This window comes from Oncorhynchus nerka, linkage group LG17 (genome assembly GCF_034236695.1).
Source record: "Oncorhynchus nerka isolate Pitt River linkage group LG17, Oner_Uvic_2.0, whole genome shotgun sequence".
Lineage (NCBI taxonomy): Eukaryota > Metazoa > Chordata > Actinopteri > Salmoniformes > Salmonidae > Oncorhynchus > Oncorhynchus nerka.
The window spans coordinates 13387582-13519051 of record NC_088412.1 but is presented as its reverse complement, the minus strand read 5'-3'; the positions used below and the strand labels follow the sequence as shown (position 1 = coordinate 13519051).

Genomic DNA, 131470 nt, shown 5'->3' with positions numbered 1-131470 from the left:
GAAATCTGTTCCCAAGTATTCCCATATATAATAGAGACATGATAGTATACAAATGTAAGCAAGTTTTGAAATTATGTTTTAGTCAAATATTAGATATGTTTGGGCTTCTTGCGGTCAATTTACAGTCTACAATTGATCTGTAATTAGGTTCCGGCCACCCGACCATCCGCTAAATAATTTTTTTTAACCGCAACTGAATCTAGTTGATGATCCCTACAACATGAATTAAAGTAAACTATGTCATGAATTCAACCTGTTATGCTGTCAACTGTATGTGTGTGCATGCGTGTCTTCATTGATGTTTCGGGACCCTATTTCCATTACTACACTGCACAAACCCGCCACTTTATTCTTGTCTTCTCCTTACGCCCATGTTTACACAGGCATCCCAGTTCTGATCTTTTGCCCAATTATTGTAGAAAGAGCTAAACTGATTGGTCAAAAGATCAGAATTGGACTGCCTGTGTAAACCAATATTGTCTGCATTGTTTAGTAATTATCTGCTGAAAAACTTGAACATTCTTTCATATTTTAAATAAATATTGTTTTCATAGCTTTTCTGGCCAAAATCTCTGGACTAGAAGATCCCGAAGGGCCTCTTTTTTTCTAGTAAGTGGCGACGCAATTTATTCTTTGGCTGCAAAGAGGCAGCAGGTCAAGTGAAAATACAAAGAGATGGAGGGAAGAATAAACTCTAAACATCCCAAACTCTCAAAAGCCAATCAATCAAGCTAATCTGTTCTCCACAATAATGAACTATTTAATTCACCCTGTCTTCCTTGCATATCGTGCAATCGTTGTTCATTTGCTTGAATGAAAAGAGCGAGAGGGCAGTCAGGAAAAAAACCTAAAGATGTGCTCCAGATGCGCTTCACATACACACACACCACAGCTGTACTAACACTGCTTTAAGCAACAGGGCAGCTTGTCATTAACGCCAAGCACCACTCCGGAAGCGCTCTGTCAAACCCCCTCCACCCCCAGCGGAGTCTGCATCCCATCATGCCTCCTTAAACTTCCTCAAATTCATCAGCTCGGGGTTATGAGGCCTGTAGCCTGAGTACCACATTCCAGGGACGTGATGCGAAACAGAGAATGCAATAAATTCCCCCTCTGATCTGGAATCTATCGTGTGTGTGTGTGTGTGTGTGTGTGTGTGTGTGTGTGTGTGTGTGTGTGTGTGTGTGTGTGTGTGTGTGTGTGTGTGTGTGTGTGTGAGAGAGAGTGTCTCCGTGTATCCACAAAGATGGAATCCATTGGGGGTCTGTGTGTGAACTCGTGTCTCAGTGTATCCGTAGAGCAAGATACACAGGGGTGGAAAAAGCCTGCAAATACAGACAATTTGGAAAGACCAAGGAATTTCAGATATTTGCTTTGAAGGGGTACTCCAAGTTAAGGAGCCTCGAGTCTCTCTGGACCTGCTCTGGCTGTTTGGAGCGTAGGATATGCAAATAGATGGTTATACACTGTCTTACTCCATCAAATCAAATCAAATGTTATTTGTCACATACGCCGAGTACAACAAGTGTAATGCTTACTTACAAAGCCCTTAAAACAATGCAGTTCAAGAAATAGAGTTAAGAAAATATTGACTAAATAAACTAAAGTAATTTTTAAAATAAAAAGTAACACAGTAAAATAACAATACGGAGGCTATATACTGGGGATACCGGTACTGAGTCAATGTGAGGGGGTACAGGTTAGTTGAGGTCATTTGTACATATAAGTGGGGCAAACTGACTATGCATAGATAACCAACAGTGAGTAGCAGCAGTGTAAAAGCAAAGGGGGGGGGTGTCAGTGTAAATAATCTGGGTGACCATTTCATTAATTGTTCAGCATTCTTATGGCTTGGGGTTAGAAGCTGTTAAGAAGCCTTTTGGACCTAGACTTGGTGCTCCGGTGCCGCTTGCCGTGCGGTAGCAGAGAGAACAGTCTATGGCTTGGGTGACTGGAGTTTTTGACAATTTTTTGGGGCGTTCCTCTGTCACTGCCTAGTATATAGGCCCTGGATGGCAGGAAGCTTGTCCCCAGTGATGTACTGGTGTAACGGTTTTCTTCTGGTGAAACAGAGGCGGACCAAAATGCAGCGTGGTGGTTATTCATGTTTAATTTATAAAGACACTATACATGAATAAACTAACAAAAACAATAAACGTGCAAAAACCTAAACAGCCCTATCTGGTGCAAACACAGAGACAGGAACAAACCCCACAAAACCCAACACAAAACAGGCTACGTAAATATGGTTCCCAATCAGAGACAATGACTAACACCTGCCTCTGATTGAGAACCATATCAGGCCAAACATAGAAATAAACAAACCAGACACACAACATAGAATGCCCACCCAGCTCACGTCCTGACCAACACTAAAACAAGGAAAACACATACGAATGATGGTCAGAACGTGACAACTGGGCCATACGCACTACCCTCTGTAGCGCCTTACGGTCAGATGCCGAGCAGTTACCATACCAGGCGGTGATGCAACCGGTCAGGATTATCTTGATGGTACAGCTATAGAACTTTTTGAGGATCTGGGGACCCATGCCAAATCTTTTCAGTCTCCTGAGGGGGAAAAGGTGTTGTTGTGCCCTCTTCACGACTGTCTTGGTGTGCTTGGACCATAATAGTGTGTTGGAGATGTGGATACCAAGGAACTTGAAACTCTCGACCCGCTCCACTACAGCCTGTCAATGTGAATGGGGGCCTGTTCGGCCCTCCTTTTCCTGTAGCCCACGATCAGCTCCTTTGTCTTGCTCACATTAAGGGAGAGGTTGTTGTCCTGGCAGTGTTGACCTCCTCCCTATAGGCTGTCTCGTTGTTGTCGTTGATCAGACGTATCACTGTTGTGTCGTCAGCAAACTTAATGATGGTGTTGGAGTCATGCTTGGCCACTCAGTCACAGGTGAACAGGGAGTACAGGAGGGAACAAAGCACAAAACCCTGAGGTGCTCCGTGTTGTGGCAAATGTGTTGTTGCCTACCCTTACCACGTGGGGGTGCCCGTCAGGAAGTCCAGGATCCAGTTGCAGAGGTAGGTGTTTAGTCCCAGGGTCCTTAGCTTAGTGATGAGCTTTGTGAGCACTATGGTGTTGAACGCTGAGCTGTAGTCAATGAACTGCATTCTCACATAGATGTTCCTTTTGTCCAGGTGGGAAAGGGCAGTGTGGAGTGTGATTGAGATTGCGTCAAATGTGGATCTGTTGAGGCGGTATGCGAATTGGAGTGGGTCTAAGGTTTCAGGGATGATGGTGTTGATGTGAGACATGACCAGCCTTTCAAAGCACTTCATGACTAACAACATGAGTGCTACGGGGCGGTAGTCATTTAGACAAGTTACCCTCGCTTTCTTGGGCACAGGAACTTTGGTGGTCTGCTTGAAACATGTAGGTATTACAGAGTCGGTCAGGGAGAGGTTGAAAATGTCAGTGAAGACACTTGCCAGTTGGTCCGCGTATGCTCCGAGTACCCGTCCTGGTAATCCATCTGGCCCCGCGGCCTTGTGAATGTTGACCTGTTTAAAGGTCTTGGTCACATCGGTTACGGATAGCGTGATCACACAGTCATCTGGAACTGCTGGTGCTCTCATGCATGCTTCAGTGCTGCTTGCCTCGAAGTGAGCATTAAAGGCATTTAGCTCGTCTGGTAGGCTCACGTCACTGGGCAGCTCGCGGCTGTATTTCCCTTTGTAGTCTGAAATAGTTTGCAATAATAATAGAGTAATAGAAATACTCATAATAAACATTGATAAAAGACACAAGTGTTATATTTTAGATTCACTTCTCCTTAATGCAACCGCTGTGTCAGATTTTTTTTTAACTTTAAGGAAAAAGCACACCATGCAATAATAATCTGAGTACAGCGCTCAGACAACAAATCAAGCCATACAGATATCCGCCATGTTGGAGTCAACAGAAGTCAGAAATAACATAAATATAAATATTCACTTATATAAATATTCACTTACCTTTGATGATCTTCATCAGAATGCACTCCCAGGAATCCCAGTTCCACAATAAATGTTTGTTTTGTTCAATAGTGTCCACCCTCAGCCCATAAAAGGAGATAAAGATACGTTAAAATACAAAAACATTATCTAAAAGACCAATGTATCAAAATAAAATACTTTTCGATAAAAAGCAACATTGTGCTGCTCTGTTTGTGGATTTATCAAAGGCATTTGATTAAAAAATGTTGCAAGCTAGACTCAGAAACATTGGTCTCAGTAAATTGGTTTAGGAACTATCTTTCTGACAGAACACAACGTGTATATACTGACAATCACAAGTCTAGCTTTCTTGTGATAAATAGAGGTGTGCCCCAGGGTTCCATTTTAGCTCCTGTGTTGTTCTCAATTTTTATTCATGTTTTGGGAAATGGGATGCAACCAGCAAAGTTACATCTATATTCAGATGATACAGTCAACTATTCATGTGCTCCTTCTCTGGTTCAGGCTGTTGAAGAGCTCCAGACTGATTTTCAGTCACTGTAGGCCTCCCTTTATGGTCTCAAACTGGTCTTGAATGTACAAAAAACTAAATTCATGATTATGGTGACTTGTTGTATATGCATGCAACCTCCTCCGTCTTACAGAGACTGGGCTCTGTTTATCATGCATCCTTGCACTTTTTTTTACAAATGCCAAGTCACTCACCCACCATTGCACATTGTACCAAATGGTAGGCTGGACCTCACTTTATATGTGCAGAAAGATACATTTGTATGTTTTCATCTACAAAGCCCTTTTGGGTAAACTCCCTCTTTACCTCTGTAGTCTGGTCTCCTTCACCACCAGCAGTTACCATACCCAGTCTGCTAGGTGGTTGCTACTTAAAGTCCCCAGGACATTCACAGTATTAGGCAAGACTGCCTTCTCTTCTTGTGCACCAGACGTATGGAAGAGTCTACAATCCGTGCTTCATCTAGATATGTTAGTGCCAAAATATTGATAGGAGACTGTTACAGTGGAGTGCAAATGCTTTTCAAAATTCTGGATCATGTTGTTGTATTGTATTGTTGTATGTTTTAATTCTGTAATGTATTGATCGTTGCTGACTTCTTGGCCAGGTCTCCCTTGAAAAATAGACTCTGGGTCTCAATGGGCTTTTCCTGGTTAAATAAAGGTTAAAAAATCATGTATTTAATTAAATATAAATATATTTGGTAGTAGACCCCTTAACGTCAACACATTAAAAAAATGAAAGAAAAAGGTAATTTAATAGACGCCATAGTGCTATCAGACTTCTGATACCAATGCAGGAAATATGTGGTGATTGTAAACAGCTATAAAAACCTGGAATAGAAAACATTTATGCGTATTTCAAGCACATGTAACACGGCCTCTCATAAAGTGGCAAACCATGAAATATAGGCAGAGAACATACAGAATTAAGGGGTCATGTAGACACTACTATCCCCTGTCCTGTTGCATCACAATGGCACATGTGGGTTCAGTTATCAATGGCTTTATGTAACAAGGGTAATACAACAACAAGGTTATAGCATTGTGTTGGATTCTGTGAGTGCTCAAAGATTCTGAGTTTGAGACAAAGGAATCTGGATCCAATCAGAGTTTCTAACTTCAGTCTGCCCTGCTCTCTCACAGGAAGGCCAGGCTTGAGGCCATTGCAGGGAAATCAAACCCATTCAGTTATAAATATCCCTGAACAATAGAAATAGCCAAGTCAAAGGTGAGTGGTTTGCCATTCTGCCTTCTACAGCAGGATTTACACGAGGTCAGAGGTTACACATGCCCCCCCCCCACACACACGCACATACACACACACTCTGTTTGTAGCCTGAAGTGGACTTGGAATGGGGGGGGGGGGTGTACTCTGTTTGCTGCGTAGCTATCTGCGTGTGGAATGTTGTATACGTGACAAAGACGCAAAGCTTTGGAAGCGAGAATATCTCTAATCCTCATCCTCCCCCACCAACACAGAAGAATGTGTTCAAATTGAGTAAATATAGAACACAAGTGTCTCTTCAAAAAAGTTCCTAACCAGCACCCCACATGGACTGTACTGCACTCCAGCCAGCCAGGACATCCATTTATGCTTCTCTCTTGATTTCTTCTGGCTGGGGCTGAATGAGCCAAGGTTCGAGTTGGACTCAGACCAACACATTGTATACCAGCATCCTTTATAGAAGCAGACTGTCTAAAAATACCTCAATATCTGAAAACAGCGTACATAAAGAGGTAGAAGTGAACGGTTCAGGAGGGCTCTCTTTTAGTAGGTGAAAGGCCATGAGCTTGATGTGGCAAAGCCTAAAGGTTGAATTATCTGCACGCTACCGTATCCTCCTTTCCTGGCTAGCACACCCACTGTGCCCCCTTGGAGGAGTGTGTCATACTGGCCCAGTGATTAACAATGTCCCCCGATCTCCCTTCTATCCATGAACACTGGCCCAGTGCTTAACAATGTCCCCCGATCCCCCTTCTATCCATGAACATTGGCCCAGTGCTTAACAATGTCCTCCGATCCCCCTTCTATCCATGAACACTGGCCCACTGCTTAACAATGTCCCCTATCCCCCTTCTATCCATGAACACTGGCCCACTGCTTAACAATGTCCCCTATCCCCCTTCTATCCATGAACACTGGCCCACTGCTTAACAATGTCCTCCAATCCCCCTTCTATCCATGAACACTGGCCCACTGCTTAACAATGTCCTCCGATCCCCCTTCTATCCATGAACACTGGCCCACTGCTTAACAATGTCCCCGATCCCCTTCTATCCATGAACACTGGCCCACTGCTTAACAATGTCCTCCGATCCCCCTCCGATCTATCCATGAACACTGGCCCCCTTCTATCCATGAACACTGGCCCACTGCTTAACAATGTCCTCCGATCCCCTTCTATCCATGAACACTGGCCCACTGCTTAACAATGTCCTCCGATCCCCCTTCTATCCATGAACACTGGCCCACTGCTTAACAATGTCCTCCGATCCCCCTTCTATCCATGAACACTGGCCCACTGCTTAACAATGTCCTCCGATCCCCCTTCTATCCATGAACACTGGCCCACTGCTTAACAATGTCCTCCGATCCCCTTCTATCCACTGAACACTGGCCCACTGCTTAACAATGTCCTCCGATCCCCCTTCTATCCATGAACACTGGCCCACTGCTTAACAATGTCCCCTATCCCCCTTCTATCCATGAACACTGGCCCACTGCTTAACAATGTCCTCCGATCCCCTTCTATCCATGAACACTGGCCCACTGCTTAACAATGTCCCCTGATCCCCCTTCTATCCATGAACACTGGCCCACTGCTTAACAATGTCCCCGATCCCCCTTCTATCCATGAACACTGGCCCACTGCTTAACAATGTCCTCCGATCCCCCTTCTATCCATGAACACTGGCCCACTGCTTAACAATGTCCTCCGATCCCCCTTCTATCCATGAACACTGGCCCACTGCTTAACAATGTCCTCCGATCCCCCTTCTATCCATGAACACTGGCCCACTGCTTAACAATGTCCTCCGATCCCCCTTCTATCCATGAACACTGGCCCACTGCTTAACAATGTCCTCCGATCCCCCTTCTATCCATGAACACTGGCCCACTGCTTAACAATGTCCCCTGATCCCCTTCTATCCATGAACACTGGCCCACTGCTTAACAATGTCCCCCGATCCCCCTTCTATCCATGAACACTGGCCCACTGCTTAACAATGTCCTCCGATCCCCCTTCTATCCATGAACACTGGCCCACTGCTTAACAATGTCCTCCGATCCCCTTCTATCCATGAACACTGGCCCACTGCTTAACAATGTCCCCGATCCCCCTTCTATCCATGAACACTGGCCCACTGCTTAACAATGTCCCCCGATCCCCCTTCTATCCATGAACACTGGCCCACTGCTTAACAATGTCCTCCGATCCCCCTTCTATCCATGAACACTGGCCCACTGCTTAACAATGTCCCCCAATGATTTTTTGCCTTTGGGTTATTAGCTCACACATGTTGAAATCGCTCCAGCCACCTCTTGTACCTGTAAAAGCAGAAAGGTGAAGCCTTGCTTGTCTTTACACAGCAACACTGGCATAAACAACATTGCCCCAATAAAATGTATTTTTATTTGTATTATCTGCCACGTCTCTTAATTTCTTAAGAAGTGATAAAACATGTTTTTTTTTCTTCTTTCGGTGCAGCTACTCTGAAGTCATAATGAGGACAATGTGACAGTCGCCGCCCCGTAGCTCAGACAGCTCGGGTCAATGATTCAATTGTAGCGAATCGTTATACAACAGCCGTACAGCGTGCCAGGGTCACATTTCATATGGCCTACATCACCCCTCTTTCCCTGCATGGAGACCGAGGATGGTGCTGGCGAGGCAGCATGGAGGAAAGGCTTGTAGCACAACACGATCACAGGCAAATCAAGCATCGAACGCTGGCACTCGTTCCACAATGACACCTCTATGACAGTTACCCCTGGAGATTGAGTGAGATGCAGCAAGACATTAAGCCTATTGTTAACCGTAAGTCTCTGATGTTGAAAACTGATAGCAGACTTGCTATTTCAGTACATTTTTTATGACCCAATGGAGACAAATCCATCAGCAGCTGCAGATTGGAGACAAGAACACGGAGTCAAGACGGAAATATCTTGGAAATGTGACTCATTTGTGTCGCTTCTTGTCTTAGTACAATAACACAGCAAATTGTCCAGTGTTGATTTTTCATTGTAACTTTTCTAGTGTTGTTTTTTCAGTGTTAAATTTCTAGTGTTGATTCAGGAGTTAAATTAACACTGTTGGAGGGAAATTAACACTCAGTGGTGTCGTGTCTTTGGCATCATTAAAGTTGAAGACTGTTATTTTATCAAATAAATTCTCTGTAATTATTATTATGTGATTAAACTAAACAAAAACAGTGTGGTTAACATGATAGATTCAGAGAGAAGAGAAGGGGATTTTGGAAGGAAGACTAAGGAACATCTTTATCGGACCTGGGAAGCTATTCTCACATAAATACATATGCCACTTATGATTGCTCATTCGCAAAAGCAATGCATTGTATTTACGTGAAGCTGGTGATGTGAGGCTCTGGTTTGCCCTGTCCTTTGTGGAATCTTCCGGGTCGTTATGTGGTTACGTTGTCTGAGATGTTTATCTCACTCTAGAGATTCGTCCACGTCGGTCAGTGTTCTCGTACTAGATTTGCGCACATGTTCAGCTGCAGTCTGATATATGCTAGTTTAGTATGCACTTCTTCTTTAGGTGATCAATAGTTCAGAGTTCATGCCATTTCACGTGTGGCGCAAGCTCTCACGTTTCCTGGCCTGTATGGTTGAAATTATAAATGAGCCCTTTTTAAAGGTGAGGTCAAGTCTTCCTGTTATAATGGAACTGTTATGGGTCACGGGGACTTTTATAGAAATGTAGAAAGGGGTTGGTTTATAATTTCCAACCAATGCCTATTCTCTTGGGCGTGGCTGCTGACTTAGTTCAACTTTACAGGGAAGATGATTTTCTAATTTGAAAAGTTCACATCACATTACATAATTTTGCAAATAGTTTAATCTTTACTCATTCATTTTATACAAGAATTAGATGCAAACCTCATAACTGAGGCACCTGTATAAACAGAGTTAGAGTAATGTGGCTGTATTGTCTTTCATGAGGTCACAAACATGAAACAAAACAGACTGGGTTGTAGCTGGCTTCTCCACTGTCCGTTTACACATTCTCCAAAATAGGAATATTGTTCCGTTCTCAAATTGTTCACATCTCTACTAGCCAATTCACTGAAAGGGCTAGTGTCATGAGAGTGAGTAAAATAACCCCATTGTTACTGTTAATAACCAGAGTTTTTCTTTCACACTGTGGAGAGAAACAGTCCCATCAAAACCACACCCATCATTAGCATATTTCCAAGCATGCTATGCAGGCCGATTTTATGGCATTTACATTGATTGATTGATTAATCTTATGCTACACAAAGATACATAAAATGCACTTTTCTAAACTACTCCAATCAGTTGATTTACTGCACATGTTACTGAAATGGTTGTTCTGGTTTAAATGGTTGAGGTAGTCTTCTTTACCAGATTTCCTAACCCTGGTAGTCATTCTGAATGCAGGTTGCAGGTAAATAAACATTCCAACTGTTGAATTTCCTTGACGTGGCCTTTAATTTGTAAACTAGGATTTTCTTAACTCCACTGTTTAAAGGTAAAACAAAGCCGTCAAAGCGAAGCCTTGTTATCGCTGTGCTGTTATGAAGATAAACTATATACTTATTTGATGACAGACACAGGCCTTTAAAAATAAAGAATTAGTGGCCTCCCGGGTGGCGCAGTGGTCTAGGGCACTGCATCTAGCTGTGCCACCAGAGACTCTGGATTTGCGCCCGTCATCTGGGTTAAGGCAGGGTTTGGCGCACCAGTGACTCCCGTGGCAGGCACCCTAAACAGAGTCACAAGGTGTTTCCTCTGACACGTTGGTGTGGCTGGTTTCCTTGTTGGATGCGTGGGCTCAGGAGAGAAGGGTTGTGTTTCGGAGGACGCATGGCGTGGGCTCAGGAGAGAAGGGTTGTGTTTGGCGTGGGCTCAGGAGAGAAGGGTTGTGTTTCGGAGGACGCATGGCGTGGGCTCAGGAGAGCAGGAGAGAAGGGTTGTGTTTGGCGTGGGCTCAGGAGAGAAGGGTTGTGTTTCGGAGGACACATGGCTTTCGTCTCTCCTGAGCCCGTACGGGAGTTGTAGCGATGAGATTGTAATGACTAACAATTGGATACCATGAAATTGGGGAGAAAAGGGGGTAAAAAAAAAAGAATTCAACAAACATGTTTGAATTACTTCCTATCATGGGAAGTAACTCTACGCTTCGCTCGAAAAGAAAAGGCACTATGGGAAATATGCAAATGAGTCTTTACACCATATAGTGTTAAAACAACACCCAAAATCAAGTTTTTTTCAATTAACAGTACCAGCCTCAGAAGTTGCAGCCCAAATAAATGCTGGGATGCAGGATCGATAACCGTGGCCTCCACCAGCTCCTCATAAAGCGTCCTTGCTCCTTTATTCTCCAAAGGGGGGGATGGGAGGGTAGTGGTGACTTCACTAGGGAGGGGTCTCTGCAGGGCAACCCTGGCCAGTCAGACTGGCAACACGGTGGCAACGCAGTGGCACAACGACCAGGCTGAGGAGTAGTAAAGGAAAAGGTCTTAGAGTGCGACCGATCCAGGATACACTGCAATGTCTCAATTTGCTTTCTCTGGACCTCCAGCTCAGAAATACAGTACATTCCTCAATTAACGGACAGTTTCCACATTGGAGATTTGGCAGGACAATATTATCCCAGAAATGTGCTAAATAGGTGTAGCTCCTACATGGGATGAAACGTTCACCATAGTCTCTGAAGATGGTTGCTGCCAATCTGGGAAAAGTCTGTTTCCCTGTATGGTGGAATGTGGTAGATGCTATTTTGGAAAAATTCTGCTACAGTTTTTGACAATTGCTTACACATGATTTCTGAAACTCTGGCTCATTTTCTCTAGACTCTGCACACAAAACCCCAAAACACACAACATGCAAAACGTCACACATCTCTTGCAAAACCAAACACTTCATTCAACACTATTTGAACTCTTCTCAAAGTTGTGTTTTTGCATCAAAACTCTACACACAAACCATCAAATGATTAGCTCTTATACACTCCACCTACACACAGATGTGACAAATGTAAAACACCACTAACTTGTGTCTTTTGCATGTTCAGTGTGCAGTGGAGTCCACGGCAGTTTGTCATAGCACTCACACGTACATGTACGTGCACAAATATATACAGTATGTATGTATATTCAGTATATACAGTTGAAGTCGGAAGTTAACATACACCTTAGCCAAATTCCTGACATTTAATACTCGTAATAATTCCCTGTCTTAGGTCATTTAGGAACCCCACTTTATTTAAAAAATGTGAAATGTCAGAATAATAGTAGAGAAATGATATATTTCAGCTTTTATTTCTTTCATCACATTCCTAGTGGGTCAGAAGTTTACATCCACTCAATTAGTATTTGGTAGCATTGCCTTTAAATTGTTTAACTTGGGACAAATGTTTCGGGAACCCTTCCACAAGCTTCCCACAATAAATTGGGTGAATTTTGGCCCATTCCTCCTGACAGAGCTGGTGTAACTGAGTCAGGTTTGTAGGCCTCATTTCTCGCACACGCTTTTTTCTGCCCACAAGATTTCTATGGGATTGAGGTCAGGGCTTTGTGATGGCCACTCCAATACCTTGACTTTGTTGTCCTTAAGCCGTTTTGCCACAACTTTGGAAGTATGATTGGGGTCATTGTCCATTTGGAAGACCCATTTGCGACCAAACTTTAACTTCCTGACTGATGTCTTCAGATGTTGCTTCAATATGTCCACATTATTTTCCTGCCTCATGATGCCATCTACTTTGTGTAGTGCACCAGTCCCTCCTGCAGCAAAGCACCCCCAAAAAATGATGCTGCCACCTCCGTGTTTCATGTTCGACGTATGAAGGACGCATGGTATGCGTACATTCTTATTTATTTAAAGAATGAACACTGAACAAACTAAAAAAATAACAAAACATGAAGCTATACAAACGAGTGCTGACAGGCAACTGTTTATCGTTGTCTCTGATTCAGGATCATATTTAGGTAGCCATAAATATGATCCCCAATCAGAGACAACGATAAACAGCTGTCTCTGATTGGGAACCATATCAGGTCAACATAGATATACAAAAACCTCTACACAAAACAAAACCCCTAGACATACAAAAACTAGCGTACCCACCCACCTCACACCCTGACCTAACCAAAATATAAAGAAAACAGAGATATCTCAGGTCAGGGCGTGACAGTAAACTCCCCCCCCCCAAAGGTGCGGACTCCCAGCCGCAAACCTGAACCTATAGGGGAGGGTCCGGGTGGGCATCTACCCTTGGTGGCGGCTCCGGTTCTGGACGCAGCCCTTCCTCCTTATGCTGATCCCACCGCCTTTGTAGAACCAGACCGTGGATCATCGCCGGAGGCTCTGGACTGCGGATCATCGTCGGAGACCCCGGACTGGGGACCGTCACCGGAGACCCCGGACTAGGGACCGTCGGTGGATGTTCCGGACTGTGGCCCGTCGTTGGAGGTTCCGGACTGTGAAACGTCGCGGGAAGCTCTGGACTGGGAAACGTTGCCGGAAGCTCTGGACTGGGAACTGTCGCCGGAAGCTCTGGACTGGGAACTGTCGCCGGAAGCTCTGGACTGTGGAGGCACACTGGAGACCTGATGCGTGGTGCCAGCACTGGTGGTACCGCGCTGGGGACACACACCTCAGGGCGAGGAGCAGGAACAGGACGAACTGGACTGTGGAGGCCCACTGGAGTCCTGGTGCATGGGACTGGTACAAGTGGCACCGGGCTGATGACACGCACCTCAGGGAGAGTGCGGGGAAGATGCACAGGACGCTCTGGACTGTGGAGGATCACTGGAGGCCTGGTGCGTGGTGCCGGCACTGGTGGTACTGGGCTGGTGACACGCACCGCAGGGCGAGTGCAGGGAGCAGGCACATGACACACTGGGTTTCGAAGGTACACTGGAGACCTGGTGTGTATAGCCGGCATCAATTTTTCCAGAACTTTAAGACTCAGGTGGCACCAAACTGACAACACGTTCCTTTTATTCCACGGCGATACTCCCCAGCCTGCGTCCAGGGTCCTGCTCCATCCAGAATCTCCTCCCAGGTCCATTCCTCCTGACCACGCTGCTTGGTCCGTTGGTGGTGGGATCTTCTGTTACGTTCGTCATAAAGATCGGACCAATGCGCAGCGTGGTATGGTACATCCTTATTTATTTAAAGAATGAACACTGACCAAACTAACAAAACGTGAACCTATACTAACGAATGCTGACAGGCAACTACACATAGACAAGATCCCACAAACACCAAAGCCCAAGTTGGCTAGCAATAAAGATTAGGCCTAGTTATAGTATTAATGTACAGTATATATATATATTTGATCTATTAGATTAAACAGTAACACATAGACATAAATTGGCACTTAACAATTTTGATTAATGTTTTGATTACAGTTAATAACAATTTTTCAGCATATTAACAATAAGGCAGTGCAATCTACACCATATTTGAAGTATTATATTGTGCATTCTACAGTGTTTTACTGTTGAAATTACAGAAGAGTCTTACAGTGTAGGCTTAACACACAACAAAATCAAAGGTGTACCTTTAATTCAGAAAGTGTCCCACTGAACTGGTGTTGAAATAACACTTTTGAACGTGTTAAAGATTTGACTATGTTGCAGTGTTTCCCATTTAACTCTGGAAAAAGCCAAGAACTTGAGAGGAACGTATACACTACATGACCAAAAGTAGGTGGACACCTGCTCGTCGAACATGGAGGCATTGTCATGCTGAAACAGGAAAGGGCCTTCCCCAAACTGTTGCCACAAAGTTGGAAGCACAGAATCGTCTAGAGTGCTATTGAATGCTGTAGCGTTCCTCCACTGGAACTAAGGGGCCTAGCCCGAACAATGGAAAACAGTCCCTGGCCATTATTTCTCCTCCACCAAACTTTACAGTTGGCACTATGCATTCGGGCAGTTTGGAACTCGGTAGTGAGTGTGAGGACAGACGATTTTTAAACGCTATGCACTTCAGCGGTACCGTTCTGTGAACTACCACTTTGCGGCTTAGCCGTTGTTGCTCTTAGACATTTCCATTTCACAATAATAGCACTTACAGTTGACCGGGGCAGCACTAGAAGGGCAGAAATTTGACAAATTGACTTGTTGGAAAGGTGGTATCCTATGACGGTGCCATGTTGAAAGTCACTGAGCTCTTCATTAAGGCCATTCTACTGCCAATGTTTGACTAACATGTCAGCAACTGGCGTGGCTGAAATAGCCGAATCCACTAATTTAAATGGGTGTCCACCTACTTTTGCGTATATAGTGTATCTTCCTCAATGAGGACGAGACTGAAGCTATACGCAAGAAGAGCAAAGAACTTATCCCAGCCATGAAATCTGCCAGAGTGCGTGGGGACATCTGCATTGACCATCCTCCCTCCCAATAGCCTTGAAGGGATGAGAGAGCCAAGCCTAAGGGTTTGTAGCTCCAACCATGCATCTCACACACACACCAGTTGATTAATGGACTGCTGAATGTATATATATTTTTCTTGCTTTATTTGCTCTTTTCCATATTATGTCCATCTCTGATAAGCTACCCAAAAAGGGTTGAAAATAGTCCATATTAATATGTAGCCTTAGAAATAAAGTTAATGAAATCAATAACTTGCTAAGATCGGATAAGATTAATGTATTAGCCATTTCTGAGTCTTACTTAGACAATTCATTTGATGATACAGCAGTAGCAATACAAGGATATAACATCTATAGAAGAGACAGGAATGCTTATGGGGGAGGTGTTGTTGTGCATATTCAGACCTAGAGTGGCTTGCGAAAGTATTCACCCCCTTTGGCATTTTTCCTATTTTGTTGCCTTACAACCTGGAATTAATATTGCATTTTGGGGGATTTGTATCATTTGATTTACACATTTGATTTACATGCCTACCACTTTGAAGATGCAAACTATGTTTTATTGTGAAACAAACAAAATTGAAAACTTGAGCGTGCATGACTATTCACCCTGCCAAAGTAAATACTTTGTCGAGCCACTTTTTGCAGCAATTACAGCTGCAAGTCTCTTGGGGTATGTCTCTATAAGCTAGGCACATCTAGCCACTGGGATTTTTGCCCATTCTTCAAGGCAAAACTGCTCCAGCTCCTGGATGGGTTCCACTGGTGTACAGCAATCTTTAAGTCATACCACAGATTCTCAATTGGATTGAGGTCTGGGCTTTGACTAGGCCATTCCAAGGCATTTAAATGTTTCCCCTTAAACCACTCGAGTGTTACTTTAGCAGTATGCTTAGGGTCATTGTCCTGCTGAAAGGTGAACCTCCGTCCCGGTCTCAAATCTCTGGAAGACTGAAACAGGTTTCCCTCAAAGATTTCCCTGTATTTAGCGCTATCCATCGTTTCTTCAATTCTGACCAATTTCCCAGTCCCTCCCTATGAAAAACATCCCCACAGCACGACGCTGCCACCACCATGCTTCACTATGGGGATGGTATTCTTGGGGTGATGAGAGGTGTTGGGTTTGGGCCAGGCAAAGTATTTTCTTTGATGGCCATAAAGCTACATTTTAGTCTCATCTCAACACCTAGTGTAAAACACAACACTTGATTTAGAATAAACTGGACTCACTTTCTTAGTGCTGATGCTGTTACACTTTCTCAGTGTAAGAAATTAACACATCTAGTGTTACAGTAACTAATTTTGGGGTGTTGTTTTAACACTGTATGGTATAAAGCCTAATATATAGATATTTCCCAGCATGCCTTGCCTTTTCGAGTAAAACCTAGAGTTACCACCCAAGACTGTATGTGTTAGTGACAGAGACATGGTTGTTGAATTAAATCTCATTTGAGTCCTTGGCCTTCACCAAGTGAGTTTTTAGTCAAATCTAAAGTCATTAGGACAATACGTGTGTATAATAAGGACTTACTTTGATGGCTTCGTTTTACCTGAACCACAGTGATGTTAGAGGAACTCTTTATTTACAGGCCACATCAGGCCTGCAAGTCACATTATGCTGGCATGCAAAGTGATATTTAATTCCTATAGTAATCCAGACGGAGTTAAGATATCCTACAGTTGTAACAACAAAACAGAAGTGTTTTGGCCATCCAGGACCAGAATTGGTCCTGTTATAGGGGTCACTATTTGAATAAGCCTCATGATGTGCTTAACATTTTTAAGTGTTACATTTCTAGTGTTGATTCAGGAGATGAATTAACTCTGCAAAGGTTAAACACTCAGTGGTGTAAAAGAATCCCATTGTTGGTGTTAATAGCCAAAGTTGAGTGTGAGAGTGTGATGTGTCAAGTTTTACTCAATGGAGAGTAAAAACGTTCCCATCAAAACCACACCCATCATTATCACATTTCCCAGCATGCTCTACAGCAGTGGTTCCCAAACGTTTTATAGTTCCGTACCCCTTCAAACATTCAACCTCTAGCTGCGTACCCCCTCTAGCACCAGGGACAGTGCACTCTCAAATGTAGTTTTTTTGCCATCATTGTAAGCCTGCCACACACACACTATAAGATACATTTATTAAACATAGGAATGAATGGGAGTTTTTTTGTAACAACCCAGCTCGTGGGAAGAGACAAAGAGCTCTTATAGGACCAGGGCACTAATAATGATCAATCATTTTGCTCTTTATTTAGCCATCTTACATATAAAACCTTATTTCTTCATCGAAAATTGTGAATAACTCACCACAGGTTAATGAGAAGGGTGTGCTAGAAAGGATGCACATAACTCTGCAATGTTGTATTGGAGAGTCTCAGTCTTAATTCATTTTCCACACACAGTTTGTGCCTGTATTTTGTTTCCATGCTAGTGAGGGCTGAGAATCCACTCTCACATAGGTACGTGGTTGCAAAGGACACCAGTGTCTTAACAGCACGATTTGCCAAGGCAGGATTCTCTGAGCACAGCCCAATCTAGGAATCTGGCAGTGGCTTCTGATTAAATTCAATTTTCACAGAACCGCTCTCTTGTTCAGATATCGGTAAGTGGACTGGAGGCAGGGCATGAAAGGGATCACGAATCTAGTTGTTTGTGTCATCCGTTTGAGGAAAGTACCTGCGTGATTGCGCACCCAACTCACTCAGGTGCTTCTCTATATCACATTAGACATTGTCCGTAAACTTGAGTTCATTTGCACACAAAAAATCATACAATGATGGAAAGACCTGTGTGTTGTCCTTGTTAATGCAGACAGAGAAGAGCTGCAACTTCTTAATGCAACCGCTGTGTCAGATTTCAAAAAAAGTTTACGGAAAAAGCAACCCATGCAATAATCTGAGATGGCGCTCAGAATAGTAGCCAAATTAGCCTCCATGTTGGCGTCAACAGAAAGCAGAAAATACATGATAAATGTTTCCTTACCTTTGATGAACTTCATCAGAATGCAGTCCTAGAAATCCCAGGTCCACAATAAATGCTTGATTTGTTCGAAAATGTCTGTTATTTATGTCCAATTAGCTACTTTGGTTAGCGCATTTGGTAAACAATTCCAAAGTCACAAAACGCGTCCACTATAACGTGACGAAATGTCCAAAAGTTCCGTAACAGTCAGTAGAAACATGTCAAACAATCTACTGAATCAATCTTTAGAATGTTGTTTACATATATCTTGAATAACGTTCCAACCGGAGAATTAGAATGACTTCAGATGAGCGATGGAACACAGGTCCTTCATCTGTGAACGCGCCTTGTGAAAGCATGGTCCACTCATGGCTGTGGTGACTATTTCCTGTGTCAATCGACCCCCCTTCACATTACAGTCATCAGACAAAGTTCTATTGACTGCTGACATCTAGTGGAAGGTATAGGAAGTGAAAACTCATCCATATCTCGCTGTAATTTCAATGAGACCTTGGTTGAAAATCTGCCACCTCCAGAAAAAAAACAGGAAGTGGAATTTCTCAGGTTTTTGCCTGCTATATGAGTTATGTTATACTCACAGACATAATTCAAACAGTTTTAGAAACTTCAGAGTGTTTTCTATCCAATACTAAAAATAATAATGCAAATATTAGCAACCATGACTGAGTAGCAGGCCATTTGATATGGGCACCTTTTAACCAAGCTACTCAATACTGCCCCTGCAGCCATAAAAAGTTAATTAAGCATAGCCTCAATTTTGTCCCCCACACATTGAATATAGTTGCGGAGACCTCCTGTAATCCTAGATTCAGATTATTCAGGTGGAAAAAAACATCACCCAGATAGGCCAGTCGTGTGAGAAACTCGCCATCATGCAAGAGGTCAGACAAGAGAAAATGATGGTCAGTAAAGAAAACAATAAGCTCGTCTCTCAATTTAAAAAAAAGTGTCAATACTTTCCCCCTTGATAACCAGCGCACTTCCGTATTTTGTAAAAGCACTACATAGTCTCTGCCCATATCATTGCACAGTGTAGAATATACACAAGAGTTCCGGGGCCTTGCTTAAACAAAGTGAACCATTTTCACTGTAGTGTACAAAACAACTTTCAAGCTATCAGGCATTCCCTTGGCAGCAAGAGCCTCTCAGTGGAAGCTGCAGTGCACCCAAGTGGTGTCGGGAGAAACTGCTTGCACTCCACTATGTCTTCCTGTTATGACTTTTGCACCATCAGTACTGATACCAACATGAACAGCAGCTACGTTTAGCTACATACGCGAGAGAATAACGTTAATGTGATTGGATGTTACTTATTTGACTAGGCTTCCTGTATTTGACCTTGTGTTGTTACTTCACTGGACACTAGATGCTTTAATCTTATTTTTGCACTGAAACAAGGCTACTCAGTAAAGATAAAAACCTCACCCAAATGTATAGCCCCGATGTGAAGATTTATATATATATATATTTTAAAAAATGTGAATCACATTTTTATTTGGCGTACCCCTGACGACATTGAGTGTACCCGTACCCTAGTTTGGGAATACCTGCTCTATTGCATTTAAACAAATTATTGCTACTCTAAAAGTTTATGGAATTGTGTTAAGGTGGTCGTACCGTGGATCATTTAGATATTTGATTTGGAATTTTAGGACCCCTTTACAAAGTTATTTGATAAAATATAGAATTTGGTCTGTATTACTATAGCCCATAGAAACGCATTGTATAACACATTAATAAAAAGCAAAAAAACTGTAAAAAAATAATCTTAAGAAATAAGGTTTTGAAGTGTCTGTCCTATGTTTAGGAGACAAAAGAAGGCTCAGCTAATATTTTTGTTTTTTTGGACACATATTTATTAACCTCTTATTTTTGTTTGCACAAAACTACCTCCACACTTCCATTTGCTTGTATTGGTTACCTTCAAACGAGTCTTGTGACACTTGTGGGGGTCGTAAAGCAAAATGGAGAACACCATTGTTTTCACGAGAGTCATAATAGTTTGTAGCTCAAATGGTCCGGACTCTACAGACAGAAGTTGGCACATCAGCGTTACTGACTTTAGACGAGTCCCGTAACACTTGTGCAAAACGTAAACCGTTCGGACGCTACAGATGTTTTTGTGAGAAGACGGATTTTCGGGATGTCTCATGGTCTGACAAACACACTGTAAATCAACTACTTTCCACCATACATGCGGAAGGCTCACATAGACGGATGTGGTCGATTGAGATGCAGCCCATGCAAAAAAAACGGATATCTCTAGTTTAAACTGACTGATTTTGATGGGGATTTTTTAAAATTATGTGCGTCAATCAACACTAGGTAACACTGGCCAATTTTCTGTGTGGTTATGTAATCTGAAGTTATGGGCCAGTGTCATACCACTTTTCATAGGTTTGGGTGTTCACACAATGTAATTTGCATGCAGGGGGACAGATATACAGAGATGTACAAGGTTAATATGTAAAAAATAAATCATTATTAACTAAACTAAAGGTTTAGAGGTTCTGTTTTGACTCAGGCTTGCCTCAAAAGTTTTCAATTACAGTGTTTGTTCTCTTATGCAACTTTGCACATATGCTTTACTTTAAGAACACATTTTAGGCACGGCCGGGTTGAGGGGTGGTGTCTGAATTAGATAGGGTTTGTGGGGGGGTAGAAGTGATAAATAGCAAAAGGCATGTGGCATGTTGAATACCATGCTGCAGTTCAGAGGGTTGACAGCATCACAGTGAGCACCATTTATAAGAGACAGAGCTTAAAGACGTTGTTTACAATAATGGGTCATTCAATTACTAATGTTGCTCAGTTCGCTATTATGTTCTGCCAGGTTCATCATTTTGGGGTTTATACTTTTGTAAAAAAAAATATATATAAACACCACCATAGTGCACAAACATGAAATTTAAAACATGCGTGCCTCACCACTTGATAGCAATAAACATTTTGATAAAAAGCAAAATCAACATTCCTGTTGCACCTGTGACATTGTTTTGTGTAATTGAGAACAAATAAATGTAGTATGCTAAAAGTCCATATAATATATAAAAAAATACATATTAATAAGATAGTTCACCCAAAAATTACAAAATGACAGTGGCTACATTTACATGAACACAATAATACGAAGATTTGTATAATAGTTTGATTAAAACATTTACATACTTTGCAAGAAGAACAATATTCCTAATAATCCTGTTTACAGAGACACATCTGAAATCAGGCTTCCTGACGGGACTTTGAAAATGCAGAAAATCAGCAATCAATCAAAACGTACTATCACAGCAACTTTATTATTTTTGGGAATCATTCGATTCTGAGTTTGAACATATATAACATATTTATGTGAAAAATGTATAAGATCCCATACTTTCACACTCTTCTCAATTTACATTAACAACATAGCCCAGGCAGTAGGAAGCTCTCTCACACATGTATATGCAGATGATACAGTCTCCCCGGATTTTGTGTTAAACACAACAACAAGCAGAATGCTCTGGGGCACATGGTTTACTCAAGTATGTTGCGATTTCAACAGCAGCGTTGTTGGCGGCCATGAACATGGATTTCCTACTGGAACGGTCAGTCATGTACTCAAGAGTTTAGAGCGTGACTGTGTTGAAGGGGTTGCAGGTACGGTACCTCTGCATATCCAGAAGAGGGGTGACCTTTGCAAGGAGAAGATCCTTCATAATGTTTGCCTCATCCCCAGAACACCAATCCACTTTCAAGCGTGGATCCAGGCATGTTGCCAACTGAAACACTCCATCACTTCGACAGCCGTTCTTCTCCGAGAACTTCATGGTTTTAAGCATTTTGTTATGTCATTTGTGAGGCAAAGACCTTTGGCACATGTTATGGAATTAGCTGCTGGTTTACAACCTGGTCCACCTGGACCATTTCAGTGGAATCCGTAAAATGTCTCCAGTTTCACAAAGCTTTCAGATGTTTCTCCATGTCCGTGGCTGTGAGCCTGCATGAGTCATGGAGCCGACTGAGGACTTCTGGTGTAACTCTCAGAATTGACCTGAGTATATTCAGCTAGCTATTCCATCTTGTCACATTTGAAATATTTAGTTTGTTGTGGGCCTCCAGTAGCTCTGTATGGTTTGGGACAATATTCTAGACACCTTGAATGGCACTTGTCTAAATGAGCCAGCCTGCTCTGGGGCATCACGGACAACCAGTTGGATAGTGAGAGCAAAGCATGAACTACGTTCAGGTGGAAAGTTCTTCAGTTTGTCACGCACAGACACAACTTCCAAGTCAACATCCCCATGAAAAAAATGGGCCCAGTTTAAGCACACACGTAACAAAATAACACATTTGTAATGTTTTAGTGCATTATCCTTGTGCAGATGCCATCATCTCCTTTGATAACATGGTGCCGACGGAGTAGGGCATTATCTTACGAGTTCCGACCCAACTTTGCTATTTAGTGCCTTTTTTCGTGTTTATCTTATTTTTTTTTTCGTACAGAACGTTTGGTCCCGCTTTATTTGAAGTGCATCTTATGAAGGCTTTATAAAGCTTCAAAAGCACTGCATAAATGGATCACAAATCATCTATAACCGTATTTCATGCACTATAAAAAATGAATAGATGTGAAAAAATATATTGATGGTTATGTCATACACATGAATCTGTATAAAGCATGATATACGGTTATAGAGTATTTGTGAATTGAAGCCTTTAGAAGATGCACTTATATTAAAGCAGGACAGAAAGTTCATACCGCAAAGCACCACTGGACATCAGATGGACAGTTACTAACCTCTATTTCGACTTCAAATACAACCCCTGTCAGTGATGTGTATTTATGGATGCCAAGGGAAGCCAGGCTTCCCCCAAAAGTGTACCAATCGTTTTTTTGGTTTAACATAAAATAATTTAACTTTTGTCTCTGTGTTTCATAATTTTCCTTCAATTCACAAGAGGCTGAATGTACAGTTGAAGTCTGAAGTTTACATACACTTAGGTTGGAGTCATTAAAACTCGTATTTCAACAACTCCACAAATTTCTTGTTAACAAACTATAGTTTTAGCAAGTCAGTTATGACATCTACTTTGTGCATGACACAAGTCATTTTTCCAACAATTGTTTACAGACAGATTATTTCACTTATAATTCATTGTATCACAATTCCAGCGGGTCAGACGTTTACATACACTAAGTTGACTGTGCCTTTAAACAGCTTGGAAATTCCATAAAATTATGTAATGGCTTTAGAAGCTTCTGATAGGCTAATTGACATCATTTGAGTCAATTGGAGGTGTACCTGTGGATGTATTTCAAGGCCTACCTTCAAACTCAGTGATTCTTTGACTGATGTTATGGGAAAATCAAAGGAAATCAGCCAAGACCTCAGAAAGAAATTGTAGACATCCACAAGTGGGATGGCAGGGTAGCATAGTGGTTAGAGCGTTGGAATAGTAACCGAAATGGTTGCAAGTTCAAATCCCCAAGCTGACAAGGCACAAATATGTCGTTCCCCCTCTGAACAGGCCGTTAACCCACTGTTCCTAGGCCGTCATTGAAAATAAGAATTTGTTCTAAACTGACTTGCCTCGTTAGATAAAGGAAAAATAAAAGTCTAACTCTTGGTACCACTGGATGTGAAAGACAAAGCCAAATCTGATGGTACAACCCATACTGTACAAACAATTGAATGGAAGTGTAAACAACATGTGACTATACTGCTCAGGAAGGAGACACTTTCTGTCTTATAGAGGTAAATGTACTTTGATGTGTAAATAAATCCTAGAACAACAGCAAAGGACCTTGTGAAGATGCTGGAGGGAACAGATACAAAAGTATCTATATCCACAGTAAAATGAGTCCTATATCGACATAACCTGAAAGGCTGCTCAGCAAGGAAGAAGCCACTCCTCAAAAACCACCATAAAAAAGCCAGACTACGGTTTGCAACTGCACATGGGGACAAAGATCATACTTCCTGGAGAAATGTCCTCTGTTCTGATGAAACAACAATAGAACTCTTTGGCCATAATGTCCATCATTATGCTTGGATGAAAAAGGTGGAGGCAGAAGAACACCATTCCAACCGTGAAGCAAGGGGGTGGCAGCGTCAAGATAAATTATGTGGATGTATTGAAGCAACATCTCAAGACATCAGTCAGAAAGTTAAAGCTTGGTCGCAAATGGGTCTTCCAAATGGACAATGACCCCAAGCATACTTCCAAAGTTGTGGCAAAATGGTTTAAGGACAACAAAGTCAAGGTATTGGAATGGCCATCACAAAACCCTGACCTCAATTCTATAGAACATTAGTGGGCAGAACTAAAAAAGCATGTGCGAGCAAGGAGGCTACATACCTGACTCAATTACACCAGCTATGTCAGGAAGGAATGGGCCAAAATTCACCCAACTTATTGTGGGAAGATTGTGGAAGGCTACCCGAATCGTTCGTTTTACCCAAGATAAACAATTTAAAGTCAATGCTACCAAATACTAATTGAGTGTATGACAACTTCTGACAGGGATTTTTACTAGAATTAAACGTTAGGAATCGTGAAAGACTGAGTTTAAATGTATTTGGTGTATGTAAACATCCTTCTTCAACCGTATCTCACTGGAGAAAACAAACACACACACACACACACACACACACACACACACACACACACACACACACACACACACACACACACACACACACACACACACACACACACACACACACACACACAGAGAAATCAAATCCATAATATTTTGATCGGACAAAATTGTTTTTGGTATCTATTAGTGATCGCTGTATTAGACTAAGCAGAGGTGTGTTGATGATGTTGAAATGTTGAAGTTGAAATTGTATAGTGGAGGCAGTCTCTATCAGTCTTGAGACCACAGCAAAAATCCTCTGAATTTTTCTGACAACCACACAGAGTAACTCTTGGTATCACTGGATGCGGAAGACAAAGACGAATCTGATGGTACAACCCATACGTCTATAGCTGAAACACACAATGTTTAAACGGGGGTAGACTTCAACAAAAATAACCGCCTTTGAAATATGGATGGCTGTCCACCAACATTAGGTCATATTTTACCTGTTGGCAACCAGCATCGTTGACCATATTTCTCATTTGAGGAACCTAGCAATTTTCCATAATTAACATAATTTGATTGCAACAACTGTTGATGCTGAGAATGCAACACAAACCGGTGGTGCAAATGCTCTTTTCAAGATGCTCCACCTTGATCACAACAACTTATGCACCAAGACTATACTTTCAGGGATCATTTCTATAGTGCTTTACTTGAGAAATGTGTGTCTAAAGTGGTAGATCTTGCTATCCATGATGACGATTCAAGATATTCCCGTTCAGAGCATGAATTTGGTGGTTAGAGATGACTTTGCTCATTTTTCTTCCACCTTTGATGACTGTTCCTTGTTCTTCAATGAACGTGGATGAAGGGAATATGTTCTGAGTGGATGTTAACCATGTACAATAAACACTACTAAAATGTCTCCCAAAACCTTATCGTTAGTAAAATGAAATATCTTGAATCAGTCCTGAGACCCCAGCAATAATCTTTTCAGTTTTCTGGCTTTCGTTGATCTCCATGTCCAGCCCTTATATTTTGCTTCAAAATGAGGTGTTTTACATTTTCCTTTCAGGACAACCTTTGACCTTCATACGTAGAAGAACCTTGTACTTTCTAACAACTTTTATGTAGCTTGTGAGCATCATAGAGCAAAAACATGTCACATGTGCATGTTCGATAGAGTCTCAGCTTTTCATAGATAGCTTTTAGTAGTTTGTAATTCAAACCATTCTGACTCTACAGATGTTTTTGTAAAAAAAAGATCCGGGCCTGGGCACCTTCGGGAATCCATCTTTGTCTCACAAACACAGCTCTATCTCAGCCCCCGTTAATCACACAGACTAACTCTTGGTACCACTGGATGCGGAAGACAAAGACAAATCTGATGGTACAACCCATACGTCTATAGCTAAAACACACAATGTTTAAACGGGGGTAGACTTAAAAAAAAATAACCACCTTTGAAATATGGATGGCTGTCCACCAAAATTAGGTCATATTTTACCTGTTGGCAACCAGCATCGTTGACCATATTTCTCATTTGAGGAACCTAGCAATTCTCCATAATTAACATAATTTGATTGCAACAACTGTTGATGCTGAGAATGCAACACAAACCGGTGGTGCAAATGCTCTTTTCAAGATGCTCTACCTTGATCACAACAACTTATGTACCAAGACTATACTTTCAGGGATCATTTCTATAGTGCTTTACTTGAGAAATGTGTGTCTAAAGTGGTAGATCTCGCTATCCATGATGACGATTCAAGATATTCCCGTTCAGAGCATGAATTTGGTGGTTAGAAATGACTTTGCTCATTTTTCTTCCACCTTTGATGACTGTTCCTTGTTCTTCAATGAACGTGGATGAAGGGAATATGTTCTGAGTGGATGTTAACCATGTACAATAAACACTATGGGATGGATGGTCTGCCGGCTGAGTTTTACCTCAAGTTTTGGGGTATACTTGGACCAGTGGTTCTCGAAGTCTTGAAGGCCATCCTTGAGACGGGGGTCCCGGGGGGATCAATGGCTGTTGGTGTGCTGTCACTTCTTTATAAGAAGGGGGAAGCAACTGACCTTGGCAACTGGCGGCCATTGACCATGCTGTGCGTAGATTACAAGATTCTTGCAAAGGTTTTAGCAGACCGGTTGCGCACAGCCCTTCCCTACGTCGTCCACGAGGATCAGACGTGCGGGGTAGAGGGCCGCTCTATAAGATGGAACCTACAGTTGATCAGGGATTCCATCGCTTGGGTCGAAGATAGAGGGCTGCCTTTAATGGTAGCAGCGCTAGATCAGGCGAAAGCTTTTGATCGCGTGAATAGATCTTTTCTATTCAGGGTGTTAGGTAGATTAGGATTTGGGGAGAAGTTTATAGGATGGATCCGTACTTTATATGTCGGAGCGGGGTGTCGAGTTAGTGTAAATAGTCACTTAGGTGACGTTTTTGACCTCTCGTCTGGGGTCAGGCAGGGATGCCCACTCTCGGCTCTCCTCTTCATACTGTACATGGAGCCTCTGGGGGCTGCCATTAGGGCAGACACAGGGGTGGAAGGCTTGTTGATCCCTGGAAGTGGTGGGCTGCGTGTTAAGATGACGCAGTACGCCGACGACACTTCCTTGCTGTTGTGCAAGGACTCGTGCCTGACAAGGTCCCTTGCCATCTTTGGGGATTTTACCCGAGCGTCGGGAGCAGTTCTGAACCATGCAAAGTCTTCCGTCAAGTTTTTCGGAAGATGGCGCGGTAGAACGGATGTGCCTGGGGGGTTATCTCTCTGTGTAGGGGCCCAGAGGATTCTCGGGGTTCATTTTGAGACCTCCGGCTCAGCGACGCTAAACTGGAACATGCGTATCGCAGTGGTACAGAGGAAGCTAGCAATGTGGAAGGCTAGGTATTTGTCTTTTATGGGCAAAGTCCTGGTCCTAAAGGTGGATGTGTTGCCGTCTCTTTTGTATTTGGCATACATCTACCCATTGCCGGCTTGTCTGAGGAGGCCTCTAGTGAGGCTTGTGTTTCAGTTTATGTGGAGTGGCAGGTGCGAGTGGGTCGCCAGGGCACGCATGATCTGTCCCATCGGGGAGGGAGGTAGGGGGGTACCACATTTCCCCCTCAAGCTGGACTCAATTTTTGTTTCTTTCTTGTTAGCGGAGCTTGCTCAGCCAGTGATACACCCGTCCGGTTACCTCCTGCGGGTGTTCTTCTCGTACCAGGCGAGAAGCGTAATGGTGTGGTCTAACGCGGGTCCTCGGGCGGAACAGCTGCCGTGGCACTTTGGCCATGCGGCCAAGTGGCTGCGTGAGCACCCCGAGGTTGAAGTTGCCCGAGTAGGTTTAGACCACAGGCACCTGTACGAGGAGGTCAGGCAGGCAGGGAGTCCTGCGCCAGTAGCGGTCATCTCGTCAGTGGTCTGGGAGGGAGTGCAGGCGCGGGGCCTGGACAACGGGCTCAAGGACCTGAATTGGTTGAGCCTTCATAAGCGCTTGCCGGTACGTTCCATCTTGTACCGGTATAGTTTGGTGCAATCCCCCACCTGTCCAAGACCCTCTTGTGGCAGGGAGGAGACTGTGCGCCATGTCTTTTGGGACTGTGCCTTTGCCGGACTAGTCTGGGCTAGGGCACGGGTGATGCTAGGTGTGGTTAGGAGTGATTTTGTTTTGACATGGGCTAGGCTAGAGAGAGGCGTAGGGAGAGCAAAGGGAACGGATAGGGACAGGTTTCTGCTCTGGCTTCTCATGAGTCTCTTTAAAAAGGGACTGTGGGAAGCCAGGAAGAATTTTGTCAAGACAGGGAGAGATTGGGGGGTGGAAGGGATAGTGAGAAGGGTGGAAGGTGATTTGAGGGGGAGGATGAAGAGGGAGGAGAGGAAGTGGGGGAAGCATGCGGCACGGGAGAGGTGGAAAGGGGGTTTAGGGCTGGGAGTGTTAGAGTGAGTTTGGTAAGGGGATAGATTAGGGAAGGGGAGATAGGGAAAGGGTTAGGTATTGGTTAGGTATGACGGGGAGGGACGATGCTCCCCTGAGGTTTGTTTTTGTTTGGTGTTTGGTGATTTGGTTTTGTAAATATAAGTAAGTAATTAAGAATGAATGAGAGATATGATTTTGTAAAGTGTGAATGGTATTGATTGTAAATAAATTATTTTAACCACTTTACTTGAGAAACGTGTGTCTAAAGTGGTAGATCTCGCTATCCATGATGACGATTCAAGATATTCCCGTTCAGAGGATGAATTTGGTGGTTAGAAATGACTTTGCTCATTTTTCTTCCACCTTTGATGACTGTTCCTTGTTCTTCAATGAACGTGGATGAAGGGAATATGTTCTGAGTGGATGTTAACCATGTACAATAAAAACTACTGAAATGTCTCCCAAATCCTTATTGTTAGTAAAATAAAATCTCTTGAATCAGTCCTGAGACCCCAGCAATAATCTTTTCAGTTTTCTGGCTTTCGTTGATCTCCATGTCCAGCCCTTATATTTTGCTTCAAAATGAGGTGTTTTAACATTTTCCTTTCAGGACAACCTTTGACCTTCATACGTAGAAGAACCTTGTACTTTCTAACAACTTTTATGTAGCTTGTGAGCATCATAGAGCAAAACATGTTACATGTGCATGTTCGATAGAGTCTCAGCTTTCCATAGATAGCTTTTAGTAGTTTGTAATTCAAACCATTCTGACTCTACAGATGTTTTTGTAAAAAAAAAAAAAAGGGTGGTCTATAGCAGGCGGCAACGGTGGAGAGACGATCCGGGCCTGGGCATCTTCGAATCCATCTTTGTCTCAAACAAGCTCTATCTCAGCCCCGTTAATCACACAGACTAACTCTTGGTACCACTGGATGCGGAAGACAAAGACAAATCTGATGGTACAACCCATACGTCTATAGCTAAAACACACAATGTTTAAACGGGGGTAGACTTCAACAAAAATAACCGCCTTTGAAATATGGATGGCTGTCCACCAACATTAGGTCATATTTTACCTGTTGGCAACCAGCATCGTTGACCATATTTCTCATTTGAGGAACCTAGCAATTCTCCATAATTAACATAATTTGATTGCAACAACTGTTGATGCTGAGAATGCAACACAAACCGGTGGTGCAGATGCTCTTTTCAAGATGCTCCACCTTGATCACAACAACTTATGCACCAAGACTATACTTTCAGGGATCATTTCTATAGTGCTTTACTTGAGAAATGTGTGTCTAAAGTGGTAGATCTCGCTATCCATGATGACGATTCAAGATATTCTCGTTCAGAGCATGAATTTGGTGGTTAGAAATGACTTTGCTCATTTTTCTTCCACCTTTGATGACTGTTCCTTGTTCTTCAATGAACGTGGATGAAGGGAATATGTTCTGAGTGGATGTTAACCATGTACAATAAAAACTACTGAAATGTCTCCCAAATCCTTATTGTTAGTAAAATAAAATCTCTTGAATCAGTCCTGAGACCCCAGCAATAATCTTTTCAGTTTTCTGGCTTTCGTTGATCTCCATGTCCAGCCCTTATATTTTGCTTCAAAATGAGGTGTTTTAACATTTTCCTTTCAGGACAACCTTTGACCTTCATACGTAGAAGAACCTTGTACTTTCTAACAACTTTTATGTAGCTTGTGAGCATCATAGAGCAAAACATGTTACATGTGCATGTTCTATAGAGTCTCAGCTTTCATAGATAGCTTTTAGTAGTTTGTAATTCAAACCATTCTGACTCTACAGATGTTTTTGTAAAAAAAACGATCCGGGCCTGGGCATCTTCGGAATCCATCTTTGTCTCACAAACACAGCTCTATCTCAGCCGCCGTTAATCACACAGACTAACTCTTGGTACCACTGGATGCGGAAGACAAAGACAAATCTGATGGTACAACCCATACGTCTATAGCTAAAACACACAATGTTTAAACGGGGGTAGACTTCAACAAAAATAACGGCCTTTGAAATATGGATGGCTGTCCACCAACATTAGGTCATATTTTACCTGTTGGCAACCAACATCGTTGACCATATTTCTCATTTGAGGAACCTAGCAATTCTCCATAATTAACATAATTTGATTGCAACAACTGTTGATGCTGAGAATGCAACACAAACCGGTGGTGCAAATGCTCTTTTCAAGATGCTCCACCTTGATCACAACAACTTATGCACCAAGACTATACTTTCAGGGATCATTTCTATAGTGCTTTACTTGAGAAATGTGTGTCTAAAGTGGTAGATCTCGCTATCCATGATGACGATTCAAGATATTCTCGTTCAGAGCATGAATTTGGTGGTTAGAAATGACTTTGCTCATTTTTCTTCCACCTTTGATGACTGTTCCTTGTTCTTCAATGAACGTGGATGAAGGGAATATGTTCTGAGTGGATGTTAACCATGTACAATAAAAACTACTGAAATGTCTCCCAAATCCTTATTGTTAGTAAAATAAAATCTCTTGAATCAGTCCTGAGACCCCAGCAATAATCTTTTCAGTTTTCTGGCTTTCGTTGATCTCCATGTCCAGCCCTTATATTTTGCTTCAAAATGAGGTGTTTTAACATTTTCCTTTCAGGACAACCTTTGACCTTCATACGTAGAAGAACCTTGTACTTTCTAACAACTTTTATGTAGCTTGTGAGCATCATAGAGCAAAACATGTTACATGTGCATGTTCGATAGAGTCTCAGCTTTCCATAGATAGCTTTTAGTAGTTTGTAATTCAAACCATTCTGACTCTACAGATGTTTTTGTAAAAAAAAACGATCCGGGCCTGGGCATCTTCGAATCCATCTTTGTCTCACAAACACAGCTCTATCTCAGCCCCCGTTAATCACACAGACTAACTCTTGGTACCACTGGATGCGGAAGACAAAGACAAATCTGATGGTACAACCCATACGTCTATAGCTAAAACACACAATGTTTAAACGGGGGTAGACTTCAACAAAAATAACCGCCTTTGAAATATGGATGGCTGTCCACCAACATTAGGTCATATTTTACCTGTTGGCAACCAGCATCGTTGACCATATTTCTCATTTGAGGAACCTAGCAATTCTCCATAATTAACATAATTTGATTGCAACAACTGTTGATGCTGAGAATGCAACACAAACCGGTGGTGCAATGCTCTTTTCAAGATGCTCCACCTTGATCACAACAACTTATGCACCAAGACTATACTTTCAGGGATCATTTCTATAGTGCTTTACTTGAGAAATGTGTGTCTAAAGTGGTAGATCTCGCTATCCATGATGACGATTCAAGATATTCTCGTTCAGAGCATGAATTTGGTGGTTAGAAATGACTTTGCTCATTTTTCTTCCACCTTTGATGACTGTTCCTTGTTCTTCAATGAACGTGGATGAAGGGAATATGTTCTGAGTGGATGTTAACCATGTACAATAAAAACTACTGAAATGTCTCCCAAATCCTTATTGTTAGTAAAATAAAATCTCTTGAATCAGTCCTGAGACCCCAGCAATAATCTTTTCAGTTTTCTGGCTTTCGTTGATCTCCATGTCCAGCCCTTATATTTTGCTTCAAAATGAGGTGTTTTAACATTTTCCTTTCAGGACAACCTTTGACCTTCATACGTAGAAGAACCTTGTACTTTCTAACAACTTTTATGTAGCTTGTGAGCATCATAGAGCAAAACATGTTACATGTGCATGTTCGATAGAGTCTCAGCTTTTCATAGATAGCTTTTAGTAGTTTGTAATTCAAACCATTCTGACTCTACAGATGTTTTTGTAAAAAACGATCCGGGCCTGGGCATCTTCGAATCCATCTTTGTCTCACAACACAGCTCTATCTCAGCCCCCGTTAATCACACAGACTAACTCTTGGTACCACTGGATGCGGAAGACAAAGACAAATCTGATGGTACAACCCATACGTCTATAGCTAAAACACACAATGTTTAAACGGGGTAGACTTCAACAAAAATAACCGCCTTTGAAATATGGATGGCTGTCCACCAACATTAGGTCATATTTTACCTGTTGGCAACCAGCATCGTTGACCATATTTCTCATTTGAGGAACCTAGCAATTCTCCATAATTAACATAATTTGATTGCAACAACTGTTGATGCTGAGAATGCAACACAAACCGGTGGTGCAGATGCTCTTTTCAAGATGCTCCACCTTGATCACAACAACTTATGCACCAAGACTATACTTTCAGGGATCATTTCTATAGTGCTTTACTTGAGAAATGTGTGTCTAAAGTGGTAGATCTCGCTATCCATGATGACGATTCAAGATATTCTCGTTCAGAGCATGAATTTGGTGGTTAGAAATGACTTTGCTCATTTTTCTTCCACCTTTGATGACTGTTCCTTGTTCTTCAATGAACGTGGATGAAGGGAATATGTTCTGAGTGGATGTTAACCATGTACAATAAAAACTACTGAAATGTCTCCCAAATCCTTATTGTTAGTAAAATAAAATCTCTTGAATCAGTCCTGAGACCCCAGCAATAATCTTTTCAGTTTTCTGGCTTTCGTTGATCTCCATGTCCAGCCCTTATATTTTGCTTCAAAATGAGGTGTTTTAACATTTTCCTTTCAGGACAACCTTTGACCTTCATACGTAGAAGAACCTTGTACTTTCTAACAACTTTTATGTAGCTTGTGAGCATCATAGAGCAAAACATGTTACATGTGCATGTTCGATAGAGTCTCAGCTTTTCATAGATAGCTTTTAGTAGTTTGTAATTCAAACCATTCTGACTCTACAGATGTTTTTGTAAAAAAAACGATCCGGGCCTGGGCATCTTCGGAATCCATCTTTGTCTCACAAACACAGCTCTATCTCAGCCCCCGTTAATCACACAGACTAACTCTTGGTACCACTGGATGCGGAAGACAAAGACAAATCTGATGGTACAACCCATACGTCTATAGCTAAAACACACAATGTTTAAACGGGGGTAGACTTCAACAAAAATAACCGCCTTTGAAATATGGATGGCTGTCCACCAACATTAGGTCATATTTTACCTGTTGGCAACCAGCATCGTTGACCATATTTCTCATTTGAGGAACCTAGCAATTCTCCATAATTAACATAATTTGATTGCAACAACTGTTGATGCTGAGAATGCAACACAAACCGGTGGTGCAGATGCTCTTTTCAAGATGCTCCACCTTGATCACAACAACTTATGCACCAAGACTATACTTTCAGGGATCATTTCTATAGTGCTTTACTTGAGAAATGTGTGTCTAAAGTGGTAGATCTCGCTATCCATGATGACGATTCAAGATATTCTCGTTCAGAGCATGAATTTGGTGGTTAGAAATGACTTTGCTCATTTTTCTTCCACCTTTGATGACTGTTCCTTGTTCTTCAATGAACGTGGATGAAGGGAATATGTTCTGAGTGGATGTTAACCATGTACAATAAAAACTACTGAAATGTCTCCCAAATCCTTATTGTTAGTAAAATAAAATCTCTTGAATCAGTCCTGAGACCCCAGCAATAATCTTTTCAGTTTTCTGGCTTTCGTTGATCTCCATGTCCAGCCCTTATATTTTGCTTCAAAATGAGGTGTTTTAACATTTTCCTTTCAGGACAACCTTTGACCTTCATACGTAGAAGAACCTTGTACTTTCTAACAACTTTTATGTAGCTTGTGAGCATCATAGAGCAAAACATGTTACATGTGCATGTTCGATAGAGTCTCAGCTTTCCATAGATAGCTTTTAGTAGTTTGTAATTCAAACCATTCTGACTCTACAGATGTTTTTGTAAAAAAACGATCCGGGCCTGGGCATCTTCGGAATCCATCTTTGTCTCACAAACACAGCTCTATCTCAGCCGCCGTTAATCACACAGACTAACTCTTGGTACCACTGGATGCGGAAGACAAAGACAAATCTGATGGTACAACCCATACGTCTATAGCTAAAACACACAATGTTTAAACGGGGGTAGACTTCAACAAAAATAACCGCCTTTGAAATATGGATGGCTGTCCACCAACATTAGGTCATATTTTACCTGTTGGCAACCAGCATCGTTGACCATATTTCTCATTTGAGGAACCTAGCAATTCTCCATAATTAACATAATTTGATTGCAACAACTGTTGATGCTGAGAATGCAACACAAACCGGTGGTGCAAATGCTCTTTCAAGATGCTCCACCTTGATCACAACAACTTATGCACCAAGACTATACTTTCAGGGATCATTTCTATAGTGCTTTACTTGAGAAATGTGTGTCTAAAGTGGTAGATCTCGCTATCCATGATGACGATTCAAGATATTCTCGTTCAGAGCATGAATTTGGTGGTTAGAAATGACTTTGCTCATTTTTCTTCCACCTTTGATGACTGTTCCTTGTTCTTCAATGAACGTGGATGAAGGGAATATGTTCTGAGTGGATGTTAACCATGTACAATAAAAACTACTGAAATGTCTCCCAAATCCTTATTGTTAGTAAAATAAAATCTCTTGAATCAGTCCTGAGACCCCAGCAATAATCTTTTCAGTTTTCTGGCTTTCGTTGATCTCCATGTCCAGCCCTTATATTTTGCTTCAAAATGAGGTGTTTTAACATTTTCCTTTCAGGACAACCTTTGACCTTCATACGTAGAAGAACCTTGTACTTTCTAACAACTTTTATGTAGCTTGTGAGCATCATAGAGCAAAACATGTTACATGTGCATGTTCGATAGAGTCTCAGCTTTTCATAGATAGCTTTTAGTAGTTTGTAATTCAAACCATTCTGACTCTACAGATGTTTTTGTAAAAAAAACGATCCGGGCCTGGGCATCTTCGAATCCATCTTTGTCTCACAAACACAGCTCTATCTCAGCCCCGTTAATCACACAGACTAACTCTTGGTACCACTGGATGCGGAAGACAAAGACAAATCTGATGGTACAACCCATACGTCTATAGCTAAAACACACAATGTTTAAACGGGGGTAGACTTCAACAAAAATAACCGCCTTTGAAATATGGATGGCTGTCCACCAACATTAGGTCATATTTTACCTGTTGGCAACCAGCATCGTTGACCATATTTCTCATTTGAGGAACCTAGCAATTCTCCATAATTAACATAATTTGATTGCAACAACTGTTGATGCTGAGAATGCAACACAAACCGGTGGTGCAAATGCTCTTTCAAGATGCTCCACCTTGATCACAACAACTTATGCACCAAGACTATACTTTCAGGGATCATTTCTATAGTGCTTTACTTGAGAAATGTGTGTCTAAAGTGGTAGATCTCGCTATCCATGATGACGATTCAAGATATTCTCGTTCAGAGCATGAATTTGGTGGTTAGAAATGACTTTGCTCATTTTTCTTCCACCTTTGATGACTGTTCCTTGTTCTTCAATGAACGTGGATGAAGGGAATATGTTCTGAGTGGATGTTAACCATGTACAATAAAAACTACTGAAATGTCTCCCAAATCCTTATTGTTAGTAAAATAAAATCTCTTGAATCAGTCCTGAGACCCCAGCAATAATCTTTTCAGTTTTCTGGCTTTCGTTGATCTCCATGTCCAGCCCTTATATTTTGCTTCAAAATGAGGTGTTTTAACATTTTCCTTTCAGGACAACCTTTGACCTTCATACGTAGAAGAACCTTGTACTTTCTAACAACTTTTATGTAGCTTGTGAGCATCATAGAGCAAAACATGTTACATGTGCATGTTCGATAGAGTCTCAGCTTTTCATAGATAGCTTTTAGTAGTTTGTAATTCAAACCATTCTGACTCTACAGATGTTTTTGTAAAAAAAAAAAGATCCGGGCCTGGGCATCTTCGAATCCATCTTTGTCTCACAAACACAGCTCTATCTCAGCCCCCGTTAATCACACAGACTAACTCTTGGTACCACTGGATGCGGAAGACAAAGACAAATCTGATGGTACAACCCATACGTCTATAGCTAAAACACACAATGTTTAAACGGGGGTAGACTTCAACAAAAATAACCGCCTTTGAAATATGGATGGCTGTCCACCAACATTAGGTCATATTTTACCTGTTGGCAACCAGCATCGTTGACCATATTTCTCATTTGAGGAACCTAGCAATTCTCCATAATTAACATAATTTGATTGCAACAACTGTTGATGCTGAGAATGCAACACAAACCGGTGGTGCAAATGCTCTTTTCAAGATGCTCCACCTTGATCACAACAACTTATGCACCAAGACTATACTTTCAGGGATCATTTCTATAGTGCTTTACTTGAGAAATGTGTGTCTAAAGTGGTAGATCTCGCTATCCATGATGACGATTCAAGATATTCTCGTTCAGAGCATGAATTTGGTGGTTAGAAATGACTTTGCTCATTTTTCTTCCACCTTTGATGACTGTTCCTTGTTCTTCAATGAACGTGGATGAAGGGAATATGTTCTGAGTGGATGTTAACCATGTACAATAAAAACTACTGAAATGTCTCCCAAATCCTTATTGTTAGTAAAATAAAATCTCTTGAATCAGTCCTGAGACCCCAGCAATAATCTTTTCAGTTTTCTGGCTTTCGTTGATCTCCATGTCCAGCCCTTATATTTTGCTTCAAAATGAGGTGTTTTAACATTTTCCTTTCAGGACAACCTTTGACCTTCATACGTAGAAGAACCTTGTACTTTCTAACAACTTTTATGTAGCTTGTGAGCATCATAGAGCAAAACATGTTACATGTGCATGTTCGATAGAGTCTCAGCTTTTCATAGATAGCTTTTAGTAGTTTGTAATTCAAACCATTCTGACTCTACAGATGTTTTTGTAAAAAAACGATCCGGGCCTGGGCATCTTCGAATCCATCTTTGTCTCACAAACACAGCTCTATCTCAGCCCCGTTAATCACACAGACTAACTCTTGGTACCACTGGATGCGGAAGACAAAGACAAATCTGATGGTACAACCCATACGTCTATAGCTAAAACACACAATGTTTAAACGGGGGTAGACTTCAACAAAAATAACCGCCTTTGAAATATGGATGGCTGTCCACCAACATTAGGTCATATTTTACCTGTTGGCAACCAGCATCGTTGACCATATTTCTCATTTGAGGAACCTAGCAATTCTCCATAATTAACATAATTTGATTGCAACAACTGTTGATGCTGAGAATGCAACACAAACCGGTGGTGCAAATGCTCTTTTCAAGATGCTCCACCTTGATCACAACAACTTATGCACCAAGACTATACTTTCAGGGATCATTTCTATAGTGCTTTACTTGAGAAATGTGTGTCTAAAGTGGTAGATCTCGCTATCCATGATGACGATTCAAGATATTCTCGTTCAGAGCATGAATTTGGTGGTTAGAAATGACTTTGCTCATTTTTCTTCCACCTTTGATGACTGTTCCTTGTTCTTCAATGAACGTGGATGAAGGGAATATGTTCTGAGTGGATGTTAACCATGTACAATAAAAACTACTGAAATGTCTCCCAAATCCTTATTGTTAGTAAAATAAAATCTCTTGAATCAGTCCTGAGACCCCAGCAATAATCTTTTCAGTTTTCTGGCTTTCGTTGATCTCCATGTCCAGCCCTTATATTTTGCTTCAAAATGAGGTGTTTTAACATTTTCCTTTCAGGACAACCTTTGACCTTCATACGTAGAAGAACCTTGTACTTTCTAACAACTTTTATGTAGCTTGTGAGCATCATAGAGCAAAACATGTTACATGTGCATGTTCGATAGAGTCTCAGCTTTTCATAGATAGCTTTTAGTAGTTTGTAATTCAAACCATTCTGACTCTACAGATGTTTTTGTAAAAAAAACGATCCGGGCCTGGGCATCTTCGAATCCATCTTTGTCTCACAAACACAGCTCTATCTCAGCCCCGTTAATCACACAGACTAACTCTTGGTACCACTGGATGCGGAAGACAAAGACAAATCTGATGGTACAACCCATACGTCTATAGCTAAAACACACAATGTTTAAACGGGGGTAGACTTCAACAAAAATAACCGCCTTTGAAATATGGATGGCTGTCCACCAACATTAGGTCATATTTTACCTGTTGGCAACCAGCATCGTTGACCATATTTCTCATTTGAGGAACCTAGCAATTCTCCATAATTAACATAATTTGATTGCAACAACTGTTGATGCTGAGAATGCAACACAAACCGGTGGTGCAAATGCTCTTTCAAGATGCTCCACCTTGATCACAACAACTTATGCACCAAGACTATACTTTCAGGGATCATTTCTATAGTGCTTTACTTGAGAAATGTGTGTCTAAAGTGGTAGATCTCGCTATCCATGATGACGATTCAAGATATTCTCGTTCAGAGCATGAATTTGGTGGTTAGAAATGACTTTGCTCATTTTTCTTCCACCTTTGATGACTGTTCCTTGTTCTTCAATGAACGTGGATGAAGGGAATATGTTCTGAGTGGATGTTAACCATGTACAATAAAAACTACTGAAATGTCTCCCAAATCCTTATTGTTAGTAAAATAAAATCTCTTGAATCAGTCCTGAGACCCCAGCAATAATCTTTTCAGTTTTCTGGCTTTCGTTGATCTCCATGTCCAGCCCTTATATTTTGCTTCAAAATGAGGTGTTTTAACATTTTCCTTTCAGGACAACCTTTGACCTTCATACGTAGAAGAACCTTGTACTTTCTAACAACTTTTATGTAGCTTGTGAGCATCATAGAGCAAAACATGTTACATGTGCATGTTCGATAGAGTCTCAGCTTTTCATAGATAGCTTTTAGTAGTTTGTAATTCAAACCATTCTGACTCTACAGATGTTTTTGTAAAAAAAAAGACCGATCCGGGCCTGGGCATCTTCGAATCCATCTTTGTCTCACAAACACAGCTCTATCTCAGCCCCCGTTAATCACACAGACTAACTCTTGGTACCACTGGATGCGGAAGACAAAGACAAATCTGATGGTACAACCCATACGTCTATAGCTAAAACACACAATGTTTAAACGGGGGTAGACTTCAACAAAAATAACCGCTTTGAAATATGGATGGCTGTCCACCAACATTAGGTCATATTTTACCTGTTGGCAACCAGCATCGTTGACCATATTTCTCATTTGAGGAACCTAGCAATTCTCCATAATTAACATAATTTGATTGCAACAACTGTTGATGCTGAGAATGCAACACAAACCGGTGGTGCAAATGCTCTTTTCAAGATGCTCCACCTTGATCACAACAACTTATGCACCAAGACTATACTTTCAGGGATCATTTCTATAGTGCTTTACTTGAGAAATGTGTGTCTAAAGTGGTAGATCTCGCTATCCATGATGACGATTCAAGATATTCCGTTCAGAGCATGAATTTGGTGGTTAGAAATGACTTTGCTCATTTTTCTTCCACCTTTGATGACTGTTCCTTGTTCTTCAATGAACGTGGATGAAGGGAATATGTTCTGAGTGGATGTTAACCATGTACAATAAAAACTACTGAAATGTCTCCCAAATCCTTATTGTTAGTAAAATAAAATCTCTTGAATCAGTCCTGAGACCCCAGCAATAATCTTTTCAGTTTTCTGGCTTTCGTTGATCTCCATGTCCAGCCCTTATATTTTGCTTCAAAATGAGGTGTTTTAACATTTTCCTTTCAGGACAACCTTTGACCTTCATACGTAGAAGAACCTTGTACTTTCTAACAACTTTTATGTAGCTTGTGAGCATCATAGAGCAAAACATGTTACATGTGCATGTTCGATAGAGTCTCAGCTTTCCATAGATAGCTTTTAGTAGTTTGTAATTCAAACCATTCTGACTCTACAGATGTTTTTGTAAAAAAAAACGATCCGGGCCTGGGCATCTTCGGAATCCATCTTTGTCTCACAAACACAGCTCTATCTCAGCCCCCGTTAATCACACAGACTAACTCTTGGTACCACTGGATGCGGAAGACAAAGACAAATCTGATGGTACAACCCATACGTCTATAGCTAAAACACACAATGTTTAAACGGGGGTAGACTTCAACAAAAATAACCGCCTTTGAAATATGGATGGCTGTCCACCAACATTAGGTCATATTTTACCTGTTGGCAACCAGCATCGTTGACCATATTTCTCATTTGAGGAACCTAGCAATTCTCCATAATTAACATAATTTGATTGCAACAACTGTTGATGCTGAGAATGCAACACAAACCGGTGGTGCAAATGCTCTTTTCAAGATGCTCCACCTTGATCACAACAACTTATGCACCAAGACTATACTTTCAGGGATCATTTCTATAGTGCTTTACTTGAGAAATGTGTGTCTAAAGTGGTAGATCTCGCTATCCATGATGACGATTCAAGATATTCTCGTTCAGAGCATGAATTTGGTGGTTAGAAATGACTTTGCTCATTTTTCTTCCACCTTTGATGACTGTTCCTTGTTCTTCAATGAACGTGGATGAAGGGAATATGTTCTGAGTGGATGTTAACCATGTACAATAAAAACTACTGAAATGTCTCCCAAATCCTTATTGTTAGTAAAATAAAATCTCTTGAATCAGTCCTGAGACCCCAGCAATAATCTTTTCAGTTTTCTGGCTTTCGTTGATCTCCATGTCCAGCCCTTATATTTTGCTTCAAAATGAGGTGTTTTAACATTTTCCTTTCAGGACAACCTTTGACCTTCATACGTAGAAGAACCTTGTACTTTCTAACAACTTTTATGTAGCTTGTGAGCATCATAGAGCAAAACATGTTACATGTGCATGTTCGATAGAGTCTCAGCTTTTCATAGATAGCTTTTAGTAGTTTGTAATTCAAACCATTCTGACTCTACAGATGTTTTTGTAAAAAAAAAAAAAACGATCCGGGCCTGGGCATCTTCGGAATCCATCTTTGTCTCACAAACACAGCTCTATCTCAGCCCCCGTTAATCACACAGACTAACTCTTGGTACCACTGGATGCGGAAGACAAAGACAAATCTGATGGTACAACCCATACGTCTATAGCTAAAACACACAATGTTTAAACGGGGGTAGACTTCAACAAAAATAACCGCCTTTGAAATATGGATGGCTGTCCACCAACATTAGGTCATATTTTACCTGTTGGCAACCAGCATCGTTGACCATATTTCTCATTTGAGGAACCTAGCAATTCTCCATAATTAACATAATTTGATTGCAACAACTGTTGATGCTGAGAATGCAACACAAACCGGTGGTGCAAATGCTCTTTTCAAGATGCTCCACCTTGATCACAACAACTTATGCACCAAGACTATACTTTCAGGGATCATTTCTATAGTGCTTTACTTGAGAAATGTGTGTCTAAAGTGGTAGATCTCGCTATCCATGATGACGATTCAAGATATTCTCGTTCAGAGCATGAATTTGGTGGTTAGAAATGACTTTGCTCATTTTTCTTCCACCTTTGATGACTGTTCCTTGTTCTTCAATGAACGTGGATGAAGGGAATATGTTCTGAGTGGATGTTAACCATGTACAATAAAAACTACTGAAATGTCTCCCAAATCCTTATTGTTAGTAAAATAAAATCTCTTGAATCAGTCCTGAGACCCCAGCAATAATCTTTTCAGTTTTCTGGCTTTCGTTGATCTCCATGTCCAGCCCTTATATTTTGCTTCAAAATGAGGTGTTTTAACATTTTCCTTTCAGGACAACCTTTGACCTTCATACGTAGAAGAACCTTGTACTTTCTAACAACTTTTATGTAGCTTGTGAGCATCATAGAGCAAAACATGTTACATGTGCATGTTCTATAGAGTCTCAGCTTTTCATAGATAGCTTTTAGTAGTTTGTAATTCAAACCATTCTGACTCTACAGATGTTTTTGTAAAAAAAACGATCCGGGCCTGGGCATCTTCGAATCCATCTTTGTCTCACAAACACAGCTCTATCTCAGCCCCCGTTAATCACACAGACTAACTCTTGGTACCACTGGATGCGGAAGACAAAGACAAATCTGATGGTACAACCCATACGTCTATAGCTAAAACACACAATGTTTAAACGGGGGTAGACTTCAACAAAAATAACCGCCTTTGAAATATGGATGGCTGTCCACCAACATTAGGTCATATTTTACCTGTTGGCAACCAGCATCGTTGACCATATTTCTCATTTGAGGAACCTAGCAATTCTCCATAATTAACATAATTTGATTGCAACAACTGTTGATGCTGAGAATGCAACACAAACCGGTGGTGCAAATGCTCTTTTCAAGATGCTCCACCTTGATCACAACAACTTATGCACCAAGACTATACTTTCAGGGATCATTTCTATAGTGCTTTACTTGAGAAATGTGTGTCTAAAGTGGTAGATCTCGCTATCCATGATGACGATTCAAGATATTCTCGTTCAGAGCATGAATTTGGTGGTTAGAAATGACTTTGCTCATTTTTCTTCCACCTTTGATGACTGTTCCTTGTTCTTCAATGAACGTGGATGAAGGGAATATGTTCTGAGTGGATGTTAACCATGTACAATAAAAACTACTGAAATGTCTCCCAAATCCTTATTGTTAGTAAAATAAAATCTCTTGAATCAGTCCTGAGACCCCAGCAATAATCTTTTCAGTTTTCTGGCTTTCGTTGATCTCCATGTCCAGCCCTTATATTTTGCTTCAAAATGAGGTGTTTTAACATTTTCCTTTCAGGACAACCTTTGACCTTCATACGTAGAAGAACCTTGTACTTTCTAACAACTTTTATGTAGCTTGTGAGCATCATAGAGCAAAACATGTTACATGTGCATGTTCGATAGAGTCTCAGCTTTCCATAGATAGCTTTTAGTAGTTTGTAATTCAAACCATTCTGACTCTACAGATGTTTTTGTAAAAAAAAAGATCCGGGCCTGGGCATCTTCGAATCCATCTTTGTCTCACAAACACAGCTCTATCTCAGCCCCCGTTAATCACACAGACTAACTCTTGGTACCACTGGATGCGGAAGACAAAGACAAATCTGATGGTACAACCCATACGTCTATAGCTAAAACACACAATGTTTAAACGGGGGTAGACTTCAACAAAAATAACCGCCTTTGAAATATGGATGGCTGTCCACCAACATTAGGTCATATTTTACCTGTTGGCAACCAGCATCGTTGACCATATTTCTCATTTGAGGAACCTAGCAATTCTCCATAATTAACATAATTTGATTGCAACAACTGTTGATGCTGAGAATGCAACACAAACCGGTGGTGCAAATGCTCTTTTCAAGATGCTCCACCTTGATCACAACAACTTATGCACCAAGACTATACTTTCAGGGATCATTTCTATAGTGCTTTACTTGAGAAATGTGTGTCTAAAGTGGTAGATCTCGCTATCCATGATGACGATTCAAGATATTCTCGTTCAGAGCATGAATTTGGTGGTTAGAAATGACTTTGCTCATTTTTCTTCCACCTTTGATGACTGTTCCTTGTTCTTCAATGAACGTGGATGAAGGGAATATGTTCTGAGTGGATGTTAACCATGTACAATAAAAACTACTGAAATGTCTCCCAAATCCTTATTGTTAGTAAAATAAAATCTCTTGAATCAGTCCTGAGACCCCAGCAATAATCTTTTCAGTTTTCTGGCTTTCGTTGATCTCCATGTCCAGCCCTTATATTTTGCTTCAAAATGAGGTGTTTTAACATTTTCCTTTCAGGACAACCTTTGACCTTCATACGTAGAAGAACCTTGTACTTTCTAACAACTTTTATGTAGCTTGTGAGCATCATAGAGCAAAACATGTTACATGTGCATGTTCGATAGAGTCTCAGCTTTTCATAGATAGCTTTTAGTAGTTTGTAATTCAAACCATTCTGACTCTACAGATGTTTTTGTAAAAAAAAACGATCCGGGCCTGGGCATCTTCGGAATCCATCTTTGTCTCACAAACACAGCTCTATCTCAGCCCCGTTAATCACACAGACTAACTCTTGGTACCACTGGATGCGGAAGACAAAGACAAATCTGATGGTACAACCCATACGTCTATAGCTAAAACACACAATGTTTAAACGGGGGTAGACTTCAACAAAAATAACCGCCTTTGAAATATGGATGGCTGTCCACCAACATTAGGTCATATTTTACCTGTTGGCAACCAGCATCGTTGACCATATTTCTCATTTGAGGAACCTAGCAATTCTCCATAATTAACATAATTTGATTGCAACAACTGTTGATGCTGAGAATGCAACACAAACCGGTGGTGCAAATGCTCTTTTCAAGATGCTCCACCTTGATCACAACAACTTATGCACCAAGACTATACTTTCAGGGATCATTTCTATAGTGCTTTACTTGAGAAATGTGTGTCTAAAGTGGTAGATCTCGCTATCCATGATGACGATTCAAGATATTCTCGTTCAGAGCATGAATTTGGTGGTTAGAAATGACTTTGCTCATTTTTCTTCCACCTTTGATGACTGTTCCTTGTTCTTCAATGAACGTGGATGAAGGGAATATGTTCTGAGTGGATGTTAACCATGTACAATAAAAACTACTGAAATGTCTCCCAAATCCTTATTGTTAGTAAAATAAAATCTCTTGAATCAGTCCTGAGACCCCAGCAATAATCTTTTCAGTTTTCTGGCTTTCGTTGATCTCCATGTCCAGCCCTTATATTTTGCTTCAAAATGAGGTGTTTTAACATTTTCCTTTCAGGACAACCTTTGACCTTCATACGTAGAAGAACCTTGTACTTTCTAACAACTTTTATGTAGCTTGTGAGCATCATAGAGCAAAACATGTTACATGTGCATGTTCTATAGAGTCTCAGCTTTTCATAGATAGCTTTTAGTAGTTTGTAATTCAAACCATTCTGACTCTACAGATGTTTTTGTAAAAAAAACGATCCGGGCCTGGGCATCTTCGAAATCCATCTTTGTCTCACAAACACAGCTCTATCTCAGCCCCCGTTAATCACACAGACTAACTCTTGGTACCACTGGATGCGGAAGACAAAGACAAATCTGATGGTACAACCCATACGTCTATAGCTAAAACACACAATGTTTAAACGGGGGTAGACTTCAACAAAAATAACCGCCTTTGAAATATGGATGGCTGTCCACCAACATTAGGTCATATTTTACCTGTTGGCAACCAGCATCGTTGACCATATTTCTCATTTGAGGAACCTAGCAATTCTCCATAATTAACATAATTTGATTGCAACAACTGTTGATGCTGAGAATGCAACACAAACCGGTGGTGCAAATGCTCTTTTCAAGATGCTCCACCTTGATCACAACAACTTATGCACCAAGACTATACTTTCAGGGATCATTTCTATAGTGCTTTACTTGAGAAATGTGTGTCTAAAGTGGTAGATCTCGCTATCCATGATGACGATTCAAGATATTCTCGTTCAGAGCATGAATTTGGTGGTTAGAAATGACTTTGCTCATTTTTCTTCCACCTTTGATGACTGTTCCTTGTTCTTCAATGAACGTGGATGAAGGGAATATGTTCTGAGTGGATGTTAACCATGTACAATAAAAACTACTGAAATGTCTCCCAAATCCTTATTGTTAGTAAAATAAAATCTCTTGAATCAGTCCTGAGACCCCAGCAATAATCTTTTCAGTTTTCTGGCTTTCGTTGATCTCCATGTCCAGCCCTTATATTTTGCTTCAAAATGAGGTGTTTTAACATTTTCCTTTCAGGACAACCTTTGACCTTCATACGTAGAAGAACCTTGTACTTTCTAACAACTTTTATGTAGCTTGTGAGCATCATAGAGCAAAACATGTTACATGTGCATGTTCTATAGAGTCTCAGCTTTTCATAGATAGCTTTTAGTAGTTTGTAATTCAAACCATTCTGACTCTACAGATGTTTTTGTAAAAAAAAACGATCCGGGCCTGGGCATCTTCGGAATCCATCTTTGTCTCACAAACACAGCTCTATCTCAGCCCCGTTAATCACACAGACTAACTCTTGGTACCACTGGATGCGGAAGACAAAGACAAATCTGATGGTACAACCCATACGTCTATAGCTAAAACACACAATGTTTAAACGGGGGTAGACTTCAACAAAAATAACCGCCTTTGAAATATGGATGGCTGTCCACCAACATTAGGTCATATTTTACCTGTTGGCAACCAGCATCGTTGACCATATTTCTCATTTGAGGAACCTAGCAATTCTCCATAATTAACATAATTTGATTGCAACAACTGTTGATGCTGAGAATGCAACACAAACCGGTGGTGCAAATGCTCTTTTCAAGATGCTCCACCTTGATCACAACAACTTATGCACCAAGACTATACTTTCAGGGATCATTTCTATAGTGCTTTACTTGAGAAATGTGTGTCTAAAGTGGTAGATCTCGCTATCCATGATGACGATTCAAGATATTCCCGTTCAGAGCATGAATTTGGTGGTTAGAAATGACTTTGCTCATTTTTCTTCCACCTTTGATGACTGTTCCTTGTTCTTCAATGAACGTGGATGAAGGGAATATGTTCTGAGTGGATGTTAACCATGTACAATAAAAACTACTGAAATGTCTCCCAAATCCTTATTGTTAGTAAAATAAAATCTCTTGAATCAGTCCTGAGACCCCAGCAATAATCTTTTCAGTTTTCTGGCTTTCGTTGATCTCCATGTCCAGCCCTTATATTTTGCTTCAAAATGAGGTGTTTTAACATTTTCCTTTCAGGACAACCTTTGACCTTCATACGTAGAAGAACCTTGTACTTTCTAACAACTTTTATGTAGCTTGTGAGCATCATAGAGCAAAACATGTTACATGTGCATGTTCTATAGAGTCTCAGCTTTTCATAGATAGCTTTTAGTAGTTTGTAATTCAAACCATTCTGACTCTACAGATGTTTTTGTAAAAAAAAAAGATCCGGGCCTGGGCATCTTCGAATCCATCTTTGTCTCACAAACACAGCTCTATCTCAGCCCCGTTAATCACACAGACTAACTCTTGGTACCACTGGATGCGGAAGACAAAGACAAATCTGATGGTACAACCCATACGTCTATAGCTAAAACACACAATGTTTAAACGGGGGTAGACTTCAACAAAAATAACCGCCTTTGAAATATGGATGGCTGTCCACCAACATTAGGTCATATTTTACCTGTTGGCAACCAGCATCGTTGACCATATTTCTCATTTGAGGAACCTAGCAATTCTCCATAATTAACATAATTTGATTGCAACAACTGTTGATGCTGAGAATGCAACACAAACCGGTGGTGCAAATGCTCTTTTCAAGATGCTCCACCTTGATCACAACAACTTATGCACCAAGACTATACTTTCAGGGATCATTTCTATAGTGCTTTACTTGAGAAATGTGTGTCTAAAGTGGTAGATCTCGCTATCCATGATGACGATTCAAGATATTCCCGTTCAGAGCATGAATTTGGTGGTTAGAAATGACTTTGCTCATTTTTCTTCCACCTTTGATGACTGTTCCTTGTTCTTCAATGAACGTGGATGAAGGGAATATGTTCTGAGTGGATGTTAACCATGTACAATAAAAACTACTGAAATGTCTCCCAAATCCTTATTGTTAGTAAAATAAAATCTCTTGAATCAGTCCTGAGACCCCAGCAATAATCTTTTCAGTTTTCTGGCTTTCGTTGATCTCCATGTCCAGCCCTTATATTTTGCTTCAAAATGAGGTGTTTTAACATTTTCCTTTCAGGACAACCTTTGACCTTCATACGTAGAAGAACCTTGTACTTTCTAACAACTTTTATGTAGCTTGTGAGCATCATAGAGCAAAACATGTTACATGTGCATGTTCTATAGAGTCTCAGCTTTTCATAGATAGCTTTTAGTAGTTTGTAATTCAAACCATTCTGACTCTACAGATGTTTTTGTAAAAAAAAAACGATCCGGGCCTGGGCATCTTCGAATCCATCTTTGTCTCACAAACACAGCTCTATCTCAGCCCCGTTAATCACACAGACTAACTCTTGGTACCACTGGATGCGGAAGACAAAGACAAATCTGATGGTACAACCCATACGTCTATAGCTAAAACACACAATGTTTAAACGGGGGTAGACTTCAACAAAAATAACCGCCTTTGAAATATGGATGGCTGTCCACCAACATTAGGTCATATTTTACCTGTTGGCAACCAGCATCGTTGACCATATTTCTCATTTGAGGAACCTAGCAATTCTCCATAATTAACATAATTTGATTGCAACAACTGTTGATGCTGAGAATGCAACACAAACCGGTGGTGCAAATGCTCTTTTCAAGATGCTCCACCTTGATCACAACAACTTATGCACCAAGACTATACTTTCAGGGATCATTTCTATAGTGCTTTACTTGAGAAATGTGTGTCTAAAGTGGTAGATCTCGCTATCCATGATGACGATTCAAGATATTCCCGTTCAGAGCATGAATTTGGTGGTTAGAAATGACTTTGCTCATTTTTCTTCCACCTTTGATGACTGTTCCTTGTTCTTCAATGAACGTGGATGAAGGGAATATGTTCTGAGTGGATGTTAACCATGTACAATAAAAACTACTGAAATGTCTCCCAAATCCTTATTGTTAGTAAAATAAAATCTCTTGAATCAGTCCTGAGACCCCAGCAATAATCTTTTCAGTTTTCTGGCTTTCGTTGATCTCCATGTCCAGCCCTTATATTTTGCTTCAAAATGAGGTGTTTTAACATTTTCCTTTCAGGACAACCTTTGACCTTCATACGTAGAAGAACCTTGTACTTTCTAACAACTTTTATGTAGCTTGTGAGCATCATAGAGCAAAACATGTTACATGTGCATGTTCTATAGAGTCTCAGCTTTTCATAGATAGCTTTTAGTAGTTTGTAATTCAAACCATTCTGACTCTACAGATGTTTTTGTAAAAAAAAAACGACCCGGGCCTGGGCACCTTCGAATCCATCTTTGTCTCACAAACACAGCTCTATCTCAGCCCCGTTAATCACACAGACTAACTCTTGGTACCACTGGATGCGGAAGACAAAGACAAATCTGATGGTACAACCCATACGTCTATAGCTAAAACACACAATGTTTAAACGGGGGTAGACTTCAACAAAAATAACCGCCTTTGAAATATGGATGGCTGTCCACCAACATTAGGTCATATTTTACCTGTTGGCAACCAGCATCGTTGACCATATTTCTCATTTGAGGAACCTAGCAATTCTCCATAATTAACATAATTTGATTGCAACAACTGTTGATGCTGAGAATGCAACACAAACCGGTGGTGCAAATGCTCTTTTCAAGATGCTCCACCTTGATCACAACAACTTATGCACCAAGACTATACTTTCAGGGATCATTTCTATAGTGCTTTACTTGAGAAATGTGTGTCTAAAGTGGTAGATCTCGCTATCCATGATGACGATTCAAGATATTCCCGTTCAGAGCATGAATTTGGTGGTTAGAAATGACTTTGCTCATTTTTCTTCCACCTTTGATGACTGTTCCTTGTTCTTCAATGAACGTGGATGAAGGGAATATGTTCTGAGTGGATGTTAACCATGTACAATAAAAACTACTGAAATGTCTCCCAAATCCTTATTGTTAGTAAAATAAAATCTCTTGAATCAGTCCTGAGACCCCAGCAATAATCTTTTCAGTTTTCTGGCTTTCGTTGATCTCCATGTCCAGCCCTTATATTTTGCTTCAAAATGAGGTGTTTTAACATTTTCCTTTCAGGACAACCTTTGACCTTCATACGTAGAAGAACCTTGTACTTTCTAACAACTTTTATGTAGCTTGTGAGCATCATAGAGCAAAACATGTTACATGTGCATGTTCTATAGAGTCTCAGCTTTTCATAGATAGCTTTTAGTAGTTTGTAATTCAAACCATTCTGACTCTACAGATGTTTTTGTAAAAAAAAAACGATCCGGGCCTGGGCATCTTCGGAATCCATCTTTGTCTCACAAACACAGCTCTATCTCAGCCCCCGTTAATCACACAGACTAACTCTTGGTACCACTGGATGCGGAAGACAAAGACAAATCTGATGGTACAACCCATACGTCTATAGCTAAAACACACAATGTTTAAACGGGGGTAGACTTCAACAAAAATAACCGCCTTTGAAATATGGATGGCTGTCCACCAACATTAGGTCATATTTTACCTGTTGGCAACCAGCATCGTTGACCATATTTCTCATTTGAGGAACCTAGCAATTCTCCATAATTAACATAATTTGATTGCAACAACTGTTGATGCTGAGAATGCAACACAAACCGGTGGTGCAAATGCTCTTTTCAAGATGCTCCACCTTGATCACAACAACTTATGCACCAAGACTATACTTTCAGGGATCATTTCTATAGTGCTTTACTTGAGAAATGTGTGTCTAAAGTGGTAGATCTCGCTATCCATGATGACGATTCAAGATATTCCCGTTCAGAGCATGAATCTGGTGGTTAGAAATGACTTTGCTCATTTTTCTTCCACCTTTGATGACTGTTCCTTGTTCTTCAATGAACGTGGATGAAGGGAATATGTTCTGAGTGGATGTTAACCATGTACAATAAAAACTACTGAAATGTCTCCCAAATCCTTATTGTTAGTAAAATAAAATCTCTTGAATCAGTCCTGAGACCCCAGCAATAATCTTTTCAGTTTTCTGGCTTTCGTTGATCTCCATGTCCAGCCCTTATATTTTGCTTCAAAATGAGGTGTTTTAACATTTTCCTTTCAGGACAACCTTTGACCTTCATACGTAGAAGAACCTTGTACTTTCTAACAACTTTTATGTAGCTTGTGAGCATCATAGAGCAAAACATGTTACATGTGCATGTTCTATAGAGTCTCAGCTTTTCATAGATAGCTTTTAGTAGTTTGTAATTCAAACCATTCTGACTCTACAGATGTTTTTGTAAAAAAAAGACCCGGGCCTGGGCACCTTCGGAATCCATCTTTGTCTCACAAACACAGCTCTATCTCAGCCCCCGTTAATCACACAGACTAACTCTTGGTACCACTGGATGCGGAAGACAAAGACAAATCTGATGGTACAACCCATACGTCTATAGCTAAAACACACAATGTTTAAACGGGGGTAGACTTCAACAAAAATAACCGCTTTGAAATATGGATGGCTGTCCACCAACATTAGGTCATATTTTACCTGTTGGCAACCAGCATCGTTGACCATATTTCTCATTTGAGGAACCTAGCAATTCTCCATAATTAACATAATTTGATTGCAACAACTGTTGATGCTGAGAATGCAACACAAACCGGTGGTGCAAATGCTCTTTTCAAGATGCTCCACCTTGATCACAACAACTTATGCACCAAGACTATACTTTCAGGGATCATTTCTATAGTGCTTTACTTGAGAAATGTGTGTCTAAAGTGGTAGATCTCGCTATCCATGATGACGATTCAAGATATTCCCGTTCAGAGCATGAATTTGGTGGTTAGAAATGACTTTGCTCATTTTTCTTCCACCTTTGATGACTGTTCCTTGTTCTTCAATGAACGTGGATGAAGGGAATATGTTCTGAGTGGATGTTAACCATGTACAATAAAAACTACTGAAATGTCTCCCAAATCCTTATTGTTAGTAAAATAAAATCTCTTGAATCAGTCCTGAGACCCCAGCAATAATCTTTTCAGTTTTCTGGCTTTCGTTGATCTCCATGTCCAGCCCTTATATTTTGCTTCAAAATGAGGTGTTTTAACATTTTCCTTTCAGGACAACCTTTGACCTTCATACGTAGAAGAACCTTGTACTTTCTAACAACTTTTATGTAGCTTGTGAGCATCATAGAGCAAAACATGTTACATGTGCATGTTCTATAGAGTCTCAGCTTTTCATAGATAGCTTTTAGTAGTTTGTAATTCAAACCATTCTGACTCTACAGATGTTTTTGTAAAAAAAAGATCCGGGCCTGGGCATCTTCGGAATCCATCTTTGTCTCACAAACACAGCTCTATCTCAGCCCCGTTAATCACACAGACTAACTCTTGGTACCACTGGATGCGGAAGACAAAGACAAATCTGATGGTACAACCCATACGTCTATAGCTAAAACACACAATGTTTAAACGGGGGTAGACTTCAACAAAAATAACCGCCTTTGAAATATGGATGGCTGTCCACCAACATTAGGTCATATTTTACCTGTTGGCAACCAGCATCGTTGACCATATTTCTCATTTGAGGAACCTAGCAATTCTCCATAATTAACATAATTTGATTGCAACAACTGTTGATGCTGAGAATGCAACACAAACCGGTGGTGCAAATGCTCTTTTCAAGATGCTCCACCTTGATCACAACAACTTATGCACCAAGACTATACTTTCAGGGATCATTTCTATAGTGCTTTACTTGAGAAATGTGTGTCTAAAGTGGTAGATCTCGCTATCCATGATGACGATTCAAGATATTCCCGTTCAGAGCATGAATCTGGTGGTTAGAAATGACTTTGCTCATTTTTCTTCCACCTTTGATGACTGTTCCTTGTTCTTCAATGAACGTGGATGAAGGGAATATGTTCTGAGTGGATGTTAACCATGTACAATAAAAACTACTGAAATGTCTCCCAAATCCTTATTGTTAGTAAAATAAAATCTCTTGAATCAGTCCTGAGACCCCAGCAATAATCTTTTCAGTTTTCTGGCTTTCGTTGATCTCCATGTCCAGCCCTTATATTTTGCTTCAAAATGAGGTGTTTTAACATTTTCCTTTCAGGACAACCTTTGACCTTCATACGTAGAAGAACCTTGTACTTTCTAACAACTTTTATGTAGCTTGTGAGCATCATAGAGCAAAACATGTTACATGTGCATGTTCTATAGAGTCTCAGCTTTTCATAGATAGCTTTTAGTAGTTTGTAATTCAAACCATTCTGACTCTACAGATGTTTTTGTAAAAAAAAAGACCGGCCTGGGCATCTTCGAATCCATCTTTGTCTCACAAACACAGCTCTATCTCAGCCCCCGTTAATCACACAGACTAACTCTTGGTACCACTGGATGCGGAAGACAAAGACAAATCTGATGGTACAACCCATACGTCTATAGCTAAAACACACAATGTTTAAACGGGGGTAGACTTCAACAAAAATAACCGCCTTTGAAATATGGATGGCTGTCCACCAACATTAGGTCATATTTTACCTGTTGGCAACCAGCATCGTTGACCATATTTCTCATTTGAGGAACCTAGCAATTCTCCATAATTAACATAATTTGATTGCAACAACTGTTGATGCTGAGAATGCAACACAAACCGGTGGTGCAAATGCTCTTTTCAAGATGCTCCACCTTGATCACAACAACTTATGCACCAAGACTATACTTTCAGGGATCATTTCTATAGTGCTTTACTTGAGAAATGTGTGTCTAAAGTGGTAGATCTCGCTATCCATGATGACGATTCAAGATATTCCCGTTCAGAGCATGAATCTGGTGGTTAGAAATGACTTTGCTCATTTTTCTTCCACCTTTGATGACTGTTCCTTGTTCTTCAATGAACGTGGATGAAGGGAATATGTTCTGAGTGGATGTTAACCATGTACAATAAAAACTACTGAAATGTCTCCCAAATCCTTATTGTTAGTAAAATAAAATCTCTTGAATCAGTCCTGAGACCCCAGCAATAATCTTTTCAGTTTTCTGGCTTTCGTTGATCTCCATGTCCAGCCCTTATATTTTGCTTCAAAATGAGGTGTTTTAACATTTTCCTTTCAGGACAACCTTTGACCTTCATACGTAGAAGAACCTTGTACTTTCTAACAACTTTTATGTAGCTTGTGAGCATCATAGAGCAAAACATGTTACATGTGCATGTTCTATAGAGTCTCAGCTTTTCATAGATAGCTTTTAGTAGTTTGTAATTCAAACCATTCTGACTCTACAGATGTTTTTGTAAAAAAAAAAGATCCGGGCCTGGGCATCTTCGAATCCATCTTTGTCTCACAAACACAGCTCTATCTCAGCCCCCGTTAATCACACAGACTAACTCTTGGTACCACTGGATGCGGAAGACAAAGACAAATCTGATGGTACAACCCATACGTCTATAGCTAAAACACACAATGTTTAAACGGGGGTAGACTTCAACAAAAATAACCGCCTTTGAAATATGGATGGCTGTCCACCAACATTAGGTCATATTTTACCTGTTGGCAACCAGCATCGTTGACCATATTTCTCATTTGAGGAACCTAGCAATTCTCCATAATTAACATAATTTGATTGCAACAACTGTTGATGCTGAGAATGCAACACAAACCGGTGGTGCAAATGCTCTTTTCAAGATGCTCCACCTTGATCACAACAACTTATGCACCAAGACTATACTTTCAGGGATCATTTCTATAGTGCTTTACTTGAGAAATGTGTGTCTAAAGTGGTAGATCTCGCTATCCATGATGACGATTCAAGATATTCCCGTTCAGAGCATGAATCTGGTGGTTAGAAATGACTTTGCTCATTTTTCTTCCACCTTTGATGACTGTTCCTTGTTCTTCAATGAACGTGGATGAAGGGAATATGTTCTGAGTGGATGTTAACCATGTACAATAAAAACTACTGAAATGTCTCCCAAATCCTTATTGTTAGTAAAATAAAATCTCTTGAATCAGTCCTGAGACCCCAGCAATAATCTTTTCAGTTTTCTGGCTTTCGTTGATCTCCATGTCCAGCCCTTATATTTTGCTTCAAAATGAGGTGTTTTAACATTTTCCTTTCAGGACAACCTTTGACCTTCATACGTAGAAGAACCTTGTACTTTCTAACAACTTTTATGTAGCTTGTGAGCATCATAGAGCAAAACATGTTACATGTGCATGTTCTATAGAGTCTCAGCTTTTCATAGATAGCTTTTAGTAGTTTGTAATTCAAACCATTCTGACTCTACAGATGTTTTTGTAAAAAAAAGACCCGGGCCTGGGCATCTTCGAATCCATCTTTGTCTCACAAACACAGCTCTATCTCAGCCCCCGTTAATCACACAGACTAACTCTTGGTACCACTGGATGCGGAAGACAAAGACAAATCTGATGGTACAACCCATACGTCTATAGCTAAAACACACAATGTTTAAACGGGGGTAGACTTCAACAAAAATAACCGCCTTTGAAATATGGATGGCTGTCCACCAACATTAGGTCATATTTTACCTGTTGGCAACCAGCATCGTTGACCATATTTCTCATTTGAGGAACCTAGCAATTCTCCATAATTAACATAATTTGATTGCAACAACTGTTGATGCTGAGAATGCAACACAAACCGGTGGTGCAAATGCTCTTTCAAGATGCTCCACCTTGATCACAACAACTTATGCACCAAGACTATACTTTCAGGGATCATTTCTATAGTGCTTTACTTGAGAAATGTGTGTCTAAAGTGGTAGATCTCGCTATCCATGATGACGATTCAAGATATTCCCGTTCAGAGCATGAATTTGGTGGTTAGAAATGACTTTGCTCATTTTTCTTCCACCTTTGATGACTGTTCCTTGTTCTTCAATGAACGTGGATGAAGGGAATATGTTCTGAGTGGATGTTAACCATGTACAATAAAAACTACTGAAATGTCTCCCAAATCCTTATTGTTAGTAAAATAAAATCTCTTGAATCAGTCCTGAGACCCCAGCAATAATCTTTTCAGTTTTCTGGCTTTCGTTGATCTCCATGTCCAGCCCTTATATTTTGCTTCAAAATGAGGTGTTTTAACATTTTCCTTTCAGGACAACCTTTGACCTTCATACGTAGAAGAACCTTGTACTTTCTAACAACTTTTATGTAGCTTGTGAGCATCATAGAGCAAAACATGTTACATGTGCATGTTCTATAGAGTCTCAGCTTTTCATAGATAGCTTTTAGTAGTTTGTAATTCAAACCATTCTGACTCTACAGATGTTTTTGTAAAAAAAAAGATCCGGGCCTGGGCACCTTCGAATCCATCTTTGTCTCACAAACACAGCTCTATCTCAGCCCCCGTTAATCACACAGACTAACTCTTGGTACCACTGGATGCGGAAGACAAAGACAAATCTGATGGTACAACCCATACGTCTATAGCTAAAACACACAATGTTTAAACGGGGGTAGACTTCAACAAAAATAACCGCCTTTGAAATATGGATGGCTGTCCACCAACATTAGGTCATATTTTACCTGTTGGCAACCAGCATCGTTGACCATATTTCTCATTTGAGGAACCTAGCAATTCTCCATAATTAACATAATTTGATTGCAACAACTGTTGATGCTGAGAATGCAACACAAACCGGTGGTGCAAATGCTCTTTTCAAGATGCTCCACCTTGATCACAACAACTTATGCACCAAGACTATACTTTCAGGGATCATTTCTATAGTGCTTTACTTGAGAAATGTGTGTCTAAAGTGGTAGATCTCGCTATCCATGATGACGATTCAAGATATTCCCGTTCAGAGCATGAATCTGGTGGTTAGAAATGACTTTGCTCATTTTTCTTCCACCTTTGATGACTGTTCCTTGTTCTTCAATGAACGTGGATGAAGGGAATATGTTCTGAGTGGATGTTAACCATGTACAATAAAAACTACTGAAATGTCTCCCAAATCCTTATTGTTAGTAAAATAAAATCTCTTGAATCAGTCCTGAGACCCCAGCAATAATCTTTTCAGTTTTCTGGCTTTCGTTGATCTCCATGTCCAGCCCTTATATTTTGCTTCAAAATGAGGTGTTTTAACATTTTCCTTTCAGGACAACCTTTGACCTTCATACGTAGAAGAACCTTGTACTTTCTAACAACTTTTATGTAGCTTGTGAGCATCATAGAGCAAAACATGTTACATGTGCATGTTCTATAGAGTCTCAGCTTTTCATAGATAGCTTTTAGTAGTTTGTAATTCAAACCATTCTGACTCTACAGATGTTTTTGTAAAAAACGATCCGGGCCTGGGCACCTTCGGAATCCATCTTTGTCTCACAAACACAGCTCTATCTCAGCCCCCGTTAATCACACAGACTAACTCTTGGTACCACTGGATGCGGAAGACAAAGACAAATCTGATGGTACAACCCATACGTCTATAGCTAAAACACACAATGTTTAAACGGGGGTAGACTTCAACAAAAATAACCGGCTTTGAAATATGGATGGCTGTCCACCAACATTAGGTCATATTTTACCTGTTGGCAACCAGCATCGTTGACCATATTTCTCATTTGAGGAACCTAGCAATTCTCCATAATTAACATAATTTGATTGCAACAACTGTTGATGCTGAGAATGCAACACAAACCGGTGGTGCAAATGCTCTTTTCAAGATGCTCCACCTTGATCACAACAACTTATGCACCAAGACTATACTTTCAGGGATCATTTCTATAGTGCTTTACTTGAGAAATGTGTGTCTAAAGTGGTAGATCTCGCTATCCATGATGACGATTCAAGATATTCCCGTTCAGAGCATGAATTTGGTGGTTAGAAATGACTTTGCTCATTTTTCTTCCACCTTTGATGACTGTTCCTTGTTCTTCAATGAACGTGGATGAAGGGAATATGTTCTGAGTGGATGTTAACCATGTACAATAAAAACTACTGAAATGTCTCCCAAATCCTTATTGTTAGTAAAATAAAATCTCTTGAATCAGTCCTGAGACCCCAGCAATAATCTTTTCAGTTTTCTGGCTTTCGTTGATCTCCATGTCCAGCCCTTATATTTTGCTTCAAAATGAGGTGTTTTAACATTTTCCTTTCAGGACAACCTTTGACCTTCATACGTAGAAGAACCTTGTACTTTCTAACAACTTTTATGTAGCTTGTGAGCATCATAGAGCAAAACATGTTACATGTGCATGTTCTATAGAGTCTCAGCTTTTCATAGATAGCTTTTAGTAGTTTGTAATTCAAACCATTCTGACTCTACAGATGTTTTTGTAAAAAAGACCCGGGCCTGGGCACCTTCGGAATCCATCTTTGTCTCACAAACACAGCTCTATCTCAGCCCCGTTAATCACACAGACTAACTCTTGGTACCACTGGATGCGGAAGACAAAGACAAATCTGATGGTACAACCCATACGTCTATAGCTAAAACACACAATGTTTAAACGGGGGTAGACTTCAACAAAAATAACCGCTTTGAAATATGGATGGCTGTCCACCAACATTAGGTCATATTTTACCTGTTGGCAACCAGCATCGTTGACCATATTTCTCATTTGAGGAACCTAGCAATTCTCCATAATTAACATAATTTGATTGCAACAACTGTTGATGCTGAGAATGCAACACAAACCGGTGGTGCAAATGCTCTTTTCAAGATGCTCCACCTTGATCACAACAACTTATGCACCAAGACTATACTTTCAGGGATCATTTCTATAGTGCTTTACTTGAGAAATGTGTGTCTAAAGTGGTAGATCTCGCTATCCATGATGACGATTCAAGATATTCCCGTTCAGAGCATGAATTTGGTGGTTAGAAATGACTTTGCTCATTTTTCTTCCACCTTTGATGACTGTTCCTTGTTCTTCAATGAACGTGGATGAAGGGAATATGTTCTGAGTGGATGTTAACCATGTACAATAAAAACTACTGAAATGTCTCCCAAATCCTTATTGTTAGTAAAATAAAATCTCTTGAATCAGTCCTGAGACCCCAGCAATAATCTTTTCAGTTTTCTGGCTTTCGTTGATCTCCATGTCCAGCCCTTATATTTTGCTTCAAAATGAGGTGTTTTAACATTTTCCTTTCAGGACAACCTTTGACCTTCATACGTAGAAGAACCTTGTACTTTCTAACAACTTTTATGTAGCTTGTGAGCATCATAGAGCAAAACATGTTACATGTGCATGTTCTATAGAGTCTCAGCTTTCCATAGATAGCTTTTAGTAGTTTGTAATTCAAACCATTCTGACTCTACAGATGTTTTTGTAAAAAACGATCCGGGCCTGGGCATCTTCGGAATCCATCTTTGTCTCACAAACACAGCTCTATCTCAGCCCCGTTAATCACACAGACTAACTCTTGGTACCACTGGATGCGGAAGACAAAGACAAATCTGATGGTACAACCCATACGTCTATAGCTAAAACACACAATGTTTAAACGGGGGTAGACTTCAACAAAAATAACCGCCTTTGAAATATGGATGGCTGTCCACCAACATTAGGTCATATTTTACCTGTTGGCAACCAGCATCGTTGACCATATTTCTCATTTGAGGAACCTAGCAATTCTCCATAATTAACATAATTTGATTGCAACAACTGTTGATGCTGAGAATGCAACACAAACCGGTGGTGCAAATGCTCTTTCAAGATGCTCCACCTTGATCACAACAACTTATGCACCAAGACTATACTTTCAGGGATCATTTCTATAGTGCTTTACTTGAGAAATGTGTGTCTAAAGTGGTAGATCTCGCTATCCATGATGACGATTCAAGATATTCCCGTTCAGAGCATGAATCTGGTGGTTAGAAATGACTTTGCTCATTTTTCTTCCACCTTTGATGACTGTTCCTTGTTCTTCAATGAACGTGGATGAAGGGAATATGTTCTGAGTGGATGTTAACCATGTACAATAAAAACTACTGAAATGTCTCCCAAATCCTTATTGTTAGTAAAATAAAATCTCTTGAATCAGTCCTGAGACCCCAGCAATAATCTTTTCAGTTTTCTGGCTTTCGTTGATCTCCATGTCCAGCCCTTATATTTTGCTTCAAAATGAGGTGTTTTAAACATTTTCCTTTCAGGACAACCTTTGACCTTCATACGTAGAAGAACCTTGTACTTTCTAACAACTTTTATGTAGCTTGTGAGCATCATAGAGCAAAACATGTTACATGTGCATGTTCTATAGAGTCTCAGCTTTTCATAGATAGCTTTTAGTAGTTTGTAATTCAAACCATTCTGACTCTACAGATGTTTTTGAAAAAAAACGATCCGGGCCTGGGCATCTTCGAATCCATCTTTGTCTCACAAACACAGCTCTATCTCAGCCCCGTTAATCACACAGACTAACTCTTGGTACCACTGGATGCGGAAGACAAAGACAAATCTGATGGTACAACCCATACGTCTATAGCTAAAACACACAATGTTTAAACGGGGTAGACTTCAACAAAAATAACCGGCTTTGAAATATGGATGGCTGTCCACCAACATTAGGTCATATTTTACCTGTTGGCAACCAGCATCGTTGACCATATTTCTCATTTGAGGAACCTAGCAATTCTCCATAATTAACATAATTTGATTGCAACAACTGTTGATGCTGAGAATGCAACACAAACCGGTGGTGCAAATGCTCTTTTCAAGATGCTCCACCTTGATCACAACAACTTATGCACCAAGACTATACTTTCAGGGATCATTTCTATAGTGCTTTACTTGAGAAATGTGTGTCTAAAGTGGTAGATCTCGCTATCCATGATGACGATTCAAGATATTCCCGTTCAGAGCATGAATTTGGTGGTTAGAAATGACTTTGCTCATTTTTCTTCCACCTTTGATGACTGTTCCTTGTTCTTCAATGAACGTGGATGAAGGGAATATGTTCTGAGTGGATGTTAACCATGTACAATAAAAACTACTGAAATGTCTCCCAAATCCTTATTGTTAGTAAAATAAAATCTCTTGAATCAGTCCTGAGACCCCAGCAATAATCTTTTCAGTTTTCTGGCTTTCGTTGATCTCCATGTCCAGCCCTTATATTTTGCTTCAAAATGAGGTGTTTTAACATTTTCCTTTCAGGACAACCTTTGACCTTCATACGTAGAAGAACCTTGTACTTTCTAACAACTTTTATGTAGCTTGTGAGCATCATAGAGCAAAACATGTTACATGTGCATGTTCGATAGAGTCTCAGCTTTCCATAGATAGCTTTTAGTAGTTTGTAATTCAAACCATTCTGACTCTACAGATGTTTTTGTAAAAAAAAAGACCGGGCCTGGGCATCTTCGGAATCCATCTTTGTCTCACAAACACAGCTCTATCTCAGCCACCGTTAATCACACAGACTAACTCTTGGTACCACTGGATGCGGAAGACAAAGACAAATCTGATGGTACAACCCATACGTCTATAGCTAAAACACACAATGTTTAAACGGGGGTAGACTTCAACAAAAATAACCGCCTTTGAAATATGGATGGCTGTCCACCAACATTAGGTCATATTTTACCTGTTGGCAACCAGCATCGTTGACCATATTTCTCATTTGAGGAACCTAGCAATTCTCCATAATTAACATAATTTGATTGCAACAACTGTTGATGCTGAGAATGCAACACAAACCGGTGGTGCAAATGCTCTTTTCAAGATGCTCCACCTTGATCACAACAACTTATGCACCAAGACTATACTTTCAGGGATCATTTCTATAGTGCTTTACTTGAGAAATGTGTGTCTAAAGTGGTAGATCTCGCTATCCATGATGACGATTCAAGATAATTCTCGTTCAGAGCATGAATTTGGTGGTTAGAAATGACTTTGCTCATTTTTCTTCCACCTTTGATGACTGTTCCTTGTTCTTCAATGAACGTGGATGAAGGGGATATGTTCTGAGTGGATGTTAACCATGTACAATAAAAACTACTGAAATGTCTCCCAAATCCTTATTGTTAGTAAAATAAAATCTCTTGAATCAGTCCTGAGACCCCAGCAATAATCTTTTCAGTTTTCTGGCTTTCGTTGATCTCCATGTCCAGCCCTTATATTTTGCTTCAAAATGAGGTGTTTTAACATTTTCCTTTCAGGACAACCTTTGACCTTCATACGTAGAAGAACCTTGTACTTTCTAACAACTTTTATGTAGCTTGTGAGCATCATAGAGCAAAACATGTTACATGTGCATGTTCGATAGAGTCTCAGCTTTCCATAGATAGCTTTTAGTAGTTTGTAATTCAAACCATTCTGACTCTACAGATGTTTTTGTAAAAAAACGATCCGGGCCTGGGCATCTTCGAATCCATCTTTGTCTCACAAACACAGCTCTATCTCAGCCCCCGTTAATCACACAGACTAACTCTTGGTACCACTGGATGCGGAAGACAAAGACAAATCTGATGGTACAACCCATACGTCTATAGCTAAAACACACAATGTTTAAACGGGGGTAGACTTCAACAAAAATAACCGCCTTTGAAATATGGATGGCTGTCCACCAACATTAGGTCATATTTTACCTGTTGGCAACCAGCATCGTTGACCATATTTCTCATTTGAGGAACCTAGCAATTCTCCATAATTAACATAATTTGATTGCAACAACTGTTGATGCTGAGAATGCAACACAAACCGGTGGTGCAAATGCTCTTTTCAAGATGCTCCACCTTGATCACAACAACTTATGCACCAAGACTATACTTTCAGGGATCATTTCTATAGTGCTTTACTTGAGAAATGTGTGTCTAAAGTGGTAGATCTCGCTATCCATGATGACGATTCAAGATATTCCCGTTCAGAGCATGAATTTGGTGGTTAGAAATGACTTTGCTCATTTTTCTTCCACCTTTGATGACTGTTCCTTGTTCTTCAATGAACGTGGATGAAGGGAATATGTTCTGAGTGGATGTTAACCATGTACAATAAAAACTACTGAAATGTCTCCCAAATCCTTATTGTTAGTAAAATAAAATCTCTTGAATCAGTCCTGAGACCCCAGCAATAATCTTTTCAGTTTTCTGGCTTTCGTTGATCTCCATGTCCAGCCCTTATATTTTGCTTCAAAATGAGGTGTTTTAACATTTTCCTTTCAGGACAACCTTTGACCTTCATACGTAGAAGAACCTTGTACTTTCTAACAACTTTTATGTAGCTTGTGAGCATCATAGAGCAAAACATGTTACATGTGCATGTTCGATAGAGTCTCAGCTTTCCATAGATAGCTTTTAGTAGTTTGTAATTCAAACCATTCTGACTCTACAGATGTTTTTGTAAAAAAAAAACGATCCGGGCCTGGGCATCTTCGGAATCCATCTTTGTCTCACAAACACAGCTCTATCTCAGCCACCGTTAATCACACAGACTAACTCTTGGTACCACTGGATGCGGAAGACAAAGACAAATCTGATGGTACAACCCATACGTCTATAGCTAAAACACACAATGTTTAAACGGGGGTAGACTTCAACAAAAATACCGGCCTTTGAAATATGGATGGCTGTCCACCAACATTAGGTCATATTTTACCTGTTGGCAACCAGCATCGTTGACCATATTTCTCATTTGAGGAACCTAGCAATTCTCCATAATTAACATAATTTGATTGCAACAACTGTTGATGCTGAGAATGCAACACAAACCGGTGGTGCAAATGCTCTTTTCAAGATGCTCCACCTTGATCACAACAACTTATGCACCAAGACTATACTTTCAGGGATCATTTCTATAGTGCTTTACTTGAGAAATGTGTGTCTAAAGTGGTAGATCTCGCTATCCATGATGACGATTCAAGATATTCTCGTTCAGAGCATGAATTTGGTGGTTAGAAATGACTTTGCTCATTTTTCTTCCACCTTTGATGACTGTTCCTTGTTCTTCAATGAACGTGGATGAAGGGAATATGTTCTGAGTGGATGTTAACCATGTACAATAAAAACTACTGAAATGTCTCCCAAATCCTTATTGTTAGTAAAATAAAATCTCTTGAATCAGTCCTGAGACCCCAGCAATAATCTTTTCAGTTTTCTGGCTTTCGTTGATCTCCATGTCCAGCCCTTATATTTTGCTTCAAAATGAGGTGTTTTAACATTTTCCTTTCAGGACAACCTTTGACCTTCATACGTAGAAGAACCTTGTACTTTCTAACAACTTTTATGTAGCTTGTGAGCATCATAGAGCAAAACATGTTACATGTGCATGTTCGATAGAGTCTCAGCTTTCCATAGATAGCTTTTAGTAGTTTGTAATTCAAACCATTCTGACTCTACAGATGTTTTTGTAAAAAAAAAGATCCGGGCCTGGGCATCTTCGAATCCATCTTGCATCTTTGTCTCACAAACACAGCTCTATCTCAGCCCCGTTAATCACACAGACTAACTCTTGGTACCACTGGATGCGGAAGACAAAGACAAATCTGATGGTACACCCCATACGTCTATAGCTAAAACACACAATGTTTAAACGGGGGTAGACTTCAACAAAAATAACCGGCTTTGAAATATGGATGGCTGTCCACCAACATTAGGTCATATTTTACCTGTTGGCAACCAGCATCGTGACCATATTTCTCATTTGAGGAACCTAGCAATTCTCCATAATTAACATAATTTGATTGCAACAACTGTTGATGCTGAGAATGCAACACAAACCGGTGGTGCAAATGCTCTTTTGATGCTCCACCTTGATCACAACAACTTATGCACCAAGACTATACTTTCAGGGATCATTTCTATAGTGCTTTACTTGAGAAATGTGTGTCTAAAGTGGTAGATCTCGCTATCCATGATGACGATTCAAGATATTCCGTTCAGAGCATGAATCTGGTGGTTAGAAATGACTTTGCTCATTTTTCTTCCACCTTTGATGACTGTTCCTTGTTCTTCAATGAACGTGGATGAAGGGAATATGTTCTGAGTGGATGTTAACCATGTACAATAAAAACTACTGAAATGTCTCCCAAATCCTTATTGTTAGTGAAATAAAATCTCTTGAATCAGTCCTGAGACCCCAGCAATAATCTTTTCAGTTTTCTGGCTTTCGTTGATCTCCATGTCCAGCCCTTATATTTTGCTTCAAAATGAGGTGTTTTAACATTTTCCTTTCAGGACAACCTTGACCTTCATACGTAGAAGAACCTTGTACTTTCTAACAACTTTTATGTAGCTTGTGAGCATCATAGAGCAAAACATGTTACATGTGCATGTTCTATAGAGTCTCAGCTTTCCATAGATAGCTTTTAGTAGTTTGTAATTCAAACCATTCTGACTCTACAGATGTTTTTGTAAAAAAAAAAAAATCCGGGCCTGGGCATCTTCGGAATCCATCTTTGTCTCACAAACACAGCTCTATCTCAGCCCCCGTTAATCACACAGACTAACTCTTGGTACCACTGGATGCGGAAGACAAAGACAAATCTGATGGTACAACCCATACGTCTATAGCTAAAACACACAATGTTTAAACGGGGTAGACTTCAACAAAAATAACCGCTTTGAAATATGGATGGCTGTCCACCAACATTAGGTCATATTTTACCTGTTGGCAACCAGCATCGTTGACCATATTTCTCATTTGAGGAACCTAGCAATTCTCCATAATTAACATAATTTGATTGCAACAACTGTTGATGCTGAGAATGCAACACAAACCGGTGGTGCAAATGCTCTTTTCAAGATGCTCCACCTTGATCACAACAACTTATGCACCAAGACTATACTTTCAGGGATCATTTCTATAGTGCTTTACTTGAGAAATGTGTGTCTAAAGTGGTAGATCTCGCTATCCATGATGGTCAAGATTCAAGATATTCCCGTTCAGAGCATGAATTTGGTGGTTAGAAATGACTTTGCTCATTTTTCTTCCACCTTTGATGACTGTTCCTTGTTCTTCAATGAACGTGGATGAAGGGAATATGTTCTGAGTGGATGTTAACCATGTACAATAAAAACTACTGAAATGTCTCCCAAATCCTTATTGTTAGTAAAATAAAATCTCTTGAATCAGTCCTGAGACCCCAGCAATAATCTTTTCAGTTTTCTGGCTTTCGTTGATCTCCATGTCCAGCCCTTATATTTTGCTTCAAAATGAGGTGTTTTAACATTTTCCTTTCAGGACAACCTTTGACCTTCATACGTAGAAGAACCTTGTACTTTCTAACAACTTTTATGTAGCTTGTGAGCATCATAGAGCAAAACATGTTACATGTGCATGTTCTATAGAGTCTCAGCTTTCCATAGATAGCTTTTAGTAGTTTGTAATTCAAACCATTCTGACTCTACAGATGTTTTTGTAAAAAAAAGATCCGGGCCTGGGCATCTTCGAATCCATCTTTGTCTCACAAACACAGCTCTATCTCAGCCCCGTTAATCACACAGACTAACTCTTGGTACCACTGGATGCGGAAGACAAAGACAAATCTGATGGTACAACCCATACGTCTATAGCTAAAACACACAATGTTTAAACGGGGGTAGACTTCAACAAAAATAACCGGCTTTGAAATATGGATGGCTGTCCACCAACATTAGGTCATATTTTACCTGTTGGCAACCAGCATCGTTGACCATATTTCTCATTTGAGGAACCTAGCAATTCTCCATAATTAACATAATTTGATTGCAACAACTGTTGATGCTGAGAATGCAACACAAACCGGTGGTGCAAATGCTCTTTTCAAGATGCTCCACCTTGATCACAACAACTTATGCACCAAGACTATACTTTCAGGGATCATTTCTATAGTGCTTTACTTGAGAAATGTGTGTCTAAAGTGGTAGATCTCGCTATCCATGATGACGATTCAAGATATTCCCGTTCAGAGCATGAATTTGGTGGTTAGAAATGACTTTGCTCATTTTTCTTCCACCTTTGATGACTGTTCCTTGTTCTTCAATGAACGTGGATGAAGGGAATATGTTCTGAGTGGATGTTAACCATGTACAATAAAAACTACTGAAATGTCTCCCAAATCCTTATTGTTAGTAAAATAAAATCTCTTGAATCAGTCCTGAGACCCCAGCAATAATCTTTTCAGTTTTCTGGCTTTCGTTGATCTCCATGTCCAGCCCTTATATTTTGCTTCAAAATGAGGTGTTTTAACATTTTCCTTTCAGGACAACCTTTGACCTTCATACGTAGAAGAACCTTGTACTTTCTAACAACTTTTATGTAGCTTGTGAGCATCATAGAGCAAAACATGTTACATGTGCATGTTCTATAGAGTCTCAGCTTTCCATAGATAGCTTTTAGTAGTTTGTAATTCAAACCATTCTGACTCTACAGATGTTTTTGTAAAAAAGATCCGGGCCTGGGCATCTTCGGAATCCATCTTTGTCTCACAAACACAGCTCTATCTCAGCCCCCGTTAATCACACAGACTAACTCTTGGTACCACTGGATGCGGAAGACAAAGACAAATCTGATGGTACAACCCATACGTCTATAGCTAAAACACACAATGTTTAAACGGGGGTAGACTTCAACAAAAATAACCGCCTTTGAAATATGGATGGCTGTCCACCAACATTAGGTCATATTTTACCTGTTGGCAACCAGCATCGTTGACCATATTTCTCATTTGAGGAACCTAGCAATTCTCCATAATTAACATAATTTGATTGCAACAACTGTTGATGCTGAGAATGCAACACAAACCGGTGGTGCAAATGCTCTTTTCAAGATGCTCCACCTTGATCACAACAACTTATGCACCAAGACTATACTTTCAGGGATCATTTCTATAGTGCTTTACTTGAGAAATGTGTGTCTAAAGTGGTAGATCTCGCTATCCATGATGACGATTCAAGATATTCCCGTTCAGAGCATGAATCTGGTGGTTAGAAATGACTTTGCTCATTTTTTCTTCCACCTTTGATGACTGTTCCTTGTTCTTCAATGAACGTGGATGAAGGGAATATGTTCTGAGTGGATGTTAACCATGTACAATAAAAACTACTGAAATGTCTCCCAAATCCTTATTGTTAGTAAAATAAAATCTCTTGAATCAGTCCTGAGACCCCAGCAATAATCTTTTCAGTTTTCTGGCTTTCGTTGATCTCCATGTCCAGCCCTTATATTTTGCTTCAAAATGAGGTGTTTTAACATTTTCCTTTCAGGACAACCTTTGACCTTCATACGTAGAAGAACCTTGTACTTTCTAACAACTTTTATGTAGCTTGTGAGCATCATAGAGCAAAACATGTTACATGTGCATGTTCTATAGAGTCTCAGCTTTTCATAGATAGCTTTTAGTAGTTTGTAATTCAAACCATTCTGACTCTACAGATGTTTTTGTAAAAAAAAGACCCGGGCCTGGGCACCTTCGGAATCCATCTTTGTCTCACAAACACAGCTCTATCTCAGCCCCCGTTAATCACACAGACTAACTCTTGGTACCACTGGATGCGGAAGACAAAGACAAATCTGATGGTACAACCCATACGTCTATAGCTAAAACACACAATGTTTAAACGGGGGTAGACTTCAACAAAAATAACCGCCTTTGAAATATGGATGGCTGTCCACCAACATTAGGTCATATTTTACCTGTTGGCAACCAGCATCGTTGACCATATTTCTCATTTGAGGAACCTAGCAATTCTCCATAATTAACATAATTTGATTGCAACAACTGTTGATGCTGAGAATGCAACACAAACCGGTGGTGCAAATGCTCTTTTCAAGATGCTCCACCTTGATCACAACAACTTATGCACCAAGACTATACTTTCAGGGATCATTTCTATAGTGCTTTACTTGAGAAATGTGTGTCTAAAGTGGTAGATCTCGCTATCCATGATGACGATTCAAGATATTCCCGTTCAGAGCATGAATCTGGTGGTTAGAAATGACTTTGCTCATCATTTTTCTTCCACCTTTGATGACTGTTCCTTGTTCTTCAATGAACGTGGATGAAGGGAATATGTTCTGAGTGGATGTTAACCATGTACAATAAAAACTACTGAAATGTCTCCCAAATCCTTATTGTTAGTGAAATAAAATCTCTTGAATCAGTCCTGAGACCCCAGCAATAATCTTTTCAGTTTTCTGGCTTTCGTTGATCTCCATGTCCAGCCCTTATATTTTGCTTCAAAATGAGGTGTTTTAACATTTTCCTTTCAGGACAACCTTTGACCTTCATACGTAGAAGAACCTTGTACTTTCTAACAACTTTTATGTAGCTTGTGAGCATCATAGAGCAAAACATGTTACATGTGCATGTTCTATAGAGTCTCAGCTTTTCCATAGATAGCTTTTAGTAGTTTGTAATTCAAACCATTCTGACTCTACAGATGTTTTTGTAAAAAAGACCGGGCCTGGGCACCTTCGAATCCATCTTTGTCTCACAAACACAGCTCTATCTCAGCCCCCGTTAATCACACAGACTAACTCTTGGTACCACTGGATGCGGAAGACAAAGACAAATCTGATGGTACAACCCATACGTCTATAGCTAAAACACACAATGTTTAAACGGGGTAGACTTCAACAAAAATAACCGCCTTTGAAATATGGATGGCTGTCCACCAACATTAGGTCATATTTTACCTGTTGGCAACCAGCATCGTTGACCATATTTCTCATTTGAGGAACCTAGCAATTCTCCATAATTAACATAATTTGATTGCAACAACTGTTGATGCTGAGAATGCAACACAAACCGGTGGTGCAAATGCTCTTTTCAAGATGCTCCACCTTGATCACAACAACTTATGCACCAAGACTATACTTTCAGGGATCATTTCTATAGTGCTTTACTTGAGAAATGTGTGTCTAAAGTGGTAGATCTCGCTATCCATGATGACGATTCAAGATATTCCCGTTCAGAGCATGAATTTGGTGGTTAGAAATGACTTTGCTCATTTTTCTTCCACCTTTGATGACTGTTCCTTGTTCTTCAATGAACGTGGATGAAGGGAATATGTTCTGAGTGGATGTTAACCATGTACAATAAAAACTACTGAAATGTCTCCCAAATCCTTATTGTTAGTGAAATAAAATCTCTTGAATCAGTCCTGAGACCCCAGCAATAATCTTTTCAGTTTTCTGGCTTTCGTTGATCTCCATGTCCAGCCCTTATATTTTGCTTCAAAATGAGGTGTTTTAACATTTTCCTTTCAGGACAACCTTTGACCTTCATACGTAGAAGAACCTTGTACTTTCTAACAACTTTTATGTAGCTTGTGAGCATCATAGAGCAAAACATGTTACATGTGCATGTTCTATAGAGTCTCAGCTTTTCATAGATAGCTTTTAGTAGTTTGTAATTCAAACCATTCTGACTCTACAGATGTTTTTGTAAAAAAAAGACCCGGGCCTGGGCATCTTCGAATCCATCTTTGTCTCACAAACACAGCTCTATCTCAGCCCCGTTAATCACACAGACTAACTCTTGGTACCACTGGATGCGGAAGACAAAGACAAATCTGATGGTACAACCCATACGTCTATAGCTAAAACACACAATGTTTAAACGGGGTAGACTTCAACAAAAATAACCGGCCTTTGAAATATGGATGGCTGTCCACCAACATTAGGTCATATTTTACCTGTTGGCAACCAGCATCGTTGACCATATTTCTCATTTGAGGAACCTAGCAATTCTCCATAATTAACATAATTTGATTGCAACAACTGTTGATGCTGAGAATGCAACACAAACCGGTGGTGCAAATGCTCTTTTCAAGATGCTCCACCTTGATCACAACAACTTATGCACCAAGACTATACTTTCAGGGATCATTTCTATAGTGCTTTACTTGAGAAATGTGTGTCTAAAGTGGTAGATCTCGCTATCCATGATGACGATTCAAGATATTCCCGTTCAGAGCATGAATTTGGTGGTTAGAAATGACTTTGCTCATTTTTCTTCCACCTTTGATGACTGTTCCTTGTTCTTCAATGAACGTGGATGAAGGGAATATGTTCTGAGTGGATGTTAACCATGTACAATAAAAACTACTGAAATGTCTCCCAAATCCTTATTGTTAGTAAAATAAAATCTCTTGAATCAGTCCTGAGACCCCAGCAATAATCTTTTCAGTTTTCTGGCTTTCGTTGATCTCCATGTCCAGCCCTTATATTTTGCTTCAAAATGAGGTGTTTTAACATTTTCCTTTCAGGACAACCTTTGACCTTCATACGTAGAAGAACCTTGTACTTTCTAACAACTTTTATGTAGCTTGTGAGCATCATAGAGCAAAACATGTTACATGTGCATGTTCTATAGAGTCTCAGCTTTCCATAGATAGCTTTTAGTAGTTTGTAATTCAAACCATTCTGACTCTACAGATGTTTTTGTAAAAAAAGATCCGGGCCTGGGCATCTTCGGAATCCATCTTTGTCTCACAAACACAGCTCTATCTCAGCCCCCGTTAATCACACAGACTAACTCTTGGTACCACTGGATGCGGAAGACAAAGACAAATCTGATGGTACAACCCATACGTCTATAGCTAAAACACACAATGTTTAAACGGGGGTAGACTTCAACAAAAATAACCGGCTTTTGAAATATGGATGGCTGTCCACCAACATTAGGTCATATTTTACCTGTTGGCAACCAGCATCGTTGACCATATTTCTCATTTGAGGAACCTAGCAATTCTCCATAATTAACATAATTTGATTGCAACAACTGTTGATGCTGAGAATGCAACACAAACCGGTGGTGCAAATGCTCTTTTCAAGATGCTCCACCTTGATCACAACAACTTATGCACCAAGACTATACTTTCAGGGATCATTTCTATAGTGCTTTACTTGAGAAATGTGTGTCTAAAGTGGTAGATCTCGCTATCCATGATGACGATTCAAGATATTCCGTTCAGAGCATGAATTTGGTGGTTAGAAATGACTTTGCTCATTTTTCTTCCACCTTTGATGACTGTTCCTTGTTCTTCAATGAACGTGGATGAAGGGAATATGTTCTGAGTGGATGTTAACCATGTACAATAAAAACTACTGAAATGTCTCCCAAATCCTTATTGTTAGTAAAATAAAATCTCTTGAATCAGTCCTGAGACCCCAGCAATAATCTTTTCAGTTTTCTGGCTTTCGTTGATCTCCATGTCCAGCCCTTATATTTTGCTTCAAAATGAGGTGTTTTAACATTTTCCTTTCAGGACAACCTTTGACCTTCATACGTAGAAGAACCTTGTACTTTCTAACAACTTTTATGTAGCTTGTGAGCATCATAGAGCAAAACATGTTACATGTGCATGTTCTATAGAGTCTCAGCTTTCCATAGATAGCTTTTAGTAGTTTGTAATTCAAACCATTCTGACTCTACAGATGTTTTTGTAAAAAAGATCCGGGCCTGGGCATCTTCGAATCCATCTTTGTCTCACAAACACAGCTCTATCTCAGCCCCCGTTAATCACACAGACTAACTCTTGGTACCACTGGATGCGGAAGACAAAGACAAATCTGATGGTACAACCCATACGTCTATAGCTAAAACACACAATGTTTAAACGGGGGTAGACTTCAACAAAAATAACCGCCTTTGAAATATGGATGGCTGTCCACCAACATTAGGTCATATTTTACCTGTTGGCAACCAGCATCGTTGACCATATTTCTCATTTGAGGAACCTAGCAATTCTCCATAATTAACATAATTTGATTGCAACAACTGTTGATGCTGAGAATGCAACACAAACCGGTGGTGCAAATGCTCTTTTCAAGATGCTCCACCTTGATCACAACAACTTATGCACCAAGACTATACTTTCAGGGATCATTTCTATAGTGCTTTACTTGAGAAATGTGTGTCTAAAGTGGTAGATCTCGCTATCCATGATGACGATTCAAGATATTCTCGTTCAGAGCATGAATTTGGTGGTTAGAAATGACTTTGCTCATTTTTCTTCCACCTTTGATGACTGTTCCTTGTTCTTCAATGAACGTGGATGAAGGGAATATGTTCTGAGTGGATGTTAACCATGTACAATAAAAACTACTGAAATGTCTCCCAAATCCTTATTGTTAGTAAAATAAAATCTCTTGAATCAGTCCTGAGACCCCAGCAATAATCTTTTCAGTTTTCTGGCTTTCGTTGATCTCCATGTCCAGCCCTTATATTTTGCTTCAAAATGAGGTGTTTTAACATTTTCCTTTCAGGACAACCTTTGACCTTCATACGTAGAAGAACCTTGTACTTTCTAACAACTTTTATGTAGCTTGTGAGCATCATAGAGCAAAACATGTTACATGTGCATGTTCTATAGAGTCTCAGCTTTTCATAGATAGCTTTTAGTAGTTTGTAATTCAAACCATTCTGACTCTACAGATGTTTTTGTAAAAAAAAGATCCGGGCCTGGGCATCTTCGAAATCCATCTTTGTCTCACAAACACAGCTCTATCTCAGCCGCCGTTAATCACACAGACTAACTCTTGGTACCACTGGATGCGGAAGACAAAGACAAATCTGATGGTACAACCCATACGTCTATAGCTAAAACACACAATGTTTAAACGGGGGTAGACTTCAACAAAAATAACCACCTTTGAAATATGGATGGCTGTCCACCAACATTAGGTCATATTTTACCTGTTGGCAACCAGCATCGTTGACCATATTTCTCATTTGAGGAACCTAGCAATTCTCCATAATTAACATAATTTGATTGCAACAACTGTTGATGCTGAGAATGCAACACAAACCGGTGGTGCAAATGCTATTTTCAAGATGCTCCACCTTGATCACAACAACTTATGCACCAAGACTATACTTTCAGGGATCATTTCTATAGTTCTTTACTTGAGAAATGTGTGTCTAAAGTGGTAGATCTCGCTATCCATGATGACGATTCAAGATATTCCCGTTCAGAGCATGAATTTGGTGGTTAGAAGTGACTTTGTTCATTTTTCTTCCACCTTTGATGACTGTTCCTTGTTCTTCAATGAACGTGGATGTTTACCATGTACAATAAAAACTACTGAAATGTCTCCCAAATCCTTATTGTTAGTAAAATAAAATCTCTTGAATCAGTCCTGAGACCCCAGCAATAATCTTTTCAGTTTTCTGGCTTTCGTTGATCTCCATGTCCAGCCCTTATATTTTGCTTCAAAATGAGGTGTTTTAACATTTTCCTTTCAGGACAACCTTTGACCTTCATACGTAGAAGAACCTTGTACTTTCTAACAACTTTTATGTAGCTTGTGAGCATCATAGAGCAAAACATGTTACATGTGCATGTTCGATAGAGTCTCAGCTTTCCATAGATAGCTTTTAGTAGTTTGTAATTCAAACCATTCTGACTCTACAGATGTTTTTGTAAAAAAAAACGATCCGGGCCTGGGCATCTTCGAATCCATCTTTGTCTCACAAACACAGCTCTATCTCAGCCCCGTTAATCACACAGACTAACTCTTGGTACCACTGGATGCGGAAGACAAAGACAAATCTGATGGTACAACCCATACGTCTATAGCTAAAACACACAATGTTTAAACGGGGTAGACTTCAACAAAAATAACCGCCTTTGAAATATGGATGGCTGTCCACCAACATTAGGTCATATTTTACCTGTTGGCAACCAGCATCGTTGACCATATTTCTCATTTGAGGAACCTAGCAATTCTCCATAATTAACATAATTTGATTGCAACAACTGTTGATGCTGAGAATGCAACACAAACCGGTGGTGCAAATGCTCTTTTCAAGATGCTCCACCTTGATCACAACAACTTATGCACCAAGACTATACTTTCAGGGATCATTTCTATAGTGCTTTACTTGAGAAATGTGTGTCTAAAGTGGTAGATCTCGCTATCCATGATGACGATTCAAGATATTCTCGTTCAGAGCATGAATTTGGTGGTTAGAAATGACTTTGCTCATTTTTCTTCCACCTTTGATGACTGTTCCTTGTTCTTCAATGAACGTGGATGAAGGGAATATGTTCTGAGTGGATGTTAACCATGTACAATAAAAACTACTGAAATGTCTCCCAAATCCTTATTGTTAGTAAAATAAAATCTCTTGAATCAGTCCTGAGACCCCAGCAATAATCTTTTCAGTTTTCTGGCTTTCGTTGATCTCCATGTCCAGCCCTTATATTTTGCTTCAAAATGAGGTGTTTTAACATTTTCCTTTCAGGACAACCTTTGACCTTCATACGTAGAAGAACCTTGTACTTTCTAACAACTTTTATGTAGCTTGTGAGCATCATAGAGCAAAACATGTTACATGTGCATGTTCGATAGAGTCTCAGCTTTCCATAGATAGCTTTTAGTAGTTTGTAATTCAAACCATTCTGACTCTACAGATGTTTTTGTAAAAAAAACGATCCGGGCCTGGGCATCTTCGGAATCCATCTTTGTCTCACAAACACAGCTCTATCTCAGCCCCCGTTAATCACACAGACTAACTCTTGGTACCACTGGATGCGGAAGACAAAGACAAATCTGATGGTACAACCCATACGTCTATAGCTAAAACACACAATGTTTAAACGGGGGTAGACTTCAACAAAAATAACCGCCTTTGAAATATGGATGGCTGTCCACCAACATTAGGTCATATTTTACCTGTTGGCAACCAGCATCGTTGACCATATTTCTCATTTGAGGAACCTAGCAATTCTCCATAATTAACATAATTTGATTGCAACAACTGTTGATGCTGAGAATGCAACACAAACCGGTGGTGCAAATGCTCTTTTCAAGATGCTCCACCTTGATCACAACAACTTATGCACCAAGACTATACTTTCAGGGATCATTTCTATAGTGCTTTACTTGAGAAATGTGTGTCTAAAGTGGTAGATCTCGCTATCCATGATGACGATTCAAGATATTCCCGTTCAGAGCATGAATTTGGTGGTTAGAAATGACTTTGCTCATTTTTCTTCCACCTTTGATGACTGTTCCTTGTTCTTCAATGAACGTGGATGAAGGGAATATGTTCTGAGTGGATGTTAACCATGTACAATAAAAACTACTGAAATGTCTCCCAAATCCTTATTGTTAGTAAAATAAAATCTCTTGAATCAGTCCTGAGACCCCAGCAATAATCTTTTCAGTTTTCTGGCTTTCGTTGATCTCCATGTCCAGCCCTTATATTTTGCTTCAAAATGAGGTGTTTTAACATTTTCCTTTCAGGACAACCTTTGACCTTCATACGTAGAAGAACCTTGTACTTTCTAACAACTTTTATGTAGCTTGTGAGCATCATAGAGCAAAACATGTTACATGTGCATGTTCTATAGAGTCTCAGCTTTCCATAGATAGCTTTTAGTAGTTTGTAATTCAAACCATTCTGACTCTACAGATGTTTTTGTAAAAAAACGATCCGGGCCTGGGCATCTTCGGAATCCATCTTTGTCTCACAAACACAGCTCTATCTCAGCCCCCGTTAATCACACAGACTAACTCTTGGTACCACTGGATGCGGAAGACAAAGACAAATCTGATGGTACAACCCATACGTCTATAGCTAAAACACACAATGTTTAAACGGGGGTAGACTTCAACAAAAATAACCGCCTTTGAAATATGGATGGCTGTCCACCAACATTAGGTCATATTTTACCTGTTGGCAACCAGCATCGTTGACCATATTTCTCATTTGAGGAACCTAGCAATTCTCCATAATTAACATAATTTGATTGCAACAACTGTTGATGCTGAGAATGCAACACAAACCGGTGGTGCAAATGCTCTTTTCAAGATGCTCCACCTTGATCACAACAACTTATGCACCAAGACTATACTTTCAGGGATCATTTCTATAGTGCTTTACTTGAGAAATGTGTGTCTAAAGTGGTAGATCTCGCTATCCATGATGACGATTCAAGATATTCTCGTTCAGAGCATGAATTTGGTGGTTAGAAATGACTTTGCTCATTTTTCTTCCACCTTTGATGACTGTTCCTTGTTCTTCAATGAACGTGGATGAAGGGAATATGTTCTGAGTGGATGTTAACCATGTACAATAAAAACTACTGAAATGTCTCCCAAATCCTTATTGTTAGTAAAATAAAATCTCTTGAATCAGTCCTGAGACCCCAGCAATAATCTTTTCAGTTTTCTGGCTTTCGTTGATCTCCATGTCCAGCCCTTATATTTTGCTTCAAAATGAAGTGTTTTAACATTTTCCTTTCAGGACAACCTTTGACCTTCATACGTAGAAGAACCTTGTACTTTCTAACAACTTTTATGTAGCTTGTGAGCATCATAGAGCAAAACATGTTACATGTGCATGTTCGATAGAGTCTCAGCTTTCCATAGATAGCTTTTAGTAGTTTGTAATTCAAACCATTCTGACTCTACAGATGTTTTTGTAAAAAAGATCCGGGCCTGGGCATCTTCGAATCCATCTTTGTCTCACAAACACAGCTCTATCTCAGCCCCCGTTAATCACACAGACTAACTCTTGGTACCACTGGATGCGGAAGACAAAGACAAATCTGATGGTACAACCCATACGTCTATAGCTAAAACACACAATGTTTAAACGGGGTAGACTTCAACAAAAATAACCGGCTTTGAAATATGGATGGCTGTCCACCAACATTAGGTCATATTTTACCTGTTGGCAACCAGCATCGTTGACCATATTTCTCATTTGAGGAACCTAGCAATTCTCCATAATTAACATAATTTGATTGCAACAACTGTTGATGCTGAGAATGCAACACAAACCGGTGGTGCAAATGCTCTTTCAAGATGCTCCACCTTGATCACAACAACTTATGCACCAAGACTATACTTTCAGGGATCATTTCTATAGTGCTTTACTTGAGAAATGTGTGTCTAAAGTGGTAGATCTCGCTATCCATGATGACGATTCAAGATATTCTCGTTCAGAGCATGAATCTGGTGGTTAGAAAATGACTTTGCTCATTTTTCTTCCACCTTTGATGACTGTTCCTTGTTCTTCAATGAACGTGGATGAAGGGAATATGTTCTGAGTGGATGTTAACCATGTACAATAAAAACTACTGAAATGTCTCCCAAATCCTTATTGTTAGTAAAATAAAATCTCTTGAATCAGTCCTGAGACCCCAGCAATAATCTTTTCAGTTTTCTGGCTTTCGTTGATCTCCATGTCCAGCCCTTATATTTTGCTTCAAAATGAGGTGTTTTAACATTTTCCTTTCAGGACAACCTTTGACCTTCATACGTAGAAGAACCTTGTACTTTCTAACAACTTTTATGTAGCTTGTGAGCATCATAGAGCAAAACATGTTACATGTGCATGTTCGATAGAGTCTCAGCTTTCCATAGATAGCTTTTAGTAGTTTGTAATTCAAACCATTCTGACTCTACAGATGTTTTTGTAAAAAAAACGATCCGGGCCTGGGCATCTTCGGAATCCATCTTTGTCTCACAAACACAGCTCTATCTCAGCCCCCGTTAATCACACAGACTAACTCTTGGTACCACTGGATGCGGAAGACAAAGACAAATCTGATGGTACACCCCATACGTCTATAGCTAAAACACACAATGTTTAAACGGGGGTAGACTTCAACAAAAATAACCGGCTTTGAAATATGGATGGCTGTCCACCAACATTAGGTCATATTTTACCTGTTGGCAACCAGCATCGTTGACCATATTTCTCATTTGAGGAACCTAGCAATTCTCCATAATTAACATAATTTGATTGCAACAACTGTTGATGCTGAGAATGCAACACAAACCGGTGGTGCAAATGCTCTTTTCAAGATGCTCCACCTTGATCACAACAACTTATGCACCAAGACTATACTTTCAGGGATCATTTCTATAGTGCTTTACTTGAGAAATGTGTGTCTAAAGTGGTAGATCTCGCTATCCATGATGACGATTCAAGATATTCTCGTTCAGAGCATGAATTTGGTGGTTAGAAATGACTTTGCTCATTTTTCTTCCACCTTTGATGACTGTTCCTTGTTCTTCAATGAACGTGGATGAAGGGAATATGTTCTGAGTGGATGTTAACCATGTACAATAAAAACTACTGAAATGTCTCCCAAATCCTTATTGTTAGTAAAATAAAATCTCTTGAATCAGTCCTGAGACCCCAGCAATAATCTTTTCAGTTTTCTGGCTTTCGTTGATCTCCATGTCCAGCCCTTATATTTTGCTTCAAAATGAGGTGTTTTAACATTTTCCTTTCAGGACAACCTTTGACCTTCATACGTAGAAGAACCTTGTACTTTCTAACAACTTTTATGTAGCTTGTGAGCATCATAGAGCAAAACATGTTACATGTGCATGTTCTATAGAGTCTCAGCTTTTCATAGATAGCTTTTAGTAGTTTGTAATTCAAACCATTCTGACTCTACAGATGTTTTTGTAAAAAACGATCCGGGCCTGGGCATCTTCGGAATCCATCTTTGTCTCACAAACACAGCTCTATCTCAGCCCCCGTTAATCACACAGACTAACTCTTGGTACCACTGGATGCGGAAGACAAAGACAAATCTGATGGTACAACCCATACGTCTATAGCTAAAACACACAATGTTTAAACGGGGTAGACTTCAACAAAAATAACCGCCTTTGAAATATGGATGGCTGTCCACCAACATTAGGTCATATTTTACCTGTTGGCAACCAGCATCGTTGACCATATTTCTCATTTGAGGAACCTAGCAATTCTCCATAATTAACATAATTTGATTGCAACAACTGTTGATGCTGAGAATGCAACACAAACCGGTGGTGCAAATGCTCTTTTCAAGATGCTCCACCTTGATCACAACAACTTATGCACCAAGACTATACTTTCAGGGATCATTTCTATAGTGCTTTACTTGAGAAATGTGTGTCTAAAGTGGTAGATCTCGCTATCCATGATGACGATTCAAGATATTCCCGTTCAGAGCATGAATCTGGTGGTTAGAAATGACTTTGCTCATTTTTCTTCCACCTTTGATGACTGTTCCTTGTTCTTCAATGAACGTGGATGAAGGGAATATGTTCTGAGTGGATGTTAACCATGTACAATAAAAACTACTGAAATGTCTCCCAAATCCTTATTGTTAGTAAAATAAAATCTCTTGAATCAGTCCTGAGACCCCAGCAATAATCTTTTCAGTTTTCTGGCTTTCGTTGATCTCCATGTCCAGCCCTTATATTTTGCTTCAAAATGAGGTGTTTTAACATTTTCCTTTCAGGACAACCTTTGACCTTCATACGTAGAAGAACCTTGTACTTTCTAACAACTTTTATGTAGCTTGTGAGCATCATAGAGCAAAACATGTTACATGTGCATGTTCGATAGAGTCTCAGCTTTCCATAGATAGCTTTTAGTAGTTTGTAATTCAAACCATTCTGACTCTACAGATGTTTTTGTAAAAAAAAAAAAGCGATCCGGGCCTGGGCATCTTCGAATCCATCTTTGTCTCACAAACACAGCTCTATCTCAGCCCCGTTAATCACACAGACTAACTCTTGGTACCACTGGATGCGGAAGACAAAGACAAATCTGATGGTACAACCCATACGTCTATAGCTAAAACACACAATGTTTAAACGGGGGTAGACTTCAACAAAAATAACCGGCTTTGAAATATGGATGGCTGTCCACCAACATTAGGTCATATTTTACCTGTTGGCAACCAGCATCGTTGACCATATTTCTCATTTGAGGAACCTAGCAATTCTCCATAATTAACATAATTTGATTGCAACAACTGTTGATGCTGAGAATGCAACACAAACCGGTGGTGCAAATGCTCTTTTCAAGATGCTCCACCTTGATCACAACAACTTATGCACCAAGACTATACTTTCAGGGATCATTTCTATAGTGCTTTACTTGAGAAATGTGTGTCTAAAGTGGTAGATCTCGCTATCCATGATGACGATTCAAGATATTCTCGTTCAGAGCATGAATCTGGTGGTTAGAAATGACTTTGCTCATTTTTCTTCCACCTTTGATGACTGTTCCTTGTTCTTCAATGAACGTGGATGAAGGGAATATGTTCTGAGTGGATGTTAACCATGTACAATAAAAACTACTGAAATGTCTCCCAAATCCTTATTGTTAGTAAAATAAAATCTCTTGAATCAGTCCTGAGACCCCAGCAATAATCTTTTCAGTTTTCTGGCTTTCGTTGATCTCCATGTCCAGCCCTTATATTTTGCTTCAAAATGAAGTGTTTTAACATTTTCCTTTCAGGACAACCTTTGACCTTCATACGTAGAAGAACCTTGTACTTTCTAACAACTTTTATGTAGCTTGTGAGCATCATAGAGCAAAACATGTTACATGTGCATGTTCTATAGAGTCTCAGCTTTTCATAGATAGCTTTTAGTAGTTTGTAATTCAAACCATTCTGACTCTACAGATGTTTTTGTAAAAAAAGATCCGGGCCTGGGCATCTTCGAATCCATCTTTGTCTCACAAACACAGCTCTATCTCAGCCCCCGTTAATCACACAGACTAACTCTTGGTACCACTGGATGCGGAAGACAAAGACAAATCTGATGGTACAACCCATACGTCTATAGCTAAAACACACAATGTTTAAACGGGGGTAGACTTCAACAAAAATAACCGGCTTTGAAATATGGATGGCTGTCCACCAACATTAGGTCATATTTTACCTGTTGGCAACCAGCATCGTTGACCATATTTCTCATTTGAGGAACCTAGCAATTCTCCATAATTAACATAATTTGATTGCAACAACTGTTGATGCTGAGAATGCAACACAAACCGGTGGTGCAAATGCTCTTTTCAAGATGCTCCACCTTGATCACAACAACTTATGCACCAAGACTATACTTTCAGGGATCATTTCTATAGTGCTTTACTTGAGAAATGTGTGTCTAAAGTGGTAGATCTCGCTATCCATGATGACGATTCAAGATATTCCCGTTCAGAGCATGAATCTGGTGGTTAGAAATGACTTTGCTCATTTTTCTTCCACCTTTGATGACTGTTCCTTGTTCTTCAATGAACGTGGATGAAGGGAATATGTTCTGAGTGGATGTTAACCATGTACAATAAAAACTACTGAAATGTCTCCCAAATCCTTATTGTTAGTAAAATAAAATCTCTTGAATCAGTCCTGAGACCCCAGCAATAATCTTTTCAGTTTTCTGGCTTTCGTTGATCTCCATGTCCAGCCCTTATATTTTGCTTCAAAATGAAGTGTTTTAACATTTTCCTTTCAGGACAACCTTTGACCTTCATACGTAGAAGAACCTTGTACTTTCTAACAACTTTTATGTAGCTTGTGAGCATCATAGAGCAAAACATGTTACATGTGCATGTTCTATAGAGTCTCAGCTTTTCATAGATAGCTTTTAGTAGTTTGTAATTCAAACCATTCTGACTCTACAGATGTTTTTGTAAAAAAAAAAACGATCCGGGCCTGGGCATCTTCGGAATCCATCTTTGTCTCACAAACACAGCTCTATCTCAGACCCCGTTAATCACACAGACTAACTCTTGGTACCACTGGATGCGGAAGACAAAGACAAATCTGATGGTACAACCCATACGTCTATAGCTAAAACACACAATGTTTAAACGGGGGTAGACTTCAACAAAAATAACCGGCTTTGAAATATGGATGGCTGTCCACCAACATTAGGTCATATTTTACCTGTTGGCAACCAGCATCGTTGACCATATTTCTCATTTGAGGAACCTAGCAATTCTCCATAATTAACATAATTTGATTGCAACAACTGTTGATGCTGAGAATGCAACACAAACCGGTGGTGCAAATGCTCTTTTCAAGATGCTCCACCTTGATCACAACAACTTATGCACCAAGACTATACTTTCAGGGATCATTTCTATAGTGCTTTACTTGAGAAATGTGTGTCTAAAGTGGTAGATCTCGCTATCCATGATGACGATTCAAGATATTCTCGTTCAGAGCATGAATCTGGTGGTTAGAAATGACTTTGCTCATTTTTCTTCCACCTTTGATGACTGTTCCTTGTTCTTCAATGAACGTGGATGAAGGGAATATGTTCTGAGTGGATGTTAACCATGTACAATAAAAACTACTGAAATGTCTCCCAAATCCTTATTGTTAGTAAAATAAAATCTCTTGAATCAGTCCTGAGACCCCAGCAATAATCTTTTCAGTTTTCTGGCTTTCGTTGATCTCCATGTCCAGCCCTTATATTTTGCTTCAAAATGAAGTGTTTTAACATTTTCCTTTCAGGACAACCTTTGACCTTCATACGTAGAAGAACCTTGTACTTTCTAACAACTTTTATGTAGCTTGTGAGCATCATAGAGCAAAACATGTTACATGTGCATGTTCGATAGAGTCTCAGCTTTCCATAGATAGCTTTTAGTAGTTTGTAATTCAAACCATTCTGACTCTACAGATGTTTTTGTAAAAAAAAGACCGGGCCTGGGCATCTTCGAATCCATCTTTGTCTCACAAACACAGCTCTATCTCAGCCCCGTTAATCACACAGACTAACTCTTGGTACCACTGGATGCGGAAGACAAAGACAAATCTGATGGTACAACCCATACGTCTATAGCTAAAACACACAATGTTTAAACGGGGGTAGACTTCAACAAAAATAACCGGCTTTGAAATATGGATGGCTGTCCACCAACATTAGGTCATATTTTACCTGTTGGCAACCAGCATCGTTGACCATATTTCTCATTTGAGGAACCTAGCAATTCTCCATAATTAACATAATTTGATTGCAACAACTGTTGATGCTGAGAATGCAACACAAACCGGTGGTGCAAATGCTCTTTTCAAGATGCTCCACCTTGATCACAACAACTTATGCACCAAGACTATACTTTCAGGGATCATTTCTATAGTGCTTTACTTGAGAAATGTGTGTCTAAAGTGGTAGATCTCGCTATCCATGATGACGATTCAAGATATTCTCGTTCAGAGCATGAATTGGTGGTTAGAAATGACTTTGCTCATTTTTCTTCCACCTTTGATGACTGTTCCTTGTTCTTCAATGAACGTGGATGAAGGGAATATGTTCTGAGTGGATGTTAACCATGTACAATAAAAACTACTGAAATGTCTCCCAAATCCTTATTGTTAGTAAAATAAAATCTCTTGAATCAGTCCTGAGACCCCAGCAATAATCTTTTCAGTTTTCTGGCTTTCGTTGATCTCCATGTCCAGCCCTTATATTTTGCTTCAAAATGAAGTGTTTTAAACATTTTCCTTTCAGGACAACCTTTGACCTTCATACGTAGAAGAACCTTGTACTTTCTAACAACTTTTATGTAGCTTGTGAGCATCATAGAGCAAAACATGTTACATGTGCATGTTCGATAGAGTCTCAGCTTTCCATAGATAGCTTTTAGTAGTTTGTAATTCAAACCATTCTGACTCTACAGATGTTTTTGTAAAAAAAACGATCCGGGCCTGGGCATCTTCGAATCCATCTTTGTCTCACAAACACAGCTCTATCTCAGCCCCGTTAATCACACAGACTAACTCTTGGTACCACTGGATGCGGAAGACAAAGACAAATCTGATGGTACAACCCATACGTCTATAGCTAAAACACACAATGTTTAAACGGGGGTAGACTTCAACAAAAATAACCGGCTTTGAAATATGGATGGCTGTCCACCAACATTAGGTCATATTTTACCTGTTGGCAACCAGCATCGTTGACCATATTTCTCATTTGAGGAACCTAGCAATTCTCCATAATTAACATAATTTGATTGCAACAACTGTTGATGCTGAGAATGCAACACAAACCGGTGGTGCAAATGCTCTTTTCAAGATGCTCCACCTTGATCACAACAACTTATGCACCAAGACTATACTTTCAGGGATCATTTCTATAGTGCTTTACTTGAGAAATGTGTGTCTAAAGTGGTAGATCTCGCTATCCATGATGACGATTCAAGATATTCTCGTTCAGAGCATGAATTTGGTGGTTAGAAATGACTTTGCTCATTTTTCTTCCACCTTTGATGACTGTTCCTTGTTCTTCAATGAACGTGGATGAAGGGAATATGTTCTGAGTGGATGTTAACCATGTACAATAAAAACTACTGAAATGTCTCCCAAATCCTTATTGTTAGTAAAATAAAATCTCTTGAATCAGTCCTGAGACCCCAGCAATAATCTTTTCAGTTTTCTGGCTTTCGTTGATCTCCATGTCCAGCCCTTATATTTTGCTTCAAAATGAAGTGTTTTAACATTTTCCTTTCAGGACAACCTTTGACCTTCATACGTAGAAGAACCTTGTACTTTCTAACAACTTTTATGTAGCTTGTGAGCATCATAGAGCAAAACATGTTACATGTGCATGTTCGATAGAGTCTCAGCTTTCATAGATAGCTTTTAGTAGTTTGTAATTCAAACCATTCTGACTCTACAGATGTTTTTGTAAAAAAAAGATCCGGGCCTGGGCATCTTCGAATCCATCTTTGTCTCACAAACACAGCTCTATCTCAGCCCCCGTTAATCACACAGACTAACTCTTGGTACCACTGGATGCGGAAGACAAAGACAAATCTGATGGTACAACCCATACGTCTATAGCTAAAACACACAATGTTTAAACGGGGTAGACTTCAACAAAAATAACCGCCTTTGAAATATGGATGGCTGTCCACCAACATTAGGTCATATTTTACCTGTTGGCAACCAGCATCGTTGACCATATTTCTCATTTGAGGAACCTAGCAATTCTCCATAATTAACATAATTTGATTGCAACAACTGTTGATGCTGAGAATGCAACACAAACCGGTGGTGCAAATGCTCTTTTCAAGATGCTCCACCTTGATCACAACAACTTATGCACCAAGACTATACTTTCAGGGATCATTTCTATAGTGCTTTACTTGAGAAATGTGTGTCTAAAGTGGTAGATCTCGCTATCCATGATGACGATTCAAGATATTCTCGTTCAGAGCATGAATCTGGTGGTTAGAAATGACTTTGCTCATTTTTCTTCCACCTTTGATGACTGTTCCTTGTTCTTCAATGAACGTGGATGAAGGGAATATGTTCTGAGTGGATGTTAACCATGTACAATAAAAACTACTGAAATGTCTCCCAAATCCTTATTGTTAGTAAAATAAAATCTCTTGAATCAGTCCTGAGACCCCAGCAATAATCTTTTCAGTTTTCTGGCTTTCGTTGATCTCCATGTCCAGCCCTTATATTTTGCTTCAAAATGAAGTGTTTTAACATTTTCCTTTCAGGACAACCTTTGACCTTCATACGTAGAAGAACCTTGTACTTTCTAACAACTTTTATGTAGCTTGTGAGCATCATAGAGCAAAACATGTTACATGTGCATGTTCGATAGAGTCTCAGCTTTCCATAGATAGCTTTTAGTAGTTTGTAATTCAAACCATTCTGACTCTACAGATGTTTTTGTAAAAAAACGATCCGGGCCTGGGCACTTCGAATCCATCTTTGTCTCACAAACACAGCTCTATCTCAGCCCCGTTAATCACACAGACTAACTCTTGGTACCACTGGATGCGGAAGACAAAGACAAATCTGATGGTACAACCCATACGTCTATAGCTAAAACACACAATGTTTAAACGGGGGTAGACTTCAACAAAAATAACCGCCTTTGAAATATGGATGGCTGTCCACCAACATTAGGTCATATTTTACCTGTTGGCAACCAGCATCGTTGACCATATTTCTCATTTGAGGAACCTAGCAATTCTCCATAATTAACATAATTTGATTGCAACAACTGTTGATGCTGAGAATGCAACACAAACCGGTGGTGCAAATGCTCTTTTCAAGATGCTCCACCTTGATCACAACAACTTATGCACCAAGACTATACTTTCAGGGATCATTTCTATAGTGCTTTACTTGAGAAATGTGTGTCTAAAGTGGTAGATCTCGCTATCCATGATGACGATTCAAGATATTCTCGTTCAGAGCATGAATTTGGTGGTTAGAAATGACTTTGCTCATTTTTCTTCCACCTTTGATGACTGTTCCTTGTTCTTCAATGAACGTGGATGAAGGGAATATGTTCTGAGTGGATGTTAACCATGTACAATAAAAACTACTGAAATGTCTCCCAAATCCTTATTGTTAGTAAAATAAAATCTCTTGAATCAGTCCTGAGACCCCAGCAATAATCTTTTCAGTTTTCTGGCTTTCGTTGATCTCCATGTCCAGCCCTTATATTTTGCTTCAAAATGAAGTGTTTTAAACATTTTCCTTTCAGGACAACCTTTGACCTTCATACGTAGAAGAACCTTGTACTTTCTAACAACTTTTATGTAGCTTGTGAGCATCATAGAGCAAAACATGTTACATGTGCATGTTCTATAGAGTCTCAGCTTTCCATAGATAGCTTTTAGTAGTTTGTAATTCAAACCATTCTGACTCTACAGATGTTTTTGTAAAAAAAAGATCCGGGCCTGGGCATCTTCGAATCCATCTTTGTCTCACAAACACAGCTCTATCTCAGCCCCCGTTAATCACACAGACTAACTCTTGGTACCACTGGATGCGGAAGACAAAGACAAATCTGATGGTACAACCCATACGTCTATAGCTAAAACACACAATGTTTAAACGGGGGTAGACTTCAACAAAAATAACCGCTTTGAAATATGGATGGCTGTCCACCAACATTAGGTCATATTTTACCTGTTGGCAACCAGCATCGTTGACCATATTTCTCATTTGAGGAACCTAGCAATTCTCCATAATTAACATAATTTGATTGCAACAACTGTTGATGCTGAGAATGCAACACAAACCGGTGGTGCAAATGCTCTTTTCAAGATGCTCCACCTTGATCACAACAACTTATGCACCAAGACTATACTTTCAGGGATCATTTCTATAGTGCTTTACTTGAGAAATGTGTGTCTAAAGTGGTAGATCTCGCTATCCATGATGACGATTCAAGATATTCCCGTTCAGAGCATGAATCTGGTGGTTAGAAATGACTTTGCTCATTTTTCTTCCACCTTTGATGACTGTTCCTTGTTCTTCAATGAACGTGGATGAAGGGAATATGTTCTGAGTGGATGTTAACCATGTACAATAAAAACTACTGAAATGTCTCCCAAATCCTTATTGTTAGTAAAATAAAATCTCTTGAATCAGTCCTGAGACCCCAGCAATAATCTTTTCAGTTTTCTGGCTTTCGTTGATCTCCATGTCCAGCCCTTATATTTTGCTTCAAAATGAGGTGTTTTAACATTTTCCTTTCAGGACAACCTTTGACCTTCATACGTAGAAGAACCTTGTACTTTCTAACAACTTTTATGTAGCTTGTGAGCATCATAGAGCAAAACATGTTACATGTGCATGTTCTATAGAGTCTCAGCTTTCCATAGATAGCTTTTAGTAGTTTGTAATTCAAACCATTCTGACTCTACAGATGTTTTTGTAAAAAAAAACGACCGGGCCTGGGCATCTTCGGAATCCATCTTTGTCTCACAAACACAGCTCTATCTCAGCCCCCGTTAATCACACAGACTAACTCTTGGTACCACTGGATGCGGAAGACAAAGACAAATCTGATGGTACAACCCATACGTCTATAGCTAAAACACACAATGTTTAAACGGGGGTAGACTTCAACAAAAATAACCGCCTTTGAAATATGGATGGCTGTCCACCAACATTAGGTCATATTTTACCTGTTGGCAACCAGCATCGTTGACCATATTTCTCATTTGAGGAACCTAGCAATTCTCCATAATTAACATAATTTGATTGCAACAACTGTTGATGCTGAGAATGCAACACAAACCGGTGGTGCAAATGCTCTTTTCAAGATGCTCCACCTTGATCACAACAACTTATGCACCAAGACTATACTTTCAGGGATCATTTCTATAGTGCTTTACTTGAGAAATGTGTGTCTAAAGTGGTAGATCTCGCTATCCATGATGACGATTCAAGATATTCCCGTTCAGAGCATGAATCTGGTGGTTAGAAATGACTTTGCTCATTTTTCTTCCACCTTTGATGACTGTTCCTTGTTCTTCAATGAACGTGGATGAAGGGAATATGTTCTGAGTGGATGTTAACCATGTACAATAAAAACTACTGAAATGTCTCCCAAATCCTTATTGTTAGTAAAATAAAATCTCTTGAATCAGTCCTGAGACCCCAGCAATAATCTTTTCAGTTTTCTGGCTTTCGTTGATCTCCATGTCCAGCCCTTATATTTTGCTTCAAAATGAGGTGTTTTAACATTTTCCTTTCAGGACAACCTTTGACCTTCATACGTAGAAGAACCTTGTACTTTCTAACAACTTTTATGTAGCTTGTGAGCATCATAGAGCAAAACATGTTACATGTGCATGTTCTATAGAGTCTCAGCTTTTCATAGATAGCTTTTAGTAGTTTGTAATTCAAACCATTCTGACTCTACAGATGTTTTTGTAAAAAAGACCCGGGCCTGGGCACCTTGGAATCCATCTTTGTCTCACAAACACAGCTCTATCTCAGCCCCCGTTAATCACACAGACTAACTCTTGGTACCACTGGATGCGGAAGACAAAGACAAATCTGATGGTACAACCCATACGTCTATAGCTAAAACACACAATGTTTAAACGGGGGTAGACTTCAACAAAAATAACCGGCTTTGAAATATGGATGGCTGTCCACCAACATTAGGTCATATTTTACCTGTTGGCAACCAGCATCGTTGACCATATTTCTCATTTGAGGAACCTAGCAATTCTCCATAATTAACATAATTTGATTGCAACAACTGTTGATGCTGAGAATGCAACACAAACCGGTGGTGCAAATGCTCTTTTCAAGATGCTCCACCTTGATCACAACAACTTATGCACCAAGACTATACTTTCAGGGATCATTTCTATAGTGCTTTACTTGAGAAATGTGTGTCTAAAGTGGTAGATCTCGCTATCCATGATGACGATTCAAGATATTCCCGTTCAGAGCATGAATCTGGTGGTTAGAAATGACTTTGCTCATTTTTCTTCCACCTTTGATGACTGTTCCTTGTTCTTCAATGAACGTGGATGAAGGGAATATGTTCTGAGTGGATGTTAACCATGTACAATAAAAACTACTGAAATGTCTCCCAAATCCTTATCGTTAGTAAAATAAAATCTCTTGAATCAGTCCTGAGACCCCAGCAATAATCTTTTCAGTTTTCTGGCTTTCGTTGATCTCCATGTCCAGCCCTTATATTTTGCTTCAAAATGAGGTGTTTAAACATTTTCCTTTCAGGACAACCTTTGACCTTCATACGTAGAAGAACCTTGTACTTTCTAACAACTTTTATGTAGCTTGTGAGCATCATAGAGCAAAACATGTTACATGTGCATGTTCTATAGAGTCTCAGCTTTTCATAGATAGCTTTTAGTAGTTTGTAATTCAAACCATTCTGACTCTACAGATGTTTTTGTAAAAAAGACCGGGCCTGGGCACCTTCGGAATCCATCTTTGTCTCACAAACACAGCTCTATCTCAGCCCCCGTTAATCACACAGACTAACTCTTGGTACCACTGGATGCGGAAGACAAAGACAAATCTGATGGTACAACCCATACGTCTATAGCTAAAACACACAATGTTTAAACGGGGGTAGACTTCAACAAAAATAACCGCCTTTGAAATATGGATGGCTGTCCACCAACATTAGGTCATATTTTACCTGTTGGCAACCAGCATCGTTGACCATATTTCTCATTTGAGGAACCTAGCAATTCTCCATAATTAACATAATTTGATTGCAACAACTGTTGATGCTGAGAATGCAACACAAACCGGTGGTGCAAATGCTCTTTTCAAGATGCTCCACCTTGATCACAACAACTTATGCACCAAGACTATACTTTCAGGGATCATTTCTATAGTGCTTTACTTGAGAAATGTGTGTCTAAAGTGGTAGATCTCGCTATCCATGATGACGATTCAAGATATTCCCGTTCAGAGCATGAATCTGGTGGTTAGAAATGACTTTGCTCATTTTTCTTCCACCTTTGATGACTGTTCCTTGTTCTTCAATGAACGTGGATGAAGGGAATATGTTCTGAGTGGATGTTAACCATGTACAATAAAAACTACTGAAATGTCTCCCAAATCCTTATTGTTAGTGAAATAAAATCTCTTGAATCAGTCCTGAGACCCCAGCAATAATCTTTTCAGTTTTCTGGCTTTCGTTGATCTCCATGTCCAGCCCTTATATTTTGCTTCAAAATGAGGTGTTTAAACATTTTCCTTTCAGGACAACCTTTGACCTTCATACGTAGAAGAACCTTGTACTTTCTAACAACTTTTATGTAGCTTGTGAGCATCATAGAGCAAAACATGTTACATGTGCATGTTCTATAGAGTCTCAGCTTTTCATAGATAGCTTTTAGTAGTTTGTAATTCAAACCATTCTGACTCTACAGATGTTTTTGTAAAAAAAAGACCCGGGCCTGGGCACCTTCGGAATCCATCTTTGTCTCACAAACACAGCTCTATCTCAGCCCCCGTTAATCACACAGACTAACTCTTGGTACCACTGGATGCGGAAGACAAAGACAAATCTGATGGTACAACCCATACGTCTATAGCTAAAACACACAATGTTTAAACGGGGGTAGACTTCAACAAAAATAACCGGCTTTGAAATATGGATGGCTGTCCACCAACATTAGGTCATATTTTACCTGTTGGCAACCAGCATCGTTGACCATATTTCTCATTTGAGGAACCTAGCAATTCTCCATAATTAACATAATTTGATTGCAACAACTGTTGATGCTGAGAATGCAACACAAACCGGTGGTGCAAATGCTCTTTTCAAGATGCTCCACCTTGATCACAACAACTTATGCACCAAGACTATACTTTCAGGGATCATTTCTATAGTGCTTTACTTGAGAAATGTGTGTCTAAAGTGGTAGATCTCGCTATCCATGATGACGATTCAAGATAATCCCGTTCAGAGCATGAATCTGGTGGTTAGAAATGACTTTGCTAATTTTTCTTCCACCTTTGTTGACTGTTCCTTGTTCTTCAATGAACGTGGATGAAGGGAATATGTTCTGAGTGGATGTTAACCATGTACAATAAAAACTACTGAAATGTCTCCCAAATCCTTATTGTTAGTGAAATAAAATCTCTTGAATCAGTCCTGAGACCCCAGCAATAATCTTTTCAGTTTTCTGGCTTTCGTTGATCTCCATGTCCAGCCCTTATATTTTGCTTCAAAATGAGGTGTTTAAACATTTTCCTTTCAGGACAACCTTTGACCTTCATACGTAGAAGAACCTTGTACTTTCTAACAACTTTTATGTAGCTTGTGAGCATCATAGAGCAAAACATGTTACATGTGCATGTTCTATAGAGTCTCAGCTTTTCATAGATAGCTTTTAGTAGTTTGTAATTCAAACCATTCTGACTCTACAGATGTTTTTGTAAAAAAAGACCCGGGCCTGGGCACCTTCGAATCCATCTTTGTCTCACAAACACAGCTCTATCTCAGCCCCCGTTAATCACACAGACTAACTCTTGGTACCACTGGATGCGGAAGACAAAGACAAATCTGATGGTACAACCCATACGTCTATAGCTAAAACACACAATGTTTAAACGGGGGTAGACTTCAACAAAAATAACCGGCTTTGAAATATGGATGGCTGTCCACCAACATTAGGTCATATTTTACCTGTTGGCAACCAGCATCGTTGACCATATTTCTCATTTGAGGAACCTAGCAATTCTCCATAATTAACATAATTTGATTGCAACAACTGTTGATGCTGAGAATGCAACACAAACCGGTGGTGCAAATGCTCTTTTCAAGATGCTCCACCTTGATCACAACAACTTATGCACCAAGACTATACTTTCAGGGATCATTTCTATAGTGCTTTACTTGAGAAATGTGTGTCTAAAGTGGTAGATCTCGCTATCCATGATGACGATTCAAGATATTCCCGTTCAGAGCATGAATTTGGTGGTTAGAAATGACTTTGCTCATTTTTCTTCCACCTTTGATGACTGTTCCTTGTTCTTCAATGAACGTGGATGAAGGGAATATGTTCTGAGTGGATGTTAACCATGTACAATAAAAACTACTGAAATGTCTCCCAAATCCTTATCGTTAGTAAAATAAAATCTCTTGAATCAGTCCTGAGACCCCAGCAATAATCTTTTCAGTTTTCTGGCTTTCGTTGATCTCCATGTCCAGCCCTTATATTTTGCTTCAAAATGAGGTGTTTAAACATTTTCCTTTCAGGACAACCTTTGACCTTCATACGTAGAAGAACCTTGTACTTTCTAACAACTTTTATGTAGCTTGTGAGCATCATAGAGCAAAACATGTTACATGTGCATGTTCTATAGAGTCTCAGCTTTTCATAGATAGCTTTTAGTAGTTTGTAATTCAAACCATTCTGACTCTACAGATGTTTTTGTAAAAAAAAGACCCGGGCCTGGGCACCTTCGGAATCCATCTTTGTCTCACAAACACAGCTCTATCTCAGCCCCCGTTAATCACACAGACTAACTCTTGGTACCACTGGATGCGGAAGACAAAGACAAATCTGATGGTACAACCCATACGTCTATAGCTAAAACACACAATGTTTAAACGGGGGTAGACTTCAACAAAAATAACCGGCTTTGAAATATGGATGACTGTCCACCAACATTAGGTCATATTTTACCTGTTGGCAACCAGCATCGTTGACCATATTTCTCATTTGAGGAACCTAGCAATTCTCCATAATTAACATAATTTGATTGCAACAACTGTTGATGCTGAGAATGCAACACAAACCGGTGGTGCAAATGCTCTTTTCAAGATGCTCCACCTTGATCACAACAACTTATGCACCAAGACTATACTTTCAGGGATCATTTCTATAGTGCTTTACTTGAGAAATGTGTGTCTAAAGTGGTAGATCTCGCTATCCATGATGACGATTCAAGATATTCCCGTTCAGAGCATGAATCTGGTGGTTAGAAATGACTTTGCTCATTTTTCTTCCACCTTTGATGACTGTTCCTTGTTCTTCAATGAACGTGGATGAAGGGAATATGTTCTGAGTGGATGTTAACCATGTACAATAAAAACTACTGAAATGTCTCCCAAATCCTTATTGTTAGTGAAATAAAATCTCTTGAATCAGTCCTGAGACCCCAGCAATAATCTTTTCAGTTTTCTGGCTTTCGTTGATCTCCATGTCCAGCCCTTATATTTTGCTTCAAAATGAGGTGTTTAAACATTTTCCTTTCAGGACAACCTTTGACCTTCATACGTAGAAGAACCTTGTACTTTCTAACAACTTTTATGTAGCTTGTGAGCATCATAGAGCAAAACATGTTACATGTGCATGTTCTATAGAGTCTCAGCTTTTCATAGATAGCTTTTAGTAGTTTGTAATTCAAACCATTCTGACTCTACAGATGTTTTTGTAAAAAAAAGACCCGGGCCTGGGCACCTTCGGAATCCATCTTTGTCTCACAAACACAGCTCTATCTCAGCCCCCGTTAATCACACAGACTAACTCTTGGTACCACTGGATGCGGAAGACAAAGACAAATCTGATGGTACAACCCATACGTCTATAGCTAAAACACACAATGTTTAAACGGGGGTAGACTTCAACAAAAATAACCGGCTTTGAAATATGGATGGCTGTCCACCAACATTAGGTCATATTTTACCTGTTGGCAACCAGCATCGTTGACCATATTTCTCATTTGAGGAACCTAGCAATTCTCCATAATTAACATAATTTGATTGCAACAACTGTTGATGCTGAGAATGCAACACAAACCGGTGGTGCAAATGCTCTTTTCAAGATGCTCCACCTTGATCACAACAACTTATGCACCAAGACTATACTTTCAGGGATCATTTCTATAGTGCTTTACTTGAGAAATGTGTGTCTAAAGTGGTAGATCTCGCTATCCATGATGACGATTCAAGATATTCCCGTTCAGAGCATGAATCTGGTGGTTAGAAATGACTTTGCTCATTTTTCTTCCACCTTTGATGACTGTTCCTTGTTCTTCAATGAACGTGGATGAAGGGAATATGTTCTGAGTGGATGTTAACCATGTACAATAAAAACTACTGAAATGTCTCCCAAATCCTTATTGTTAGTGAAATAAAATCTCTTGAATCAGTCCTGAGACCCCAGCAATAATCTTTTCAGTTTTCTGGCTTTCGTTGATCTCCATGTCCAGCCCTTATATTTTGCTTCAAAATGAGGTGTTTTAACATTTTCCTTTCAGGACAACCTTTGACCTTCATACGTAGAAGAACCTTGTACTTTCTAACAACTTTTATGTAGCTTGTGAGCATCATAGAGCAAAACATGTTACATGTGCATGTTCTATAGAGTCTCAGCTTTTCATAGATAGCTTTTAGTAGTTTGTAATTCAAACCATTCTGACTCTACAGATGTTTTTGTAAAAAAAAGACCGGGGCCTGGGCACCTTCGGAATCCATCTTTGTCTCACAAACACAGCTCTATCTCAGCCCCCGTTAATCACACAGACTAACTCTTGGTACCACTGGATGCGGAAGACAAAGACAAATCTGATGGTACAACCCATACGTCTATAGCTAAAACACACAATGTTTAAACGGGGGTAGACTTCAACAAAAATAACCGCCTTTGAAATATGGATGGCTGTCCACCAACATTAGGTCATATTTTACCTGTTGGCAACCAGCATCGTTGACCATATTTCTCATTTGAGGAACCTAGCAATTCTCCATAATTAACATAATTTGATTGCAACAACTGTTGATGCTGAGAATGCAACACAAACCGGTGGTGCAAATGCTCTTTTCAAGATGCTCCACCTTGATCACAACAACTTATGCACCAAGACTATACTTTCAGGGATCATTTCTATAGTGCTTTACTTGAGAAATGTGTGTCTAAAGTGGTAGATCTCGCTATCCATGATGACGATTCAAGATATTCCCGTTCAGAGCATGAATCTGGTGGTTAGAAATGACTTTGCTCATTTTTCTTCCACCTTTGATGACTGTTCCTTGTTCTTCAATGAACGTGGATGAAGGGAATATGTTCTGAGTGGATGTTAACCATGTACAATAAAAACTACTGAAATGTCTCCCAAATCCTTATTGTTAGTAAAATAAAATCTCTTGAATCAGTCCTGAGACCCCAGCAATAATCTTTTCAGTTTTCTGGCTTTCGTTGATCTCCATGTCCAGCCCTTATATTTTGCTTCAAAATGAGGTGTTTTAAACATTTTCCTTTCAGGACAACCTTTGACCTTCATACGTAGAAGAACCTTGTACTTTCTAACAACTTTTATGTAGCTTGTGAGCATCATAGAGCAAAACATGTTACATGTGCATGTTCTATAGAGTCTCAGCTTTTCATAGATAGCTTTTAGTAGTTTGTAATTCAAACCATTCTGACTCTACAGATGTTTTTGTAAAAAAGACCGGGCCTGGGCACCTTCGGAATCCATCTTTGTCTCACAAACACAGCTCTATCTCAGCCCCGTTAATCACACAGACTAACTCTTGGTACCACTGGATGCGGAAGACAAAGACAAATCTGATGGTACAACCCATACGTCTATAGCTAAAACACACAATGTTTAAACGGGGGTAGACTTCAACAAAAATAACCGGCTTTGAAATATGGATGGCTGTCCACCAACATTAGGTCATATTTTACCTGTTGGCAACCAGCATCGTTGACCATATTTCTCATTTGAGGAACCTAGCAATTCTCCATAATTAACATAATTTGATTGCAACAACTGTTGATGCTGAGAATGCAACACAAACCGGTGGTGCAAATGCTCTTTTCAAGATGCTCCACCTTGATCACAACAACTTATGCACCAAGACTATACTTTCAGGGATCATTTCTATAGTGCTTTACTTGAGAAATGTGTGACTAAAGTGGTAGATCTCGCTATCCATGATGACGATTCAAGATATTCCCGTTCAGAGCATGAATTTGGTGGTTAGAAATGACTTTGCTCATTTTTCTTCCACCTTTGATGACTGTTCCTTGTTCTTCAATGAACGTGGATGAAGGGAATATGTTCTGAGTGGATGTTAACCATGTACAATAAAAACTACTGAAATGTCTCCCAAATCCTTATTGTTAGTAAAATAAAATCTCTTGAATCAGTCCTGAGACCCCAGCAATAATCTTTTCAGTTTTCTGGCTTTCGTTGATCTCCATGTCCAGCCCTTATATTTTGCTTCAAAATGAGGTGTTTTAACATTTTCCTTTCAGGACAACCTTTGACCTTCATACGTAGAAGAACCTTGTACTTTCTAACAACTTTTATGTAGCTTGTGAGCATCATAGAGCAAAACATGTTACATGTGCATGTTCTATAGAGTCTCAGCTTTTCATAGATAGCTTTTAGTAGTTTGTAATTCAAACCATTCTGACTCTACAGATGTTTTTGTAAAAAAAAAGACCCGGGCCTGGGCACCTTCGAATCCATCTTTGTCTCACAAACACAGCTCTATCTCAGCCCCCGTTAATCACACAGACTAACTCTTGGTACCACTGGATGCGGAAGACAAAGACAAATCTGATGGTACAACCCATACGTCTATAGCTAAAACACACAATGTTTAAACGGGGGTAGACTTCAACAAAAATAACCGCCTTTGAAATATGGATGGCTGTCCACCAACATTAGGTCATATTTTACCTGTTGGCAACCAGCATCGTTGACCATATTTCTCATTTGAGGAACCTAGCAATTCTCCATAATTAACATAATTTGATTGCAACAACTGTTGATGCTGAGAATGCAACACAAACCGGTGGTGCAAATGCTCTTTTCAAGATGCTCCACCTTGATCACAACAACTTATGCACCAAGACTATACTTTCAGGGATCATTTCTATAGTGCTTTACTTGAGAAATGTGTGACTAAAGTGGTAGATCTCGCTATCCATGATGACGATTCAAGATATTCCCGTTCAGAGCATGAATTTGGTGGTTAGAAATGACTTTGCTCATTTTTCTTCCACCTTTGATGACTGTTCCTTGTTCTTCAATGAACATGGATGAAGGGAATATGTTCTGAGTGGATGTTAACCATGTACAATAAAAACTACTGAAATGTCTCCCAAATCCTTATCGTTAGTAAAATAAAATCTCTTGAATCAGTCCTGAGACCCCAGCAATAATCTTTTCAGTTTTCTGGCTTTCGTTGATCTCCATGTCCAGCCCTTATATTTTGCTTCAAAATGAGGTGTTTAAACATTTTCCTTTCAGGACAACCTTTGACCTTCATACGTAGAAGAACCTTGTACTTTCTAACAACTTTTATGTAGCTTGTGAGCATCATAGAGCAAAACATGTTACATGTGCATGTTCTATAGAGTCTCAGCTTTTCATAGATAGCTTTTAGTAGTTTGTAATTCAAACCATTCTGACTCTACAGATGTTTTTGTAAAAAAACCCGGGCCTGGGCACCTTCGAATCCATCTTTGTCTCACAAACACAGCTCTATCTCAGCCCCGTTAATCACACAGACTAACTCTTGGTACCACTGGATGCGGAAGACAAAGACAAATCTGATGGTACAACCCATACGTCTATAGCTAAAACACACAATGTTTAAACGGGGGTAGACTTCAACAAAATAACCGGCTTTGAAATATGGATGGCTGTCCACCAACATTAGGTCATATTTTACCTGTTGGCAACCAGCATCGTTGACCATATTTCTCATTTGAGGAACCTAGCAATTCTCCATAATTAACATAATTTGATTGCAACAACTGTTGATGCTGAGAATGCAACACAAACCGGTGGTGCAAATGCTCTTTTCAAGATGCTCCACCTTGATCACAACAACTTATGCACCAAGACTATACTTTCAGGGATCATTTCTATAGTGCTTTACTTGAGAAATGTGTGTCTAAAGTGGTAGATCTCGCTATCCATGATGACGATTCAAGATATTCCCGTTCAGAGCATGAATTTGGTGGTTAGAAATGACTTTGCTCATTTTTCTTCCACCTTTGATGACTGTTCCTTGTTCTTCAATGAACGTGGATGAAGGGAATATGTTCTGAGTGGATGTTAACCATGTACAATAAAAACTACTGGGATGGATGGTCCCAAATCCTTATGAGTTTAAAATCTCTTGAATCAGTTTTGAGACCCCAGCATAATCTTTTCCAGTTTTCTGGTCTTGAATGTCCAGCCTTGATATTTTGCTTCAAAATGAAGGTTTTAATGGCATTTTGGTTTCAGTCAACCTTTGACTTTATAAGAAGAACCTTGTAAACAACTTTTATGAGCTTGAGCATCATAGAGCAAAACATGTGACCATGCATGTTCGATAGAGTCTCAAGATTCTTAGATAGCTTTTAGTAGTTTGTAATTCAAACCATTCTGACTCTACAGATGTTTTTGTAAAAAAGATCCGGGCCTGGGCATCTTCAGGGAATCCATCTTTGTCTCACAAACACAGGGCTGCCTTTATCTCAGCCCCGTTAATCACACAGACTAACTCTTTACCACTGATGCGTGAAAAGATCTTTGGTCATTCAGGGTGTTAGCTAAAACAGGATTTGGGGAGAAGTTTATAAAATGGATCCGTACTTTGAAATGTGGATGGGGTGTCCACCAAAATTAGTCATATTTTACCTTTTGACCAGCTCGTCTGGGGTCAGGCAGGATGCCCACTTCTCCTAATTCATACTGTACATGGAGCAACTGGGATGCTGAGAATTAGGGCAGACACAGGGGTGGAAGGCTTTTGATCCCTGGAAGATGGGCTCCACCTTGATGACAACAACTTATGCACCAAGACTATACTGTTGTGCAAGGATCATTTCTATAGTGCTTGACAAGAAATGTGTGTCTAAAGTCCCTAGATCATCTTCCATGATGACCATTTGGGGAACCCGAAGATAGTTCTGAACGTTCAAGTCTTGAAGATGGCGGTTAGAAATGATTTGCCTGGGGGTTTCTCCACCTTTGATGAGGGGCCCTTCAGAACGGATGAAGGGAATATTTCTGAGACCTGGATGTTCAGCATGTACGCTAAACTGGAACATGTCTCCCAAATCCTTATTGGTACAGAGGAAGCTAGCAATGTGGAAGGCTAGGTATTTGTCTTTTATGGGCAAAGTCCTGGTCCTAAAGGTGGATGTGTTGCTTCAAAATGTATTTGGCATACATCTACCCATTGCAGGACAACCTGAGGAGGCCTCTAGTGAGGCTTGTGTTTCAGTTTTATGTGGAGTGGCAGGTGCAGTGGGTCATGTTACAGGGCACGTTCATGATCTGTCCCATAGATAGCTTTTAGTAGTTTGTAATTCAAACATTTCTGAAGCTGGACTCAGATGTTTTTTCTTGTCCGGGAGGGCAGGTAGGGGGTCCATCTTTGTCTCACAAACACAGCTCTATCTCAGCCCCTTTCTTGTTAATCGGAGCAGCTCAGCTCTTGATACACCCGTCCGGTTACCAAATCCTGATGGGTGTTCTTCTCGTCTATAGGCGAAAACACGTAATGGTGTGGTCTTCAACAAAATCCTCGGGCGGAACAGCTGCCGTGGCACTTTAGGCCATGCGGCCAAGTGGCTGCGTGGCACCCAGAGGTTGAAGTTGCCCGAGTAGGTTTAGACCACAGGCACCTGTTACGAGGAGGTCAGGCAGGCAGGGAGTCCTGCGCCTGTAGCGGGCATCTCGTCAGTGGTCTGGGAGGGAGTGCAGGCGCGGGGCCTGGACAACGGGCTCAAGGACCTGAATTGGTTGAGCCTTCATAAGCGCTTGCCGGTATAGTTCCATCTTGTACCGGTATAGTTTGGTGCAATCCCCACCTGTCCACCTGTTCAAGATCCTCTTGTGGCAGGGAGGAGACTGTGCGCCATGTCTTTTGGGACTGTGCCTTGCCGGACTAGTCTGGGCTAGGGCACGGGTGATGCTAGGTGTGTTTAGGAGTGATTTTGTTTTGACATGGGCTAGGCTAGAAGAGGCGTAGGGAGAGCAAAGGGAACGGATAGGGACAGGTTTTTTCAGCTCTGGCTTCTCATGAGTCTCTTTAAAAGGGACTGTGGGAAGCCAGGAAGAATTTTGTCAAGACAGGGAGAGATTGGGGGTGGAAGGGATAGTGAGAAGGGTGGAAGGTGATTTGAGGGGAGGATGAAGAGGGAGGAGAGGAAGTGGGGGAAGCATGCGGCACGGGAGAGGTGGAAAGGGGGTTTAGGGCTGGGAGTGTTAGAGTGAGTTTGGTAAGGGATAGATTAGGGAAGGGGAGATAGGAAAGATAGGGAAAGGGTTAGGTATTGGTTAGGTATGACGGGGAGGGACGATGCTCCCCTGAGGTTTGTTTTTGTTTGGTGTTTGGTGATTTGGTTTTGTAAATAAAAGTAAGTAATTAAGAATGAATGATAGATATGATTTTGTAAAGTGTGAATGGTATTGATTGTAAATAAATTATTTTAACCACCTTGAGAAATGTGTGACTAAAGTGGTAGATCTCGCTATCCATGATGACGATTCAAGATATTCCCGTTCAGAGCATGAATTTGGTGGTTAGAAATTACTTTGCTCATTTTTCTTCCACCTTTGATGACTGTTCCTTGTTCTTCAATGTACGTGAATGAAAACTATACTTTCAGCGATCATGTTATTTATTTATTTACTATTTCAATGACTTATCAATGACCCAAAACTAGATCAGATCAGTTAATCCCTACCGTTGTGTCACTGAGTTGTCGTAATGCTTCAGCAAATGTACATTATCCTGGGGATGTTGGAATATCCAATGTAGGGTGACCTAATTTATGTCGCTCTAACTGCCCTGAATGCCTCTGCTGATTCTACAGCTATTGTATGCTGTAATTATGTGCCTTTGAACCAGAGTTAATCTGTTAGCCCTGAGGCGGTGTGCATCTCACCCTGCACTAACATAATTAAGATCAGCATGTCTACTTCTGCTAGGCTTCCCAGTAAACCAATGAAAATAATCAAACATCTCAGAACAGTGCTAAAAATAGCCCACATTAACATATGTAGTTTAAGAAACAAAGTTCATGACATCAAAAATTTGCTTGTAACAGATGACATTCATAATTTCTGAAAATCACTTAGATAATACCTTTGATGATACAGTGGTAGAAATACATGGTTATAACATCTACAGAAAATATAGAAATGCCAATGGTGGAGGTGTTGCCATTTATATTCAGAACCACTTTCCTGTAAATCTTAAAATGGTGCTCATGTTAAATAATATTGAAGTAATATTGTTACAAGTTCATCTTCCTCACCTAAAGGCCATTCTTGTGGGAAGCTGCTATAGACCACCAAGTGATAACAGTCAGTATCTGGATAACATTTGTGAAATGCTTGATAATATATGTGATATCGACAGAGAGGTATATTTTCTGGGTGATTTAAATATGGACTTGCTTTCATCAAACTTCACACTCAAGAAATAGCTTCAAACTGTAACTTGTGCCTGCAACCTGGTTCAGGTTATCAGTCAACCTACTGTATCAGGGTAGTTACAAACAGCACAGAAGTTAAATCATCAAACATTTTATTGATCACATCTTTACCAATTACTGCAGAAATTTGCTTTAAAGCAGTATCCAAATCCATTGGATGTAGTGATCACAATATAATAGCCATATTTAGGAAAACCAAAGTTCCAAAGGCTGGGCCAAATATACTGAATAGGAGGTCATACAATAAGTTGTGTAGTGATTGCTATGTTGTTGATGTAAAGAATATTTGTTGGTCTGTGGTGTGTAATGAGGCGCAACCAGACACTGCACTTGACATATTTATGAAATGTCTTATTCCAGTTACTAATAAGCATGCACCAATTAAGAAAATGACTGTAAAAACTATTAAATCCCCATGGATTGTAGAGGAATTAAAAAATTGAATGGTTGAGAGGGATGAGGTAAAAGAATGGGACATAAATCTGGCTGCACAACAGATTGGCAAACATACTGCAAATTGAGAAATCATGTGACTAAACTGAATCAAAAGAAAAATAAACTATATTATGAAACAAAGAAAAAAGATTCAAAGAATGATAGTAAAAAGCTTTGGAGCATCTTAAATAAAATTTCGGGCAAAAAGACAAACTCAGCTCCATCATACATTGAATCAGATGCCTCATTCATCACAAAAGCCACTGATATTGGCAATTACTTTAATTATTTTTTTCATTGGCAAGATTAGCAAACATAGGCATGACATGTGAGCAACAAATGCTGACACTACAAATCCAAATATAACTGATCAAATTATTTAGAATTTTGAAAAAAAAGGTATTGTTGTCTATTAACAATGACAAGCCACCCGGGTCTGACAACTTGGATGGAATAATAGCGGTCGATATTGCCACTCCTATTTGCAATATTTTCTATCTAAGCCTACTAGAAAGTGTGTGCCCTCAGGCCTGGAGGGAAGCAAAAGTAATTCAACTACGCAAGAATAGTTAAGCCCCTTGTACTGGCTCAAATACCACTGACCAATGAACCTGTTACCAACTCTTAGTAAACTTTGAGAACAGACTTTCAGCACGCTTATAGGGAAGGACATTCAATAAGCATGGCACTTGGCACAAATTATTGATGATTGGCTGAGAGAAATTTATGATAAAAAATTGTGGGAGCTGTTTTGTTAGACTTCAGTGCGGCTATTGACATCGATCATAGTCTGCTGATGGAAAAACGTATGTGCTATGGATTTACACCCCCTGCTATATTGTGGATAAAGATTTACCTCTCTAACAGAACACAGAGGGTGTTCTTTAATGGAGGCCTCTCCAACATAATCAAGGTAGAATCAGGAATTCCCCAGGGTAGCGTTCTAGGCCTCTTATTTATTTTTATACTAATGACATGCCACTGGCCCTGAGCAAAGCCAATGTGCCTATGTATGCGGATGACTCAACACTATACACATCAGCTACTGCAGCGAGTGAAATCACTGCAACACTTAAGAGCTGCGGTTCGTTTCAGAATGGATGGCAAGGAATAAGTTAGTCATAAATATTTCAAAAACAAAAAGCATTTTGTATTTAGGACAAATCATTCACTAAACCCTAAACCTCAACTAAATCTTGTAATGAAGAAATAATGATGAAGATTTTAGATATTCCTTTCAGAGCGTGTGTCGTGGCTAGGAGTGACTTTGCTCATTTTCGTTCCACCATTGACGACTGTTGCTTGTTCTTCAATGGGATTTGGATGTAGGGAACATGTTCTGAGTGGATGCTGATCATGTTAAAATAAATGAAAATAGCTGTTGACTCTGAGAATGCAACACATACCGGCGGTGCAAATGCTCTTTTCAAGATGCTCCACCTTGATCACAACAGCTGCTCCACCAAGATGATACATTCTATGATCGCTTCTACAGTTATTTACTTCAGAAATGTGTTTCTAAAGTGTTAGGTTCTGCTATCCGTGATGAACATTTAGGATATTCCTTCCAATACATGGATGTGGTTAAAGTGCTAAACCAATCAAAATGTATTTTAGATTTTAGATTCTTCAAAGTAGCCACCCTTTGACTTGATGACGGCTTTGCACATTTGGCATTCTCTCAACCAGCTCCACCTGGAGTGCTTTTCCAACAGTATTGAAGGAGTTCCCTCATATACTGAGTATGTGTTGGCTGCTTTTCCTTCACTTTGCGGTTCAACTCATCCCAAACCATCTCAATTGAGGTCGGGTGATTGTGGAGGCCAGGTCACCTGATGCAGCACTCCATCACTCTCCTTCTTAATCAAATAGCCCTTACACAGCCTGGAGGTGTGGTGGGTCATTATCCTGTTGAAAAGCAAATGATAGTCCCACTAAGCGCAAAGCAGATTGGATGGTGTATCGCTACAAAATTATGTGGTAGCCATGCTGGTTAAGTGTACCTTGAATTCTAAATAAATCACATACAGTGTCACCAGAAAAGCACCCACACACCACCTCCTCCATGCTTCACGATGGGAATCACCTACTCTGCGTCTCACAAAGACACAGCAGTTGGAACCAGAAATCTTACATTTGGACTCATTTGGACATACTTCCACCGGTCTAATGTCCATTGCTTGTGTTTCTTGGCCCAATCAAGTCTCTTCTTCTTACTAGTGTCATTTAGTAGTGGTTTCTTTGCAGAAAATCAACCATGAAGGCCTGATTCACGCAGCCTCCTCTGAACAGTTGATGCTGAGAGTTGAGATGTGTCTGTTACTTAAACTGTGGAAAGCATTTATTTGGGCTGCAATATCTGAGGCTGGTAAACTCTAATGAACTTATCCTCTGCAGCAGAGGTAACTCTGGTTCTTCCTTTCCTGTGGTGGTCCTCATGAGAGCCAGTTTCATTATAGCGCTTGATGGTTTTTGCGACTGCACTTGAAGAAACTTTCAAAGTTCCATCCCACCTTGTCACAACACAACTGATTGGCTCAAACACATTATGAAGGAAAGAAATTCCACAAATGTACTTTTAACAAGGCACATTTGTAAATTGAAATGCATTTCAGGTGACTGCCTTATGAAGCTGGTTGAGAGAATGCCAAGTGTGCAAAGCTGTCATCAAGTCAAAGGGTGGCTACTATTAAACATATTTAGATTTGCTAAACACTTTTTTGGTTATTACATGATTCCATATGTGTTATTTCATAGTTTTGATGTCTTCACTCTTGTTCTATGATGTAGAAAATAGTTAAAATAAAGAAAAGCCATTTAATGAGTAGGTGTGTCCAAACTTTTGACTAGTACTGTATGCCCACCAAAATGCAACTAAAATATTTTCAACAACTTTGGGCAAATTACTAGTGAACACATTGGCTTGCCTTCAATTTACGCTGCCTTGTTCAACAGAATAATTCTGGGATGGGTTACTGTGGAGCACTTTGTGACAACTGCTTATGTACAAAGGTCTTTATAAATATATTTGATTGATTGATTGATTGATTGATTGATTAAGTAAATTGAATTTGTTATGCACAATACAACCTATTGAAATAAGAAAAATGTTGTTTTTCTTTTCTTTTTAAATCTCCACATTTTAGAAACGAAGTGCAATTTGGTTTCAAATCACTTTTATTTAGTGGAAACTGTGCAGACTGGCCACGCATCTCATTTGGCACGTTCACCGCTTCTTATCGCCTGTTTAAAATACATCCACAGTACATAATAGAGCACTTAACGTGCCGTTGTCATAACCACAGAAAATGAACTGCCTATTTTAAATTCTGGACATGTTGCAGTGAGTGTTGTCTGAAAAAGTCTGACTAACTCTGAATCATAATATATCTTAAATTACGTCAAGACTAGAGCTAATTCTAATAAAATGTATATATATAAATAAATAAAATATATTTCTGAGACATTGCTTGACTTCAGATTACTAACTTCTGGACTATTTAGTCTTTGACTAATTAGATGAACTATGTGGCAGGTTGTTAAGACCTGAGGTTGCTTCAGAAGAATGGGATGGATCACAAAATGATTCAAATGTTCTATGCATGAGTGTTCTGTGCATGAGTGTTCTGTGCATGAATGTTCTGTGCATGTGTTCTGTGTATGAGTGTTCTGTGCATGAGTGTTCTGTGTATGAGTGTTCTATGCATGGGCACAGATTGGCAATCAAAACCAATGTTTTTAATTGCAGTGAATAAAAAATGAGACCATCACAGCATGCTTCTGCAACCGAGAGCCAATCATCAGTTGGGTATCCCAAACAATTTATGGTTTAGCCCGGATTTAGTCCCACTGGATTTGAATAATGAACCATTGAAAGGTGATTTCCGATTGAGCCGAAATATGCAGCGTTTATTGTTTATGTGGACAAAGCACGATCGGATTAAATCCCGGCCTTACGATGACTTTTGCTGAGCAGTAATGATGCTGAATGGTGCTGAATCCTAAAATAGGCCTATCATTGACATCTGGTTCTAAAAACTGGTATTGGAAATAGCTTGAATGAACATTCCTTGAATACTGCGAGAATGTGTAGGTGGGTAAAATAGTTGGGGTCAGACTAAAGCCTTATCCCTCTGGCTCATAACCATTTCCTGACTCAGTGGCAATGAACTTATAGTCAGAGCTCTGTCACATGTAACACAGAAATGACCAGTTACAAGTTACAAGGCAGAAACAGTACAATTTGTTTTTTTGTGTGTGAAAACTGACGACAATGAGTGGCCTGTAAAAAAAGTGTTACTTATTTGGGTGTCAATATGAATGTCACTCTCAGACTGTATATGGTATTTTTTGATATTTTAAGAGAAATTGTGCACCAATATGTCATTTTAAAAGCCTGCTATATTAAAGTAAGTGCCCTTTACTATAGACCACATAGAGAAGTCAATAAATCAGATTTTCAATATGAATAAAGACTTACTAAAGTACCAAAATTCAGCGTTTTGACATGTCCCTCTGTTAACCCCCAAAATACTTTGTTTTCACTATAAGTGTAAAGTCCTGGTTATTTTGTAGCTTTGACAAAGTCATTTCTGGAGATTTTAAGGTCAACCCTGTTACATAAACAGAATTCTCATTTTAATATGTTGAAACTTCTTTAAAAAAATGTTTTTAAAGAAACATTGAACATCTAATAGTTAAATAGTGGTTGAGCTGGTTCTACCGTTTTGGGTCATTTTCTGTGTTTCGTGATGGATAATTGAGAGGGTTGATTGAGCATAACATGTCAACTCTGTTACCCACAGATAGACGGGCTAGAAATGTTTCAACAATTGAAATGTTCAATTGCCACTCTCTGCTGCACACATAAAGACGTTGTTGCTGTATTAATAATACTCCCTGAATCCACGTGTTTGACATGGGAGAGGGGACCACTCACTTTATGATCAAACTTCATCAATGTAGCAGCAACAGTTATTTTTGGTCATCCTACTTTGATCTGGTTTCATCCAAATATCATATCATTTAATTAAAAACACGATTTTGACTGTACGGGACCATTTGACATGCGTGTTTTTTATGAAGTTGAACATGTGCTCCTTGTGACAGAATGTAAACATTATAATGAACAAAAAGATGAATGCAACACGCAACAATTTCATTGATTTTACTGAGTTACATGTCATATGAAGAAATTAGTCCATTTAAAAAAATTCATTAGGTCCTAATCTATGGATTTCACATGACTGGAAATACAGATACAATTGAAGTCGGACGTTTACATACACCTTAGCCAAATACATTTAAACTCCGTTTTTAACAATTCCTGACATTTTAATCCTAGTAAAAATTACATGTCTTAGGTCAGTTAGTATCACCACTTTATTTTAAGAATGTGAAATGTCGGAATAATAGTAGAGAGAATTATTTATTTCAGCTTGTATTTCTTTCATCACATTCCCAGTAGGTCAGAAGTTTGCATACACTCAATTAGTATTTGGTAGCAGTGCCTTTAAATTGTATAACTTGGGTCAAACATTTCGGGTAGACTTCTGCACGCTTCCCACAATAAGTTGGGTGAATTTTGGCCCATTCCTCCTGACAGAGCTGGTGTAACTGAGTCAGGTTTGTAGGCCTCCTTACTCAAACACGCTTTTTCAGTTCTTCCCACAAATTTTCTATAGGATTGAGGTCAGGGCTTTGCGATGGCCACTCCAATACCTTAACCCCTGTTGTCCTTAAGCCATTTTGCTACAACTTTGGAAGTTTACTTGGGGTCATTGTCCATTTGGAAGACCCATTTGCAATCAAGCTTTAACTTTCTGACTGATGTCTTGAGATGTTGCTTCAATATATCCACATAATTTTCCTCCTCATGATTCTATCTATTTTGTGAAGTGCACCAGTCCCTCCTGCAGCAAAGCACCCCCAGAACAAGCACCCCGTGCGTCAGGGCTGGGATGGTGTTCTTCGGCTTGCAAGCATCCCCCTTTTTCCTCCAAACATAATGATGGTCATTATGGCCAAACAGTTTGATTTGTTTCATCAGACCAGAGGACATTTCTCCAAAAAGTACAATCTTTGTCCCCATGTACAGTTGCAAACCGTAGTCTGGCTTTTTTACACCTCCAATTGACTCAAATTATGTCAATTAGCCTATCAGAAGCTTCTAAAGCCATGACATGGAATTTTCCAAGCTGTTTAACTTAGTGTATATACATTTCTGACCCACTGAAATTGTAATACAGTGAGTTACAAGTGAAATTATCGGTCTGTAAACAATTGTTAGAAAAAAAAAAGTAGAAAGCAGATGTCCTAACCGACTTGCCAAAACTATAGTTTAACAAGAAATTTGTGGAGTGGTTGAAAAATGAGTTTTAATGACTCCAACCGGAGTGTATTTAAACTTCCGACTTCAACTGTACACATCTATTGGTCACAAACTGTACCTTTAACAAAATGGGCCTCACAATAGGCCTCAGGAGCTCGTCACGGTTATTTTATGCATTCAAATTATCTTTGATAAAATGCAATTGTGTTCGTTAACTGTAGCTTATGACTGCCCATATCATAACCCCACAGCCAGTATGGAGCACTCTGTTGACAACGTTGACATCAGAAAACCGCATACCCACACGACGCCATACATGTGGTCTGCGGTTGTGACGCCGGTTGGGCGTACTGCCAAATTCTCTAAAATGACGTCGGAAGTGGCATATGGTAGAAAATTTAACATTCACTTCTCTGGCAACAGCTCTGGTTGACGTTCCTGGAGGTAGCATACCAATTGCATGCTCCCTCAAAACTTCAGACACCTGTGGCATTGTGTTGTTTGACAAAACTGCCCGTTTTAGAGTGGCCTTTAGTTTTCCCCAGCACAAGGTGCACCTGTGTAATGATCATGCCATTGTTACATTCCCAAGCAAGAAGGGGAACTAACAAAGAGTCACTGACAACAACAAAAACAAAACAGGTGGGGTTTTAGGGGGTGTATGTTGACTAGCAACTACAACTGGAACCAAAAACACTCACCATGAGCACCCAATACATTTGCCAAAGAAGAGACAAACAAAAGAAAAACCCACAACGAACTTAAAGAAAACAAAATCTGACAAATAAATGTTTTTCTAGAAATCAAATAGGGCACGCCAACTAAAGGCATTAACGCGCCCCATCTCTCAAGACATCTGGGTCACTAGGCAAGCCACTCCTAAATACCACCTGGGCAGCGCAGGTGAAAAATCTTCCCTCTAACGAGACGCAACCAGCACAGGTGTAACACATTCTGGCTAACGAGGTGACATCAACCGTGAACCCTACGTGCTAATGGGCTACACGTGCCAAAGTCCAACCTCAAAACATAAATGGAAAAACCAAAGCCTGTAACTCTGCTTCTTGATATGCCACTCCTGTCAGGTCATCTTGGCAAAGGAGAAAAGCTTACTAACAGGGATGTAAAGAAATTTGTGCACAAAATTTGAGATAAATAAGATTTTTGTGCTTATGGAACATTTCTGGGATCTGTTATTTCAGCTCATGAAACATCGGACCAACACTTTACATGTTGTGTTTATATTTTTGTTCACCGAAGAATCCTAATCCATAGATTAGGGCCTAAGGAATTTATTTCAATTGACTGATTTCCTTAAATTAACTGTTACTCAGTAGAATCATTGAATGTTGCGTTTCTATTGCTGTTCTGTAATAGCTTTGCTACATTACAGGGTTCACAGTCTGTTGGAGAGGATGAGTACAATAAAAGTTGTCACATAGACAAGCCCCTCCCACATTGACTGTCAATAAGGTATAAGTCCCTCCCACCCACCCCTATAAAGCCTCTCACGTTGACTGTGTACACTCTGACAAATAGGTAACTACAGCCTCAGAAAAAGCACCCACCCAGGAGTAACTGGAGAGATCTATGCAACTGGCAGCCTCCCAGTGAAGTGAATTGTTTTGAGCCTGAGGTAAGTGAAATCTGCCATTTGAATTTGAGAATGTATATTTTCTTTCTGACTTGTATCAGATCATTTTGGTTTTCTCTGAAGTCAAGGCAGGAATGTAGGGAGTGCTATCTTTGTTTTCTGTCTGTCTGCAGCAGTGCAATTTTCTTATTATATTGTTATTACAGAAGAAGACTGAAGGAGATGACTCATCACTCTCATCCATGTAGAATGTATGGTATTCCTGAGCACAGAGAAATTAGCCAATACTCAAAACTGTTTTTGTCCAGATATTATATTGGCCAAATTAATGACCAGGGACTGAAGAAGGTCAGAGTTCACATAACTGGCTTTTTGGACCATCTTTTATGTAAGCATGGTATAATCCAGGTATCACAAGGTCTCACAAGTAGATGAGACTATCTAAATATAAATCATTTTTTTTCATTCTTATTCGCAGGCTCCAGCCAATATGAAAGTGCATCTTCAAACCATCATCTGCGGGTGTGTTCTAGCCACAGTTCTACCGCTGGTGAAGGGCACAGTTCTACCGCTGGTGAAGGGCACAGTTCTACCGCTGGTGAAGGGCACAGTTCTACCGCTGGTGAAGGGCACAGTTCTACCGCTGGTGAAGGGCACAGTTCTACCGCTGGTGAAGGGCACAGTTCTACCGCTGGTCAAAGGCACCAAAGTTGACCTCAACTCCAACATGAAAAAGAGGTAACCTGATTGACGAATGACGAACGGTGGCCACCGTCTAATTCTATAGAGTGTACAAGATTATTGGATAGGATGTGTGTTCTGTCTTTGATGTGTCTAGGAGGAAGTATGTTATTTCTGCATTATGCCTTTTCTTCTTCTTCTTCTGTGGTAGATTTAGAGTCTGGTTACAGAGCCGCACAAGAGAAGATTTCTCTGCAGTGAACTCAGGGATCCTCAGTGGACCAGGGCAGAGAGAGGAGACAGACCCCTCAGTATTTCATTCCAGGTGTTATTTCAATAATGGTCACTCTGGTGTATATAAAAAAAATGTTTTTTACTAATATAAAAAGGTCACATTTGAATGGTTTTTGGTCAAGTTCATTTCAGTCAATCTTTAGAAATCTCTATCTCATTTTGATCTCTTTCTCTTCCAGGTCCAGAAGATCCATTGTGACCTCAGTGAAAAGACCAGGCTGTTCTCTGGGAACATGCAGCCTGCATGACCTGGCCCATCGGCTACACATCCTCAACAACAAGTTAAAAGTCAACAGAGCCCCGGAGGACAAGATCAGCTCACAGGGTTACGGTCGCCGCCGCCGCAGGTCGCCACAGTCACTCCCACAGCGCTACGCAACGCTAAGTCTCCAAGCAGGCAGAGTGAGACTGAACTGCAGCAGAGAGTGCAGCCAAGGACTCCACCTACAGGCCATCCCTCTCAGACAAACTTGAGACGGGCAGAGAACAGGAAGAGGAGTGTCGATCTAGCGAATATCAAGCACTTTTTTTAATGTTTGGGGCTGGCTGAGATATTACTGAGGTCCTATTCCTGAGCATTCCTTTCCTGCGTGTGGAAAAGGATGGACAAGGTCAATGGAGCAGGAAACAATTTTCACGCCACTGGATGGAAGATAGAGGGGCGCAAGAAGGTGTGTGTGTGGGTGTGGGGTCTAAAATAGGTGTGTGTGTGTGTGTGTGTGTGTGTGTGTGTGTGTGTGTGTGTGTATTCCTGTTGCAGTGACTTCTGCACTCTCAGAGCTGTGGAACTTGACACACTTCTGTCTCTTTCCCAGCTCAGAAGACATTCTCTCACCCCTGTGGCAGCATAGAAAGAGTGGCTTGGTTGAACACTGTTGCTCCAAACCACACCACTGCACTAGGGCTAGGACTAGAGCTTAACCTCTAGACTAGATTGGGGACTAGAGTTTAACCCTGAGACCAGACTGGGGCTTGGACTAGAGGTTAATCCTTAAACTAGACCAGACTGGGACTAGAGGTTAATCCCTAGACCAGATTGGGGCTGGGACTAGTTGTTAATCCTTAGACTAGGCTGGGACTAGAGCTTAACCCTTGGACTAGACTGGGGCTGGGACTAGAGCTTAACCCCTAGACCAGACTGGGACTAGAGCTTAACCCTTGGACTAGACTGGGGCTGGGACTAGAGCTTAACCCTTGGACTAGACTGGGGCTGGGACTAGATCTTAACCCCTAGACCAGACTGGGACTAGAGCTTAACCCTTGGACTAGACTGGGGCTGGGACTAGAGCTTAACCCCTAGACCAGACTGGGGCTGGGACTAGAGCTTAACCCTTGGACTAGACTGGGGTTGGGACTAGAGTTTAACCCCTAGACTAGACTGGGGCTGGGACTAGAGTTTAACCCCTAGACCAGACTGGGGCTGGGACTAGAGCTTAACCCTTGGACTAGGCTGGGACTAGAGCTGGGCCAGGAGCCTAGCAGGAGACGAGGAGGACATATAACATGCTCTTGACTGACTAATTTCACACATACCACCAATATCAGTTCAAAACAATATCAATGGTGGTGAGAGACACTGTAACATAAATATTTGGTCAATGTATTATGTATTGTGTACTCATAAAGGATTATCTACTTGAACTTGAGTTTATGTATATAGAGATAAGTGCAATGTATATACACAGCTAATTGTTACCAAGTGTTGATTTTTCAGTGTAACATTTCTAGTGTTGATTCAGGTGTTAACACTTACAGAGTGACTTTAACTTAATTACCAGTGTTAAAACAAAACCACACCCTTCATTATCATATTTCCCAGCATGCTCTATTGCAGGATGAATTTTTTAGAATTGTTTGTTTCAATATCTATGTTTTTGCATGTACATTGATTGATTTAATTCATCTTAAGCTACTCAAATATACATTTGTCTAAACTAATCAAATCTGTTACTTGGACTTTTTGTTCACCCATTACTGAAATGGTGGTTCCAGGTAATATGGTTTACGTCAGCGATTTAAAACTAGGTTTGCCCAAGAGGCTGTAGTTGGTCTTCAACGGGGCCACTGAAAATTGGTTCTATCAGCAAAAAATGTATTATCCCTTTTTTCAGGATCCTGTCTGTCAAAGATCATTTGTAAAAATCCAAATAACTTCACAGATCTTTATTGTAAAGGGTTTAAACACTGTTTCCCATGCTCGTTCAATGAACCATAAACAAGTAATGAACATGCACCTGTAGAACGGTCGTTAAGACACTAACAGCTTACAGACGGTAGGCAATTAAGGTCGCAGTTATGAAAACTTAGGACACTAAAGAAGCCTTTCTACTGACTCTGAAAAACACCAAAATAAATATGTCCAGGGTCCCTGCTCATCTGAGTGAACGTGCCTTAGGCATGCTGCAAGGAGGCATGAGGACTGCAGATGTGGCCAGGGCAATAAATTGCAATGTTTGTACTGTGAGACGGCTAAGACAGATCTACAGGGAGACAGGACGGACAGTTGATCGTCCTCGCAGTGGCAGACCATATGTAACAACACCTGCACAGGATTGGTACATCTGAACATCACACCTGCGGGACAGGTACAGGATGGCAACAACAACTGTCTGAGTTACACCAGGAACGCACAATCCCTCCATCAGTGCTCAGACTGTCCGCAATAGGCTGAGAGATGCTGGACTGAAGGCTTGTAGGCACATCACCGGCACAAACCCACCATCGCTGGACCACACAGGACTGGCAAAAAGTGCTCTCCTCTGATGAGTCGCGGTTTTGTCTCACCAGGGGTGATGGTCGGATTCGCATTTATCATCGAAGGAATGAGCATTACACCGAGGCCTGTACTCTGGAGCAGGATCGATTTGGAGGTGGAGGGTCCGTCATGGTCTGGGGGCGGTGTGTCACAGCATCATCTGACTGAGCATGTTGTCATTGCAGGAAATCTCAACACTGCGTTACAAGGAAGACATCCTTCTCCCTCATGTGGTACCCTTCCTGCAGGCTCATCCTGACATGACTCTCCACAGCATGCCAATGCCACCAACCATACTGCTCGTTCTGTGCTTGATTTCCTGCAAGACAGGAATGTCAATGTTCTGCCATGGCTAGCAAAGAGCCAAGATCTCAATCCCATTGAGCATGTCTGGGACCTGTTGGATCAGAGGGTGAGGGCTTGGGCCATTCCCCCCAGAAATGTCTGGGAATTTGCAGGTGCCTTGGTGGAAGAGTGGGGTAAAATCTCACAGCAAGAACTGGCAATTCTGGTGTAGTCCATGAGGAGGAGATGCGCTGCAAGTAATTAATGCAGCTGGTGGCCACACCAGATACTAACTGTTACTTTTGACCCCACCTTAGTTCAGGGACACATTATTCCATTACTGTTACTCAGATGTCTGTAGAACTTGTTCAGTTTATGTCTCAGTTGTTGAATCTTGTTATGTTCATACAAATATTTACACATAAAAATAAATGCAGTTGACAGTGAGAGGAGTTTTTTATACACAAAAGTATGTGGCGCCCTTTCAAATTAGTAGATTAGCCTTTTCAGCCACACCCATTGCTGACAGGTGTATAAAATCTAGCACATTTCCATGCAATCTCCATTGACAAATAATGGCAGTAGAATGACCTTACTGAAGAGATCAGTTACATTCAACATGTCACCGTCATAGAATGCCACATTTACTACAAGTCAGTTCGTCAAATGTATGTCCTTCTAGAGCTGCCCTGGTCAACTGTAAGTGCTGTGATTGTGAAGTGGAAACCTCTAGGAGCAACAACGGCTCAGCTGCGAAGCGGTAAGCCACACAAGCTCACAGAACGGGACTGTCGAGTGCTGAAGCGGGTAACGCGTAGAAATCGTCGGTCCTCGGCTGCAACACTCACTACTGACTTCCAAACTGCCTCTGGAAGCAACGTCAGCACAAGAGCTGTTCGTTAGGAGCTTCATGAAATGGGTTTCCGTGGCCAAGCAGCCACAAACAAGCCAAAGATCAGCATGCGCAATGCCAAGCGTTGGATGGAGTGGTGTAAAGCTCTCCGCCATTGGACTCTGGAGCAGTGGAAACACGTTCCCTGGAGGGATCAATCACGCTTCACCATCTGGGAGTCCGACGGACGAATCTGGAATGAAACATTTGACGAGCTGGTGTCCACATACTTTTGGTCATGTAGTGTAGCTGGCTAGCTCATTTGGAAAATTTCAGTTGAAACTTTACAGGGTGAGGTCTGGGTATATTTCAATAAATTTATACATATATATGCAATGTTCATACATCATTACTATCAATAAAGTCAAGAAGTTTGTATCAATTTCCTGTTTGATGTATGACATGACACCTGCATCGGAGTTTTGGGCAACCATTCCCCAGCTTTGTTCCATGCTGGCTTAAGACCAAGCTAGCCAGTTACTAGCAGTGGTGTAAAGTACTTAAGTAAAATTACTTTAAAGTACTTCTTAAGTTGTTTTTTTGAGATATCTGTACTTTACTTTACTATGTATATTTTTTACTACTTTTACTTTTACTTCACTACATTCCTTTAAGAAAATATTGTACTTTTTACTCCATACATTGTCTTTGACACCCAAAAGTACTTATTACATTTTGAATGCTCAGCAGAACAGGAAAATAGTCATTCACGCACTTATCAACCAACCATCCCTGGTCATCCCTATTGCCTCTGATCAGGTGGGCTCACTAAACTATCAACCAAACATCCCTGGTCATCCCTACTGCCTCTGATCTGGTGGACTCACTAAACTATCAACCAAACATTTTTGATTTTTTTTTCACCTTTTTTTAGCCAGGTAGGCTGGTTCTCATTTGCAACTGCGACCTGCCCAGATAAAGCAACGCAGTTCAACACATACAACAACACAGCGTTACACGTGGAATAATCAAACATACAATCAATAATACAGTAGAACAATCTATAAACAGCATGTGCAAATGAGGTAGGATAAGAGAGGTAAAGGCAATAAATAGGCCATGGTGGCGAAGTAATTACAATATAGCAATTAAACACTGGAATGGTAGGATGTGCAGAAGATGCATGTGCAAGTAGAGATACTGGGGTGCAAAGGAGCAAGATAAATAAATAAATACAGTATGGGGATGAAGTAGATTGGATGGGTTATTTACAGATGAGCTATATACAGGTGCAGTGATCTGTGGGCTGCTCTGACAGCTGGTGCTTAAAGCTAGTGAGGGAGGTAAGAGTCTTCAGCTTCAGAGATTTTTGCAGGTCGTTCCAGTCATTGGCAGCACAGAACTGGAAGGAGAGGCGGCCAAAGGAAGAATTGGATTTGGGCGTGACCAGTGAGATATACCTGCTGGAGAGCGTGCTTCAGGTGGGTGCTGCTATGGTGACCAGTGAGCAGAGATAAGGCGGGGTTTACCTAGCAGAGACTTGTTGATGACCTGGAGCCAGTGGGTTTGGCGACGAGTTTGAAGCGAGGGCCAGCCAACGAGAGCATACAGGTCGCAGTGGTGGGTAGTATATGGGGCTTTGGTGACTAAACGGATGGCACTGTGATAGACTGCATCCAATTTGTTGAGTAGAGTGTTGGAGGCTATTTTGTAAATGACATCGCCAAAGTCGAGGATCAGTAGGATGGTCAGTTTCACGAGGGTATGTTTGGCAGCATGAGTGAAGGATGCTTGGTTGCGAAATAGGAAGCCGATTCTAGATTTCATTTTGGATTGGAGATGTTTAATGTCTGAGAGTCTGAAAGGAGAATTTACAGTCTAACCAGACACCTAGTTATTTGTAGTTGTCCACATATTTTAAGTCAGAACCGTCCAGAGTAGTGATGCTGGACGGGCAGGCAGGTGCAGGCAGCGAACGGTTGAAGAGCATGCATTTAGTTTTACTTGCATTTAAGAGCAGTTGGAGGCACAGTTAACACAGTGTCCAAAGGGCCAGAAGTATACAGAATGGTGTCGTCTGCGTAGAGGTGGATCAAAGAATCACCAGCAGCGAGAGCGACATCATTGATGTCCCTAGTGCCTCTGATCTGGTGGACTCACTAAACTATCAACCAACCATCCCTGGTCATCCCTACTGCCTCTGATCTGGTGGACTCAGTAAACACACATGCTTTTTTTGCAGTGGTGTAAAGTACTTAAGTAATAATACTTTAAAGTACTATTTAAGTAGTTTTTTTGGTTATCTGTACTTTACTATTTATGTTTTTGACTACTTGTACTTTTACTTCACTACATTCCTAAGAAAAGTATGTACTTTTTACTGTCACGACTTGTGCAGAAGTTGTTCGGGCGACATTTGGCGATCGACGTCACCGGCTTTCTAGCCATCACCGCTCCATTTTTCATATATCCCTTTGTTTAGTCTTGTTTTCATACACACCTGGTTTTCATTTCCCCAATCAATCTACTTGTATTTAACCCTATGTTTCCCATTATGTTTTGTGTGTAATTGTTTTCATGACAAGTGATGTTCGTTAAGCGCTTTACTTTATTGTTCCGTTTTTTGAGGGTGTTTGTTTTTGTTGTGCTCCCGGTTTGGAACTATAATAAAGTGTGTTTTATTTAATCATACTCTGCTCTCCTGCACCTGACTTCACCTTCATACACAGCCTGACATTTACTCCATACATTTTCCCTGACACCCAAAACTACTAGTTACAATTTGAATGCGTAGCAGTACAGTAAAAAAAAAGAAAGAAGAAGGTACAATTCACACACTCAAGAGAACATCCCTGGTCATCCATACTGCCTTTGATTTGGTGGACTCACTTAGCAAACATGTAAATTATGTCTGAGTGTTGGAGTGTGGGCCTGGTTGTCAAAAAAAGTAATAAAAAAGGAAATTGTGCCATCTGGTTTGCTAAATGTAAGGAATATGATGTAGAGCATTTCCTTTTACTCAAGTTTTACACTTCAGTACATTTAAAATCTGACACTCAAGTAGTATTTTACTGGATTACTTTTTCTTGAGTCTTTTTATATTAAGGTATCTTTACTTTTACTCAAGTATGACAATTGAGTACTTTTTACACCTCTGGTTACTAGATAACACCAGACAGATGAAAGGGGAAACATATATGTATCTTTGCCTTGGATGAATAGAGGAAACTTCTAATCATATTTGCTGACTCGCTGCAGTCAAATTTTGACACTAGAATACTAGCTACCTAACTATGTAAAGCACGCCCCTCTGTGAACACACCTTCTGCGATGTTGGTTACGAGACAGTACTCATTTAAATTAGGCAAGAGAATAAGACACTACCATTGGTGTAATAAATTAGTGTTTTTGTGATGTCACAAAAAGCCCTTTACAATCCCGACTTCTGAATCCAAGTGTTTGAAATGGAAGAGGATATCAGTAACTTTATGATCAAACTTTATCAATGTAGAAGCAACAGTCATTTTTAATATTTTGGTAATTTTACTTAGATCTGATTTCATCAAATCCGGAAACAAAAAAGATTTTACTGACTGTGAGATGTGGTTGTATAGTTGAATGAACTGACTGTTAGTCACTCTGGATAAGAGTGTCTGCTAAATGAGCAGACACAATTGATAAACAATTGCAAAAAACACTGGGTATTTTTATTGGTTTTGTTTCGGGGGCGGAGCTCATTAGAATAATGCCCTGCATGTTTTGACTTCATATTCAAGCTGAAAATATAGACAATGCTACCAAATGAACAATTATATGACTTTAGGTTTATGGATATTATAACGTTGCTTAGCTTCACATAAAAATGATATGTGAAAATGTAGCTATTGGCACAAATAATTAAACTGCAGTAGTACAGTGCAGAACTGATGCAAAGCCTTTTTTGTCCTATAGCAATCCTAGTGAGAGCCTAAGTGAATACTGTATCTTATCATTAAAATTAAATACTTTAACACAACAGAATATGTATTTGATAAGGCCTTATTTTGAGGGCCTAGTTTTACCCTAATAGAGTGACCTGAAACTCATAGTTTACAGACCACCTCGGACCTGCAAGTCACACTAAGCAACCTTGCAAAGTGATGTTTAATTCCTGTTGGAATCCAGCCAGAGTTGGTATAGCCAACATTTGGAATTCTTATTCATGCCTGACCTGCATTCAGAATGACTACTGGGTTGGGGAGACTAAGACTACCTAAACCAGGGGTGTCAAACACTCCCCCCCCTATCGGACTCCCCCCTATCTGAGATAGCTACTGCAACCCTCGTCCTCCACATACAACACCCGTTCTGCCAGTCATTCTGTTAAAGGTCCCCAAAGCACACACATCCCTGGGTCGCTCCTTTTTTTCAGTTCGCTGCAGCTAGCGACTGGAACGAGCTGCAACAAACACTCAAACTGGACAGTTTTATCTCAACCTCAATCATGGACACCCTTACTGACAGTTGTGGCTGCTTTTTCGTGATGTATTGTTGTCTCTACCTTCTTGCCCTTTGTGCTGTTGTCTGCCCAATAATGTTGGTGCCATGTTTTATTTATTTATTTAATTCATTTTTTGGGGGGGGGGGGGGTCTTATTATATTTTTTTGTACCATGTTTTGTGCTGCTACCATGTTGGGCTGCTGCCATGTGTTGCTACCATCTTGTTGTTGTGTTGTGTTGCTACCATGCTGTGTTTTCATGTGTTGCTGCCAAGCTATGTTGTTGTCTTAGGTCTCTCTCTATGTAGAGTTGAAGTGTCTCTCTTGTCATGATGTGTGTTTTGTCATATATATATATATTTATTTTTAATGCCATCCCCCGTCCCAGCAGGAAGCCTTTTGCCTTTAAGTAGGCCGTCATTGTAAATAAGAATTTGTTCTTAACTGACTTGCCTAGTTAAATAAAGGTTCAATATTTTTTTTTGCAGGATTCGCGTGCGAGGAGGTCCAAACAGGCCAGCGGGGGATTTGAGTAAAAACTCAATATACTTTCAAATGAATTTTAAAAATCTAAACGGTGTAGAAATGATAATTGAACTATATTCATACAGTTTCTTGACTGTCCAGCTCACTACTAATCACTGTGCACAATCAATGGACCTACATTCATAGCGTTTACCCAGCTAGCACAGTGGATCTGAGCCGATTCCGGCTGAGAGTCGGGGCACCCAGCTGAGAGTCAGACTCGGCCGATGTCATGTGGCCCGAGTCTGGGCAGCCTTCTGCAGTATTACTTATGGCTAGGATGCGGGGATTGTGCCGTGGTGGAGATATTTGTGGGCTATACTCGGCCTTGTCTCAGGATGGTAGGTTGGTGGTTGAAGATATCCCTCTAGTGGTGTGGGGGCTGTGCTTTGGCAAAGTGGGTGGGGTTATATCCTTCCTGTTTGGCCCTGTCTGGGGGTATCATCGGATGGGGCCACAGTGTCTCCTGACCCCTCCTGTCTCAGCCTCCAGTATATATGCTGCAGTAGTTTGTGTCGGGGAGCTAGGGTCAGTTTGTTATATCTGGAGTACTTCTTCTGTCTTATCCGGTGTCCTGTGTGAATTTAAGTATGCTCTCTCTAATTCTCTTTCTCTCTTTCTTTCTCTCTCTCGGAGGACCTGAGCCCTAGGACCATGCCTCAGGACTACCTGGCATGATGACTCCTTGCTGTCCCCAGTTCACCTGGCCGTGCTGCTGCTCCAGTTTCAACTGTTCTGCCTGCGGCTATGGAATCCTGACCTGTTCACCGGACGTGTTACCTTTCCCAGGAGTGGTAGAGATACTCTTAATGATCGGCTATGAAAAGCCAACTGACATTTACTCCTGAGGTGCTGACTTGCTGCACCCTCGACAACTACTGTGATTATTATTATTTGACCATGCTGGACATTTATGAACATTTGAACATCTTGGCCATGTTCTGTTATAATCTCCACCCGGCACAGCCAGAAGAGGACTGGCCACCCCTCATAGCCTGGTTCCTCTCTAGGTTTCTTCCTAGGTTTTGGCCTTTCTAGGGAGTTTTTCCTAGCCACTGTGCTTCTACACCTGCATTGCTTGCTGTTTGGGGTTTTAGGCTGGGTTTCTGTACAGCACTTTGAGATATCAGCTGATGTACGAAGGACTATAGAAATACATTTGATTTGATTTGATTGATTCCGGTGTGAGTTATGTGTCCCAAATATATTACTTGGGGCTCGGGATGATTCCGGTGAGCGTTATCTGGCCCAAATGTAGTACCTGGGGTTCGGGCTGATTCCGGTGAGCGTTATCTGGCCCAAATGTATTACTTTCATTATTTCTTTATCTCCTCATTATTTCTGTGATCAAAAAATACAATTAACATTTAAATGAAATTCTTAAGTGTCCTGTGTAGTATTTTAGTATTTAAAACTTTGTTTAAGGCAATTGATAAGCATTAAAAACTCTGTGGGTGGAACTTCCCGAATGGCGCAGTGGTCTAAGACACTGCATCGCAGTGCAAACTGTGTTTTCAGACTTCCTGGCAGTTTGACATGAGACAAAAATTCAATGTTTCTGAAATGTTTTACATTTTTATCTGTGAAAAATATTTTGCGTGATGTTTTAGTCACTCAAAAGGATTTTACATGGGAATCAGAATGACTGTTTGGGACCTTTAACACAGTGGTTCATGTTTGTTTTTTTAAACAATCAGCTCTTGGAGACTGCTTTGATTGATTAAGAATATAGCTTTAAAAAAGAGTCCATATTTCTTACATAAGAACATCTGTACGAACAAAAATGTTGCCAGTTTAATTGGAACTTGGCTGGGTTGGGTAGGTTACTTTCAAAATGTAATCCATTACTCCCTAACCCTGGAATTTGGTCTAAGGAAAAGAGAGCAGCAGGAAGGGGGGTGAAGAACATTGTGTACTTTAAATCTTTCAGATGGAAACATGTGACAGACAGTGTGATTTTAGTCAGTCAGCATAGTTGATCAATTGACACAGAACAGTATGGTCACCACATGCCATTATATTGTGAATTATTTTTTTTTAAATTCTGGAATGAAAAATAATATAAAAACACAAACGGGAATTACTTTGCCTTTAAAATAATAACGTGGATGAAATGACGTTCCTGCTGGAAAAAAATATATACTTTTAGCGTTCGCTTTAGCCTGCCTTGTGTATCGTGTATCTTTTCTATCGATTCCATTGCGCTAGGCAAGTTCAATCAAGCCCAGCTAAAGTATTAGAAATTATGTTAAATGGTATTTGAACGAAGGTCGGATTTTTTAAACCTAGTTAGCACATAAGTTTGGGAGTACACTTACTAGCTTGGGAGTACACGTACAAGCACTTTAGTTAGCAAATAAGTGGCCTTCTGAGTATATGCTCTGAGGTTGCAAGATCTGGAGTTTGATTCCTGGCCGAGTCATGCAAGACTGTAAAAATAGGACTTTTGCGTTTCTGCTTGACTCTTAGCATTACAGAGGTAGACTGGGGGTAAGGTCCTGCGAAAGACAAGCGTTCTGTGTTCTGTCCAAGGGTTGCTACAGAAACAGGAGATCCAGCTCGTGCAAGGCTGCTTACTTTACTTGAGAGTGCATTGAAGGAAATAACACCATCTATGGTAGCTGTGTAGAGGAGCACTATTGTAACATAATCCATGTTTTTCGACCCACAAAATAATACTAGATCAAATTTAGAGATAAGGGGTATATTGTCTGGGAAAATAAGTCAAGGTATTGGCCTGAAACTGAATTTCCCTCGTGATATTATCACCTAATATTTTTAGAACAATGTTTTCCATAACAAAGGAATAATTAAGTTAAAGTTCCAGACGTTGTAACTAAATTATGTGAATGTATGTTAGAGCTATTTCAGGGCCTGTTTCAAAATGTGTTACTGCTTTATGCATTCTCACATTCTTACAGGAATGATCCTCCAAAATGTAAAGTGTTCTTTATTCATGGTTTCATATTGCACCTTGCTGAGTTTTCACAGGTACTGAGAATGCTATTTACATATTTTTTTGTCATTAAAAAAAAGGTCCGTTTTGCATGTTGTACAATAACTTATGATTAATTAAACTAAATAAGTAGCCAAATAATAATAAATAAATAAAATGATTATGAAAACATTTGACAGTTCTCAAAAAATGTATCCACACCGGAAATGCACCTCCCAAACATTGTTGTGTAGCTAGCTAACGTTAGCTTACTTGCCTTGAATGGGCTGTCATGAATGAAATTGAAGCCTTATTCCACCACCTTAGCAGGGAAACTATAAAGAAGGTAATAATGAAGTTTTCTAATATGTAACGTTAATAATGCTAGCTAATGCCTGTATCTGCTTACTAGACAGTTGTAGCTGTAGCCTTCATTTACGTTCCAGTCATTGGCTGTAGCTAGTGTCGCTGGCCAGCAGTGCTAACACTGCTAGCTAAGGTTTCTCAGCCCAAAGAGAGAATAATATTTACAACAATCGCCAGTTTACTGCTGTTAGGTGTCAATGGTTGCATGTACTTTTCTGGGGCACAGCCTATGAATAACGTCAACCACCACTGAGGACTAACAATGCTAATAGCTACCATGCTGCTATGTGGCTGACGCCAGCTAGCTAATTAACTATGTCGCTTGCAAGCTGCATAAGTTAAATTTAAAAAATAAAACATTTAGCAGAAGCTCTTATTCAAAGCGAATGCATACATTTTCGTACCGGTACCCCGTGGAAGTCGTACCCACAACCCTGGCGTTGCAAGCGCCATGCTCTACCAAATGAGCCATACGAACATTTTATGTTTAAAACTAAAGGGAGGTTCAAATAGTGTTCCTTCTGCTGTGCACACGGCATTGTTACTGGATGAGGAGGATAAGATATCGACCTCTGTTTTATGAATTTGGATTGTTGAAGTGTCACTAAACAGCCACCCTCTCTCCTGTTATAGCCAGGCTATTATGTGGCCTGATAAGTCAGGCCCTGGATGCTCTCGTCAGTAGTTCTGAAGATTGGATACAACAATGACATTATAAAGGACGCTAACAGAAAGTGAGTGAGTACACAATACGCCTAATTGGTCAAAGCTAGAGAAACAACAGTGGTTGTTCCTACACATTATTTTTGGTTCGGCTAGAAACATGGGCACAATGTATGGCTAAATAGCCTATATCCACAATTTGACCAAAGCCACTTTTATTTTAACAAACACTCTCTTTCCCTTTCAGTCTTTTATGTGCTTTCATATTCCCTCTTTCTCTCTGTCTTTTCCTGCAGGGCAGCATGTCTTCAGGTCACCGGCTGCGAGATGTAGAGCAACAGCACCCCCTGCTGGACGGAGAGGAGGCTGCAGTGGGTTCTGCAGCAGGGGAGGCGGAGCAGGTGTGGTTCATCCAGGACGGCTGTGGCATGGTCTGTGCCTTCATTACCTGGTTCCTAGTGCTCTACGCTGACTTTGTGGTCACCTTTGTCATGCTGCTTCCTTCCAAGAGCTTCTGGTACGCTGTGGTCAACGGCGTGGTCTTCAACTGCCTGGCCGTGCTGGCTCTCACCTCGCACCTACGCACCATGCTTACCGACCCGGTGAGTGAACCAACCGCCGCTGCAGGGTCGTGTTCGTTAGGACAAAAACGTAACAAAGGAGTGAAGATGCATTGTAATGTTGGGTGACTTGGAAAAGGGAGTGACTTTGAACGGAGTGCAAGACAGAGCATACAAGAAGTAAAAGAAGCAGTCAGAATGACGAAGGGTAAGTTTGAGGGCAGTCTGATGCTCCTGGGCACAGAATAGTAACAATGTGTTGTCCTATTAGCAGTGGAAGAGCTGACTTACTAGTAGTTTCCTTTACGTTTTGAATGAGTCTGTCCAAACATGTCATTCTGACTGTGTCCATTCTGTCCAACCATGTGTCTTGTTTACAGGGAGCTGTGCCCAAAGGCAACGCCACCAAGAAATACATGGAGAGCCTGAACCTGAAACCAGGAGAGGTCATCTATAAGTGTTCCAAATGCTACAGCATCAAACCTGAGAGAGCCCACCACTGCAGGTGAGGAGGGGACACTTCTGTTGCTTTTGAGTATTATTGTTATGCTTTATAGTATCTAAAGGGTTTTCCTGGCCTACTGTATCTTTTGGGTCCTGTTTGTTAGGCAAACTTTTGAAATGGAAAACAAAAAGGAATGTTTCTTATTGCAGAACTCCAGGTAGTCCTTCCCGGGTTTCAGCCCCCCCCCTCCCTGTTTGGTGCCTAATGATGTCGTTTCCCTCCCTTGTAGTATTTGTAAGCGCTGCATCCGTAAGATGGATCACCACTGTCCCTGGGTGAACAACTGCGTCGGCGAGAACAACCAGCGCTTCTTTGTCCTCTTCACTGTGAGTTCCGTCTCAGTTCCACCTTGTTGAAGGTCTTGTGCACAAGGGAAATACTGAAATGCATCTGTAGTACATCGGTCCAATTAATCAACGTCAATTAATCAGATTTTTTTTTTTTCTTGCATCGCTGACATCCCTATTTTGTACTGTTGTGTAGTTTTGCATGGAAGCAATTGGTTTGACAGAATGATTAGGGTTTCAACTTTATTTGTGGTGCCTTATCATAAAGGCCTGTAAACCACATTGGTGCTGCTGTGCTTTTAGCTCTGGCCAGATAGAAGTATGAAGATGTATTATTAGGATAGGTTGTGATTGTGTACACTGCTCGTCAATGTGCTTTTGTTGTAGCTTTATGCCTGTGTGCATTGTCAATGCACAATGAATTACTATGAATATTTTTACCATCAATACCAGGATTGGGTAATAGTTCCCTCTCTCTTTGCAGATGTATATAGCGATGATCTCCACCCATGCTCTCGCCCTGAGTGGGTACCAGTTTGTAACCTGCGTCAAGCTCCAGTGGAGTGGTGAGTATCATTATATGATTGCAGATGAGTTTTCTAAATATACTGTTCCCTGTTAAATATAACTACTTTGACCGTAGGGTGCCCTGTTTAAAAACAGCTACATTGACATCAATGTGCCCTGTTTTAAAGGCACAATCTGGATTTATTTATTTTTTTTACTCAATTGTGTGTTAACAAAGTCTTTGTTAACAATAATATACAGCTTCAAAACTATCATTTTAATCTTGTGGACTATCATTATTCGTTTCCATAGCTCCGTCTATGAATTTGAGAGGGGTTACATTTCTCCAGTCCCATCCCTCACCTTTATAGCAATCCAATTGGCAGAGCTGTCATTTGTTTATTTTTCAAATTAATTATTATAATTTCAAATGAAGGATTGCAGCTGCAAATACAACTACATTGAGGTCAGTGTTAATGTGATTATCCTGAATGGTGTTTCTGACACTCCAGAGTGCAGTGACTTTTCCCCCCCGGTGACGGTGATGCTGATGATCTTCCTCTGCCTGGAGGGCCTCCTCTTCCTCACCTTCACCGCTGTCATGTTTGGCACTCAGGTCCACTCCATCTGCAACGACGAGACGGTGAGGAGGTTAATATAACACTATATGCCACTTTCCAGACACTGTTGTAATCCTAAGCAACTTTCTACGCAATGAGTGGCTACATTTTCAGTTTGATTCCTGCGGGAATTGAACCCACAACCGTAGATATACAATGTACATTAGATGATTAAGAATTGTTTCCATGTTATACATCACATTCTCAGGTCCAATCCATCTGCAACAAGACGGCAAGGAGCCAAACCACATGGATAGAAAAATAATAGATAGACATTCAGTAGGGCAAAAGGCATTACAGAACCCCGTTCTACGTCGACTATTTCTATCAACAATGTAGAATGGATAAGATTATCTATTCTGCATGATTGGGATTTGTTTCTAAAGGTCCTGCGCCTCTGAACAAGCACGTGACCGTGGTAGTGAAGTCCCAGTGAGGGAAATGGGGCTTATTTGCATATGAGTCATCAGCCTCCTTCAGAAAACCTGTTGATAATGTATGGAAGAAGAAACCTAGCTGGGGTGACATTGATGAGACTAGTGACCGAGGCTAATTTACCGTTGTGGTTATTTGACCTCATTCGCTCTGCTTTATTGAATTCTCACCTGGTGTTGATGTTTACCCCCTCTGTGTGTGTTTTTACCACAGGAGATTGAGCGTCTGAAGAACGAGAAGCCCACGTGGGAGAGGCAGGTTCGCTGGGAGGGCATGAGGAGCGTGTTTGGAGGCAAGCCGTCACTGCTGTGGATCAACCCGTTTGCCGGGCTCCGATTGCGCCGGCTACTCGCCACACGCTCCCGGAAAGCTGGCCCTGAGTTCTCTGTCTGACCTCTCACCTTATCAGCAGTTTCTTACTGTACTGTCTGAGACAATCTGTAGAACCTGACTCAGGAGCTGGCTTTGACACCAGGGTCCTGTTCATTTCAGGCACCAAACGGAAGAAAACGGACTCAAACAGGGAAGGTCCAATAAGAAACGCAATTTTTTTTGTTTTCTGTTGCAAAATGTTTTCCATCGTGTGCCCTAATGAACACAACCCAGCTACAAGGAAGACTCAAGTTCTATCCAACAGCATGGACAATGGTGCTTCTGAACATCACGTCTGTATAGGTGGCATGGCTCAGGACTCAAGACTATTGAGAGACTCATCGAAACCTGTTGAAAGATCAAATGAAGGTGTGCTGTAGTCCTTAAACAGACAAACACTACATATTGCACAGTTACAGGAAGCCTACAGGGAGGAGGATTCACTTCATCTGTTTATTTATTGACTTCTTTTTAAAGACACTCATTGTTGTGTTCTTCTCTTCCTGTCACTCTGGGGGTGTGTGAGTGAGTAAAGCCTGATTTATACCTTACCTACAGTACATGCACAATGCAAGAACCCAATTGGCTACTCAAGATGGCGATGTCGTGTACTGGTCTGCTTACAAATTGCTGGAGTGCACACTTCTGCGTATTTTGTCTTACGCAACTAGCAGGACCGCCATTTTGCGTCACTAATTGTAATTCTTGAATCCTATGTATAAAATGAGGCTTAAGTGTCCCTACCTGACAGTAGCTAGCTGTACCTCTGGAAAAATGATGTACTAGAATTGGTGTTAACCACTATATATCCATTAATTAAACATTTTAGAAAACATTTTATGAAAATATTGCTGGATATATTGCTTGAGAATCATGTTGTTTTTGCCTAAATGTCAGTTTACATTCTCTGTATTGCATTTTTTTTACACCTTAAAAATACATGTTTACTGCTTGTAGGAGTTAGATGAGTTGGGGTGGGGATGGAGGAGTATGAAATATGAATAATTAATGGTTGCCAGCAAGATTATAGAGAAATACTAGAATCAGCAGTTTGGATTCTGCATGAGGCAATCGCATCAACTTTTAGTAATGTGTCTGACAAATTTGCTGTGACGTGGACAAGGAACTTGTTTCATTAGCCAAAAGTTAGCATTGAACCCTTGGTCATGGTTATTTTAATGGGAAGTATGCTATGATAATTTAACTGTGCTCTGATTAAAGGTACACTTAGCGATGCACAAAGGAAACCGCAATATCGGTCCAATTTCCACAACTAACGGCATTGAAGCTCAAGGCTAAACTTCTTTGCTGTTTTGTTCCTGTAGCTACCACGTTGTAGCATCGTGAAGAACACCCGTGGTGTTCTACATACTCTGTGACTTCCTCACAAGTATTCTACTGCAGTACACTCCCCTATGTATACCGGGGACTCTCCTGTCACGCTGATTGTATGATTCTGAAATTCTGAGCAAGTCTGATTAACCATTATAATCTTTTTTTATTTGACATGAAAATGTTTTGAAGACGTGATGGACTGGATAAAGGAATGTATTAGGACTGAGTTTTTAAAATATTTTTTATGTTTTGTTTGGAGATGTTATGTACTTCTGTTTTGAAACCTTACAGTTTTTTCGCAGCTACATTTACTGTGCTCCCATTAAATCAACTTCATTTCTACCTCCTAAAATCCAGATCTATTTGTCCATATTACTGACTAGATAAGAGTGGGAGCCCACTATGCAGCACTTGGAACTGGTGGATGATTTGATGTGCACAGAAGGCTGTATGTGAAGTACTGGTCCCAATTCCCTCCCTTCACCTTGGCTGTAAACCCTTTAATGTTTGCAGATCTGTAAGTTAGAAGCAATATGGTGGAAGCTTCACCTCTACACTGCTGATCCCTATCCAGACTAGGCTACCTGGGGCGGCAGGTGGTGGTTAGAGCGTTGGGGGAAAAAATCTGTTGTTCTGCCCCTGACCAAGGCAGTTTAACCCACTGTCTCTAGGCCATCATTGAAAATAATAATTGGTTCTTAACTGACTTGCCTAGTTAAATAAAGGTCAAATAAAAAATAATTAAAACAATTCTTGAGATCTGCTAAAATATAAGGGTCAGGGCTGAGGAGAATGCCTCGAGATGGAATTGGGACCGGGTGTCTTGACACCATATGTGAAGGGACCTGGATTTTCCCATTTCTGAACTCCACCCATCATAGGAAGTAGGGTGAAGTTACCCTTAGATGCTGACCTTGGCCAGTTTTGCATTTCCCCCACTAATGGTTAAGGTTAGGTCCGAGATCCTGATCCTAGATCTGTACCCAGGGTTAACTTCACCCCGGACCTATAGTAAAGCAAATGTACAAGTTGTAGTGAATAACTTCTTATCCCACGGGCCATATCAACATATCCACACTGGCAGACAGTAGCTAACTGCAGCTCCTCATTGCTATAAAAACTCCTAATTTCAAGAAGACCACCCATGTTATGTGGGACATCCGTAGTAGTGCTCCTGGCTCTATTGGGTTTGGGTGATCCCTTGGCGGACCCCCCATCCTGACCTACCAGCAGACCAGGACTTGTTCTGGGGAGTGGACCATTGTGACTTTGCCGTCGTGCTGCGTGCCTCCGGACTGGAGTACTTCTTGGTAAAATGCTATTATGGTAAGATTTTATTCCACAGTTTAGTAGTACAATAACAGGATGTGTGTGTGTGCAGTTGAAGTTAGAAGTTTACATACACTTATGTTGGAGTCCTTCCTTAAAACTTGTTTTTCAACCACTCCACAAATTTCTTGTTAACATACTATAGTTTTGGCAAGTCGGTTAGGACATCTACTTTGTGCATGACACAAGTAATGTTTCCAACAATTGTTTACAGACATATTATTTCACTTATAATTCACTGTATCACAATTCCAGTGGGTCAGAAGTTTACATACACTAAGTTGACTGTGCCTTTAAACAGCTTGGAAATTCCAGAAAATTATGTCATAGCTTTAGAAGCTTCTGATAGGCTAATTGACATCATTTGATTCAATTGGAGGTGTGCCTGTGGATATATTTCAAGGCCTACCTTCAAACTCAGTGCCTCTTTGCTTGACATCATGGGAAAATCTAAAGAAATCAGCCAAAACATCAGAAAAATAATTGTTGACCTCCACAAGTCTGGTTCATCCTTGGGAGCAATATCCAAATGCCTGAAGGTACCATGTTCATCTGTACAAACAATAGTATGCAAGCATAAACAGCCGTCATACCACTCAGGAAGGAGACTCATTCTGTCTCCTAGAGATGAACGTACTTTGGTGCAAAAAATGCAAATCAATCGCAGAGCAACAGCAAAGGACCTTGTGAAGATGCTGGAGGAAACAGGTACAAAAGTATATATCCACAGTAAATCGAGTCCTATATCGACATAACCTGAAAGGCCGCTCAGCAAGAAAGAAGCCATTGGAGTGGCCATCACAAAGCCCTGACCTCAATCCTATAT

At 40.2% G+C, this 131470-nt stretch overlaps 2 protein-coding genes, 73 non-coding genes and 3 pseudogenes across 77 annotated transcripts; all 78 read left to right on the top strand.

Moving 5' to 3' along the window:
• Positions 1–25289: 25289 nt before the first annotated feature.
• LOC135561471 (small nucleolar RNA U3) lies at positions 25290–25505 on the top strand. The gene has a single exon (XR_010459490.1). It is a non-coding gene; the product is annotated as a small nucleolar RNA U3 (small nucleolar RNA).
• A 788-nt stretch (positions 25506–26293) lies between these two features.
• On the top strand, positions 26294–26509 carry LOC135561518 (small nucleolar RNA U3). Its single transcript, XR_010459536.1, has one exon. It is a non-coding gene; the product is annotated as a small nucleolar RNA U3 (small nucleolar RNA).
• Positions 26510–28733: 2224 nt separating this feature from the next.
• On the top strand, positions 28734–28948 carry LOC135561478 (small nucleolar RNA U3). The gene has a single exon (XR_010459496.1). It is a non-coding gene; the product is annotated as a small nucleolar RNA U3 (small nucleolar RNA).
• An 823-nt stretch (positions 28949–29771) lies between these two features.
• LOC135561469 (small nucleolar RNA U3) lies at positions 29772–29987 on the top strand. The gene has a single exon (XR_010459488.1). It is a non-coding gene; the product is annotated as a small nucleolar RNA U3 (small nucleolar RNA).
• Positions 29988–30774: 787 nt separating this feature from the next.
• Positions 30775–30990, top strand: LOC135561468 (small nucleolar RNA U3). The gene has a single exon (XR_010459487.1). It is a non-coding gene; the product is annotated as a small nucleolar RNA U3 (small nucleolar RNA).
• A 787-nt stretch (positions 30991–31777) lies between these two features.
• On the top strand, positions 31778–31993 carry LOC135561467 (small nucleolar RNA U3). Its single transcript, XR_010459486.1, has one exon. It is a non-coding gene; the product is annotated as a small nucleolar RNA U3 (small nucleolar RNA).
• A 783-nt stretch (positions 31994–32776) lies between these two features.
• Positions 32777–32992, top strand: LOC135561466 (small nucleolar RNA U3). Its single transcript, XR_010459485.1, has one exon. It is a non-coding gene; the product is annotated as a small nucleolar RNA U3 (small nucleolar RNA).
• Positions 32993–33780: 788 nt separating this feature from the next.
• Positions 33781–33996, top strand: LOC135561465 (small nucleolar RNA U3). The gene has a single exon (XR_010459484.1). It is a non-coding gene; the product is annotated as a small nucleolar RNA U3 (small nucleolar RNA).
• Positions 33997–34782: 786 nt separating this feature from the next.
• On the top strand, positions 34783–34998 carry LOC135561464 (small nucleolar RNA U3). The gene has a single exon (XR_010459483.1). It is a non-coding gene; the product is annotated as a small nucleolar RNA U3 (small nucleolar RNA).
• A 785-nt stretch (positions 34999–35783) lies between these two features.
• Positions 35784–35999, top strand: LOC135561463 (small nucleolar RNA U3). The gene has a single exon (XR_010459482.1). It is a non-coding gene; the product is annotated as a small nucleolar RNA U3 (small nucleolar RNA).
• Positions 36000–36788: 789 nt separating this feature from the next.
• Positions 36789–37004, top strand: LOC135561462 (small nucleolar RNA U3). Its single transcript, XR_010459481.1, has one exon. It is a non-coding gene; the product is annotated as a small nucleolar RNA U3 (small nucleolar RNA).
• A 785-nt stretch (positions 37005–37789) lies between these two features.
• On the top strand, positions 37790–38005 carry LOC135561461 (small nucleolar RNA U3). Its single transcript, XR_010459480.1, has one exon. It is a non-coding gene; the product is annotated as a small nucleolar RNA U3 (small nucleolar RNA).
• Positions 38006–38790: 785 nt separating this feature from the next.
• LOC135561460 (small nucleolar RNA U3) lies at positions 38791–39006 on the top strand. The gene has a single exon (XR_010459479.1). It is a non-coding gene; the product is annotated as a small nucleolar RNA U3 (small nucleolar RNA).
• Positions 39007–39796: 790 nt separating this feature from the next.
• On the top strand, positions 39797–40011 carry LOC135561483 (small nucleolar RNA U3). Its single transcript, XR_010459501.1, has one exon. It is a non-coding gene; the product is annotated as a small nucleolar RNA U3 (small nucleolar RNA).
• Positions 40012–40800: 789 nt separating this feature from the next.
• On the top strand, positions 40801–41016 carry LOC135561459 (small nucleolar RNA U3). Its single transcript, XR_010459478.1, has one exon. It is a non-coding gene; the product is annotated as a small nucleolar RNA U3 (small nucleolar RNA).
• Positions 41017–41810: 794 nt separating this feature from the next.
• On the top strand, positions 41811–42026 carry LOC135561458 (small nucleolar RNA U3). Its single transcript, XR_010459477.1, has one exon. It is a non-coding gene; the product is annotated as a small nucleolar RNA U3 (small nucleolar RNA).
• A 787-nt stretch (positions 42027–42813) lies between these two features.
• LOC135561457 (small nucleolar RNA U3) lies at positions 42814–43029 on the top strand. Its single transcript, XR_010459476.1, has one exon. It is a non-coding gene; the product is annotated as a small nucleolar RNA U3 (small nucleolar RNA).
• Positions 43030–43816: 787 nt separating this feature from the next.
• LOC135561456 (small nucleolar RNA U3) lies at positions 43817–44032 on the top strand. The gene has a single exon (XR_010459475.1). It is a non-coding gene; the product is annotated as a small nucleolar RNA U3 (small nucleolar RNA).
• Positions 44033–44820: 788 nt separating this feature from the next.
• LOC135561455 (small nucleolar RNA U3) lies at positions 44821–45036 on the top strand. Its single transcript, XR_010459474.1, has one exon. It is a non-coding gene; the product is annotated as a small nucleolar RNA U3 (small nucleolar RNA).
• Positions 45037–45824: 788 nt separating this feature from the next.
• LOC135561454 (small nucleolar RNA U3) lies at positions 45825–46040 on the top strand. The gene has a single exon (XR_010459473.1). It is a non-coding gene; the product is annotated as a small nucleolar RNA U3 (small nucleolar RNA).
• A 788-nt stretch (positions 46041–46828) lies between these two features.
• LOC135561517 (small nucleolar RNA U3) lies at positions 46829–47044 on the top strand. Its single transcript, XR_010459535.1, has one exon. It is a non-coding gene; the product is annotated as a small nucleolar RNA U3 (small nucleolar RNA).
• Positions 47045–47831: 787 nt separating this feature from the next.
• Positions 47832–48047, top strand: LOC135561516 (small nucleolar RNA U3). Its single transcript, XR_010459534.1, has one exon. It is a non-coding gene; the product is annotated as a small nucleolar RNA U3 (small nucleolar RNA).
• A 788-nt stretch (positions 48048–48835) lies between these two features.
• LOC135561515 (small nucleolar RNA U3) lies at positions 48836–49051 on the top strand. The gene has a single exon (XR_010459533.1). It is a non-coding gene; the product is annotated as a small nucleolar RNA U3 (small nucleolar RNA).
• Positions 49052–49839: 788 nt separating this feature from the next.
• On the top strand, positions 49840–50055 carry LOC135561514 (small nucleolar RNA U3). The gene has a single exon (XR_010459532.1). It is a non-coding gene; the product is annotated as a small nucleolar RNA U3 (small nucleolar RNA).
• A 790-nt stretch (positions 50056–50845) lies between these two features.
• Positions 50846–51061, top strand: LOC135561501 (small nucleolar RNA U3). The gene has a single exon (XR_010459519.1). It is a non-coding gene; the product is annotated as a small nucleolar RNA U3 (small nucleolar RNA).
• Positions 51062–51847: 786 nt separating this feature from the next.
• LOC135561513 (small nucleolar RNA U3) lies at positions 51848–52063 on the top strand. The gene has a single exon (XR_010459531.1). It is a non-coding gene; the product is annotated as a small nucleolar RNA U3 (small nucleolar RNA).
• A 786-nt stretch (positions 52064–52849) lies between these two features.
• LOC135561500 (small nucleolar RNA U3) lies at positions 52850–53065 on the top strand. Its single transcript, XR_010459518.1, has one exon. It is a non-coding gene; the product is annotated as a small nucleolar RNA U3 (small nucleolar RNA).
• Positions 53066–53850: 785 nt separating this feature from the next.
• LOC135561499 (small nucleolar RNA U3) lies at positions 53851–54066 on the top strand. Its single transcript, XR_010459517.1, has one exon. It is a non-coding gene; the product is annotated as a small nucleolar RNA U3 (small nucleolar RNA).
• Positions 54067–54854: 788 nt separating this feature from the next.
• On the top strand, positions 54855–55070 carry LOC135561498 (small nucleolar RNA U3). Its single transcript, XR_010459515.1, has one exon. It is a non-coding gene; the product is annotated as a small nucleolar RNA U3 (small nucleolar RNA).
• Positions 55071–55855: 785 nt separating this feature from the next.
• Positions 55856–56071, top strand: LOC135561512 (small nucleolar RNA U3). Its single transcript, XR_010459530.1, has one exon. It is a non-coding gene; the product is annotated as a small nucleolar RNA U3 (small nucleolar RNA).
• A 787-nt stretch (positions 56072–56858) lies between these two features.
• Positions 56859–57074, top strand: LOC135561497 (small nucleolar RNA U3). The gene has a single exon (XR_010459514.1). It is a non-coding gene; the product is annotated as a small nucleolar RNA U3 (small nucleolar RNA).
• Positions 57075–57860: 786 nt separating this feature from the next.
• Positions 57861–58076, top strand: LOC135561511 (small nucleolar RNA U3). The gene has a single exon (XR_010459529.1). It is a non-coding gene; the product is annotated as a small nucleolar RNA U3 (small nucleolar RNA).
• A 783-nt stretch (positions 58077–58859) lies between these two features.
• LOC135561510 (small nucleolar RNA U3) lies at positions 58860–59075 on the top strand. The gene has a single exon (XR_010459528.1). It is a non-coding gene; the product is annotated as a small nucleolar RNA U3 (small nucleolar RNA).
• Positions 59076–59859: 784 nt separating this feature from the next.
• Positions 59860–60075, top strand: LOC135561496 (small nucleolar RNA U3). The gene has a single exon (XR_010459513.1). It is a non-coding gene; the product is annotated as a small nucleolar RNA U3 (small nucleolar RNA).
• Positions 60076–60860: 785 nt separating this feature from the next.
• LOC135561509 (small nucleolar RNA U3) lies at positions 60861–61076 on the top strand. The gene has a single exon (XR_010459527.1). It is a non-coding gene; the product is annotated as a small nucleolar RNA U3 (small nucleolar RNA).
• A 787-nt stretch (positions 61077–61863) lies between these two features.
• LOC135561474 (small nucleolar RNA U3) lies at positions 61864–62080 on the top strand. The gene has a single exon (XR_010459493.1). It is a non-coding gene; the product is annotated as a small nucleolar RNA U3 (small nucleolar RNA).
• A 786-nt stretch (positions 62081–62866) lies between these two features.
• Positions 62867–63082, top strand: LOC135561508 (small nucleolar RNA U3). The gene has a single exon (XR_010459526.1). It is a non-coding gene; the product is annotated as a small nucleolar RNA U3 (small nucleolar RNA).
• Positions 63083–63872: 790 nt separating this feature from the next.
• LOC135561453 (small nucleolar RNA U3) lies at positions 63873–64088 on the top strand. The gene has a single exon (XR_010459472.1). It is a non-coding gene; the product is annotated as a small nucleolar RNA U3 (small nucleolar RNA).
• A 789-nt stretch (positions 64089–64877) lies between these two features.
• LOC135561480 (small nucleolar RNA U3) lies at positions 64878–65092 on the top strand. The gene has a single exon (XR_010459498.1). It is a non-coding gene; the product is annotated as a small nucleolar RNA U3 (small nucleolar RNA).
• A 787-nt stretch (positions 65093–65879) lies between these two features.
• LOC135561475 (small nucleolar RNA U3) lies at positions 65880–66098 on the top strand. Its single transcript, XR_010459494.1, has one exon. It is a non-coding gene; the product is annotated as a small nucleolar RNA U3 (small nucleolar RNA).
• Positions 66099–66883: 785 nt separating this feature from the next.
• LOC135561507 (small nucleolar RNA U3) lies at positions 66884–67099 on the top strand. The gene has a single exon (XR_010459525.1). It is a non-coding gene; the product is annotated as a small nucleolar RNA U3 (small nucleolar RNA).
• A 785-nt stretch (positions 67100–67884) lies between these two features.
• Positions 67885–68101, top strand: LOC135561523 (small nucleolar RNA U3). Its single transcript, XR_010459541.1, has one exon. It is a non-coding gene; the product is annotated as a small nucleolar RNA U3 (small nucleolar RNA).
• Positions 68102–68888: 787 nt separating this feature from the next.
• Positions 68889–69107, top strand: LOC135561472 (small nucleolar RNA U3). Its single transcript, XR_010459491.1, has one exon. It is a non-coding gene; the product is annotated as a small nucleolar RNA U3 (small nucleolar RNA).
• A 783-nt stretch (positions 69108–69890) lies between these two features.
• On the top strand, positions 69891–70106 carry LOC135561506 (small nucleolar RNA U3). The gene has a single exon (XR_010459524.1). It is a non-coding gene; the product is annotated as a small nucleolar RNA U3 (small nucleolar RNA).
• A 785-nt stretch (positions 70107–70891) lies between these two features.
• Positions 70892–71107, top strand: LOC135561505 (small nucleolar RNA U3). The gene has a single exon (XR_010459523.1). It is a non-coding gene; the product is annotated as a small nucleolar RNA U3 (small nucleolar RNA).
• A 787-nt stretch (positions 71108–71894) lies between these two features.
• On the top strand, positions 71895–72109 carry LOC135561482 (small nucleolar RNA U3). The gene has a single exon (XR_010459500.1). It is a non-coding gene; the product is annotated as a small nucleolar RNA U3 (small nucleolar RNA).
• A 784-nt stretch (positions 72110–72893) lies between these two features.
• On the top strand, positions 72894–73109 carry LOC135561452 (small nucleolar RNA U3). The gene has a single exon (XR_010459471.1). It is a non-coding gene; the product is annotated as a small nucleolar RNA U3 (small nucleolar RNA).
• A 787-nt stretch (positions 73110–73896) lies between these two features.
• LOC135561477 (small nucleolar RNA U3) lies at positions 73897–74101 on the top strand (annotated as a pseudogene).
• Positions 74102–74874: 773 nt separating this feature from the next.
• On the top strand, positions 74875–75090 carry LOC135561451 (small nucleolar RNA U3). Its single transcript, XR_010459470.1, has one exon. It is a non-coding gene; the product is annotated as a small nucleolar RNA U3 (small nucleolar RNA).
• A 788-nt stretch (positions 75091–75878) lies between these two features.
• LOC135561504 (small nucleolar RNA U3) lies at positions 75879–76094 on the top strand. The gene has a single exon (XR_010459522.1). It is a non-coding gene; the product is annotated as a small nucleolar RNA U3 (small nucleolar RNA).
• A 787-nt stretch (positions 76095–76881) lies between these two features.
• LOC135561450 (small nucleolar RNA U3) lies at positions 76882–77097 on the top strand. Its single transcript, XR_010459469.1, has one exon. It is a non-coding gene; the product is annotated as a small nucleolar RNA U3 (small nucleolar RNA).
• Positions 77098–77879: 782 nt separating this feature from the next.
• LOC135561485 (small nucleolar RNA U3) lies at positions 77880–78096 on the top strand. Its single transcript, XR_010459503.1, has one exon. It is a non-coding gene; the product is annotated as a small nucleolar RNA U3 (small nucleolar RNA).
• Positions 78097–78884: 788 nt separating this feature from the next.
• On the top strand, positions 78885–79100 carry LOC135561449 (small nucleolar RNA U3). The gene has a single exon (XR_010459468.1). It is a non-coding gene; the product is annotated as a small nucleolar RNA U3 (small nucleolar RNA).
• A 785-nt stretch (positions 79101–79885) lies between these two features.
• LOC135561495 (small nucleolar RNA U3) lies at positions 79886–80101 on the top strand. Its single transcript, XR_010459512.1, has one exon. It is a non-coding gene; the product is annotated as a small nucleolar RNA U3 (small nucleolar RNA).
• Positions 80102–80892: 791 nt separating this feature from the next.
• On the top strand, positions 80893–81108 carry LOC135561522 (small nucleolar RNA U3). Its single transcript, XR_010459540.1, has one exon. It is a non-coding gene; the product is annotated as a small nucleolar RNA U3 (small nucleolar RNA).
• Positions 81109–81893: 785 nt separating this feature from the next.
• LOC135561494 (small nucleolar RNA U3) lies at positions 81894–82109 on the top strand. Its single transcript, XR_010459511.1, has one exon. It is a non-coding gene; the product is annotated as a small nucleolar RNA U3 (small nucleolar RNA).
• Positions 82110–82900: 791 nt separating this feature from the next.
• LOC135561521 (small nucleolar RNA U3) lies at positions 82901–83116 on the top strand. Its single transcript, XR_010459539.1, has one exon. It is a non-coding gene; the product is annotated as a small nucleolar RNA U3 (small nucleolar RNA).
• Positions 83117–83900: 784 nt separating this feature from the next.
• LOC135561473 (small nucleolar RNA U3) lies at positions 83901–84115 on the top strand. Its single transcript, XR_010459492.1, has one exon. It is a non-coding gene; the product is annotated as a small nucleolar RNA U3 (small nucleolar RNA).
• A 787-nt stretch (positions 84116–84902) lies between these two features.
• Positions 84903–85118, top strand: LOC135561448 (small nucleolar RNA U3). The gene has a single exon (XR_010459467.1). It is a non-coding gene; the product is annotated as a small nucleolar RNA U3 (small nucleolar RNA).
• Positions 85119–85902: 784 nt separating this feature from the next.
• LOC135561520 (small nucleolar RNA U3) lies at positions 85903–86118 on the top strand. The gene has a single exon (XR_010459538.1). It is a non-coding gene; the product is annotated as a small nucleolar RNA U3 (small nucleolar RNA).
• A 784-nt stretch (positions 86119–86902) lies between these two features.
• LOC135561524 (small nucleolar RNA U3) lies at positions 86903–87118 on the top strand. Its single transcript, XR_010459542.1, has one exon. It is a non-coding gene; the product is annotated as a small nucleolar RNA U3 (small nucleolar RNA).
• A 786-nt stretch (positions 87119–87904) lies between these two features.
• On the top strand, positions 87905–88120 carry LOC135561492 (small nucleolar RNA U3). Its single transcript, XR_010459510.1, has one exon. It is a non-coding gene; the product is annotated as a small nucleolar RNA U3 (small nucleolar RNA).
• A 788-nt stretch (positions 88121–88908) lies between these two features.
• LOC135561491 (small nucleolar RNA U3) lies at positions 88909–89124 on the top strand. Its single transcript, XR_010459509.1, has one exon. It is a non-coding gene; the product is annotated as a small nucleolar RNA U3 (small nucleolar RNA).
• A 784-nt stretch (positions 89125–89908) lies between these two features.
• On the top strand, positions 89909–90124 carry LOC135561490 (small nucleolar RNA U3). The gene has a single exon (XR_010459508.1). It is a non-coding gene; the product is annotated as a small nucleolar RNA U3 (small nucleolar RNA).
• A 784-nt stretch (positions 90125–90908) lies between these two features.
• Positions 90909–91124, top strand: LOC135561489 (small nucleolar RNA U3). Its single transcript, XR_010459507.1, has one exon. It is a non-coding gene; the product is annotated as a small nucleolar RNA U3 (small nucleolar RNA).
• A 787-nt stretch (positions 91125–91911) lies between these two features.
• Positions 91912–92127, top strand: LOC135561476 (small nucleolar RNA U3). Its single transcript, XR_010459495.1, has one exon. It is a non-coding gene; the product is annotated as a small nucleolar RNA U3 (small nucleolar RNA).
• A 785-nt stretch (positions 92128–92912) lies between these two features.
• Positions 92913–93128, top strand: LOC135561503 (small nucleolar RNA U3). The gene has a single exon (XR_010459521.1). It is a non-coding gene; the product is annotated as a small nucleolar RNA U3 (small nucleolar RNA).
• Positions 93129–93915: 787 nt separating this feature from the next.
• On the top strand, positions 93916–94131 carry LOC135561488 (small nucleolar RNA U3). The gene has a single exon (XR_010459506.1). It is a non-coding gene; the product is annotated as a small nucleolar RNA U3 (small nucleolar RNA).
• A 787-nt stretch (positions 94132–94918) lies between these two features.
• Positions 94919–95134, top strand: LOC135561487 (small nucleolar RNA U3). Its single transcript, XR_010459505.1, has one exon. It is a non-coding gene; the product is annotated as a small nucleolar RNA U3 (small nucleolar RNA).
• A 787-nt stretch (positions 95135–95921) lies between these two features.
• LOC135561486 (small nucleolar RNA U3) lies at positions 95922–96137 on the top strand. The gene has a single exon (XR_010459504.1). It is a non-coding gene; the product is annotated as a small nucleolar RNA U3 (small nucleolar RNA).
• Positions 96138–96921: 784 nt separating this feature from the next.
• On the top strand, positions 96922–97137 carry LOC135561470 (small nucleolar RNA U3). The gene has a single exon (XR_010459489.1). It is a non-coding gene; the product is annotated as a small nucleolar RNA U3 (small nucleolar RNA).
• Positions 97138–97924: 787 nt separating this feature from the next.
• On the top strand, positions 97925–98140 carry LOC135561519 (small nucleolar RNA U3). Its single transcript, XR_010459537.1, has one exon. It is a non-coding gene; the product is annotated as a small nucleolar RNA U3 (small nucleolar RNA).
• Positions 98141–98921: 781 nt separating this feature from the next.
• On the top strand, positions 98922–99137 carry LOC135561502 (small nucleolar RNA U3). The gene has a single exon (XR_010459520.1). It is a non-coding gene; the product is annotated as a small nucleolar RNA U3 (small nucleolar RNA).
• A 733-nt stretch (positions 99138–99870) lies between these two features.
• LOC135561479 (small nucleolar RNA U3) lies at positions 99871–100093 on the top strand. Its single transcript, XR_010459497.1, has one exon. It is a non-coding gene; the product is annotated as a small nucleolar RNA U3 (small nucleolar RNA).
• A 1389-nt stretch (positions 100094–101482) lies between these two features.
• LOC115145537 (small nucleolar RNA U3) lies at positions 101483–101674 on the top strand (annotated as a pseudogene).
• Positions 101675–104110: 2436 nt separating this feature from the next.
• On the top strand, positions 104111–104299 carry LOC115145538 (small nucleolar RNA U3; annotated as a pseudogene).
• A 6522-nt stretch (positions 104300–110821) lies between these two features.
• LOC115144737 (pro-adrenomedullin-like) lies at positions 110822–116193 on the top strand. The gene is made up of 4 exons (XM_029685781.2): positions 110822–110921; positions 111358–111617; positions 111772–111885; positions 112034–116193. Exons 2-4 carry the CDS (start codon positions 111370–111372, stop codon positions 112326–112328), a joined length of 657 nt encoding a protein of 218 aa, XP_029541641.1. The 5' UTR covers positions 110822–110921; positions 111358–111369; the 3' UTR covers positions 112329–116193.
• Positions 116194–123869: 7676 nt separating this feature from the next.
• Positions 123870–129657, top strand: LOC115144735 (palmitoyltransferase ZDHHC7-like). 3 transcript variants are annotated; one of them, XM_029685777.2, is made up of 8 exons: positions 123870–124011; positions 124665–124765; positions 124991–125296; positions 125635–125759; positions 125989–126085; positions 126531–126612; positions 127066–127196; positions 127822–129657. In XM_029685777.2, exons 3-8 carry the CDS (start codon positions 124997–124999, stop codon positions 127999–128001), a joined length of 915 nt encoding a protein of 304 aa, XP_029541637.1. In that variant the 5' UTR covers positions 123870–124011; positions 124665–124765; positions 124991–124996; the 3' UTR covers positions 128002–129657. The 3 variants fall into 3 exon arrangements, with proteins under 3 accessions (XP_029541637.1, XP_029541638.1, XP_029541639.1); XM_029685778.2 differs by having other exon boundaries at positions 124665–124769; XM_029685779.2 differs by having other exon boundaries at positions 127066–127204; positions 127822–127930.
• Positions 129658–131470: the final 1813 nt, after the last annotated feature.

Bases quoted from the DNA above. Each gene is read 5' to 3' on its own strand.
- LOC115144737 (XM_029685781.2), top strand. From the start codon at position 111,370: ATGAAAGTGCATCTTCAAACCATCATCTGCGGGTGTGTTCTAGCCACA. The intron at 111,618-111,771 runs GTAACCTGATTG...CTTCTGTGGTAG, and splicing joins AACTCCAACATGAAAAAGAG to ATTTAGAGTCTGGTTACAGA. The intron at 111,886-112,033 runs GTGTTATTTCAA...TTTCTCTTCCAG, and splicing joins CCCTCAGTATTTCATTCCAG to GTCCAGAAGATCCATTGTGA.
- LOC115144735 (XM_029685777.2), top strand. From the start codon at position 124,997: ATGTCTTCAGGTCACCGGCTGCGAGATGTAGAGCAACAGCACCCCCTG. The intron at 126,086-126,530 runs GTGAGTTCCGTC...CTCTCTTTGCAG, and splicing joins GCTTCTTTGTCCTCTTCACT to ATGTATATAGCGATGATCTC. The intron at 126,613-127,065 runs GTGAGTATCATT...CTGACACTCCAG, and splicing joins CGTCAAGCTCCAGTGGAGTG to AGTGCAGTGACTTTTCCCCC.